This window comes from Salvia splendens, chromosome 10 (assembly GCF_004379255.2).
Source record: "Salvia splendens isolate huo1 chromosome 10, SspV2, whole genome shotgun sequence".
NCBI lineage: Eukaryota > Viridiplantae > Streptophyta > Magnoliopsida > Lamiales > Lamiaceae > Salvia > Salvia splendens.
The window spans coordinates 14,696,128-14,814,916 of NC_056041.1; the positions used below are offsets into that span (position 1 = coordinate 14,696,128).

Below are 118,789 nucleotides of genomic sequence, written 5' to 3' on the forward strand. Positions count from 1 at the left end.
AGAATATTTAACTTTCAAAAACTATTAGCAATAATAATAATAATAATGTATACACAAGTAGTATTACCAATCAATACCTCCATCAATATTTTAAACAAATTTACACAAATACACTTTTTGAAAAATTAAATATTTTTTGATCTAGTATCGATACAAATTTACAAATACGAACAAAATATAATTAAAAATGAATTAATCATTTTTGTATTCTGTCGTTTCAATAGTTATTACTTATTAGCCTAAATTCGGGCCTTTTATATTTTCCCCAAAAAATAAATAAAGGAAAAAAATATGCCGCCTCGTCCGCAGCAATATCTGCTGACTAAATCAGTCCTGGCCACAACAAAATTATGTCACATTCCCCACACAAAGTAGAATTAATCATTAATTAATCTCCTAAAATATCCAAATTAACGGCTAATTACATAGATTAATTAAAACACTTAATTCGATTTAAGACAATGATTCTCCCTGTCCCTCTCTTTTATACATCACGCATTATATTGGTCTTCACTCGTTCAAATCCTACTGTCTCACTCTCTCTCTAAAATCAATGGCTTCCACTGCCATAAATCTCACTCTCTGTCTCTCTCTGCTTCTCTTCACCCAAATCTACGCCGATCAGACGGCTAAAACTTACATCATCCGAGTCGACAGCTCATCGAAGCCGTCCGTTTTTCCAACTCACTACCATTGGTACACAGCAGAGTTCACTGAACCCGCAGCCATTCTCCACGTATACGACACCGTTTTCCACGGCTTCTCCGCCGTGCTAACTCACTTCCAGGCCTCCTCCGTCCTCAAGCACCCCTCCGTCCTCTCCGCATTCGAGGACCGCCGCCGCCAGCTCCACACAACGCGCTCGCCGCAGTTCGTCGGCCTCCGGAACCAGCGCGGGCTGTGGTCGGAGTCCGATTACGGCTCGGATGTGATAATTGGGGTTTTCGACACCGGAATTTGGCCGGAGAGGAGGAGCTTCTCCGATCTGAACCTAGGCCCCGTGCCGAAGCGGTGGAGAGGCACGTGCGGAGCTGGTGTGAGGTTTAATCGGAGGAATTGCAATCGGAAAATCGTCGGAGCTAGGTTTTTTGACAAAGGTCACCAAGCGGCGTCCGGATTTGTCGGTGGAATCAACGAGACGGTCGAATTCAGGTCGCCGAGAGACGCCGACGGCCATGGAACCCACACCGCCGCCACCGCGGCGGGGAGATATGCTTTCAAAGCGAGTATGGAGGGTTACGCCGCTGGAATCGCGAAAGGAGTCGCACCGAAGGCGCGCCTCGCGGTCTACAAGGTGTGCTGGAAGGATGCGGGATGCTTCGATTCCGATATCCTTGCAGCGTTCGACGCCGCTGTGAACGACGGCGTCGATGTGATTTCAATCTCAATCGGCGGCGGCGAGGGGATATCCTCCCCTTATTATCTCGATCCAATCGCAATTGGAGCATACGGCGCCGTTTCAAGGGGCATTTTCGTCTCTTCCTCAGCTGGAAACGAGGGCCCTAACGGAATGTCGGTGACTAACCTCGCCCCCTGGCTTACCACCGTCGGCGCCGGCACAATTGATCGTGATTTTCCCGCTGACGTCATCCTTAGCGACGGGAGAAAATTCTCTGGTGTTTCTCTCTACTCCGGCGTGCCGCTTAACGGCAAAATGCATCCATTAATTTACCCTGGAAAATCAGGAGTGCTCTCTGCTTCACTTTGCATGGAAAATTCACTCGATCCAATCGAAGTTAGGGGGAAAATCGTCATCTGCGACCGCGGCAGCAACCCTCGCGTGGCCAAGGGATTGGTCGTCAAGAAGGCCGGCGGCGTCGGAATGATTCTCACCAACGGTGTATCCAACGGCGAGGGTTTAGTCGGCGACGCCCATTTAATCCCGGCTTGCGCCGTGGGCTCCACCGAGGGCGACGAGATTAAGACTTACTTAGCTTCGAATCCAGCTGCCACCGCCACCATCAGCTTCCGCGGCACAGTCATCGGAATCAAGCCGGCTCCGGTGGTGGCTTCGTTTTCGTCCCGTGGGCCGAACGGGCTGAACCCGGAGATTCTGAAGCCCGATTTGATCGCCCCGGGAGTGAACATTCTGGCGGCCTGGACGGACGCCGTCGGCCCAACCGGGCTGGACTCCGACAACCGGAGGTCTGAGTTCAACATCCTCTCGGGAACCTCCATGTCTTGCCCTCATGTGAGCGGTGCAGCGGCCTTGCTGAAATCGGCCCACCCTGATTGGAGTCCGGCCGCCATCCGGTCAGCCATGATGACAACGGCGAGTTTGACCGACAACTCCGGCAACCCAATGCTCGATGAATCGAGCAATAAACACGCCACACCCTACGACTTTGGTGCTGGTCATATGAATCTTGATCGTGCTATGGATCCCGGATTGGTGTACGATATGACAAATGAGGATTATGTCAATTTCTTGTGTGCGATCGAGTACGGGCCGAAGACGATTCAGGTGATCACCCGGACGCCGGTGAATTGTCCGATGAGGAAGCCGTCGCCCGGGAATCTGAATTACCCCTCAATTGCGGCTCTGTTCCCGAGCGGGGAGAGTGGGGTTTCGAGCAAGACGTTCTTTAGAATGGTGACGAATGTTGGGGAGGAGGCAAACGCGGTCTATAGAGTTAAAATCGAGCCTCCGAAGGGCGTTAGGGTTAGCGTGAAGCCATGGAAGCTTGTGTTTTCGGAGACGGTGAAGAAGCTAGGTTACTATGTTACTGTAACTATTGATAGCAAGAATTTGGTGTTGGATGATTCGGGTGCTGTGTTTGGGGCTCTTTCTTGGATGGATGGGAAGCATGTGGTGAGAAGCCCCATTGTTGTTACTCAAATCGAACCTTTGTGAAAGCAAAATGTTGGGATTTCACTCTTGTAAGAAATCTTGATCTTAGGCATGATCTTTGAAGGTGGGATTTCACTCTTGTAAGAAAGGGGGAGATGGTTGGGGTTTTAGTGTGATGTTTTAATATTTGCCTGTAAATTTTGTTTTTGGTTTTTTTAACTTAAGAAGTTGTTTGAGTTGAGAATGTGTGATGTGCTTATAGATGATATGTTTTGTTTTGGGATCATCTTGTTGTCCTAGAATAGAGTAGTTCTTGCTCTTTGATGGGTTTTACATTCAAGGATGATTATATCTATGACTCTGCAATGATTTTGTAGGTTTGTTCTTTTCTTTGAAATGTGATAATATTACAATTTCTTACCAACAAAGTATGTTGTGAATGGGAAGTTTTCGACCTCAAAAAGGAATACTGAATGCTTTAAGCAGATAGCATAGCATCTAATTATATCATAAAGAGCTTTGGATCTCTCTTTTCTTTAATTTTACACTTTCTTTATTTTAATGTTGCTTTGGCCTTTGAGTATCACATACTAAAGGATAAAGTTATCTTGAAATTGCTTTATCTAGGATAACTAATCTATGATAGGCCAAATGAATCTATGGCAAGAATCATTAATTACTACTAACCAAGGAGTAACATAATGTGACGTGATTCAGTTGATGGGTTGCAGCTCTTTGGTTTGATTTTACAAAATTCGATTTGGAAGTTCTGTATTCCATCAAAATATTCAAGATTTCCCAACTTGACTATAGGGATTTTGCACTTCAAAATTCTGATCAATTTTTTTTCTTTGCTTTTATAAATACAGTAATAGTACTACTAATTAACAAATTAATACTACTACAACTCAACTTTCATTTTTATCTAAGTTTTCTATTCCCTCTGTATATGTCACATGAAGATTGCCTTGTGAAGTTGTGAGTTGTGATCCAACATCATAATTAAGGAAGGTACTGCCACTTGCTTTATAGGGGGCCAAAGAGGGATTAAATGATTAGGGCATTTAGCAAAGCATCATTGAAAAAGCGCAAGTGTTTGAAGTCAGCAATAGCATCCAATGAATTTATGCATTATATTCCCTTCCTTGAGATTTAATTATGTGAAGTTCTTAATTAAATACTTACTAATGTATTGTTAAAATATTTACTCCACTCAATTCCTATTGGATAAGTTTTATTTTTTAGATTATTCAAATATTTAAACTTGTGTCAGAAAAGTATATCTCTATTTGTACAACTTTTAGCTATTATTGAACATCAAATAAATATGGTCATATTACAAAATTTCTAGTACTAAAACTCTTCTGATGATATTCTTGGTCAAACAGAGTAGTACTAATTTTTGCCGATTAAAGTATTTATTAAGCGAATATTGATTCCGGCATGTATGGATAAGTTTTTGGAGTTTAACTTCCGTTAATTAGAGCATCCGCAATGGGGCGGACGATGGCGCGCCCGAGGCTTAATATTGATTCCGGCATGTATGGATAAGTTTTTGGAGTTTAACTTCCGTTAATTAGAGCATCCGCAATGGGGCGGACGATAGGCCGCCCGATGCCTCGGGCGCGCCATCGTCCACCCACTGTGGGTGCGCGGAAGATGCATCGTCCGCGCCCTATAGATCGTCTGCGGACGATAGGGCATCGTCCGCCCACTATGGGCGACGCGGATGATGGCGCGGACGATGCAACGCGTTTTTTTTAATTCCGAAAAAATTAGTTATATAAATACCCTCTACCACACCTTCATTTATAACCTTTCCATTCACTTTTCCACACTACAATTACACTATAAAATGGATTCCGGTGAAAACCTATAGGGCGGCCTTTAGGGCGACTTATAGAGCACCCCACTGCAGGTGGAAGTGTAGGAGGATAAAATGCTGACGTGGCGGTGCATAGGGCTTGCTTTAGGGTGTCCCTTAGGGCGCCCCACTGCTAATGCTCTAATTAGTTAAAGTTTAATTAGTAGTGCATCACTTTCTTTTTTCATAAATCATACACATAAAATCGAAAGTGGACCTTCTTAAACTCTCCTTGTGGTACTCGCTTTAAAATGCAGCAGACATGATCTTACCTACTTAAAGCCACTCAGATTCTAAGTTTGAATCAGATCAGCATTTTCACCAAATAAAATTAAACAAAACTACTGTGTGATTAGTAGGGACAATTTCACATAATCATGCCACGTTGCTATCTTTATATATGACTTTACCTACCAAATATGTCGTTATGTTGTCCTTCTACTTGGAATGCACTTGTATCAATTCAAAAACAAATAAGCATGAGTTCGACTTCGACTCGTAACTTATTTCAGAAGAAATACTCTTGTGTTTAGCTATCTTATCATGAGATGCTTCAATATTTGAATCCACACTCATTTTAATCACATATTTATAGACATAGTTAGAGATGCTAATAAAAGTTACTACAAACATTTCACTCAATTGTGAGTCTATCTCAAAATGGTAACTGTTATATATTTTGTAAAAGAAATGATATGTTACATATTTGATTTGAGCATCATCATTGATAGTTGTTTGTTTTATTTTAAATTAGTTTAATTTGCATATTAAAAAATATTAATGACATTTTTAATTTTATAAAATTCATAAAAATTAAAACTAGATTAGTTCGTTTTCTCTATAACTTCAAATAAATAAATAAAATTACAAATCAAATTTTGATCTAATTATATATATAAAATTAAAAACAACTTTAAACGTGTATCATATAAGAATGATGCTCACATAAAATAGTATATTATTTCCCAATTTAATTATACCCAAATTTGATGGTACTTAGATTATTAAGTTTCTCCCAAAGTGCGTAAAAGCACTATAATTTGACGTGGGACATAAAATCTTTAAAATATATGAATAAAAATGCATAAAATAGGATTTCAAGAATAATTAGAATACTTGAATGATTATGTGTGAAAAAAAAATCGTTGTGGCCTGTGGGTGTATGAATCACTGATTGCATTAGCTAATGATTAAACCCAATTTTGATGGGAAAAAAGACTGTATTAATACATTAATTTGCAAACGCCCAAGAAAATGTAAATTTCTATATGATGTAGTACTATGAAAGAGTTAGATACTGTAATTTGTTTTTGGGGTTTTCGGGCCTGCAACTATTCCTCATACTATTACTATCAGTTATCTGAAATCGGGCCGGGCTTCGAAACAAATTGGGTTGAACATCAATCACTTGGTCACAAACTCGATTATAAAGTTGCTAACAATTTTAAATGGAGTAGGACTAACTTTTTCTAATGGGCCAATGATTTTATATTATAATTGGGCCATTTTTATTTAGCATAAACATTACTTAAAACTTTATGACTATCATTGAGATTTTGAGGCGAAGTGGATTATCTTGGATTAATGTCACATAACAATTTCCCGCTTTGAATACCAAACATATAATTTTCACTTCGATGGTGGAAGCATGCGATTACTTAATATTACCACCGTTTTAAACAAATGCTTTACACTATCTCATAAAAATAAATATCATAAGAAGTCTATGTGAAAAAAGGATATATCTTTTCACCATTTCTTTACTTAATTAATTATGATGTGTATAGTCAGCTTATTAATGTACAATTATCAAATTACATATTTTACTTAGCATAATTAAATAAGCCACGTACTAAAATTTATCAATATAAACTAAATTAATCTAAATTAGATATCGGTTAGATAATTCAGACAACTTATTTGATTAACTGAATAAAAAAATTACACTAATTTAACTTCTTATTCATTTAACCTAGCTAACTTTTTTAGTTAATCAGCCTAAGTTAATAATTAGTACTTTATTAATATAAACACATAGTTATAAAATGATTAGATAAAGGAAAGAGAAGTCATTTAGTTTTGGTAAAAAAATGGAAATACCATTATTTAGTTAGAAACAAATTAATAAACCGTTATAGCAGTTGCTATATGCACCGCCGCTGCGACTGCGTGACTATCTCCATTTCGTGTTTCGTGTCTCCCTCTTCCTCATCGACCTCCCATTGCTTCCCTTAATACCTAAGATTTCCACAAATATAAACTCAATCTCAATCGAAGAATTAGCCCACACAATTAAGCAGAATTCTCAAATATCCCAACTATGTCTTCGTCGCGCAGTTCTCTCTACCCTCAAGTTCATCAAACCAATCCAGAATCTAACTCTCAATTCACCCCCCAAAACTCTTCCTCATCCATGTATCCAACAATCCAGATGAACGAATTAGCCGAAAACCTATTCCCAGAAACCGACGACGATAAAGCCGCCCCCGCTGAATTCGACTCCTTCGAGCAAGTTCTCGTCACGATCCCCGGTTCAATCGTCCACTTAATCGACAAGGAACGCAGCGTCGAGCTCGCTTCCGGCGAATTCTCGGTCGTGCAGCTCCTCCAGGGCGGCAACGCGGTTGCCGCGCTCGCCCGCGTCGGGGATCAGATCCAGTGGCCCCTCGCGCGGGACGAGGCCGCGGTCAAGCTCGACGATTTGCATTACTTCTTCAGCCTCAGAGTCCCCGCCGCTGCCAACGATGGTGGCGGCGAAGATCTGTTGAATTACGGATTGACTATAGCGGCGAAGGGACAGGAGGGGAAGGTGAGGGAGCTTGACGCGGTGCTGGAGAAATTCAGCGCGTTTAAGGTGGAGAAGGCGGCGGCGGTGGTGGAGCAGGGGTGGTGGGGAGCGGTGGCGAGGGAGGTGTCGCCGGAGGAGATGAAGGGGGAGAAGAAGGAGGAGGTGGAGAAGAGCGCCGCCGCGTATTGGACGACGCTGGCGCCGAATGTGGAGGAGTATAGCGGGAGCGTGGCGAAGCTGATCGCCGCCGGGTTAGGGCAGCTGTGAGGGGGATTTTGTGGTGTGGAGATGTCACTGTCGATAGGCTTAAATGGGGGAATGAATTCTTGACTAAGAGAATGGGGAAAGGCTCAAGCTCTGAGGTTAGCCCTCAAGCTTTGAGGAGATTGAAGAGGTAGTAGTTTCTTTCTTCCATTTCAATTCTTTAATCTTTGAATTTAATTAAAAAAAGAATTTTTAAGATTGATTTTGTGTATAATGGTTTGCCTTCAGTTCTCTGTATTGATTATTGCTGAAGTATTAGGAATTTTGGGGATAGTTTGTGTGATTGTGTGGCTGGAGCTTTCATCTTATGTTAGTTGTGGTACTGATAGTAATGCTGTTTGTACAAGTGTGTATTGCTTGGTGATGAAGTTGATCATGGTTGTAATTGTGGCAGGGTGAAGCAGATGACGAAGATGTCGGAGAAAGTTGCAACCGGGCTGCTCTCGGGGGTTGTGAAGGTCTCTGGTTTCTTTACTAGTTCAGTTGTGAATTCTGTAGTGGGGAAGAAATTCTTCAGCCTTCTTCCTGGAGAGATCATTCTTGCTTCGTTGGATGGATTCAGTATGTTCAATCTCTCTCTTGCTTTTCATATCTATATCTTTGAGTATGTCTATGAGAGAGATGAAGAGATAGCAATAGTTGTAATTTGTAATGTGTTAAATGGAAGTTGTGGTTAACTTGTGATCTGTATATACTCCTCCCTTTTAGTATGTCTTGATTTACCCATTTGTGTGTTGATTACAGATAAGGTTTTTGATGCCGTGGAGGTTTCTGGGAAGAATGTGATGTCGACTACATCAGTCGTTACAACAAAGCTCGTCTCACAAAAGTAATATTTTGCAGATTGTGTTGGTTTGTATTGCAATAGGAGAGGTGTTGATGGTTTGAATTTGATTGCAGATATGGAGAGCAGGCAGCGGAGGCAACCCATGATGGGCTGGGCGCTGCAGGCCACGCCATTGGGACGGCATGGGCTGTATTCAAGCTAAGGAAAGCTCTCAACCTGAAAAGCGCTTGAAACCTACAGCTTTTGTCAAGGCTGCTGCCGCTGAGGCTAATGCTGCTAAGTTGAAGGAGAAACAGAAGAAATGATCAGAAACATGTTATGTTTGCTTGATATGCCTTTGATCCATGGATTTTCTATTTGCTAAGATCAAAATTGTATTGGCATACTTATATATGTGTATCATCTTGTTTAACATTGTAATGGAGTGATCTTTCTTGTCATGAATCTTGCTTTATTGTTACATGTTGACCTTTTCTGGTATAACAACTGAAAATAGTGCAAATAGCTACAAAAACTGCCAAAAGTATGGTCAATTATTAGTCAATTTTGCTATAAATTTATAGAGTATGGTCAATTATGTGGATAAAATGTTTGACTACTTAAATGATATTGTTTAATATACAATACTCAATTATTAGTCAATCTTGGAATTTTAAGAATGATTGTTATAATTTTAAATTAATGTATGATGTGGTAGATGAACAATATTACGTGGATAAAATGTTTGGCTATTTAAACGATATTGTTTAATATACTTATTTAAATGATATTTAAGCATCATGTCAACAAATTCAGACACATACCACCTGGAATTTTCGTCACTAGAATTGAGAATATATCAAAATATTATATAATTTGTTACTATTGATTAAAATTGCGGGATTAATATAAACTTACATAACTATTAGGTTTTCCCTAATTAAGCCCAACTAAACATCAGTAGTGCCTTATACTCCATGTTGTTAGGTATTAAGTCAATTTTATTTAGAAGCCCATTTATACCCAATAAAGTTGGGTAGTTACGAAAATATATTACTCCAGAACTTATTTTCTAGTTTATCAATCTTCATAATTGGGCCGCTTCTCGGGCACTTGTAGGATATGTATTTTGTGGGCTTTCGCCTACGTTCGGCCTATTAGAAATCAAATACTCCATCCATCCCAATTAAGTTGAGACAAAACTTTTGAGCACAAAAATTAAGAAATTATATTGAAAAGTAGGAGAAGGGAATAAAGTAGAAAAGATGACTCAACTTAGTTGGGATATCCCAAAAAGAATACGACTCAACTTAGTTGGAAAGGAGGGAGTACTAAATTTTAATAATAACCCTAGTATTCGAATCTAAGTCAACTCAACAGGTTTGGTTGAATGGCACGTGACTTGGCCATCTTTAATTAAATGGACAGGGTATAGAGCAACTTTTGGTAATTATACAAAAAAAAAAGAGGGAAGGGGGGCTTACTCCTCCAATCAAATTATTTTTGTAATCTTATAAAATTGTTCATATTTTTTGATTGACAGTTTTGTGTTAATCGTTATGCAAAAATGTAGGGTAAGTTGGACATAACTAGCTTATCGAAATCTGAAGAGAAATAGGAGTCCAATGGAATTTTGCTGCATACTCACACGTGTTAATTTATTGTTTTGAAAATGCGTGGACTTCTTATAATGCTGAAACTTTTGATAATGGCCCTATTGATATTTGTTGAATTGACAGTGACAAAAGTTGAAGCTATAACCTTGGATACCGCATGTGTGTTGAAAAACAGGGGAAGGAAAAAGAAATGCCAAAGTGAGTAATAAATTTCAAAAGGTTTAATGATCGAATATTTTATTGATTTTATTAATTTCATTTCAAATTCTGAAAGTTATCAATTTTATACTACTATTAACTTAGTAATGTATATTAATTCCATTCTAGATTTTTCAATTAAAGAATTCTATCTCAATCTTTTCAATATGTATCAAATTAATAAATTGTTTTCGTATTTCCAAATAAATAAAATAATGGTATTATCTTATATTTATTTCTAAAATTAAAATATAGAATATTAATATATTCTTGTACAAATTATTTTTGGGAGAAAAATAAGTAGATATTTTTTTGACACATTAAGTCCCGATTCCATCGTTTGAATTAATTTTTCAATAATAAAAAATTATACAAATTGCAGATATACAGATATAATCGTCGGAGTGCGTTATAATGCTAACTTTTCTTAAATTGCTAACTTGCTAACTCAATAAAAAATTATACAAGTTGCAGATATACAGATATAATCGTCGGAGTGCGTTATAATGCTAACTTTTCTTAAATTGCTAACTTGCTAACTCATGTATTAAACATGTCAACAAGATCACATTAAAATGTCAACACATATTTGTGTTGACATTTTAATAAATTTTGTTGACATATAAATATTAATGTCAACACAATGTATTGAAATATCAACTTAAGTTTATGTTGACATTTCATTATCATCGTGTTGGTATTTTTAATACACTACGTTGATGAGTTAGCAAGTTAGCAACTTAAGAAAAGTTAGCAACGGATCACACCACTAGTCGGCAAATTGAAAAAGTTAAGAAAGAATTGATGCGATTATTATAACTTAGAAATAAATTTGAAAATTTTTAAAGTTTGAGATAAAATTGATAAAATTGCTGAATATTGAAATTGAATCGATTAAACCTATTTATAAATAACTTAACTTTTATGTTGATATTAGATTATAATTTTCAACCGTACATGATATTTAGTTTATTCTTTACTAGGTGTGGGTTTTACAAAATGTAAACAAAAAATGGAAGCGGGTCAAAAAATTTAATGGAATGTGAGTATCACTTCTATAGTTTTTATATGGTTACAAATTTTTCTATATTGGATGAATGAAGAAAGATGGAATCCATTTAGTTTGAGACCATTTGGGAGTGGACTAAAAACAAATCCGTGCGAACAGAATCGGCCTAAAGCGGACAATATCAAATTAATGTGTAGTCGACGATGTTAAAAAGTGGTATTAGAGCCAAGGTGGTTTGGGTCGTACCTTGAATGATCAAGGGGTCGGGCCTTAGATGACCCAACTTCGAGTTGGGCCTAAGATGACCTAACTTCGAGTCGGGCCCATAATGTCTTGGTGTGTTGACTGCTTCAATGTAGTTTCGGTTTGAGGGGAGGTTTGTTGGGTTACAAGCTCATCCAACATTGAATGAGTAAGGGAAGTTGGAAACTATATATAAATGTTGTCCAATTATGAATTAGTTTCAGACCTTTTGAGAGTGACCCAAAAATAAATCCGTGCGGACAAGCTCGGAAAGTGGATAATATCAGATTAATATGTAGTTGATTATCCTCAACAGTTTTATATATGAATGTAATGATTTAGTAGAGAGCATGATCTGGTTAATCAAAATCAAAATAAATTTAGTTATGAATATATAAAATTGATTGTAATTTTATAGTAGTATTGGAGATGGATTGAGTATTGCAACTTGGGCCGTAGACAAAGAGATGCTTCAAGTCAACTATGTAAGCAAGCTTCATAGGAGTAGTATTCAAGTACTTCTAATTTACAGTCTCTTTTCCCTTTTTAATATCATCTACATAAATAGCGAAGGGAACTATAATTCAATGTTTCTACTTTTTTGATATCTATATTTCAATATCATAAAGTTTTATTTAACTTTGCTATAAATATCCCATACATTGTCAATCCGCACTTTCAAACTAATATGTTTTTTTAATTGATAAATGAACATATACTGTATTAAAAACTGTGTCATGATAGATTAAAATATGAGATCACTGATCTTAAACACTTATCACTTTACCACTAATTCGTCACACGTTTCCAAACCGATGACGTTTTCAACCTTTTGTTTCCAAGTATTCTCTTAACGTGTTCATATACATGTATTTTTGGATTGTTAGTTAGCACATAATTAGCTGTTTGAAATCATAATACATTTAAAACATTTCTTATTGGGATCACACGAAAGAATTACACAACTTCCTCAACAACATTTCTTTAAAAAAAAAATCTAACTCAAATTAGTTACAAATTTGACAAATCTCCAAACATCATATTTTAATTATTATTTCTGATATTAATCTCAAAAGAAAATGGAATGAAAAAAGGAAATGAATTAGCCCTAGGATTAACACTCCAATATAGAACAAATTCCTAATTCTAAAAAATTAACTAATTAAATACTAAAGTATTAATTTTCATAAAATTTCAATTAAAATTTTTATAAGTGTGAATTGCAAAAAGAAAAATTGGAGTTTGCACCCTTTTAGTATGTGAGTTAGAAAAAATCACGTTTTAGGGACATAAAAATGAAAAAATTACGTTTGAAGTGCCTCAACTGACTATTTTGCCCTTGAAAAGCATGAATGGTTTATAAGGGCACCCGCAACGCTGTGCCGTTGCGGTTCCTATGCCGTTTCGGCGGAACGGTTCCGCGGCGTCACGCGTTGCAGGCTCCGTTCCGTCGACATTCCGTGCCCATGCCGTGTCGCGTTCCGTTCCGGAGGAACGCGGAACGAAACGTTCCGCCACGCGCCGAGGCGACGTGGCGGCCTCCCATTCGACGCGTGAAGCCCACTCGCTGCCCCGCGAGTGGGCTTCGTCCCGGTGACGCAATAATTCAATTTTTTTTAAAAAATTCGAATTTAATAAAAAAAAAAAATTGCAACGGTAATGTGACCGTTTTTTTATATCCGTTTTGTATTTTTTTTTATTTTTTTTATTTATTTACTCTATAAATACTCCTATTTCATACTCATTTCAATCACAAACACACATCTATTCCTCTCTATTTCCACCCCAATTTTAATCTCAAATCAACTCTGTTTTCCTTCTCCCAAATTTAATCAAACTAATGGATCCTTTTGAACAAATGCGTCAAATATTGCAACAATCACTTGAAGAAGATCGACGACGGGAGGCCGAAGAAGCCGCGCCGCCCCAACGACGCTCCCGTACGTACATCCATCATAACCGGGAGGAAGCCGCTGCAAGGTTAGTACGCGACTACTTCTGCGATAACCCGGTTTGGGGAGATACGTACTTCCGTCGCCGTTTCCGCATGGGGAAACCTTTATTTCTCCACATCGCGAATACTTTGGCAGCCCGGGAAGAGTTCTTCCAGGAAGGGTACGACGAGGTCGGCCGTCCCAGCCACACGACGCTGCAGAAATGTACTGCAGCAATCCGCCAGCTTGCGACTGGACAAACGGCCGACATGTTCGACGAATACCTCCACATCGGAGACAGCACTGGGCGAATGTGGTTGCTCAAATTCTGCAAAGGATTCCGGGCAGCCTTCACCGACGAATTTCTCCGGAGGCCAAGCACGACCGATTGTCAGTTCCTGCTCGACCTTCACGAAACAGTGCACGGATTCCCCGGGATGCTCGGCAGCGTCGATTGCATGCACTGGCAATGGAAGAATTGCCCGGTGGCGTGGAAGGGGTCCTACACGAGCGGCCACAAAGGCAACCACCCAACCGTTATACTTGAGGCCGTTGCCGACTACCGCCTTTGGATCTGGCACGCGTACTTCGGGGTCCCCGGGTCGAACAACGACGTAAACGTGCTCCACCAGTCCGACCTCTTGACCGAAGTTTTGGATGGTAAAGCGCCGGCCATCAACTTCGTCGCCAACAACCGGCTTTATAAAATGGGGTACTATCTCGCCGATGGCATCTACCCGAAGTGGCCTACCTTTGTGAAGACGTGCAGTGGGTCTGCGAACCCAAAGCAGGCTCTTTTTGCGCAGAAGCAGGAGGCTGCTCGCAAGGATGTGGAGAGGGCGTTCGGGGTTCTCCAAGCCCGCTTCAACATCATCAAAGCCCCGGCTCGTACGTGGTTCATGGAAAACATGGTCGACATCATGTATACGTGCATAATCTTGCACAAAATGATTGTCCAAGACGAAGGACCCGAGGCGGGAAATTGGTTCGACGACGAATCCCCCAGAAGCTCAACCGCAAGTAGTTCGCCTCAAAGTGGAGCGCATCCGTCTATACAAGAACGGTTATCTATTCGTGCAAGGACACGCGACTCTAGTGCCCACACCCAACTCCAACAGGATCTAATTGAGCACATTTGGGCAAATTTTGGCGGATGAAATTATTAAAATTGCGTACTTTTATTTTTTTAGGATTTTAATTGTGTGCCTTTTATTTTTTTAGGATTTTAATTGTGTGCTTTTTATATTTTTAAGTTTAAGTTGTAATTTTTTTTAATGTTGTGTATTTTTTAATAAAGTGTGTTTGTTTTTTAATAAAGTGTGTTTTTTTAATTGAATTTAGTTGGAAATAAAAAAAATGAAATTGAATGAATATTAATTTAAGGAACGGTTACGGAACGGTTAAGGAACGGAGGGTTGCAGATTCCGTTCCTTAGTTAAGGAATGGAGTAAAAAAGTACAGTGGAGCCCTCAAATAGTGGTTTAAAGAACGGTATAGGAACGGTATAGGAACAGCGTTGTGGATGGCCTAAGAAATTTTGTTCTAACTCATTATTTCTTTCTCACACAACTATCATTTATAGAGTTAATAAATGTCAGTTTTTTTTTTACTATTACATTGCTTTTTCAATCATGATTTGATAGAAATACTTAGTCCACCAATGACATTTTAATGACTCAAAATAAATTCTATATTAATACAAAATTAATATATAGAAATATAATTCACTTTTATATATTTATAACTCAAAATAAATAAAAATAAGATGTGGAGTAAATAATTAGAGTGGAACTGATGATAAATATACTTGCCTACTACTGCATATACATAATAAATAAATCTGTATTTTTGTTTGCATGTACAATAATTGCGTCCCAGCATGTGTCAGGACTCGGTTCGCAATCAATCTTGTACCAACCCCAACTTCTCTTGTTTGTAACTGTTTGTTCAGATCAGATATACACTCCCACTACTAATTTATTACTCTATTTTAATTTTATAGTGAAGGAGTTTGGAAATTTAAATCATTGTTAGTAGGAGTATTTCGTTAAAATCACCTTGTTTGTGTACAAAGGAGTTTGTAAAGTGCAGTGCAATCAATATTCCTAAACAATTGGGTAAAATTTTAAACTTTTGGGGCTCCAGGTCATGCCTAATTTCAAAATTCGAATATCAACAACCCATTACAAGTCAAATTTTTTATATACCAGATGTTTCTAATTTCTGGTCTTGGGTTGCACGTTGATACCTACCTTTGTGATATTATACTAGAAATACGGAGTACAATTAACATCCTGTCACCACTTGCTTCACATTCACAATTCTAACTCACTAAAAAGTAATAAGAGCATCTCCAATAATAGGCGAGCGACCGGCTCGCCGATTTTTGGCGCTCACCGATCCGCTCGCCGAACTATTGCAGCCGGCGAGCGCCAAATTGGCGAGAATTTCGGCGAGCGCACGCCAATTCCCGGGCGCTCGCCGATCCGCTCGCCGATCCGCTCGCCTCTATTGCAGCCTCCCGGTCGGCGAGCGACCGGCGAGCGGATTTTTATTTTTATTTTTATTTTCGGAACTCTATATATACGCGATTTGCAAGTCATTTTCATTCCCACCACTTGTTTTAACGAGTACTTTCTGTATCTTAATTTCTGTACAAGAGCAACAACGAGAAATGGATCTCAACAATGAGCCAACTTCAGGGACGAGCGGGTCTCAAACTCCCACGGTCCCCGTGGGAGGTGGATGGAGTCAGATGCCCGGGTACTACAACAACATGTACCCTTAGCAGCAAATGATGCCCGAGATGGCATCTGGGGGTGGTATGCCGGGATGGCAGGGGATGCCGGGGGGTCCTGCTATGCAGGGGGTACCGGGGATGCAACCCGGGATTCCGATGATGCCGGGGTGGGCACCCGGGAAGCAGATGACGCCGGGAAACCCGGGGATGCATGGGACGCCGGGGGGAGGGGGATGCAGGGGACGCCGGGGGGCTCTGACGTCTATCGCCCCAGCTTTGATTTTGGTACTGCTTCTTCGCACACATCGACCCCAGCGGAGACGCAGTTCCAGGGGATTGAGACCTTCTCCTTAGAGCAGTGGGGTATAGATCTCGGGGCACCGGACACTCCCGTGGGGTGGGGTTGGGGCGCGCCCAAGAAGAAGAAGGGGAAGAAGGTGGTCGGTGAGTCGTCGCAACCGGAGGTACGGAGGAAGTGGACATACACGGAGAACGTCGCGCTGTCCAAGGCGTTGGTCAGTGTTTGCGATGACCCCCTCGCCTCGAACAATCAGAGGATCCTCAACTTGTGGGCTAAAATAGCAGCAGCCTACAAGACATTTTGCCCGAAGGAGAGGCCACGCAGCGGGGAGGAGTGCCGGAAGGGGTGGGACCGAATCCGGGCTGGGGTCTCCCGATTTTCGGGCTTGTACATCAACTCCCTCCGAATGAAGTCCAGCGGCCAAACTGATGAGGACTGCAGGAGACTGGCAGAGAAACAGTTCCCCCAGCCCGGCCTTTACAAGGACTTCACCTATTGGAACTGCTATGAGGTGCTAATGGACTCCGAGAAGTTTCGAGCAGGTGTCGATGCGGGCTGGCCGAAGAAGCAGCGCCTGAACTATTCAGGTGATTACGCCGGCGGTAGCAGCGGCGGTTCCCACGACCTCCCCGAAGATGCTCAGGAGACCCCGTCCCCTCTCGCGTTTACTCGCCGCACTCGCCCGGTTGGTCAAAGGCGGGCGCAACGCGAGAGCCAGAGGTCCCAGGAGGTCCAGTCGGCATCTCCCCTGTTGGCAGCTCGACAACCGACCTCGTCTTCTTGGCGCGTCAACAAGCGCGGGCTCAGATGATCAAGATCATAGATCAATGGAAGAATGCAACTGACCCCGAGAAGAAGAGTTTTTTTCACGTTGTGCTCGTGAGTATGCGAGAGGATTTGAATCCCGACGCGGCACAGGTGGGGGGCTCTGACGCGGGCTCAGATGCCGCAGATTTGGGGGTCCCGGATAGCGGCGACGACGGCGACGACGACGAGGAGTGAGGCGACGGCGGAGGCAGGGGGCTCGTGCGTGGATTAGGAGTTTTTTTTTAAAGCAACGTAATTTTTTTTATTTGACTTTTTTTTAATTAATGTACTTTTTAAAATTTTAATATTATTATTGAATTTTCCCGTATATGTGTCATAAATTTAATTCCGTATTTTGTCTGATTGTTTAATTATTTGTTTTTAGTGCTGATGATGTGTCTGTGCTATGGCTGAGCTATTACTTATCCAGTTGCTTGTCCTGCTAATGTGGCAGGAAGAATTTAGTGCTGCTGATGTGGCAGAAGAGTTTGTGACTGAGCTATTACTTGTCCACAAACTATTATGGATGCTCTAAAATATAGTAAATCTATAGATAATGCTACCAACACGACGCCTCAATAATGGAAAAGAGGTGGTAGGACCAAAACTATTGGGTCCCTCCCATGGTAATAAATTAGGGTTTAAGTATGGGGAAAAAGCAAATGCAAAATTGGGGGGAAAGGAAAGGAAAGGACGGGCAGTTGACCCTAGAAAATGAATTCATAGGGTTAGGTTAGTGGGCAATAAATCGTGGTCACGGGCAGGGGAGACAACCACCAAACGATGTCGTTTCCGCTTCTTGATATGGGCCACTGGGCCCATTTGCCACAATAAGTTAAATCAGCTTTTCAAAATCTTATCCATAAATGGGCCTTTGGGCCCACGCCTCTCTCATCATATCTCACCAAACTTGTTAACTTCTTTCACCTGCCCTGCTTTTGCTAACGTGCACCGCTGTGGCGCAGTTTGAGTGTCGTTTTTTTTGAGGTGCTTTATTTGTGGAAAATGGAAAAGTAGTCAATATTCTTTCGGTTTTGAGAGTTTTGGGGATATCTTTTTTTCCTTAACAAAAATAAAAAAACAAAATCACTGAGCTCAATTGTTTTGGGTAATGTATTGTAATCTGCAACGTAGGAGTACTATTTTTATACTACCCTGATTATTATTTATATATTTGAAATTATTTGAATTTATGAAAGAATGTATTAGAAACACAAATTAGAGAGAAAATCACGAACAAATAATATTGTCAAAAGTCGAGGGTGACTATGTTTATGGTTGCTAGATATGTGACGTTTTTATTGATTAGCTTTTGGTTTGTTTCTCTGATTTTTGTTGTATTTTTTTATAATCTGATTTACTATTGATGTACTGTCATTTTTAAAAATCTCTTGTTTGTTTTGTATCCTATCTTACCCGCTATTAATGGTTTGAGATTTTTGAGTTATAAAAAAAACTCAAATTTCAAAATTTCCAATATTATAGTTTGATGGTAATATGTTAGTGTATAAAGATACGGCCGCGTGATATAGAACATCAGGTAAACGCAATGAATAAATCTTCTTACTTATTTGTGTCTAAAAAATAAATGAGAGCAATATAATTCTTTGACTTTTGCTTTCAGATGAAAATGACTTTTACATTTCCTACCACACTGTGAACTGAACTTAGTCAACTAAGCTATTAAATTAAATTTCAATAACCCATACAACTGCTTCAATCTATAGTTTAAAGTTGAAAATGTAAACAAACGACTGGATTTTTTTGTTTAATTCAAGTCTAATAATTGTACCATAGCTAAGTTTGAAATATAAAATATCAGCAGTTTCTTTCTTTGAGGTAATTGTATATACATGCATTTACAAAACCAAGGAGACATGCTTATATATTATCCGATTTATTTTTAGTAATAGTAATTTAGTTCAAGGAAATAGGAGTATGTAGTAGAAATATTTCTACTTTTTATGGAGTACTTCGTTTTGAAATCATAGAATGAGGGTGAGTGTAAAATTTTGATAATGGATTAATTTTTAAAATCATAGATGCTTATTATGTCAGATCTTGAATCACACATGCATACAAGAATACAAGATCACTGAAAACAACATAAATTGCTAAATTATTAGTATCAAATTAAGATGGATGGAACATATATATAAATCACATCATATCAATTTGTCTATTTGACACTGTATTTCGTTGTCAATCTTCTAGTGGTTGGTAATAGGAATTAATAGGAATTAATGCATGCATTGTTAGACCTAATTTATCATTGTAGGTACAAGTACAAAGAATTTGATTTTTTTTGATACCCTACACAATTTTGAATGTAAATATCCTTTAATGTAAGACTTTTACGTTTTAACCATTTCCCTTGCTTTATACTCTCGTTCAATTCTTGACATTCCTTTTCCCAAATGCAAGTTGGCAGGGCACCAAAACATTATATTCAATGTTCTGGTATATGCACGTATATATTGATTCCAATATTGTGAGAAGTTGCGAATGGAAATGATTTTGAAGAAAATGATGCTCAAACGAAGAAAAATAGCCTCCTATAATGAAACTAAAAAAGAAGACAAAGACAATGTTGAATACAATTTTTTTTGATTAAAATGTTGAATACAATGTATGTATTGATAGTAACTATTCCCCCGTCCCACAATAGATATCACACTTTCCTTTTTAGTTTGTCCAACGAAAGATGTCACATTTTCCTTTTTTTTAGAAAAAGGTCTCCCTCACATTAATATAAACATGAAATACTATTTTTTCTCTCCACCTAACACACAAAACAACATCTCTTAAAATCTTGTATTGTTCTCCAAGCATGTCATCTATTATAGGATGGAGGGGGTATATTATCAATTCTCATAATAAATTATGACTTTGGATTTATTAAGTATATAAATTTCATAATTAATTTTCATTTTTCACTAAAACTTTCGTTATTTTCTAACAATTTTTTTTAATGATACTATTCAATAAAATTATTTTCAAAGTATTTTACAATTAAAATATTTTAGATAATTTTTTTAACTATTGAAAAAAAATACCGAGCATTTCTATATATTTTTATAAACTAAATATACCAAGAACAAACCACCGTTTGAGCTATATGTACTGTATTATTTTCAATTTACCACATGTTTATTTTGGCCCAAAAATTGTGGGAAAAAAATTGCCGAACACTTCATGATCCTTCGATGATGTAATATATATATATATATATAGGGTCTTGTTAGGTTGAGATTTTTTAGCTTAATTGAGAATTGAGATGCATTTTCAGCCACTCATTTTGAAATGTCAACTACAAGTAGATTATATCAACTAAGGGTATTATCGTCATTTCATTTCAATAGCCAGAATATCAAATGTCAACAACTCGTATTAAAATGTCAACAACTAAAAAAAAAATTATTTTTTTATTTTTTTAAAATTTTTTAAAAAAATTTTTTAAATTTTTTTTAATTTTTTTAGTTTTCACGCGATGTCAACTACGATGTGTAGCATGCACATCAAATGTCAATAGCCCTGCACATCAAATGTCAATAGCCTGCACATCAAATGTCAACAGGTTATAGTTGACATTATATGTGTATAGGTGATATGAATGGTATATGTAGTTGACATTATATATGTGCAGTTGACATGAATTGTATATGTAGTTGACATTATATGTGTGTAGTTGACATGAATTGTATATGTAGTTGACAAAAAAATAAAAATAATAAAAAAAATAAAAAATCGAAAAAAAAATTAATTTTTTTTAAAAAAATAAAAAAATATTTATTAAATAAAATGTATGATGAAATTACCATTCTGCCCTTTCACAATTAATTAATGTAAAAATATTTTCCATGTGGTAAATTCTGGACCACTCATTTAATAAAAATGAGTGGCTAATAATGTATCTCAATTCTCAATTAGGCTAAAAAATCTCAATTGATCACAACCATATATATATATATATAGAATATTCAAAAAATTAAATTAGATATCGAACACTTTTGTGCTCGGTAAAGTATTGAGTGCTTGGTAACATAGCAGTTTTTAATCTTGATTTTTTGTTGTTGAAAAATTGAGCGGGATGTGTACGAGTACTTGGTGCTAGAAAAATGTTTTAATGTGTACGAGTTCAAAGTCCTTTTCCACATTTCTTCCATGCTTTCTCTTTATCTCTCGTGTAGCCCTCTTCTCCTCGAATAGCAGAGAGTCATCATCGTCACCTCCTAACCCCCTGTCTCCCTCTATCTTTCATTTTTTTAATTTTCTAAAAGATATCTAAGCTGATTTGAACATCTGACCAGCCTATTCGATCGATGAAGAAGAAGGTCTTAATTACAACTAACTTGCATTTCATCATTCTCTCCATTTGATTCGTGTTCTTATCTAGCATATAAGATTTCTCCTTTCATGGTATCTTGTAACGATCCGGCTCATTGACTAACACTTGTCTCACGGACCATTACAATTCTTAAGACTGAGTAGTACTTTTTATTTTTAAATTTTAGTTTATATTTTTAACCTGTTGACTTGCAAATTAAATAACATTATATATTAACAATTTTGATTTATATTTACAACTCCTTAATAATGGTAACTAATATTATTTATACTTTATAATGGTAAATAATGTTGTTTATATTTTTTTAATACTCTATATGTATCTCATCTCCGTCCCTATTGAGCCGTTTCTTTTTTTACTCAATTTAAAAAATGACAATCAATAATTAAAGTGAAGAGAGTAAAGTAATAGAGTGCAAATGTAGAGAGGAGAGCTACATATAAATGGAGGGATTATATTTTAACTAGGTGGAGAGTGTACATACATGATTGTGGTGATGCATTGCATTTTGAATAAATGAAAGAGCGTGTATTAGTTTTTAGGGCATCCACAATGGGGCGCCATATGCTCCGTCACATCAGCATTTCACCTTTCACCTGCAGTTGGATGCCCTATAGACCGTCCTAAGCATTTTATTTATTTGAATATTTAAAACACTATAAAAATTGAAAAAAAACTTCATTTCATTAAAATTCAAACATTACATTACGAAATAAAAAAAACTAAATATTCTCTACTGCGGTTACTGTCTCAAACTTCTTCAATCATGTCGTTCATGAGCTGAGCATGGTCTTGTTGGTTGTTCATTGAGGCATGTCTAGATAGAACCTCATTGAAGCTCATCGGTAATCCTCGAACGTGGGACGGGGCCGCCTTGCTGGAGCTAGATTCACCTTCATCATCGCCCCAATTGTGTTCGACTATCATGTTATGCAAGATGATGCACGCATACATGACATTGGCGATGACATCCTTGTACCAGAACCGCGCCGGACCCTTCATTATTGCCCACCACGCTTGGAGCACACCAAATGCCCCCTCCACATTCTTCCGCGCAGCCTCCTGCTTTTGCGCGAATAAAACTCTCTTCTCACCCATTGGGAAGCTGATCTTCTTCAAAAAAACAGGCACCTAAGGTATATGTCATCGGCCAAGTAGTACCCCATATGATATTGGCGTCCATTGGCAGTGGGGGCTTAAATAGAAGAGAAATGAGGGTTTAAATAGATAAAATTTTTGAAAAAAATAATAAAAAAAGGAAAACACGTTACATCGTCCACGGTATAGTCCGCGTGACCGCAGTGGGGCGGACGATACCGCAGATGATGCGTGTTCCGACGCCATCGTTCGCGGACGATGTATAGGGCGCAAACGATGCATCGGGCATCGTCCGCATGGCTATAGTGGCGGACGATAGCCCGCCTGATACATCGGGCGGACTATCGTCTTCCCCACTGTGGATGCTCTTATGTGTAATTGGCACCAACAAAGTAAATTTATTTTCCGAGCACATTTTTGCTCGATAATTTGTGTATTAAGTAAATACTATGAAAATTGATACTGAACACACCTAGTACGCAATTCTTTATTTTCACCCGTAGTTTGAAAAAGTCATAAACACTACCGAGCATCTCGATGCTCAGTAAACTATCTTCAGTTCGTCATTTGAAAATGGGCCATACGGCCAAGCACTGACATTTGGTCAATAAGTATACCATAAGTACTCCTTCTATATAGTATGATGAATAATAGAGTCATGGGGTTAAGAGCATCCCCAACGGTACTCGCCCTGAAGGACTGCGTCCGTGCCGATGGCGCGGCACTGTGCTGTCCGCCGCTGCACTCTTGCCGACGGTACGGACGTGCTCGATACATCGATCACGTCCGTGCCGCTGAGCAGGGCGACGTGGCAGCACTCCATTGCCGTTGCCATTTTTCATTTTTAATTTTTTTTTAAAAGCTGAATTTTAATTTTAAAATCATTAAAAAAAATTATTTTCCCACTTTCCAATAAATTATATCCGTTTTCTCACTACTTTTAATTTATTTTTTAATTTTCCCCCCAAAATTCACATTTTTCATCTATAAATACCTCCATTTCCACACAAAAAATTTTACACCACACTATACAATTCTCATCTAAATTCTCTCACAATTCTCAATCTTTCACTTCACTCTTGCAAAAAAAAATGTCCAGCTCCGGCGATCACCCCTCTGGCTCCCGTGGTTGGAACCACGAAGGGTTCCCTAGTCCGGAAACGGAATTCTCGCCCCCTCCTCTAACCCAAGGTTCTCAAATTCCGAGCGGCTACCGTCCTTACCCGATGGACGAGCAAGATGCCCCCGATGGGCGATACGGGTGGGCACCCGAACAAGAATCGGGAGGGGGCGACGGCTCCCAAACTCCGGGAGAGAGCGGCGGCTCCCAAACTCCTTCTATTCCTCCTCTTCGCAGCACTCTTGTCATGGGTCGTGGCAGCGATCCTCACGTCCGCACCCCGTACACTCCGAGGGAGATGGATATCATGTTCAAAGCCTATTTGGATATCTCCGAAGATCCGGAGGTTGGCACGAACCAAACCGGGGATAGGTACAATGTCACCCGACCGGAGGGAACCATCGAACGCAATGAGAGTATGGTGCGCAATGCCATCTTCAGAGCCAACGAAGAAATCTAAAAGTTCCAGGGGATTTACCTCCAGGAACAGAAGTCGGCGGGGAGCGGCAAGAGCGAGCTCAACATCATCAGTGCCTCCATGGAGACCTACCAATCTTGTTATTACAAAGCATTCAAGTACCTCAGCGCTTGACAGGAGGTGCGTACGCATTCGAAGTATAGGGGAGGCTTATCATTCTCCTCCAACAAACGGTCGAGGTCGTTATCCGACGTCCGCTCGGATGATGTGGCTAGCCAGCTTGCCGCAGCTAACTTGGGTAGCCCCGACGCCGGTCCGAGTAGTTCCCAACGTCGGCCGCAAGGAAGGAAACAGGCGGCGGCCAACCACTGTCGCGCCGCTGCCGCCCCTGCTCCCTTTGTGCCACCTCAACCGCCCACCAACTCGCTGTGACCCTTTTGACTCAACTCAATATGGCCAATACGCCGCACATGTCTCCCGAGCAACTTGATGCACATTATGCAATGATACGAGGATTCCGAAAAACATTGGGGATAGAATAGTGTTCCACGAAGGTATTTTAAGTATGTAATTTTTAATTTGTAGGATTTTAATTATGTAATCTTTATTTTTTAGAATTTTAAGTAAGTAATTTTTATTTTTTAGGATTTTAAGTATGTAATTTTTATTTTTTAGGATTCAAGTATGTAATTTTTATTTTTTAATTTGTAATAGTAGTTCGAGTATTTTTAATGTATTTTTATATTGTAGAAATGTTTTTAGTAATTGAAGTATTTAAATTAAATAATGCAATGGTGAGAACCTTGATTATGTCATTGCGGAAAAGCATGGATTGAGTGTTGTGCTCTTGGGGAAGAATATGAAGTAAAAAATTAATAAATATGGGACCAGACCCACAACCATGTTCTTTGGCAAGAGCATGGTTGGGGATGCTCTAAAGGCCGTCTATTAGAGCATCCGCAGCGGTGCTCGCTGCGGAGGACGGCGTCCGTGCCGCTGGCGCAGCTCACCGCTGTGCTCTTGCCGCTGGCACGGCGCTGCACGATGCATCGAGCACGTCCGTGCCGCTGAGCAGCTGACGTGGCGGTCGCGGATTGGCCAACGGCAAAGCCGTTGGCATTATCGTTTTTTTAAAAATCGGATTTAATTAAAAAAATCCAAATTAAAAAAAATATTTTCCACTTCCCAATAAATTATATCCGTTTTCTCCCCATTTTTAATTTATTTTTCAATTTCTTCCCCAAAATTCACATTTTTATCTATAAATACCCACACTTCCACACAAAAAAATTCACACCACACTACACAATTCTCATCAAAATTCTCTCATCTTCTCTTATCAATTCTCAATCTTTCACTCTTACTCAAAAAAATGTTCGGCTCCGGAGATCACCTCTCCGACTCCCGCGGTTGGAACCACGAATGGTTAGGTTCACAGCCATTCCCTAGTCCGGAAACGCAATTTTTGGCCCCTCCTCAAACCCAAGGTTCTCAAGTTCCGGGTGGCTACCGGCCTTACCCGGTGGACGATTTAGATGCCCCCGATGGGCGATACGGGTGGGCACCCGAACCTAGATCGGGAGGGAGCGGCGGCTCTCAAACTCCTCATCTTCCTACTCCTACTCCTACTCCTCGTGGTGTCCGCACCCCGTACACTCCGACGGAGATGGTTCAATTATTCAAAGCCTATTTGATTATCTCCGAAGATCCGGAAGTTGGCACGAACCAAAGCGGGGATAGGTTTTGGTGGCGCGTCTCTCGCTGGTACAATGAGAACCACCCAGCTGGAACCATCGAGCGCAATGAGAGTATGGTGCGCAATGCCATATTCAGAGCCAACGAAGAAATCCAATAGTTCCAGGGGTATTACCTCCAGGAAGAGCGGTCGGTGGGGAGCGGCAGGAGCGAGCTCGACATCACCATTGCCACCTTGGCAACCTACCAATCCCTAAATTACAAACCGTTCAAGTACCTCAGCGCTTGGCAGGAGGTGCGTGTGCATCCAAAGTATAGGGGAGATGTATAATCCTCCTCCAGCTCCTCCAGCAAACCGTCGAGGTCGGTATCCCTATCCGACGCCGGCGAGGATGAGGTGCTAGCCAGCTCGACAAAGCTAACTTGGGTAGCCCCGACGCCGGCCTGAGCAGTTCCCAACGCCGGTCGCAAGGAATGAAGAAGGCGACGGCCAAACGCCGCCGCGCCGCGACTCCATCCGCCCCCGCTCCCGCTCCTTTTGTGCCACCTCAACCCCCCACCAACTCATTGTGGAGCCTTTTGGCCCAACTCAATTTGGCCGATAGGTCAAATATGACCCTCGAGCAACACGATTCACATTTGGCAATGATACGAGGTCTCCGAAGAACATTGGGGATATGGCCAGAGGAATAGTCTTCCACGATGGTATTTTTTAGCCTTTAATTATGTATTTTTTATTTTTTAGGATTTTAATTATGTATTTTTATTTTTTAAGATTTTAATTATGTAATTTTTAATTTTTAGGATTTTAAATTTGTAATTTTTATTTTTAGGATTTAATTATGTAATTTTTATATGTTAATGTATTTTTAGTAATTGAAGTATTTAAATTAAATAATGGAATGGTGAGACCCTTGAGCATGTCCTTGCGCAAGAACATGAATGTGGGTGTTGTGCTCTTGGGGAAGAGAGAGGAGTAAAAAAGTAATAAAAGTGGGTCCTGGCCTACAAGAGCACGGATGTGGATGCTCGTGATTAAGAAAAACAACATAAATCACTATAAATTATATCACGTTAGGCCATCCACAACGCTGTCTCTATACCGTCTCTTAACTACTATTTGAGCACTATTTGAGGGCCCCACTGTCCTTTTTTCCTCCATCTCTTAACTAAGAGACGGAACCTGCAACGCTCCGTCTCTTAACCGTCTCTATACCGTCTCTTAATTACTATTCATTCAATTTAATTTATAATTTTTTTTAAAACCGAATTCAATTTAAACAAACACACTTTATTAAAATTAAAACAATATTACAACTTAACATTAAAAAAAACGAAGACATAATTAAAATTCTAAAAAAATAAAAATGACATAATTTAATCTTCTCCGCCAAAGTTTTCCCAAATGTGCTCAATTAGATCCTCTTGGAGTTGGGTGTGGGCGCTAGAGTCGCGTGTCCTTGCCCGAATAGCCAACCGTTCTTGTATAGATGGATGCGCTCCACTTCGCGGCGGACTACTTGCGGTTGAGCTTCCGGGGGATTCGGGGTCGAACCAATTTCCGGCATCGGGTCCTTCGTCTCGGACAATCATGGGGGTGGTGCGGCTTCCTCCGCCTCCCTGTTCCGATTGATGTACTTCCGGGAGCGTCGTGGGGGTGGTGCGGCTTCCTCCGCCTCTCGTCGTCGATCTTCTTCGAGTGATTGTTCCATTAATTGGCGCATTTGCTCAAAATGATCCATTTGTTTGAGTTGATTGAAGATGGAAATTGGAGTGATAGAGAGGATTTAAGAGGAATAGATGTGTGTTTGTGTTTGAAATGAGTATGGAATAGAATTATTTATAGAGTAAAAAAATTAAAAATTTAAAAAATGAAAATAAATATTTAACGGTAATATTACCGTTTGAAAAAAAAAAAATTTTTTTATTAAAAATCGATTTTTTTTTAAAAAAAATGAATTATTGCGTCATCAGTGACGACGCCCACTCGCGGGCCAGCGAGTGGGCGTCACGCACGCATGGGGACGTGCCACGTGTCTCGGGCGCGTGGCGAGACAGCTCGTCTCGTGTCTCTCCGAGACGAGCTACGCGACGAGACGGTCGCGAGCTGGAGACGAGATGGCCGCTGCAATGCGTCTCGCGGGGGTCTCGTCTCTCCGAGACGAGACGCGAGCCCGGCGCGAGACGCGTTGTGGATGGTCTTAAGATTCAGTGTACGTAATATAAATCACATCAAATCAATCCTCCTATACCTATTTGACATTATATTTCGTTTACAATCTTCTAGTGGTTGGTAAGAGGAATTAATGCGTGCCCATTTGCTAATTAAATGCATCGTTAGACATAATTATCATTGTAGTTACAAGTACAAAGAATTTGATATATTTGGTACCCTACACAAATTTGAATGTAAAAAAGTCCAACTTCTCCGGTGTTAGACCTCAAATTCAGATTTCCAATACAAGTGTGGGTGGGGGCACCAAAACATTACACTAGTATATAATGTTCACGTATAAAAACTCTTTGCATTAACTAAGACAAATCGGATAATTATTTTTGTGTGATTTATGATCATCATAAAAGACCACTTAATATTTATCGGATCCAAAAATTATTGATCAAGATTTAATCTTTTGTATGTCAATAGAAGTCAGTATAGCAGTATAAGGGTAATTTAGTTGACGTAAAATAGTTTGTAAAAGTTAGCAACTTTTTCAGTCCTAAAAGATATTTTAAAATTGTACTACTTGACTTTGTTGATTTAAATAACATATTCACAAAATATATTCATTGAATCAAAATTTGGATAGATGAGATGGATATGCTACTCATTCATTTTCTATAAGAACCATATGAAATAACAAAATTATACAAGTAATATCAATTATACGCTGAAAATATATTCATTAGAATATACGCTGAAAATACATGGAGTATTGTCAGTTAAGAAACTACATGGAGTATTATCAATTATAATCATACCTAATAAAATGGATATGCTACTCATTCATTTTCTATAAGAACCGTATGAAATAACTTGGATATACATCAACGTAATAAAAATACTGATCTATAATCATACCTAATCTATCTATGTTGCTTATTAATATATCTCAAGTTGTTACTAATCTATCTATGTCGCTTGTGATACCAAATATTATTAATAACTAGTAGAATGTAATTTTTATAATTACTATAATTACCCATCACTATATCAGCCAATTAAGTTTATTGGTCCAAATTTAAGTCAATCAACTATTACCAACCCTCCCACAAAAATAAGTGAGTGTGAAAAAGGAAATTAGAGAGAAGTGTGTGTGGACTCGAAAGATTTCCATAAAATCGTTTTGTCAACTATTACAATATTTCCATGATGTTGATTTCTATGCTTCCATTTCTTCCTTTTTCCAAATGTTTCCATTCAGTCTTATTTTAAATTCTTATTAAATTGGGAAGGACTTATTGTACATCTAAAAGCTTGTCAGGTTATTTCAAATGCAATAATCGTTGAAATATGAAGATTCTAAACATTTTTACTATCACTACATTTAAATAATTTCTGAAACATTTGATGCGTTGAAGTAACGCATTCTATAATTCACAAAAATATTGAAAATAATACCGAGTCCACTACATATAACAAGTAATACAAGTGCATGCTTCAAACCTAAATACAACAAATTATTAATGATTAAAATGGACCAATATATGTGATATCTTGATTGTAGATAAATGTATTTTATTGTCAGAGTGAAGATAAATACTTGCTGAAATCATGATTGAACTAGGTGGTGATTTGAGAGAGAGGAAGCAACATATTGTCATACTATTTCGTGTCAAACAAATTTATGAATTTAAAAAAAAAAAGTAAAATATTAACGAAAATGATTGTTTTTGAAAGGAATATGTCAGCATACTCATGCTAAAAATGTCGTATTTTGCTAAGAAAAATATTATATCGACTGTAGGATGACAACACGTGGTTGTGGAAAAGATGGATTATATATTATAGTAGGAATAATATTTATAAGATTTTATAATTGTATACTACTTCCCGGCAATAATGAATAAACAATGTACTACTATTAAATATGTCTTTTTCAGATATATTTAATTACAATAACATTGACATATATAAATGTTGGTCTTATTAAAAGGTGATAAGAAAGCTACAAAATAAGAAAGGCAAGTCCCCACCTAGCTAGAACATCCATAAGAGAAAATCAATTTATTTTAGACTGAAAATTAAGTGTGTCCAAGCAAAAGTATTAACTAACTGTCCATAGTTAATTTTTCTAAAAATATAAGCAAAATGATTATTTTTTTTCAAATAAAAGGTAAATAAAATTAATTATACGAATGGAAATACAAATATTGGTGGAAAAGATAAATTTATAAAAATAGTGGGCGTAATTAACTAATTAAAGAACAATGAAGCGGGACCCACGATGTATGTAGTTGGCGAAGTATGCCTAGGGGTGGGTCGATACGATATATCGTATCGAAAACGTCGTATCGTATATCGTATCGAAAATATCGATATGAAAGAATTTCATATCGTTATCATATCGAAAGTTTCGATATATCGAATTTCGATATATTGAACTTTCGATATGGAGGATATCTATATCGTTATCGTATCGATATTTCGATATATCGTACCGAAATTCGATTATCGTATATTCGATATATATCGTATATTCGATATAAACGATATATCGTACCGAAATTCGATATATCGAAAATATCGATATATATCGTATATTCGATATAAAACGATATATCGCGATATAAGGAAATTCATATCGTTATCGTATCGAAAACTTACGATACGGTATCGTTTCGTATCGAAAATTACGATATATCGAAAATCTGATAATTTTTCGATATTTTTCAATACGATACGAGCGATATATCATTTTTTCGATATTTTTCCCCGGCCCTAAGTATGCCCAGCCCAATTATTTAACGGAGGAGTTGCAGTCTGCGTTGGGCGGCTGCCAACAACAACAACCACAGAAATTAATAGCTGACGTTTCCCTAATTGCATTTCACACCCTCTGCTTTATCTTTATTTTCGAATCGACCTCAATACTCCAACCTATTCTCACCACTACCTCTGAATCCTTGCATTTTGCCCCTTTGAATCAGAAACTATTTTGTTGATGCACAAAATAGCTAGTGAGTAGAGACCTTCTCATATAAGATTTCAATTAAAAACAAAAAAAAAAAAAAACAAACAAAAAGCATGTTTGATTTGAAGGTGTAACTGAACAATATTCACATTTTATATTTTGTGATTTCTCGCAAGATCCCTTTTTTTTGTTCTTATTGTAACAAACGTCATTGTTTATTTTCATATGTTTTTCCAATACTATGCAATTGTGAATAATTTTTTATTGCACGCAAGATCAATTTATGTACTACTCCTAACTTTTATTAAGCTATCAACGTCACATCGACAAATTTAACAAGGTTTGACTTTCAAGAGGTAAAATAGTCAATGTTTGTAACATCATCTTTACAAATAAGTAATTGTTAGTATAAAATTGTTTTATACTGTAATTTCACAAAACCACTGTCACTATAATTATTTTCTCATTAAATATTGGTAATAGATACAAACTTACAACATGGATGGTTGATACTTGAATTATAATAAGTATCTTGCAAATTGAAGCGTTTTTAGTTCAATTATTTGAGAAAAATTCATTTATTTGTTAGGATTCTGTTTGGTAAAATAGTTCAATTTCTTAATTTTGAAATTTTAGTGTTAATTTGATTTTTAATTAAAATGTAATCAAATCCTAAGAATAATGAAAGCAATACTTTTCAAGATTTTGATTTCCCAGATTTTCTAAGTTTTTTTATCTTCAGTTTTTAGAATTCTATTTTTTATTATTTTATACAACTAATATTATTTATTTTTACTTAATAAATAATTATTTTTAATTATAATTTAAAATTATGAATTAAGTACAAATATGAAATATCGCGTGACATTTTTGACAAATTCAAGAATTTTGATGGGTTAAGTTGTAATTTTGTACGTCAAATAGAATAGAGGACACAATACGATCAACAACGGCCTTCAAAAGCTATCAGGCCATCCACAACGTTGTTCCTATACCGTTCCTAAACCGTTCCTTAAACTACTATTTGCGGGTCTCACTGTACTTTTTTACTCCATTCCTTAACTAAGGAACGGAACCTGCAACCCTCCGTTCCTTAACCGTTCCTTAAATTACTATTCATTCAATTTCATTTCTTATTTTTATTTCCAACCCAAGTCAATTAAAACAAACACACTTTATTAAAAAACACACAACATTAAAAAAAATTACAACTTAAACTTAAAAAAAAATAAAAAACACACAATTAAAATCCTAAAAAAATAAAAAACACACAATAAAAAACACACAATTAAACGTGGGAAAATAAAAAAAATACTCCGCCGACTAATCATCCTCCGGAGGCGGTCGAGGTTGAGGGGGAGTCGGAAGGCCAAGTTGTGCTGCCATATGCACAATTCCGTTCCACCAGGCCGCGAATTGGGCGTACGAGAAGCGGGAAGTGTCCGCCATTGTGGCGGTCATGTACGCCACCATAAGTGTGTCCGAGCCTCCCCGCGAGCCCGATCCCGAGGCCGGCTGGCTTGATTCGCCTCTGCCCTTCCTCGTTCTAGCCGCCTTCGCCGCCTTCGTCCCTTGCGGCCGACGACGCCCACGGCTGGATCCCCCGTATTCGCTGGCCGTACCTGCAAACACCTGCGGTTCACCCTCGCTGCCTTCCCCGGTGTCACCAGACAAGTAGTTGCCGCTCGCCGTGTGCTTCGTGCGCTTTGAGGTTGAGCCCGAGCTGGAGCGGACACCGCCGGCCCACCTTTCCTCGTCCTTGACGAGCTGCCAAATATCAACAAATTTGAACTGTAGACCGGTGTCCTGGTCGAAGGCGCGCAAAGCCGCCCTCAGAATGTCGGCGCCCGAAGCTCCGCTTTGGTAGTGCACCGCTTCGGCCGAGTAGATGCCGCAGGATTTTTTTACCTGTAAGTCAACTCGGCCAAAGTGAGCGTGGAGCATTGTATATTTGCGCTTCCAGGCCCCTTTCGGCTTAGTCTGGTGGTAGACATCACGGACCTTTTCCCAGAAGCACTTGGCGGCTTGTTGATTCCTGACGATGGGATCGTACGAGACGGTGAGCCAGGCGTTGTACACCGCCTTTGTTTCTTCGTTGCTGTACGGATGCCGGCCCAGATCCTCCGGTTCCTCCTCCTATTCCTCCTCCTCCTCCTCGGCCGCCTCAGACGCAGCCCTGGAGCTTCCACCGCCTCGGCCTCCTCCCTGGGTGGGTTCAACGGGGATATCCTCCCGAATCTGGGACAATCCCTGAGAAGGTCGTGAGGCGGAGGGTCGAGCGTATGCATCCACATCGAAAGTGGGTGGTTGGTACCCACCCGGGGTCGCCGACCCCTGGGTGCCCGGCATCGACGAACCGGAACCACCAAGTGTGTTGTACATGGTCTCCCAATCGCCGAACGCGTTGAGATCCCACCCACCGGAGCCGCCACCGCCGTAGTTGCCGTCGCCGAACATTTTGTGAAGAGATTGAATATGAAAATTGGAGAGGAAATGAAGTTGATTTAGGAAGAATAGATGTGTAGTTGTGTGTGAAATGAGGATGAATTAGGAGTATTTATAGAATAAGAAAAAAAAATAAAAATAAAAAAAATAAATAAATAAACGGTATAAAAAACGGTAATAATACCGTTAAATTTTTTATATATAAAATCGTTTTTTTTTTAAATAATTATTGCGTCAGCACGTGACGTCGCCCACTCGACGTGGGGAGAGCCACGTCGCCGAAGCGCGTGGCGGCACGGACCGTGCCGCGGGTAACGAATTTGAAGTTTAATCTACAATTATCTCTATACACTTGATCCCATAAAAGGCCATAATACATTTATTTAGCAACAGGAACAAAACCTAATAAAATTGTGAATTAAGTACAAATATGAAATATCGCGTGACATTTTTGATACAAAGGAAATGTTACGAGTCAAAAATTGACAAACAGCATAGTAGAATATAAAAGAAGTTCAGAACATAATCAACGATAAAATAATAAAAAAATCAAAAATAAATATTTTATAAAAAATTATTGTAGAAAGGTGATCCAATAGGCCACAAAGAAAACGAGGAAACCGAAGCAAAGACACCAAGAATTTAAAGAAAATTCTAATATCGTGCTAAGGAGTCAAGGTCATTCTGGTAGAATTTGTGGTATCTACACATTTACAATCAATAATTATCCATACAAAATCTATATCTATACATATATAAAAGGGGAGTTTTGGGAATATTTACAAAACTATCATTTTAAATTAAAACTTATAGTTTGAATAAAACTATTTTTTGCTAATTAATTTGTATATATCTCAACCGGTAGTTTGTGGAGGGAGTATTATTAATGCCAATGCAGCAGTTACTAGGTCATTTAAGTTAAGTAGTAATGTGTACTACCACAATGCCGCCCAGCCGACCGCCCAGCCGACCGCCGACGCTGGGCGGTTCGCTGGGCGGTCTATTGCAGTCGCCCAGCGGGCGAATGGAGAGAGAAACTGCGCAGCGCTGGGCGGTCGCGTGGCGCTGGGCGGTGCGCTGGGCGATCCGCTCGGCGCTATTGCAGCGCCCGGATCGCCCAGCGCACCGCCTAGCGCGAAATTAAAATTTTTTTTTCCGAAACACTATATATACGTGCTTTGCTCGTCATTTTCATTCGCACCACTTGTTTTAACGAGTACTCTCTCTATCTTAATTTTGTACAAGAGCAACAACGCGAAATGAGTAACGCTGGTGGTGGTAGTGGTGGTAGCGGAGGGGATACTGAGGAGTACGAACGTCGAATGGCCGAAGCGTTGGACGCCTATACGACCAACGCGATAAACCAATGGATGGAAAGGGCCTTGCAGCCGGCGATACCTCGACCTCCCCCAGTGATCCACCGCCGCAGTGTGATTGATCGGGATCACGTAGCTGCACATCAGCGCCTATACGAAGACTACTTCGCACAGGAGCCTCGGTTCAACGCCAACCTTTTCAGGCGTCGTTTTAGGATGAGCAGGGACCTGTTTATGCGTATTGTCAACGCATTGGAGTCTCGATATCTGTATTTCCGCTTCAGGCACGATGCGGCTGGTAGACCCGGCCACACACCTATTCAAAAGTGCACTGCGGCAATCCGGCAGTTGGCCTACGGAGGCGCGGCAGACATGTGGGACAAGTATCTCTACATCGGTGAGACGACTGCCCTGCAATGTCTGAAGAATTTCTGTCTGGGAGTGATAGAAGTATTCGGTGATCAGTATCTCCGAACGCCTACCCCCGAAGACTGCCAAGATCTGTTGCGGATGCACGGGAGTCAGCATGGGTTCCCGGGTATGTTAGGCAGCATATATTGTATGCATTGGGAGTGGAAGAACCGTCCCGCAGCCTGGAAGGGGTTCTACACGTCCGGCTACAAGGGAAAGAATCCTACGATGATCCTGGAGGCCGTAGCTGATTACCGGCTTTGGATTTGGCACGCGTATTTTGGGATAGCTGGTTCGAACAACGACCTCAACGTCCTCTACTGGTCGCCACTTTTCAACGAGCAGTGCCAGGGCGTCGGTCCGACCATCAGTTTTGTCGCCAACGGCAACCAACATGATATGAGCTACTACTTGGCGGATGAGATATACCCTAGGTGGCCCGTCTTTGTGAAGACGATCCGATGCCCAGGAGATGAGAAGAAGGCCTACTTTGCGGCACGGCAGGAGTCGGCGCGCAAGGACGTGGAGCGCGCATTTGGTGTGCTCCAGTCTCGATGGGCGGCAATTAAGGGTCCAACGCGTTTGTGGAATGTCCAATGCATTGTTGATATAATGTACGTCTGTATTATCATGCACAACATGATTGTCGAAGATGAAGGTGGCGAACTGACCAATTGGGTCAACGACGATAATGAAGCCGGTCCAAGCCACGGCGTGGCCGCCCCCAACGTACGGAGTGGGGTACCTCACGATGAAGCCGGCCTCCTACAAGCACATGCCGACATGCGCCAAACGACGGCTCATATTTGACTCCAAAAGGATTTAATTGAAGGGTTATGGGCGCGGAGGATTGACCGCCGTTAGTTTTTTTTAATTATGTAATTTTTTTTAATTAATGTACTTTTTAAATTTTATTAATATTAGTGAATTTTCTTGTTTTTGTGTCGTAAATTTAATTCCGTATATTGTGTGATTGTTAATTATTTCATTTTGTATATATTTGTTAATAGTGATGTGGATATTATGTGGCTAGGTTATGGCTGGGCTATTGCTGGGCTATTTGCTTGTTTTGATGATGTGGCAGGAGGATTTTTAGTGCTGATGATGTGGCAGTGGCTAGGCTATGGCTGAGCTGGGCTATTCCTATTGTGGATGGTCTAACCATCCGTTTCTAAGGACTATTCAAGTAGAAATTGGACCGACAAATTAAATAGGAATAGAAAAGGCATAACAATTTTGTCTCTCTCTCATGCATGATTATATGGAAACTTAGGCCATTTGTTGCAGACCAAGTTTTTCATATTTCCTTCGAACCATATCACATGTAACTGTTCTCTGTGTAACTAATAATCAATTCATGCTATGGAATTGCTTCCTTTGATCTCTGTTGCTCTCACCGGAGATAGTTTAACACGATAGACAAATAACATGCAACCTTTCTGCATGAAATAGCGGAGAGTATGGTGTCGGAGATGGAGAGCTTGAGACCGGGGAGAGTAGACGTGATCCGAGAATATAGTACCTTGGGAGACTAGCGCAAGGCCAACGCTGAAATTATATTTGAAATGGTTTATTTCTCTATTATCTCTTTTTTATTCAATTCAAGGGAAAGCAGTGAGAATGATGGAGAGATTTTTTTTTTTAAATTAATTCCTATACGAAAGAGGAAATTACAAATAAATTCCTATACTATAGAAAGGAGAAAATTACAACTGATGTCAAGAGGGCTCGAACTCGGCACCTCATACAATAATGTCTAAGCTCTTTGCCGCTAGGACAAAGGCTCTGGACAGAATGATGGAGAGAATTAAGCCGACGTTCATGCATTTGTCGGTGTTATTATAATTATTATTTTATTAATATTTAGCTCATTTGTTGGTCATTAGTATATTTTAAAGCTAAGGGTTTAGGATTTACAAATGTATTGTAATGTTACTTGAACTAAATATGTATATGAAAATTGACCGCATTTGAATGTACAAATTCATTAATAGATTTAGTTCTAATTAAAATATATTTTTAATCTAAAATGGCATTATTGTAAATATCCCTAAAACTAATTCTACCATCAATACTCATGAACATATGAATTACCAAAGGAATAAGAAGAGTGAAGAGTCATTGAATCAAAGAGACGCTTGGTATGAAACAAAGCAAAATCTCTATAAATACTTCTCACATGTTGAAATGTTGAAATTTTAAGAGAAACTATTGCTGTTGGTGGTGAGCAGAAGAAATTAATGATCAAGCAGGAGAAGAATTATAGTTTATAGAATGTGATTTTCATTAGCGAACTCCCATGGATCTGTTTTTTATTGTGTTTTTTTGGTATTTGCTATTGTTTTTCCAATTGTTAGGTTGACATCATTGTTATAAGTGATGGGTGATAAGCTTTTGTTATGTGCATTTCTATATTATTATTTTTGAGGTTTTATGATTACTTTTAGCCGCCCTATTGGAATACAACATGTTATTTGTTTCATTGTTAGTTAGCGCCACTTTTTTATTCATTTGTATTGAATTATTTTCTACCCACCATTTACTACATAATTCCAAATATACACCCAAAAAATTCCACGTAGACCATGTTTATAAAATACAAAACTTATACTCTCTTAAAATGAAGGTAATTAAGTATAGGAATTTTTGTGTAAATAGACTGATTATGTTTAATAAGATTGTAAAAATAAATAATATTTCATAGAAACATAAATAAAATGCTACTACTAGAATTTTGATTTAGTAAACCAAACCACGATCTTTTTTAGTATAATAGACTTCGAATAAATAATTTTTATACACTAATTTTATTGTAAACACCAATAATATTTTGTACAAAATAAAATCTAATAAAACTGAGGTTGCAAATAGCTTCTTAGGTTTTAAGAATCAACAATTATGAATTTGTGTTAGGATTTGCTTTTGTATTTAAATTATTTTTCTCATTACATTATGTATTCCAAAACTAATACAAATAACTATTCCCCTTATAGTATTATGTATCCATGTATCAAGAATTAGAAAATGAATATCTTTATAACCATATAATTGAGATTTATACTAAATCTTAAGATAATAAAATCGATACACAACAAAATCTCTAGATAATATTTTTCTTATAATATATATTATGAATAATTCATTTGAATGTTATGAAAAAACTCTAGAGAATATTTAGAATATTCAGTAAGGATTATTTGTAAGATATCGAATTCAGATTTAAAACCCCTAAAATAGAATAAGTGATCAACAAAGTAAAATTGAATTGGGACGGATGGAGAATTTTATTGATATTTGGCTCATTTGTTGGTCATGATGAATATATTTTAAAGTAAAGGGTTTAGGATTTAGATTTCAAGGTTTGAGTTTTTAGTGTATATGGTCACTATATTGCAATGAAATGAACGTTTTGAAAGATGATTGAGGGAAGTTAAAAAAAGTATAATGAATATGATAGTGGTAATAATCTAATTTTAAAGATTTATTTTAATACTATAAAATTATCTATTTGATCATCTCTGTATACTATTGTAGTGAAATAGATAATTAATTTAACCACAATTTATATTTTCTATCTTCTATCAATGAAAATTTATTATATTAATAAACTCACTTTTGTATGTTTACGTGAATGTTATTTAATACTAATAATTTATTTATTTTTATTATAATTGTAATCTTTCTAAAAATGATATGTACACTTTAATTTAATTTCAGGTTTATTATCACAAATAATTATGGTGAATAGTGTTTAATATGCACCATACATAAATATATTTTGAATTTTCTACATTCTCATTATCAATTAATTATGGTGAGATTAATTATGTTATTTGAATGTTTCATTTTTATTTTTTCCGCTTCTTGATTCTCAATAATTAAATAAATTTTCATTCACATTAACTATAATTAGTAATTCACCATATTTATTTAAAAATTTATAAAGTTAAATTCACAATTATTTATAATTTAAACAAAATATTTCATAATTGGAAGAAAATAAAATGGACCGTCCTATGTGATACTAGTTGTTAATAAGGTTTAACTTTTCCACAGTTTGCCATCATCACAAAGCAAGAATTAACATTATTATATTTCATCGTCGCCCAATTATTTCTACTTGTGTTGAGGAATATTAAAATTTCCACATGCGTGCACCACAGCGCAATTGACTTTATAAAATAAAATCCTTTATTTTCTTGAAGCATAATGATTAATTATCCTAATTTGCTAAACTAGCTAAGGTCGTGACTCGAGCTAACAAGAATTATAGTTCGTAATTAGTAATGTCGATAAATATAGTTTTTCACTTAATTGGTTATCATTACGTGTACTTTCATAATAAGATAAATTTGTGAAGGATGGAATATCGTGTATTATAAGAAAATTTTTATCCAAATTTAAGGAGGAATTTTATTATTATAGCATTGATGTAAATAGAAGCAATATTATATATGTGAGTCATGATCTCATTAAAATAATAATTTTATTTTTCCCTTTCTCTTGAAATAGTGGGTAAAAAATATCTCATGGAAGCTTCTAATGTCTCTACCTAACCCAATTGAAAAATGGTGCGACAAAAAAAGTGACTACCTTTTCTATTTGCTAAAGGGCAACTGTTTATTGGGTTTTCTTGTTTCAACTCATATGCTACTCTCACTTGTCACTTTAGCTTCCAACCATGCATACACTCTATGGTTAAAAAAACTCTCCCTATATATAATTGAATTTAAATATAGGTAATTTTCTGTCGCAAAATGAAAATTACTATATAAAAATGTGATTGGGTAATATGATAGAGGATTGAACCTTTTGAACAATTGTTGGGTAACTTGGGTTTATTTGTGCAATTTCTAAGTAGGCGTGGTTGGTAGAATTTTTTAATCCTCTTGTGTTCATATTTATATGGTGCACTTCATTTGATCTTGGTTATGATACAAAGAGAACTGGTCTCACCCTGATGCAATTGTGTGGGATGTGTGTAAGTATATCCTTGATAATAATATTGTTATTTCTGTATAGCTAAAGTCATGTCATGTATGGGTATTGTGTCCATGGAGACTAATGTTTAGTTTCCTAAATACTGCAATGTAAATTGATCTCTTGTATTATCTAGCTTATCTCCCTCCTCATTCATTCATTTTCTTATATATTTATATACGATTTCTGATTATATACTTCAACCACACTCGATCTCCCTTCTCAAATACATAAATTTTTCCTATGTATTATATTTTTGCCTCTCCTTCAATAAATTCATGCGTCATTTAGTCTTGATATGTGTTGCAAGATTGAATTATGTGCGGGCATATAAAGGTGCTTTTAGTTGGTTTCTTGTTATTTGTTACTCTCTCTGTCTCACTCAAGATGTCTACATTCTTGATATGTACATGATTTTAGGGAGAGTTGTTAGGTGAAATAAGTAGGAAGAAAAAAAAATAGTTTAATATTTTAATAAGGAGAGATGAGAGAAATTTATTTATAAATATAGAAAGTGGACATTTTGAGTTGGACAAATTAAAAAGGAAAGGTGAACATCTTGAATGAGACGGACGGAGTAATTTTTTATTACTTTTTAATTGAATTTTTGATGTTGCGTTAATTTTGCTATACTCCTGCTAATTTATTTTTTTTTCATAGATTATGCTCGTCGATTTATGATTTTATTGTCTTTTCATCAATAAATAATAGTAGCGGTGGTGTCATTTTTTCAGAACTAATAAGTATTCATGATTTCTGCCATTGCAGCCGTCGCGAGTTTTTAAATACAGTAGTATAAATTTTAAATCCTTCTTCCTTGTTTAAAATCTTTAATTTAAAAGTGAAAATCTAAAGACTTCAATTTTGATGAACGACACGGAAAAATGTCTTGTAAGATCATTGAACATTTTATAAAAATTGAGAATCTAGTATATTATATTATTGACGAAATTCAAGTTTTTAAATTTTTTATATAAATTCCTTATATTTTAACTACTCGCAAAAAAATCAGTGTTCATTCCACACTAAAGCTTGATAATATATCGAATTAAAGAATGAAAAAGTTACAAACCAACTGTTCGAATTTGTATAAATTTGTAAAGCTGCATTATTACAAGGATTAAATATTTAGGTGGAAGAGTTGAGTACTATAAAAAGCGGTTTGACCTAATCTCATAACTGATTTAGGTATACCATAAATGAAGTGATATCAAAATCAAACTTAAATAGGGCAATAATATGATGACACCACCAAATTAAAAAATTAGAGATATATGCGTGGAAAATATAGTATTTACGTCAGTATATAATAAAATATGATAAAGTAGTGGTGGTGATACTTATATACTGTATAAGATAAATATTGATAGGTAGGTAAAAGGTAGGTCGATCACGGCTAAAAAGAACAGATAGTAAGTTAGAAGTTGGTAGAGAGATATTGCTCTAATATATGGTCTCCCCATTTTTATCTTATGACTATCCTATATATTAACTTTTTTTTATTTTAATTTTTTTATTCAACTTAATTAGTTTTTATGGTCATAGTGGGAAATAGGCACACATAATAATTTATTAAATAACATGATATACGTAGAAATGATTTCAATTAACTGTGAGTGATAAATAATATTTCAAAGTGTGCACTACTTATTTATCGTTCTTCGATTTTGATTGAGTAATTCTTTTGTATCAAAAAGAAATGATTGAACTTAAACTAAATAAAACTATGACTCTTGCTCTTCACTTTATTCGACTTTTGGAGAGATTTTACTACTGATTTTGAATCCAACACCAAAAATTACGCTCGTTGTGAATTTTGATGAGGGGTCAAGTGATCCTTATACACCAAACACATACTATACATAAAGAATAAAAATATTTAATTATTTAAATATAAGAATGTAAGATTGTCTATTTTGAAAATCACTAATTAGGCGCAGGATATAATTGAGTGAATGAAGTCTCCTGCACTTGTAAATGCGAAATTAATTAACTCATCTATATGCACTAGTAAAAAGATCAAACAATTTGAAGCCCATTACTTCAAGATGTGACCAATTTACCTCCAAACTCAAGATTAAAAATTACTACCAACCACTTCATATAAAAAAATCACTAACTACTTAGAACTAATCGACCTTCACACTCATGATCAATTACTACTAAACAAGAATTACTTATGTTTCTAAATATATAGTACTATTCTTATTGGTGCCAATAAATCAAATATATATTATATCAGTAAGCTAAATTATCATTATTATTGAGTATTAAATTATTACATTTATTATGTTGGAAGAGATGGGTTACCCACCTATGGATCTTCTTTTCTTCTCATCCTCTCACTGCTTATCCATTTTCTCTCATTCATTCATATCCTCTGATAAAGAAGACAAACTGCAAAAAAAGGGAATCTAAAATTAGTAAAAAGAGGCAAAAGTAAAAGGAAAAAAGAAAAGAAAAGGAGAAGATCGACGAACATAAAAATAGTGTTTATTTAAGGTCGTTCAATACTCCATGTCACATGATTCATCATATATTCCATATATATATAAAAACATACCAATTGCACCAAAGTATTTAGATAAGGATGAAAATTGCAACTAACCTATTTTATGGAGTATTATTAAAAGAGTCACCTTTTTGTAAAATATGTACCCAAAGATCAACTACCAGTTTTTCTATATTAATTATAGTACAGATGAAATTCTATATATCCAAACTCCATAGAAATTTGAAATAATTTTAGAAGCAAATTTTAAAATGTATTGACATTTTGGACCACTGTACCAGTTCGAGTAAGTCCCTATGCAACAGAGTTTAGCTACCACAAGTACACAAAAATAACGCCTTGATTTTGAAACATTTCATAAATTCACGCGCGACAAAAGTTTATTTACGATTTACTTGCGTGTCCGAGTTGAGTCAAATTCTCGATCTATTTGTTGGAGATGAAGCATCTTTCAAATCATTTCATAAATTGTGCCGGTGGCAAGAACGAATCGCTAAAGCCTAAAGCTACGGATCGAATTTCAAATCACTTCATCAAAATCGCGTGGGGTGATGTAGCCCACCGTTATTGTAAATATTTCGACAGTAATTATAAATTTCGTGAAGTTAGAATACCTTGATTTATCACTTTTTTCAATGAGGAAAAGAACAAAGATAGTTGAGTCATATTAATCAGTAATTTGCTATAATATGATTTATCATCAATGTTAATTACTATGTAGTAATGAAAATATGAGTTGTACAGATTGATAGAGAAATTTCATAGAGAAGAATATCCCAACTAATACTAGTAATTAATATATCTTCAAATTTCTACTACTACTACTACTACTATACTTGAAGAATTAATCTTAATTCTTACAAACCCAAAAAAGGAGGTAATATTTGAGATGAAAGTAGTAATAAGAATGCCACGTCATTTCATCTCCAAACTTCTATAATCCAAAACTCCAGCTTTCATGCCCAGAAATTCATAGCCAGAATAACTGCTGCTTCCATTAATATTAATATTATTATTATCATCACCACTGCAGCTGCAGTCTTTGCTCTTGTGGATTCCCGTACTACACCCGAAGCACAACGTACCACCACCGCCGCCCTCCCTCTGATTCGGCGGGCTGATTCTCAGGTCAAGATTCAAATCCGGGCATTTCTCCCTCTTCACCACCGCCGGGCTCCTCTCCTTCTCTCTCACCACCACCTCCTCCTTCGCCGAGAACGAGATTGTCTTTGCCGCCTCCGCTGGCTCGTTCATCGCCCGGTGCGTCGCCGGGTCGATCCCCCGGCTTAGAAGCTTCCTTCGTATGTGCGTGTTCCAGTAGTTCTTGATCTCGTTGTCCGTTCTTCCCGGCAATCTCCCCGCTATCAACGACCACCTAAAATTAAACAAAATTAAAGAAAAGGGTTAGCAAAAAAAGACTTTAAAAAAAAAAAAAGGCTTACTTGTTGCCGAGAAGGCTGTGGAGTTTGATGATGAGATCATCCTCGTCTTCGGTGAAGTTGCCGCGCTTGAGGTCGGGGCGGAGGTAGTTGATCCAGCGGAGGCGGCAGCTCTTGCCGCAGCGGAGGAGGCCGGCGGCTTTGGGGAGGGAGCGCCAGCAGCCTTCGCCGTGGGCCCGGATGTAGGCGATGAGGCGGTCGTCTTCCTCCTTTGTCCATGCGCCTTTGTTAGTGTGAGCTTTCTCACAGCAGGGAGATCTTCCCATTTTTTATTTTTATTTTTATTTTTAAAATTTTATTTCAAGGGGAAAAAAAAGTTTTGGTTTTGGGAAGACTGTTTTTAGATGGGGATGATTTATGGAGTGTGTAGGTGGATTCTTGAATCTTGAACATCAGCAGCAGCCCTTCATGGACATGATGGGGGAGTTTATGTGTGTGTATATATAGAGACACACACATATATACATACAGCCTTTTGACTCTATATGTGGGGGAGGGGGTGGTAATTTCTTCTAGATGTTAGTTGGTGAGACAGGTTTGGGTTGAGAGAGTGGCTGGTACCATATCTCTCTATTCATCTTTATTAGCATCACATATATACATATACTGTATATAGTAATAGGAGTAATAAAAATTGAATTCATTTCGAATTTTATGAGTGATGGAAATTTCATTTTTTTAGAATCTACTACTCCATTTTACACAACGTTTATTTAATTTACTATAATATTAGGGTTTTTTGGTTGTGGGAATATGAAGTGTTGGGTGAATTTGTTTGGGTATATAAATATAGGTATTAATATTAGGTGAAAGTGACATAATATATAGGTGAGCTTTCAGGTAGGTGTAAAGTAAGGTAATAAATTAAAGGCAGGAAAGTGTGCGATATGGTGTGTTGTTGCCTTATTTCATCCAAACTCTGAACCAACCATTATTAATAAATTCATCTAACAATCACTACATAAATTTGGGAATCCCATTTTTGGTGCCATCATGTTGTTGGAACTAATTACCACACCTTAATGCTTTCTGGTGAGGTATCGCAAACTATTCTGCACATTTTTATGTTATTTATATTAGTAATATCATTATTAATGAGTAGAGAATTCAAATATCAAAGACCTTGGTTTATACAATTTGAACTTGAAATACCGTGTTTCGTCTATGAGATTGCCACTCGTATAGTAGGTCCCAGGCCCATAGCTAGGATCTGTTCCACATAATTATTTTTTTCAAAATATAGTATATTTTATTTTTAAAAAGATCTACTAGTGACAAAATCCAGATCCAAGCAATTGAAACATTCCCCCACAAGATTCATTACTTTTAGAAACTAATAATACATAATTAATTTAATCAAATTTCTCAACTGTGAAACTAGATGATCAAGTCCAAAATTTGATATGGAGAGCAACAAATTAAAGTGATATCCGGAATAAATCCAAAACTGTCAAAATTAAGTGGGACTAGATGTTTGTTCCTTGTGTGTGTGGGTGGTTAGAAATATATGATTATGTAATTAAGTTAGTTGTGAGTTGGGATTATATATTTTAGGCAATGGGAAAATTGCTTTTGCCTTACTCATGAGCATCATAGATGGTAGGTTGTTGCACTTTATATTATATATTGGTGCATGTAGATTGTTGTTATTATGGGGCTTCTAGAAGGATTTATAAATTTGAGGTTGGGTGCAAGCCAGAATGATATAACAAGAAGTGCAAGTATTGATGTGGTTGAGACTTGAAATATGAGCTTTATTTCACCTTCCACTCCTCTCTCTCTCTCTCTAACCTTGTGCTGCAAGTTTAGGCTTTGAAAGTGGGGTTTAGGGTAGGGTTAGAGAAGGGTTTGGGATGCGGCTGAATCATCAAACTTTGAGAAATAAGGTTTCTAATTGAATCTTGCAATAAATTTTAATTGAGGTTATTCACAAATACTACAATTAATAAATTCATCTAACAATCACTACAATAAAATAGGAATGAAGATAAATTAAGTATATTCATACATTATTCTTGTAATCACTTTTTATATCATAACCAAATCTGAATATCAAGCATTACATGTGAATTTGAAACGGTCTTGATTACGACACACGACGACATTGCATATTTAATTGGTGATGTTGTGGAATATTTTATGAAATTTGTGTTATGTTTAAGTATGATTCATTGTTGTGCGAAAGCATGCTTTTTTTGTATTATAAAACATAGTAGTAGTGCTAATATTTTTTCAAAGGAAACTAGAATTTGAGTCTACTCACTTTCTCTTGTAAAAATCTCAAAAGAATAAAGTATAATTCTGTTGATTTAAATTACTTTTTCATATGCTATGTACTAAACTAAAAGTAACTTTATGAGGATTCAAACAAATCGGAATTGTATATGTTCAATGAAGACATTTACACGAGAAAATAGAATATTTAAGCATCTGAACGTACTATCAGGTATCAGCGTACAATAAATCATATTCCATCACAAAATTGAAGGAGAGAGAACATTGCGTGAAAGCGAGAGTGCGACATCTGACAGTAATTGAATTTTACCAAATAACCTGTATGTTGATGCATCAACAAAAACGACAATGTTGTCAATATATTAAATCAATGCATCAATTTAATTGTCGATTTTTGTATCTTGGGGTCCAGATTTAATTTTGGTAATTATGATGTAAGTGCTATGTATAACCGTAATGCAATCCTATATGTGTACATAATATACTACGTATTATTGGATTTAATTGATAATATGAAATAGTTATGTGGCCTCATCGAGTTTGGAAAAACATTGAGTAATGCTTTGCCTACCGTGTGTATACAATGGTAATATAATCAAATCGGATGAATAATTGAAGGCATGGCTCCACTTATACATTCTCAAGCTTAATTAATTCGAGATTACATACATACACTCACAGAATTTTATCACAGTTACCAAATTCCATTATTATATAAAAGTAACATATTTAACTCATCGATATCGGTCACATAATTGATTGATAATCTGCACAAAAATTTTCTACTGCTTTATAAATACACACTCCTGACTGCTATATACCCGAAACGTTAAATTACGTGACAAAATTTGATGATTAAGTATTATTATTGACCTAATCATTTAATTGAGTTAATTGGAATAGTTGGCTATTCAAACCAAAAGGTTTGGTGGAGTGAGATATCCAAACGTATTAAAGTGTTTGTAAAAGAGAATACCCAATTTACACTTCCCTGAATAGCTAGAAGAATGAATACATAAATACCCCTAATATAGAACAATAATGAAATCATATTCTCCAAAACAATATTTCTTATATAATAAATATGGGGAAAGGATTAAAAGAGGGGGAAAAGTGAGAATTGAAACACATAACATCACACATAAATAGCACTTGTCACCCACCCCACCATCACATGATTTTCTCCTCCCCTAACCCGAAATAACATCGATAACAACGTGTGCCCCTCAATCACAATCCTTAAATCTGCCCATCAATTTGGTATTTGTTATTTAGTGTGTGTGTGTGTGTGTGTGTCACATAGAGATAGAGCCGGGGAAGAGAGATGTCTATTTATGTAATTTCATGCCTTAATTCTTTACCTACCTACTTCATCTTTTCCCCCTCCAAAGAATGGCTCCACCACCGTTACTGATTTTAGTTCCCACACGAACATTATCTCTTCTTATATCAAAAAGATGAGAATGCATAAATAAATAAAACCTTCCATGTTTTTATTCCACAAAGCTTATCCTAATTCATTAAAAAGCTTATTCTTCCTAATTAATAACTCAAACACACAAATTTTCACTCTCAATTTCCATCATATATTTGTAATTTTTAATTACAACTTTATCACGACTCATATTAGCTGAGGTGACTTGAATTCTCCCGACCTATTTGTTTGAAGGGGAACGTCTTATGTTGAATTGGGTTTCGCCATCCATATATTTTCAATCATTGACACACATACTGAACGAATAAGTAACACAATAATTTTTTTGTGAAAAAACCTAATAACCTCACCCACAACGAATATGAGGACATTTAATAGCTTGCCCTCCATCACTTTCCAACCTCCATTAAACTTGGATTGGCACTTGTCATACCTATCAAGTTAGGTTGGATCAATTCTTAGGCTGTGGGGTTGTACAAAATTCCAATCTATCTCAACTTACACCCCTCACAATCACACACACAAACATAGTAAAGGCAAATAACACAAAAAGGGCCCCAAGTATTCCAAAACTTTTCCAAGATTGGTTAAGGTGATTGAGTGTTGGGTTAGGCAATAATCTTGAATAGTTAAGGGTGGCAATTAAAAGGAGCCCGTGCATATCATGTGTTTAGGTATACAACAAGACTCATGGGGTTGTCCTAAACAAATAAAAGTGTGGCTTACCTACCTCTTTTGGTCCTTTTCACTTCACCATGTGAGTGAGGCCCCTTGTGTGTCATTTTTGGTGGGAGATTAGGGTCTTTATCAATTGACTATAACTTGGTTGATAAACCTAATGTCAATCCCATCTACTAACAATGATCTTTTTTAGAATGGTGTTTTGTAAATTCTTCCCATCTTTATTTGGACATGGACAATAACTTGGTTGTATAGTTGTAACTTGTTAAAACGTAGAATCTGTAGATGGATTAATAGATTATTCCAGCAACTAAATTAATTCGACCAAATATACATAGGTAAAACAAATTTATAAACCAGTAACTGAGTATAGCAGGAACTATCGCCATAATCACATCAATAACCAATAACCGAATGGAAGAAAGTTAGGAAAAGAAACATAAAGTTCGAAATTATTGTGTGGGCCCTCTCTCTCTCTCTCTCTCTTAATTGTGTGTGTGTGTAAAACATATAGTACTACATTTAAGCTTTCACATACTGGACTAAATTTCAGAGACTCATATTTGATATATTTCACATATGTCAACAGCTGAGTAACACTTATGTCGATTTTAAAAGGAATTTAACATCAAATCAAGAATCCTAGGAAGAAATTCATTACCTGTATAGCCTGCGGTAAGACGGCATTAAATTTCCGATTGGCTCGCTAACGTGGTAGCAGCAGCTGCGGATATCTAAAAAAGAAGGCACAACAAAGTGTATAACCTCTAGTGTGTTATTTCAAATATTTAGTAAGTGGTAAAATGTATCCACATACAAATATATGATCCGGCTAGAGGGTAGGGACCAATGCCTGTCTCAAATTATCATATCATAGTAGAGAATATAAAAATGTAACCATGTTTTATTTTTTTATTTTCTTAATAATCTACTTCATCTTTTCCTGGCTTCATATAAGTAGCCAGCGATCACAACTGCAGCAGCAACAGCAACTCCAAAAGCACTTTGTGCTAATATAGTGCCATCTTTGACGATTGTCTTGGCACCAGGAGAAGTGAAACCTAATTCAGAAAGCTTTTTGTGCGACTCTGCGTAGTCTCTAAAGAAAGCATCTTCATCCTGCATGTGCATATGACAAGACGAAGGTTACAATTTTGTGATAAGATTGTGATGAAAGAAAAGGAAGTAGAGTGCAACAAAAATAGCAATTGGGCAGTTGAACAAATTAGACTATGTCACTGACTAGAAATAGCAAAAATTTGATATGATATGTTGTCATGGCTGAGAAACTAATCAAGTCTGATGCATGATTGGGGTTGAATCCTAGCAGGTCCACATGGAAAATAGTATTTTTCGAGTTAATGGGTAGGTTGAAGACAAATAAACGATTCGGTGGCTATATATTTTTGTATTCGGAAAGGCTGATAAAGTCTTGACTAAGATTAGTAGTGCAAATATTTCGTGACGCAGTTTTTTATGAGGGAGGTGCTAAAGTTAGGGCTCTACATCACTCTGACCAAGGAGTTGCCTGTTTCTAGAGTATGAGGTTGAGTTCATTAATGCAAATTTCGGAAGGCACCTGACAGTTTTTATTTGCTTTTTCTAGAATAAGTTTTAGTGAGTGGCCAAGACTGACACATTCACACCAAGGGTCCTCGAGTACTTGAATATGACAAGATTGAACTTTCTAAGCATATTGCACCAACTTGACATGTTCATCTCTTTAACTTCTTATACACTTACTTGCCCAGGAAAAAGAATAGATGGCCGAAAATAAAACACTATGCCGTACCTTAGCATAAAGCTCCACGTAACGCCTAAAGTCAGGATCATCCAGCAAAGCCAGATCAGTGGAGAGTTTCAGCAGACCCTCTGATTCCCCCTTGAAAAGCTCCCTGGTTTAGATGTGCATTAGAGACATACAAAGAGAGAATTCAACAAAAAAATGACATGAAGTGCTCTTAATAAGGGGTGGGAATACGGATATCCGTGGATACCCGACCCGAAAAAACCGGGTGCCCAAACCTGAAAATCATCTAAAATGTCCACCCGATAACCGACCCGATATATTTTCGGGTAATCCAATACCCGCTCCGGGTACCCAAATACCCGACTCTTTACATGTGTTAATAACTAACAAAAAATTCAAATTATAATCAGATATATATAACTATAGAAAATATTATTTAAATAAACTAATATCTTTAATGTTGCATTATTTTGTAGTATATAACTATAAAAAAAATGGGTCACTTTTATTTAAAAGTACACGATTATATTTATGGGGATTGGTTATGTAAGTAAAATAGTAAAAAGTTACATAAGCAGGGACCTAGAGTAAGAGAGATTGACTTATTTATACTATAAGTTTAGAGAAAGTTATAATTAGTAAATAAATTAACCCGGCTCTTGAAGCCCGAAATGACTAAACCTAATTTATAAAAATACTTAAAATAATAAATTGGGTATTCGGGTAATTCCCGATACCCATTCGGGTTACCCAATACCCGAATTATCTTAAATTTCTATACCCAATCCCATAAAAGTGGATATTGGATACCCAATACCCGGCGGGTATCGGATCGGGTACGGGTAAACCCAATACCCGATATCCGTATTCCCACCCCTACTCTTAATGACTTACTGAAAATATGAATTGTCAAATTTCAGTGGCTCTTTAGTCCAAGCTCCCTCGAAGCCTGATCTTTCAGGATGTGCCCTTCCCTGTATAAAAACATCAACCATCATTTTACTGAAACAATTTATTCTTTCCCTTTCCTTGGTACATTCAGACCAGTGGTAAATTGATATTACCAGGGTGTGACCGCCAGAAAGTGCTACAATGTCTTTATCAGATAAACCCATCCGATAAAACACCTCCTTTAGATGTGGCACTCCTATTATCACAAGACAATAAAGTACATCAGTTTTCAACTTCTAGTAAGCTTTTAATGTAAATGACACTAATCACAAATCTCATATTCTCAATTTAATCCAGTATATCAGTATATAGAGTGTTTTCTCCCAAGTCCACTGAGACAGAATTCCTCAAACTTATATTTTAGTGTGAGAAAGAGCAGGTTGTGCCCATAGACAAGAATTTTTTTATATAAAAGTTAATTAGAGTCACAGTATATTTGGCCAGTAATAGACTTTTAATTACATCTCAAGATCATACCAAAAGAAGGGACGGCCAAAAAGCATGTGCGAAAACAATCAAAACATAAATAATGTTTCAGAGAAGGAAACATAAAAAAGCTCTAGACAAACAGATCGAGATTCAAGAACTAAGACATTCATAATATTTTTATTTAACCTTTATTAGCATCTGGAAGCCGCCCTTCCTTCGGAGAAATCTTTGAGTCCTGAAAAAAATGACCCGACTATCACTGTACTGTTCATTCGATTGAAATGAAATGCCAATGCACATAAACTAACTGAACTAAAATCATTGCAGTGCACAGTGGAAAGAGCTTTAACATCAGGCACAAGAATGTTTTTCTTTTTTCTCTGAAGATAGACTAACAGTACCTTTCTACCAGGAACAAAACTGACTGTGGGCCCACCAGTAACTTCAACTGCAACAACACCTGCAAGCTATTGATTAAAAATAGTTTGGTTAGCAGATGAATATTATTTATCCTAACCAGGGGCATAGCCAGGATTTTATTGGAGGAGGGACAAAAATAACATTAGGACAAATTTATGTATTTGAGAAGGTGCATTTAGTGTGGTTGAAGTATATAATCTGAAATCTATGTATAAATACACTATAAGGAAATGAATGGATGAGGGGGGCATTTGCCCCATGTCCTCATAAGCTGGCTTCGGCCCTGATCCTGACCGCATTTTTCTGAAGAAGGATTGAATTCTTCACTCCAATCATAGTCAACAAGTATGATCCATTTCCAGTCTAAAACAGTTCCTACTTGCTAACATGGAGTTCATTGTGCCAGGCAACTTCTAAAACTAATCAGCATATTTCTGACTTCTCATTGTTCCCCAAGCAATTATATAAGGGGAACAGGGTGACTATATATTGTCTAGAGAAGTATTTTCTAGTGACAGAGTAAAGCAGTTCAAATTACTAATGTTTTGGAGTAATTTGGTTTCAACTGGCGAAGTCCAACTAATTCAAACACGAATTCTTTCACTCGTGCTCTGTCTAGTTAATAACAGCCGTATCATATTGTACCAACATGAAGGCTCAATTGTACAAGTTCACTGAGATCATAATTATAAATTTGACAAATAAATTCACTCAACTTGTACAAAATTTATCCAAACAAAGTAAAAGAGCTTTGAGCTTCCCTTGTACTATTAACCAGCAGCCACTTAAGAGCATGAAGAAAGATTACCTGGTAGAGATCGGCATATGTAATTTTTGGACATTTCGACTTCACTTGTTCTGCATTCAAATAAAAGATATAACCCCAAGAAAAGTTGCAGGATTAATTTTTTATTACCGAAATTTAGAATCCATTGAAAAGTTCAGTAGTACTATAGAGCATATCTACTGCCACAAGAATAATTGAAATTTTATCTGATAACTATACAAGCCCAAAATGTGGAAGTCTGCATGCTAATGAACCTGTACAAGATGAGTAGCGCAAATAATTAATTTGAATACTATATACTACACCAAGCTAAGGGACTAATACAAGTAAGCCACTTGGGTGAATAAGTGCGCCAGTATATACTCTGGAGTAGCTTAAAATCCTACCTGAAATAGCTTTTAATATGTAAGAGTTCATGAGCTCCTTGAAATAAGCTTATCCATGCAGCCTTCCCATTACCACACCCAATATCTCACAACAATCATCGTGGAACAACTAACTACTAGTATAATAATACCGCATTACCGCCTAAATGTTAAACATATTTCACTCTAAGCATGCAACTAACCGACATACACAAAAACAGTAAAATCCAATCCGAAGCAGTAACACAATCAATCAATACTGCCACAATATAACAACCCCCTCAACTTCCAGCTACTAAGAAACAGAATCTAATATAGCAATGATTTTTACAACAAACACAAGCATTCTAATGTAACCTAAACAGAAATTCTCCCAACAGATCAACACCAGCAAAAATTCAAAAATAGAAAACAAAAACCAACCGCAAAATTCAAGCGCTATTTTCAAGCCACTGTTAGCTCCGTGAGCGTACTCCTCCTCATTCCGAATCGAACCGTTCGGACCTCCGGTCTTCGTGTTCACATCATAAGTCCCCGCGTCATGCCACCTATAAATCGAAAACACAATTCGAATATAGAAAAGAACAGCTCCAAATCGAAGTAATCAAAAGCGAAAATCAGAGGGAAAAAATCCGAGAAAATGGAGAAGTAGAAATTACGCCAATCGAAGCATGATCGGAGCACAATTTTTGTTGGAGATGAGAGCGCGGAGCTCGCGGCGAGCTCTCTCGACATCCTTGAGGTATTCGGAGTCGACGATAACTTTGGCCATGGCAGAGAGGAGCAGAGCAACGAGAGACGCTGAAAATTGTTTCCGAATGGGATAAGCTTTTTTTGTGAAATGTGTTGACTGGCGTTAATATATGAGCTGGGAATTAAGCGTTTTTATTTAGTCAGAAATAAGACTTTGATTTATCTTTCTAATTAAGCGTTTTTATTTTATTTTATTTTATTTTATTTTATTTTATTTTATTTGTTGTGATTGGTAATACAGAGCCCGATTGTGAGTGAAGATAATGTATGGGCCGTCACAACTTCTACTTTATTTTTATTTTATTAAACATAAATATAAAGATAGTGTCATGAAATATTAAGCATTAGCTATTAGACAAACTTACATCCAAAAAAAAAAGAGGTTCTTTCATATTTTCTTAAAAATATAATTTTTAAAAAAATCTATTTTCTAGAAATAGAAATTTTTTATTTTAGTAAATGGACACCAAATTCTACTAATATTAATTTAACTACTATTTTTTTTTATTTCCTCTCTTTTACTTTATTCATTTTTTAACTTCCTCTTTCTTAATTTATTAATTTTTCATTAAAACTAGTGTTGTCTCCAAGTTTCCTATTTTCATAAAAGTATTGGCATTTAGCTATTAGACAACTAACATCCAAAAAAAAAAGAGGTGGTTTCGTACTTTTATCAAATTATCATATGAACTTGTTTCGTAGAGTGAGTCTGAGCGGCAGAGTATTTTCATAATTTGATACTACACTTATTTATAAATTTTAAAAAGTGCCTTTTTTACAATTTTATGACTGAATAATAATATGTCGAAGTAATAATCACACGACGCCCCTCTTCTCCTCACTCATAGAACACAGTCGTCACTCATCGCAGTGCAAACCTCACCCCAAGCTCTAATTCGTCCTTCATATTATTGGTGTTTATATCGGCGTATTAGAAAATATTATCGGAAAAGTTACAAGTGCTAAAATAAACAAGATTAATATGATGATTTTTGCCAGAACTGTAATGGAACAACCTAAACCTAAAAAATTATGGTAGGACGAAAGGGAATTCAAGAACTTGTATGAGTAACTAGCTAGATAGACACAGTGACGAATTTTATCATGTCACAAATTGAGATTGTATATCATTCCGTATTCTCATGACCCACACCCAAACATTATAAAACACCGATAAAATGAGGTCCAAATGTATCTAAATTAAAAACTTAATTTAAATCATTCCCCACACACACAGGTAGACATTCCGGGGAATTTCATAAAATCACAGTGAAAAATTCTACACCAATGAAGTTCCAAGTGTGTCAAAATGAAACTCATAAAGAGAGAAATCAACAATATGCAAGGATCCAAATATGTCAATATACACAAGCAGCACATACAGGAATATAAGATAGCTGTTCTTGCCATAACACAACTACATGCTCATAACTCCATTATCTTTTAGTTTCTCCTCGAGCAAAGCACGAGAGTGGCTAACCTCAAGTCAAGATGTTTGCCACTGCAGCTCAATTTGTATCCGCCCATTCTTCGAGTCGATGAGATGGAACTTCTCGTTGATCCTTTTGTTGCTGACAACATCTGCTAGGCTGATATCAACATAACCTAATGTTTCCTGATTTTGGGGGTTGAGCCACAGAGTCAGAAATTAGTCAGATGTTGTATATGCGTATGCTGTATGTGCAAGATTGGTAGATACCGATGCAACTGTAATGATAGGTTGGTTTATACTTAACCATCCTTCTTGATATTCAATCATGCGCCAAATTGTTACATCGATAGAAAGCTGAACTGGAATACCTTTGGGTGCAGCAGGCCAATCCTGGTTGACGTGCTGAGTACTTCCACATGGAGTTTATCCTTCAAAGGTGGTTCTTCCATCATAAATGTGAAAACCTCATCCCACCTAGGATCCCGGTTCTTCTTAACTTGCTGTATAAAAATTTAAATCAACCATTAAACAGATAGCCCACTACTACACTTACACGCAGCATTTGGCACAATGAATAACACATAGCAGCAAATAGATCTAATTTATTTCTTAGACCGGTCTTGTATAGGGCTGGTTTCCTGGGAAAGTAAGTATTTGGTGGTACTTAAATGAGGCCAAAGTCGAGCGTTTATTTATTTTATAACTAGCAGAATTCTACAAAGGTAGTATGACACTATGACTAAAATGATTTCCTAGTCTTCTTGTTGTTCCTTCCTTTTTTGAGATACCAATTCTTTACGTTTCACTAGTCATCATGCTCGTGTTCAAAATCATTGTGTGATTGCCTTTGACTGTATCACATTATCATGCGCAATATGTTATTTAGATTCTCTAAATGAATTCGCTTAGAATGAGTTTCCATAAACTTTAGTGGCGCCTAGAATCTATTTGCTACACAAAATATACACACGGAACTAAGTCAGAGAGTATAGCTCGAATACAGTGAGGGGAAAAGTTAATTGCACACCTTAGTTTTTCGCTCCTCTCCTTTGCAAATGATGCGGACATATGGGTTAGTGTGGTGCTTTCCCTCAACATCTTGAGCTTCATGGACTGTAACCACTAGTGCACCTCCACCCGGAGGTGTACCATCAGGGGCCTTTTGTACATCACCAGTTTCCTCAAAATCTTTGGGCAAATCCTCATCCTTGAAAGGTTTGTATGTCACCTCGACCTCAATCTGACCACGCACCTTATCATTTTGAACATCATTTGGGTCCATATTCTTAAGCAGAGGCAGCGTCAAAGTTTTTGCTTCATCCGGGGGGAGGTCCTTCAGTGGAACTACGTTCATACCCATCTTTTCATGTTTGCCCACCTTACAAAACACAAAATTTCAATTTTCAAGTGTTGGACATCATAACATTACAATCTGCCTAACCTGCAAGGCTGCAACTAAGTATGTATACCTGCTCCCAGTCATAAACAAGAAGTTCCAATGCTTGTGTTTCAGGATCTTTTACTACCATGCTGAATTCTTCATTCCACTCGGGATTCAAATTCTTATGCTTCACTGTAGTCTTCTTGGATGGAGCCTTTGTTTCAGTGAGCTTCAGTTTAACATAAGGATCGGATGCCCCTAGTAGATCTTTCTTCTTCAGCTTTAGTGCCCGCACAACCTTCGCATGGAGAATCCCAACAGGCTTCTTCATAGCTCTGATGGTTTAAAGTCAAATAGACTATGAATAAACTGTCCTCCAGAATGCAGGCTATTTATAATATAATTATGTGAGAATGAGAAACATACTTTGTCGGATCTAAAACTTGCACTTCAAGGGTTTTAGGCCATAGATACATGTTAGCAACTTGATCTTTAATAGTCTCCTGCAGAAAGGATTATTTCCGTCCCCCTCACAGGATGGGGAAGGGACGCACAAAATGGTTAGCATATATGATCTGACAAAAAGAAGTTTACATCACTGAATCCCAACTTTAAGTGTATAAACAAACTTTAGTTTGTTTGGGAGACCCTGGTATATAGTTTCTTCCAGTATTGGCACGTATATCAAAAGACAAGGTTAGAGTGCCATTCAACAGAATTTCGGAATGCAGGTTAAAATTCAACATCAATAGCATCACTGCTTTTCTAAATACATGCAATTGAGCTTCAATTATCAATGTTTTCTGATGCATACATAAGCTCTCTTAAAATACAACTAAGCAATATTGTTCACAAAATCACAATACATATCTGAATAGATGCAAGTGAACTTCAATTATCAATGTTTGTGATTCATATATAAGCTCTCTTAAAATACAATTCAATAATATTCAAAATATATATGACATCTAGAGCCCATCCTTTTTGGAGTGCTATATTGTAAATTCCATTTTCTTAAATAAGGCATTTCAATAATTGATAAGTATAATGGAGTTGTACCTGTACAAACCCATATAAGCCAGGAATTGACATGAGATCAGCCCCACCAAGCTTAAGCCCAAAGTCAACACGAGGCTGCAAAAAATGAGAACAGGCCGAAGCCAGCTTACTGCAAAAGAATATCAATAAACAGGACTTTTGCACAAATATAAATGTGAGAGCTGTACTACATGAAAGCATTTCAAGTTCTAAAGAACTAACTTAAAAGTTTCAGTGGGCCCATAGAACTAAAATAAATCCCTTAACATGTATCGCAGGCGAAAAAACATTACAAACACTCGGACACTCCGTAAATATATTAATTCCAAAGGATCTTCTGCATAGCATTCCTTCTCTCCTAGTTTGATTTTTATATCTAAGATGAAGGAAAAGTGATTCACCGACCTTCTCCATAAGAGACACAAAGATGTTTGCGAAACATGGAAAGCTAGGAACGAGAGGCTTAAGCGTAATGCGGGGCAGAGCAAAGACTTGCAAATCAACAACCTACATTATACACAATTAACAGTTCCATTTCAATTTCATCATATTTCATTGGCAAAAGGCAATGAGACAGAATTCATCAGATCATACATTATATAAGTGTAAGAAACTATTCTATGACATTAAAACAGATAATAACCTGAACTGTTGCTTTTAGTCCATAGGCTTTCACTGCAACAGTGACATTAGGATTTCCTGCCCATTTCAAAGCAGGTTCCATAATCAACTCCTTTTCTTCAGTAAGATAGACTTTCATACCTATCATTGAGATATTCACCATTATGTTCCAGGACCATGAAGTATTTATTAGCATGACTTTACCAACAATGTAAGTCAGGCCACTACAACTAGACTTTCATGTTGCTTCTATGTTCTGCTATATGCTTTAAATTGCAGCAGACAAGGCCATGCAATTCAGAATAAAAGTGTAAAACTGATGGCCCTTTACTTTACTGACCTTGAAAAGTAGGTGGTAGAGCTCCCAGAGTTAGTGCTTCGAATTCGAGGGACTCAATTTTATATTTTGGAATTTGTTCAGAAATAATTGGAGTAGCAATATTTTTGGCTGTCTTGCAAATTGCCTACGAGCATAAAACAATTAATGCAAATAAAGAGCTATCATATTAACCAGGTAAATTACTCGGAAAACTTATTGTAAATCAATACCTTGTCCAGGTAAGGCCACATAACTTCAAGAAACTTGTTGAGCCAGTCAACCTTCATTCCAGAAGAGAGAAAGTGGGTGGGAAGACATTGATTAAAATCTATTTAAATCTCAAGAGACTAAGTAACCAAGTGATTGCACAAGAAGTGACTTGAGTCCTCACAAACTTACACGATCATAGTCTGGATTTTTCACCCAGAAGGGTATTTCAGGTAATAACTGTTGCAGAGTTTTAGAGTCTTGCTGAACCAAAGGGCGGATTGTAGGATTCTGTCGAAGTACAAGAGTAAGAAATGTTTATCATATTTGGCAGCATATCTCAATCGATCTACCTATTCCTCTTTTACATTTTTTCATTACCAAACCACATCCTAAACTTTTAAAAAATACAAACATATGGAGTGGTAATTCTTAATGGAACAAAGCAAAAAAAATTATGCCAAAATGCCTGAGTTCATGTATGTTATGCCAGAATGAAAACAGGAAATCTTATTGAAAATACAAAAGAAATATAAGTGAGTTGGAGACTAATGCTCTCAAGAATTCAAGCTGATTGAGCTACAAGGATGATATGTATTTTGGCTGCATTATTCACCCACATTTAACAATGTAGGAGCTGTACTCCAATATATAAAAACCGACCATAGCTCATAGAAATCGTGGTCGATTCTATCTGCCAGTATCAATAGGCATTCTGGCCGATTATGATGAATTGGGACAAACTTAAATACTAGCATGGCAAAGAGAAACAAATCATCAACAGTTCTCACCTTACATGAATTCCATCTACAATATAAATCTACTGAAATCTCAACCAGAAATAGCCGTTCCTACTTCATTTCTACTTCTCGGTCTACCTCAAAATCCCCTCTAAGAAATAACTACTGAAACCTCTATTATATGTCAATTATCCGAAAAACAATCACAAATGCTCAAAGCTAAAAATCACCTAAAATTGTGCATAGCTAGCAAATTGAGTGAGTTTCGGAATGTGCGTGCGTTTGTGCGCGTTTCAGAGAGAGAGAGAGAGAAACCTTAACATCGGAAGGCTGAAAGTAGATGAATAAGAAATATCCAGCTACCAATCCAGAAGAAATCCCTACTCCAAATCCACAAAACCCCATTATCATGCTGACAAAACCCATCTCGACCAAAAAATTTGAAAATCCTTTCTCCAGAAGCAATCCAAGTCCGACTAGCTCAAATCAAACCGCGAATTCTCCCAATACTTCCAAAATTTTCGAGTTCAAATTCATTCTACCCAGTTTCTTCTACAAGTCAATCTATCTTTCCCCCCTCTCTCTCTCTCTACAATCGTTGTTTAATTGATATACATAAAATGGATAAAATTGGTAAATGACTAAAAGCACCCCCGCGGCAGATTCCGAATACAGAGGTGGCACGCTAAAGGTCGGGCATTGCGTGCCCATTAAGGTCATTTCAGTTAGGCGCGTGCGACCATTTCGACCCTTCCGCGGAATGTGTAAGAAGAGGGGAAGCGGCACTTTAATTGGGCCAAGCAAAGTGCGGATGCTTTCAAACTAGACGGGCCCGGCCTGTTGTGGCAGGCCCGAATTATTGTCTTCGTATGCAATGGTGACGTGGAGTGCGAGGATGAGTGCCACTAGGCCATGGTTGTTCGGTTAAGTTGATTTTTGGCTGATTTCTATGATTGTATAGTTTTTGTCTTTTTGTTTTTTTTTTTGGTCAACTTCTTGATGATGACTGGTTACTAGTTAGGATAAATACATACTGTTACGCACTATATTTGTGCTTTTGAAATACTAATATGCAATCGTAACCACGACTCTAGTAGTTCATTGATATTCTTCACATGTTTTATGTATGGGATGGTATATTCGCTTGTTAATGGTATTTTTGTGGAGTATTTGACATGATAATAGTTTTGATATTACTATTAAGTTTTTGTTTGGAGGAGGAGGGGCTTTGCTTTAAGTACTGCGAATGATCGAACGTCCTGTATTTGCAAAATGTATATTGGAAGTAGCAATTTACTAGTAGTAGTACCTAAATTAAAATATCAATGAAATAAATACAAATAAGAGCAATATCAAGATTTATGTAGAAACTCCTCTTCAACGAGGTAAATTATAGTAAGATCCAAAGATCTTTAAATCAATATCACCAAGTCAATAGTAGGATAATACAGCCAACAAGTTTATAAGTGATTTCTAGTTCTTGGAATATAAACTAAATATTTTATTTTTGCAAGTTTAATTCAATTTTATTTTTATGACACCTAATATTCCACATACAAATTAGAATATTGCCCTATCAAACATATACATATACGACCAACCAAAGAAAGACATTTTCTAATGACTAAAAGAAGAGAGGGGTGCCCATAAAAAAATTTAAATAAAAGAACAAAGGGAAAGCTTGAACTTTGAAGATATGATCGCACATATTTCATCGAGATTATATATTATTGGAATCATGGGCACACACATAAAAAATTGATAGTAAGAACTGCAAGTAGGAATTTGTTCTTTAGTGGAGTACTACTTGATAAGAGTTTAATATGATTTTCTAATTTTTTTTAAATTTAAAATAGAAAATATTTAAAATCAAGTGTGTCCGCCCCTGGTTGGAATGTTTTGAGATTGCTTTAGATTAACCAATATTAGTACGAAAGAGAAAAATGTGCAAATATGTTACTCCATAACATTAAATGAAAAGGGAATTCCATTCGGGAACGGACTAAAAACAGAAAAGCGGGACTCATATTCGCGGACGAAGAGTGTAGTATATTATATTTATTAAATTAACTTAATAAAAAATATGTTGTGACATTTCATTGCCATGTGAAAAAATGAAATTAAATCTAAAATATGAAATAAAATATTTAAAAATTTAAAATAATTCTCTAATGAAAAAGGTATTAGTATAAAGTTTAGTACTTATTATAAAAATAGCTAAGTTTAGCAACTATTTTTATACAAAAATTATAATTTGAGTAACTATTTATAAAATTAAACCAAAAATTGTAGAAATGTTTGAAACCATTAAGAAAATGAAAATGATAAGAATTTCATTGTTCTTCCCTCCAAAAATTTCAAAAGTTTCCCGCAAAATGAAAGAAATCTAAAACCCTAGTTCAGTTTGGATCCCCATTTTCATTTTCTCAAACCAGACGCAAATACAGAAATCAAGCGTTGTTAACTCAGTAATCAGCGAAGACAATGTCGACACCTAACCACCAAGACGATCTCGATCTCCTCATGTCGCTCGAGGATCGCGTGCTCGAAACGCCACCGGCTTCTCCATCAGGTTCCTCACAATCAATCACACACTGCTGATACCTTTTTTGTGATTGAAGTAGAAATTCTATGTACCTCTCTCTCTGCTTCGTTTTTCAATTCTCTATAGCGTGGCGTGTATGATCTGGCACTGGTATGTAACATGCGGATATTGTGTTGGCGCAGCCCTCGATTCGAGCTGTTTCCTATATATGGCGCCGAACATGAAATAAATGTGTGGATTTGATAGTACAATCTGGAAATTGTTATTCATTTTTCGATTAGATTAGACTTAATCTGAATTTTTTAAAAGTTTCCCTGTATTTGGTAACGGGGATGTTTTGGAAATTCGTGGTAAATAATGTGTTGAATGAATATGCGTGTACCTTAGGGTATTTGTCAGATGATGGGAGGCAACAGCGAACTGGGCCTGTGGATTTGTCTGCTTTCCGAGATGTGGTGGGAGATTGCCTTGATTATGATGCTAAAGATGCCAAGAGAGCTCGGAGCTCTGGGAAGAGCAAGAGCAAAAGCTCGAAAGATATTGAAGTTGAGAAGTTTTCAGGATTGCGAATCAGGTAGGTTTCAATTTTACTTGATATTGATAATTGTTAATAATGCCATTTCCAATTTAAGCTTCGCTACCGATATTAGCTGTTGTAGTATGAGGGCACAGAGCTTTGTGGAATTAAAATGCTTTCTGCAAATGTGCACGATTTTTTTTTGAAAAATTTAAATGAGATAGGCGTTTGTTTCCACTGTCTCTATCTTGACTAAGATGATATGCTATATTATCAAACGTTGGGAGATTGGTGCAAGTGGATTCCATTTTGCATATATATTTTTCTGCTAAATTTGTGTATTTACAAGCCTATTTTAGATGAAAAGATTGTTCTTGTTCAAGTCTCCATATTCAAGAAGTGTAATCTCTTCATATATAATGTTTTTAATAGAAATTCATTTTTCCTTGTTCAGGAATCCAGTGGTCTCCCGTGTTGAGTTGAGCAACCATTTATCGGATATTAAATATGTTCAGTTAGACACAATAAAGTAAGCAATTTGAAAAGAAGTCAAATTTTGCGTTATAGGTTCTACTAAAACACAGCCATTGACAGCAGAACATTTATTTATTCTATTCTAGGAATTTGATAAAAGGAGATACTCTGTCTGGGTGTTGGGCCACTATTGGTGTTTTAGCAGAAAAGGGTGCACCGAGGATGAGTTCTATAGGAAAGACTTTTGCAATTTGGAAAATTGGATGCTTAGGTGATGAGACCATTTCTCTCTTCTTGTTTGGGGATGCATATCAAAAGAGCTGTGAGGCGAAAGTTGGAACCATCTTCGCCCTACTCAATTGCAGCATCCGCAAAGATAAACCAGTATGAGATTTGATATTCTGTTATATGGTGGTTGTTTCCTTTCAAGATTTTTTACTTTTCTTTTGACAACTATTTCAGGGAACATTTTCATTGAGTATCTTTGCAGCTAAGCATATTCTGAAGCTAGGCACTTCTGCAGATATGGGGGTTTGTCAGGGAAAAGGAAAGGAAGGAGCCCCTTGCACAGCAGTTATCGACAAGTATGCCAAATTTATGCTCTTCATTGCTCTGATGTGATCGTGTCAATAACTGTCAAAGGACATTGGTTTCTTTGCTGAGTTTGTTCTCTGATATTGTCATTGTTTAAAATCGACCGAGTTTTCCTCTAGTTTCAAATTGTTAGTCTACTTTATAGAAACTCTTTTTGTATAAGCAATGAGGAGAAATTTACTGATTTCTTCTTTTAACCTTTTGATATTATTTTGACTATCCAAGAAAAAGAGCACTATCAGTTTTTAGTTGATGGCATTTCTGAATTATACGTAGAATAACTTATCTAAATTACTAATACATTTTTCTCCATCTGCAGACGGCGTAGAAAATTCTGCAACTTCCACGCACAGGTACTGCCAGACCACAGCTATTGGCTATCAACCCGCCTTAATCACTCCCAAATTAATATGATTTGTTTATTCTAACTCGTTGTTTATTTTGTCAGAATTCTTCGAAGAAATACACATCTACAAGGACAGAGCTCAAAGGAGGGTAAGTGATCATAGTTTCATCTGCTGTCATTGTTACAGTTCTTGTTACATAACTATTGTGTTCCATTCCATCTACCAGGAATTTAAGGACAGGCTACAGAGATTATCTCAAGTCTGAAGGAATCTATGTGGTGAAACCTAAAGAAGAGAAAACAAGCTCAACAAAGTCTACTAAGTTATTGTCTGTGGAAGGACTTAAGAGAGCATTGAGGTCTCCTTGAACTAATTCATTTTTCAATGCTACTATGTCTTTGTCCAATCTCAAGAATGTTTGTTTATACTTAAAGAATGTGCTTCCAATAAATTGTCTATATTTCTTGCTGCAATTATCTGAAGTGTCAATCAACTTATGTCCTTGCAGCAAGGCAGCCAAAGTGACAACAAATGTACACTCTCAAGGAATAAGGTTTATGAATCACATCACAGGTATTGTATTATTGCTTTTTTTATAATCCTGTTTTGGATTATCCAATCTAGTAAACAAAAGATATATTGAATTACACAATTCTCCCAAAAACCACTTGTTCAGTAACTTCAGTTTAATCCTGAATACTCATGATTAGATAACATTCAAATATCACTTTTTTCGATTCCATTTGATTTGGTCGCATATTTTGGTCATTGCACTTACATTACAGCGGAAAGGGATATCAAATTGAACAAAGCCGCTAGCCTTCCACGTCAGCAAACGAGTAGACCAGACAACAACAGGTAGGGAAAAGTTTTGAGTTGTATTTCTTGTTTAGAAATTTGTTCGTATTTCTTGCTGAAAATCCCTTGTATCAGGTTGGTCAGATTCAGAAAAGGCCAAGAACCAGATGCCAAGAGATTGAAAGCAGATCCGAAGAAGTCCCAAGAAAAGAACACCAAAGAGGTTGGTGTTAAGATGATTGAGTTAGATTTTCCTAGTTCCGATGAAGAGCTTTGACCTCCTACTTGTCTCCCGAATTCTTGAAAATTTTGAAGATTTACCGTACAAAAGCTTGTGTCGCTATTTGATTGGGCGAAATTTTTGATAGACGGATTGGGGTTGAAGCACTGTCTAATAATTCTTGATCCGTCAACCAATCTGAGAAGGATTATGTATTTATTTATCTGGAAAATTTTGGGCTCATTTTTTATTTTACAATATTTATAAAAATCAATCTAAACCATATATTTGATGTTATAAAGAAAACAAACAAATCGATTAATCTATTTTTTTGAAAATTTTGAAATTAAAAATATTAATATCATTTTTGTATATTAGATACAAAGTAAATGTATAAAACAAAACAAACAACGTTGCTCATATAAAATATGCAATCTATTGTCTTGAGTCATTAATTATTCTTAACGAAAATTCAACATATCTCCAAATTAATAAGAAAACACAATATAATATAGTGTTTACACAAAAATATCAATGTTGGAGTAAATATTAATAGTCGGAAAAGTAAATTATAATGAATTCAATTACTACAATAATATACTAGTATTCATTTGTTTGCCATTGCACTATATACACCCAGAAAATTAAATCGTGTTAGTCATGATATTTTAATTGATACATTGTAGTAATTGAATTGCTTATATAAACACAGAAAATTCAAACAACAATTACAAGTGAAAGGAGAAATTAGAAAAGTGATCGCTTTTCTTCGAATCTTGGCACTATATACACATGTTTTTCACTGTGTATGGAGTCTGAATTTTAACTGACATTGAAAACAGCTGTTAGGGTAAGTTGCATAGTCGCTACATGATTATTCATGCATGCACAAAATTAGATTTTAAAAAATTATACTGATATTAGCTAGGGTTTTTGATTCCGTACTTCTGCAGGTTTTTTCTTATTGTTTAAATATAAACTACTAGATTATGTGAGTGATTGATTGTTTAAATATAAAATATCTGAGGTCGATTGTTCACAGGTTGTGGAGACGAGATGGGCGTCTAGGCTCATAAAATGCGTCACCGTCGGTAAAACTTGCTTGCTCATATCCTACACCAGCAACACCTTTCCTACGGTGAGGTCTTTTTCTTTCTCATGCTAATTAAATCGAGGCTGTGATTCGTTCACTGTTTGACTTAAATCGTTGAAATTGAAGTATATATATATATATATATATATATATATATATATATATATATATATATATATATATATATGTGCTTAAAACTTAGTGAGGATTTCTTGGTCAAGGTTTTTGAATCTGGCTTCAGTGATCCAACGCTTTATGAATTTGATTTTATAGTGCTAGCGATTCGTCTTGATAACGTGTTAATTGGTCTCCTCTTTTGGCATGAATTAATAGGATTACGTCCCAACTGTATTCGACAATTTTAGTGCCAATGTGGCGGTGGATGGGACTAGTGTTAATCTTTCATTGTTCGACACTGCTGGTAATTTACTTGGTTCTTGATCAGTTTCGACTTGATTATGTAGTAGTCCTATTTATTTGTACACAAATTTAGTCAAGAAGCTTATTACTACAGGTCAAGAGGATTACAATAGATTAAGACCACTAAGCTACCGTGAAGCTGATGTCTTTATACTTGCTTGTATTTAAAGAAAATGCAGTAGACCCATATTTTGAGAGAAAGGATCAAAACGCAACGCAGGATATGAGCTTCAATGTGTAGTCACTTCATAAGGTAATTGATGATCATGAACATACAATTTTATCTCTATATATACTGCTCCATAGAAGGATCTAGACTACCACACCTTAGCATAGCTAGTTAAGAAACGAGAAAATGAGAAGACAATTTCTCATAATTGAAAGACAACTTTACATGTTCCTCTTTAATGTGTTGTATAACTGCTGACTCTTCATTCTTTACTATGAGACTTCTCATCTGATTCATGAGGAATGCTAACAGTATTCTCTCTTATTTCCAAGCCTAGTTATAACAATGTCCACGTCAAGGTCATTCTTCTTCTTTCTGCTTGATCAGTATTTTTCTTTTTCTTTTTTAAGACGATCATCGAATATCAATGATTCTTCATCTACCACGTGATGACTCGAACCCTGACCTATTAGTTAGAGGGGAAGCGGCTTACCAATTGAGCTGCAATTCATCGTCATCTTCTGTCTCGTTGTATGCTCACCCTTGTTATGGGACGGATTTAAAGTTACATGTTGCTAATAGTTCCCCTTTTTCTTCTTCTTAAATATGCTCAGTGGATTTCTTAGTTGAGGCACTTTGGTCCTAGAGTTCCAATAATTCTTGTCGGAACAAAGATTGGTAAGGATCTCCTTTCATCAATAACTCTAGCATTAACATCATAATTAATTAATGATGTTTTCACAGTTCACCACTAGAAATAGTGACATCTAACTTATTTTCAGATCTTCGAGAGGATGAACAATTCTTTGTCGAGCACCCTGGCCTGGGGCAATACCCATCTCAACTGCACAGGTACAGTTCTTTTTTTACTTGGCTAATGACGACCGTTGATTTGCCATTGTACTTTGAAGGGAGGAGAGCTCAAGAAAATGATTGGAGCATCTGCTTATATTGAATGTAGTTCCAAAACACAAGAGGTGATCGATCAAGGAGCTACATCATTATACTCCATCTAATAATATTATTAGATGGAGTATATCTTTCCTTCATCTATTTTTTTAAAAAAATTTGATAACATCATTATACTCCATCTAATAATATTATTCACAAATATATAATAACAAAATTAAACCAATGAGAGAAAGTAATAAAAATAAAAACTACTCCAACGTAATGAAAACATGAGTAAGATCATGTATAAATAAGCAATTGAAATTAAGAGAGGAAACATGTTAGGCGTAATGGTTAACTAAGTACTCAAAATGATTTGGTATTTATAAAGGTTTAAAGCTTTCCCCGGGAGTCAATTTCTCTCCATTGCACTATTAGCTAATGGCTTCACCCAATAACTTTTGCCTTTTAATTCAATAAATGGTTATATTTATCTCCAGATAAAAAGAAAACCCAATACAATATTCCGTGTCTACACAAAAATATTAATGTTGGAGTAAATCTCCATAACCGGAAAAGTAAATTATAATGAATTCAATTATAATAATGTTGTAATAATATGCTTGCCATTGCTTTATTGTATATACCCAGATAATTAAATCATGTGTACTGATTGAAATGTTAGTGATGATATTTGGTAAATTGTAATTGAATTGATTATATCAACACATAAAATTCAAATACCAATGACAAATTAAAAGAGAAACTAGAAAAGTGATCACGAGAAGAAAGTAAGAAAATTTTCTTCGACTCTTGGACTCTATGTGTCTCTTTCTCTCTCTCTCACACACACACATATGTGTGTCCGGAGTCTGAAAATTAAATACAGTTGATTGGGTTAGTTGCTTAGTTGTTGCATGAACATTCATGCATGCACATATTTCAGGTTCTAAAAAATCATGCAGGTTTTTTCTAGTTGTTTAATTACAAGTCATGGATTATGCGAGTGATTGTTGATTCGGTCTAATTAAGTAGAGCATAAATTTTGTGGTAATAAATCTGAGCTTGATTGTTCACCAGTTGTGTCGACGACAAGATGAGCGCCTCTAGTTATAGGTTCATAAAATGCGTCACCGTCGGCGACGGAGGCGTTGGTAAAACTTGCTTGCTCATTTCCTACACCACCAACACCTTTCCTACGGTTGAGTTCTTTCTCTCTGTCATATCCACGAAAATTAGTCTCATAATAAAAATGAAAATTTAGTCTTTATTTGTTTCATAAATAGGGTTACATCCCAACTGTGTTTGACAATTTTAGTGTGAATATGACGGTGGGTGGGAGCAGTGTTAATCTATCGCTGTGGGACTCTGCTGGTAAATTACTTGTTCTTGATTTTATTTAGCAGTACTAATTTATTTGTAGAAAAATTTAGTCATTAATTGTGTTGAGCAGGTCAGGAGGATTACAATAGATTAAGACCAGTAAGCTACCATGGAGCTAATGTGTTTATACTTGTATTCTCTCTTATTTCCAAGACTAGTTATGACAGTGTCCACAACAAGGTCAATCTTCTTTAATTTAATTCTACTCAGTGTTATCTCTTTCTCACTTGTTGCTAACAGTTTTCCTGTTTTCAAATGCTCAGTGGAATTCTGAGTTGAGGCATTATATATGCTCCTAAAGTTCCGATAATTCTTGTGGGATCAAAGACTGGTTAGGATCTCCTTTCATCACATCATACTCTTGTTTTTGTGGTTGAGTAGAAATAGTGATATCTAATTTATTTTCAGATCTTCGCTTCGAGAGGATAAACAATTCTTTGTGGACCGGTACCCATCTCAGCTGCAGAGGTATATATGCTTCTTGTTTACTTGGTTATATCCGGTTTATAATTAAGCGATGATGACCGTTGATGTATCAGTTTACTTTGAAGGGAGAGGAGCTCAAGAAAATGATTGGAGCATCTGCTTACATTGAATGTAGTTCCAAGACACAACAGGTGTGATCAAGTGTTACTTGGAGCTACACATTTATCTTCATTTGCCATTTCAACACGTTGTCAACGTCCATTATATATCGACTCTATTCTCATTCTTCTGTCTCCAAATATTGCAGAATGTGAAGGCCGTCTTTGATGAAGCTATCAAGGTCATTTTGCAGCAACCAAAACATGGGAAGAAAAAGAAGAGAAAGGGCCAACAAAACTGCAGCATACTGTGATTAATACTTACGGGACTCCAATATGATGAGGAATGATAGTGATGATGGTGAGTGAGAGAGAGATTAGCTTGCCATGTTGCTTAGTTTCCTCTTGAATTCATTTTTAGGTGATACAAGGGAATCTGCAATGAGATGACGCTCTCCGTTCAAAAACTTCCACCACGTCGTCATTTTTCTCCTTTTTTTTCTCTCATGCCCCCAACTTCCATAATGGACGCTTTCTTCCCACAGAACAAAAATTTGCACTATTCATTGTTTTACTTTTAAAATTAAAATACGAGAGAATATATAACACAAAAGTACTTCATAGGAGTATATAATAAAGTAAAATTATAAATCCTAAATGTTAAAATAACAAATACTAAAAAAATCTATGAATCATGTTGTTCGATCTTCTTAATGAGTACGCAGATCATGAGGTTGTGCATTTAAAGTTGATCCGAGGTCACCTCCGACGTATCCTTGACCACCAGATGTTCCATATGTTGGAGGTTCACATTTGTCAAGAGCCATGGACTATCAAGAGATGGTAGGGTCTAGGGTTTAGGGTTTAGCCTCAAATCCACCACTAAATTCCGGGCTCCTCTGGAGAAGTTGTCAGACATCTAAGTACTAGAAGGCTTTCTTCTCCTCAGTGAAGAAGACCCCATTCGCCTTCTTGGCAATGTGGCCAAGCTGTGTCCGACCACATCTTTTGGGCGTTAGCGTAGAGGCCACCCCACCTTTGCACGTCCTTCTGAACCCGCGATCAATGCTTTCGGATTCGTGGGCATACTCAATAATCCAGTCCCAGAATATCTGGAACTTCTAGTTGTTTCCGATGACGGAGTCCTTGGAAACATCGATGAAGCACCTCACCAACACTATCATTTCTTTGGGGGTATACCTCTCCGGAGGTATAGCCCGACTACCCGTGTGGGTTGGCCTGAACCCGAACGGATTAACCCAAACCTAATAATAATAAAAATTATAAATGTAATCATGTTTATTATACTAGTAGATTACTTATTGTTGTTATTAATATGTTATCAATTAATAACTTATTATGAAAAATCTGATGTTATATTAAAATTATGAATCATAATAATAATACAGTAATGTAATACTACTCTTGAGTAATATCTTACTAAATGAATCTTAATTTGATTCTAAAATTATTTTATTAATTAAAAATCTAATAAAAAATTTACCTCATTATTATGCCAATTAGTAGGGGTGAGCAAAAAAACCGGAAACCGAATATCCGAACCGATCCAAACCGAAATTTTGAAATTTGGTTCGGTTTTTTCGGTTTTAAAAATAAAAAAATTTCGGTTTTTCGGTTCGGTTTGGTTCAAGCGAAGAAAAAAACCGAAAAACCGAATTATATATATTCTATTAATTTAATATATTATATTATATATAATATATATATATATATATATATATATATTCTTTTAATATATTCTACTATATAATATATATTATATGTATTATTAATTTTATATTATATATAAATATTCTATTAGTATATATAAAATAAAATAAAATACACATATATAAATATATATTTATATTATTATTTTTTTCAGGTTTTTCGGGTTTTTTTCGGGTTTTTCGGTTTTGTTCGGGTTTTTTCGGTTTTTTAAGTTCGGTTTTCGGTTTTTCGGTTTCGGTTTTTCGGTTTTTTCGGGTTCAGTTCGGTTTGGATTTTGAACTAAATTCGGTTTTTTCGGGTTTGGTTCGGTTTTGGTAAAAAACTGAACCGAAACCCGAATGCACACCCCTACCAATTAGTCAAATTATTACTGTGATAATATTCTAAATATTTCCAAACACTACAAGATAAATAATCTATCAAATCATATTTCGAAAAATCATAATCTTTAATAACATTAATTTCTTGAAATATTTTCACGGAATCATCAATTTTTACTGTAAATAAGACATAACAAGCCAAATAAATATCCATCTAATGTGGATAGCCCATAAAGGAATATGCGAAAATATTTTTCAAGATTATTCGATGAATCGTGACTCAGATCAAACACCATCAAATGTTAATGTTGTGACAAATAGGGTAATTATGTAATCGACAAACGAAAGAACGTAAATAGACACAGAATTTACATGGTTCACCAACGTTGTGTTGGCTATATCCACGGGCAAGAACGAAGAACTAATTGGATTATGACTGCGGTTACAGATACATAGTTATTGTGCCATACTTCTATATAAATAGGTACAAGAGACGAATTGGGCCTAATACAACAATTAAGGCCCAAAACAGAAACATATCATAGCGTCAGGCCGGGGGCGTCTCCGCCCCCCAGACCCCATTTAACTAGCAGCAAACAGTAATGATTCAAGGCATCCTAACAGTTAATAAAATTATTATATCAATTTATAACAATATTTACATGATTTCTATATTGTTCATAAACAAAATAATTACAAATGAGCTTTACGATTGAAGTGGGATAAAAATCACTTTTGAAGGCATAGCTGATAGCACGCACATAGTGTCGGTGAGATTGTGCGTGTGATTCATGATAGAAAAAATACATCTTACCAAATAAAGCATTGATAGCGATATATGTCACTATCCTTGTTTGGGGAAAATATTGTTTCATCATAAGATAATGTTTTTAGTAAATTCACATAAAATCTTTAGATGATATTTATTCAAAAAACGGTTAGTGACTCAATTAATTCAATCACAACCACTACACTAAATAATTTATTGATTTTTTTATATGCTTGTCGGGCCTTGATATATTTCAAATCTCTTACTCATACAGACAGTCATACTGCTTAATTATTAACGAAAGCTTAATTATTCATTTCGTGTTGTTTATATGACAAATATAGTACGTAGGAGTACTAATTAAGGGAAAATCTGAACAAAAAACAACAACTCGCACAATTTTTGACTAAGATAAGATGTTAATGTATTTTACTATTTTTGACTAAGATAACTAGATAAGATAGTTATTAATTTACCATTTTCCAGTCAAAGATGAGGTGTAGACGTGAAACATAATGCAGTTGAAATTTATTTACCATTATAATGATCTTGATAGTACTAGTACTTTTTAGTCTTTGACCCATAATAATTATTGTGTTTTTTATCAAATTTTTATTTGTGTAGTAGACAGATTCCTAATGATTTAGAATATTACAAAAACTTGAAATTTAATAGTCTAAAATATCTCATTGTTGGCCTTAAAATAGTTTATATGTATCTTTCATAATTCATAAAAAATAAGCTTCTAGTACCTTCATTTTAAAAATATAAAGTAGAGCTAATTAATAGCTATCGCATAAACTCAACTTTATTAGCAAGAATATTTAAAGTAAAATCAGTGGGAATCTTGAGGATCATAAACATAAAGTATATTAGCTATCACTAAAGTATTTTATTTTTCATAAAAATATTAAGGCACAAAAAATTCTTTCCAAATAATTTATTTGATACCGTCGAATTCTAGTTGAAAGAAAAAACAAGCTAGTTAGTAGAGTTGGATGGCTGATAAGTTATGACATAGAGATCACTCAATTCGAATTTTACCAATTCTTAAAGTCGAATATTGCAATTAAAAAATAAAAAAAATGTCAAAACCATAAGTTTCTCTTTTACTTAGAAAAAATCAGTATTTAATTTATTCACAAAAAGTTGTATAGTATGATGGATGTTACACATATTCAAGAATATATTTACATTTATTTGATGATTTCTAAACTTGTAGTAGCACAAAACTCCCTATCACATTTAAAAAAATATGTCCATTCATAAGTGGCCTATCACAATATTTTTTGAGGAAAACCGAGTCTATTTGAGTTAGTTATTTTGAGGGAAACCGAGTCTATCACAATTAATTTTGTCTAACTGTATCCTTAATTTTGAGGGAAGCCGACTCTATCTCAATTCGCATATTCAAAACCAATCTAATAAACTCGACTTAATACTAATCGTGAGTATTTCTTAGTAAAATAAAAATAAAAATAAAAATCCTAAATTTCATTTTAATCATATAAAACACACACGAAGTTGACCGTTGGGACTGTATAGTAAATGCAAAATTAAGAGAAGGGCAGTGCCGTCTTTTCGCTCGAAGCGGACAAACCCATCCCCATTCCCCGTTCATGCACTTACGCCGTTAGTGTACCGTTGAAGCAACCGTTAACCCGCGATAGCCGGTTGTGAGCCCCCCGCCTCATTTGTCGGTCGTTATCCGATGACCGGATATCGTGGGTTTCCCGCGAATTATTGGTTTCCCTTTTCAATGACTTGCCGTAATTAAACACTAACATTTCTAATTTTATTGGGACTTCTCTCTCATCACGGACAATTTCTTCCATGCAGCCTTTGTTTCTCCAGTAAAATATTGAAATTCGGATGAAGCCAAATTGATCGTTTACGTTTCAATTAAAGCAGCCCTGCGTTTGAATTTTAAAATATTGTATGTTAGCTGAGAGTTGGTAAGCACAGGATCATCGGTGGCGCTATTTTGTTGATTTAAAATGTTTGATGGCTTTGAACGGAAGGGAATATTCAAAAAAAATTAGGTAGGCTTCCATTGTCGCATTATATTCTTATTGTTTCGGGAAAATTCAACGTGCATTTTTTGGATTTTTTTTTTGCTGATTAGTACGCCATGATGAATATTTTAATTATTATTGATATTATATCATGTGGTGGAAGCAGAGGGGATTTGATTAATAGAGGTGCCTGCTTTTGAACTGGAGGTTGGATTTTGTGATTTGTTTTATCTGAATCGGAAATGGTGATATAAATCAAGAGGAATTTTGGAATTCAAGGAGTTGGCAGCGCCTTTTCTTCGGAAGCAATACATATTTGCTGCGGCGGTTGAAGTTACTGCAATTTGCACTCAATTAGGTGTTCAATGTTTCTGGCATAGATTTAGGAGTGATCAGGTTTCTGCAGAAACACGCAATTTTTAGCTTAAATGCACATGTGAAAGTTGAGAGGTTGGATTTGGGGAGGAAGAAATTGATTGTGGGGATAAGATTAGATGGCTATGCTAAAGAGTTGCTAGATTGGACTGTGGTTAAAGTAGCCGGTCCAGGCGACTCGGTTGTGGCGATTCATGTTTGCAGGAATTCAGGTGCTATGTTACTAAAGTTTTGAATTCTTCAGCTGTTTGTACAATGTGAAAATGTTGAGATTTTTATTTTATGTTTTAGTTTGTGATGAATTGAGGTATATTGGCTGCAGGTTGCATTCCGAAGGAGAAAGTGTTGTTGGATGGTTACTTGAAGACTATGAAGGCCTATGCAACAAAAAGCAGGTTAGTTTCACCTTTCCTAACTCGGTTGTGATGATAATGCTGAATGGCAGAGTGAATTAATATTGGTGGGGTGTTTCAGGTTTCTCTTAGTGCTAAAGTCTTGAAAGGGAACTCAACCAGAAAAGCTCTAGTGAGAGAGGCGAAGACTCATGGTGCATCGACTGTTATTGTGGGATTAACGAGGCTTAGCGCATTGGGGTAAGAGTATTGAGGTCCTTCAGTTCCTCTGTATTTGGAAATTTATGTTGGTTTTTTTATTGAGATATCGATAGCATCTGTGTTTAGGGGATGAGCTTCAATCGCTAGGTATTGTGCAAGGCAACTGCCTCCCACTACTGAGGTTATAGCGATTCACAACGGCAAGGTTGTCTTCAGCAGGTGCTCGAAACTTTTATTAGAAGGTGTGGTGTTATTTCTGCGAAAAAGAAAAGAAATATGTTAATTAGATGTATGTCTAGATGGCTAAGCTGTGATCTCTTGTGATTGCAGGCGTGGGTTTAGACTCAAAGACGAGTGCTTATGGCAATGACAGCATGTCAACCAAAGACACTTTTTCGGAGTTTGGAGAGTCTGAGATATCAAGCATTGATGCAAAAGATGGAAACATGAGCTTGCGAGATGATGCCATGAGCCCTATTGGGAGGCTTCAACGAGGCTCTATAAGCTCCATTTTTTTCCATGCTGAAGAGTTCGCCAAGCAGAGTCCGGGTTGGCCTCTACTTCAGGCAGAAAACTCAAGAGATGATGCTGTGAGTCCTATTGGGAGGCTTAAACGAGGCTCTTTAAGCTCGATTTCTCTCCCAGCAGAAGATTTCACCAAGCAGAGGCCGGGTTGGCCTCTACTTCAGACAGCAAACTCAGGAGATGATGCTGTGAGCCCTATTGGGAGGCTGAAACGAGTCTCCTTAAGCTCGATTTCTCTCCCTGCAGAAGACTTTACTAAGCAGAGGCCCGGTTGGCCTCTACTTCAGACAGCTTGTTTGGTGACTCAACTTGGCGTGGAAGCAAGAAAGATGTCGGTTGTTCAATGGGTGATGACCCTGCCAAGCCGGCCACTCTCTGATGCCTCATCTCAGTCCAGCTCGCCTGTGAGCTGCCAGACCGATGATTCTATTGAAGGAGAGAGTGAGAAGGCGGCTCAGATGACTTGTTTCTGCAAGGAAACCAGTCTTCTCGAGCTTCCTAAGGATTTGGAACTCATACTGATGAGAAATCCGGCAGGTTGCACAGTTCTCAGCCTCGATTATCTGAAGATGTCGACTTCAGATTTCTCCTCTGGTAACTCTTTCAAACATGAAGTATTGTTTTTGTTTAGCTGTATAAACTGAGATCCTTTTATCAGCATCCCCCTTAACTAACACAAAATGGTATAGGAAATCTTATCGGGAGAGGAGGCTGCAACTCGGTGTTCAAGGGAGTTTTTCCTCAAGGAAAATCAGTAGCTGTGAAGATCATGGAGTCTTCCAAAGAAGCGTGGAAGGATTTTATTCAAGAAGTCGACATAATGACCACGTTGAAGCACACAAAAATTGCGCCTCTACTTGGGGTCTGCGTGGAAGATAATGCTTTGATCTCCGTTTATGATCTGATGCCCCGAGGAAACCTTGAAGAAAATCTACACGGTGAGTGTTTCACAAGTTCTTGAATTTTAAACTTCATGCCAAACTGTCACTGCATCACCTCAGGTTGAGTTGTTTCTTGAAGCAGGTAGCATTAAGGAAAAATCTGTGTTGTTGACATGGGAAACGAGATACCGGATAGCTATTGGGATTGCTGAAGCCTTAAACTACATACACAACGAATGCCCTAGGCCCGTCATTCATAGAGATATCAAATCTTCAAATATTCTCCTAACTGATGAGTTAGAACCGCAGGTAGGTTCATTAGGTCCAAAACTGGCCTAACAGTCACAATGCAACTAGATCATATTCTCAAAATCATCGATCACATGGTTACTGACTCAGCTTCCGTTGTTTCCTTGTCAGTTATCCGACTTTGGCTTGGCGACTTGGGGGCCCACAATGTCATCCTATTTGATGGACAGCGATGTAGTTGGAACGTTTGGGTACCTAGCTCCGGAGTACTTCATGTATGGCAAAGTTAGTGACAAGATTGATGTGTTTGCTTTCGGTGTTGTTCTGCTTGAACTGCTCTCCGGGAGGAAACCTATTAGTTTGGAGACTACAAAGAGTCAAGAAAGCTTGGTCATGTGGGTAAGAATCATTGATTTTGAACTAAAACACTCATGTTTCATTGTAGTTTTTGTAAGATCAGTTGAAAAACTAACAAAACATAAGCATGTGAACCAAATCCAGTTTTGTTGCAGTTTTGTACTAGTAATTATTGAAACTTTGTTTATGTGTTAAGGCAAAACCTAAGCTAGAGAGCAAGGACTTGCAGAGTATATTGGATCAAAATTTGGAAAACATTGATGAGGATCAGATGCAAAGGATGGCTCTTGCTGCGTCTCTATGCCTGACTCAATCATCACGTCTTCGCCCCAAAATGCACCAGGTAACGAAGATGAGGTTGGACGCGAACTTGATGTGACGAGCTTCGTTTTTTCTGCTATACTAATTCAGCATCTGTGTATGAATGCAGATACTTAGTATACTAAGAGGGGAGGAGTATTTGGTTGGAGTTAGGCCAAAATGTGGTGATGATGATGAAGAAAATGAGGACGAGAACGACGATGAAGTGTATCCAGATTCAAGAGCAGAGTCACATATGAGCCTTGCATTTCTTGATATAAAGGAGAACTCGACATCATTCAGCAGCATTGATCAAAGCAGCCCTCTCTCTGTTGAAGAGTATTTGAAGAAGAGATGGAGTAGATCATTAAGTATGGATTAATTTTGGCAAAGATTTGTTGTTGTGTTTTTTTTTAATTGGGAGGGGGAGGGGGGTGGAGGAGGAGGCATGCACCCCAAAAATAATGAGGTGGGTTGGTTTCCAGTTTCACTCAACATGATTTTTTTCTTTTTTTTGGTGGTAATTTGTTAGAGAAAGGAAAAAAATCCCTCAATTGTAGGGTGGTGTTTTGAAAAGGATTGTGCTTGAATATTATAAAGTGCATTGAATTATACAAATTGTTAATATCAATATAAACCACTCCATATCAATAAAAAATTAGATCCTTTTATTGATGGCTTTAAAAAAGAACAATTTTAGCGGGCAATTTTACATGGAAGAGAATCAAGAGATATTGGCATCTAAATTTTCCAGTGTTTCCTAATTTCACTAGACTTTGTTTTTTTAGTAGGGATTTGGGAACTTTGGGATTGAAATTGGGGATACCTCTCAAATAACATCAACACGACCCATTATTGGGCTGGAAATTTATTGGGTCATTGAGTTGATAGATTTGGGCTTGGGCTTGGGCTATTTTAAGAGAAAACAAAAACTTGGCTTATGCAAAGATTAGTAGATGTGATGTGATAGTTGAATCCTCTCCTTCTAATGATTTTTCTTTAATTGAACTTTGACATAATTGCACCCTATTTTCTTTATCATTGGTAGTCAGTCGCTTTCACAGAAATACAAAGATGGATAATAATAATAATAATAATAATAATAATAATAATAATAATAATAATAATAATAATAATAATAATAATAATAATAATAATAAATGATATTTACCCATACGAACCAATTTAGACCTCAGATCATGGTGTTATTATGCCATATCTTAAAGTAAACATAGGATGGAAAAGTAACTTTTTTTTTCGCAAGATAAAGAATATAGTTCAAAATGCCTGTATTTGTACTATGTCGAATATGTCATGTAGATATCAATTTCAAGATTTTGATGTTCACTTCAAGATTAAAATTTCAGTATTACACTATTCTGTAAAATCAGAAATTGGCATGAATATTGCACATTTAAACAGATTACTCTTTCCACGCGTCACCCCTTCATCCATCAAATTATAAATACTTACTAAATTAATACTAGTACACAATTAAAAGTCAATACTCCTACTACATATTAATTAAAAAATTACCAGTTATATTTTCTTGTAAAATAGGAGTAATTAAATGGTAGGCATCAAAGCCTAGCGTTTCGCAATCAGCGAAATTTTGAGGAATCGCCCCATTAAATTATCGCCATTTGTATCTTCGTTAAAGCTCTTTTTAGCCCTTTTCGTAACCCTTCCTTTTCACCCTTATATATTCCCCAATCTCCGCTTCCTGCCGCTCGCTCTTGCGCAAAGATTCTTTTTTTTTGGAATTCGTCACTTGTTTGTAAGTCATTTTGTTTTTCTTCCGATTTGCTTTTGGTAAAATCTAGGAGTTGCGTTAGTTTTTGGTCATAATTGGACTTCTATGTGCTGAATTTCACCGCTATTTGGCTCGATAAGGGTTAGTTTTAGTTTAATTGAAGTGCCCGGTTTTGATTTTACCTAAAATTTTGATTTTTGTGGTGGAATTTGCTTTACAATCCTTGGAATATTACGTTTGGTTCATGATTGTATAAACTGTTTAGCTTCTAAATTAGTCAATTTTGTGATTTTTTTCTTCTTCTTTTGCTAGGGTTTTGTTATTTATTTGCCATAAAGGAGTGGACACAAAGGGTTATTTGTGACATTTTCTGCAAGATTTGGATTATTGGTTTTGTTAGAACAGTGTATATCAGCTGAAAATGGATGATGGAGAGCTTGATTTCCCAAATGACCCAATGTTGTCATGCTTGGATATAACTAATGCACAGAGCAGTTGCTCCTTCGACATAGATGAGTTTCTTAGTCGGACACAGTCTTGCAATGATGCCCTTGGTCGGACAGAGGCTTACACCGATGGTCTTGGTCAAACACAGGCCTGCACCCATGCTCATGCTTGCAACCCTTCGGGCCCTGATCAATCCCACACGCACACATGTATTCATGTCCATACCCAAATTATGCCCTCTCCTAGTGAAGGTCAGGATCCCAGCGATGACACTGCTGAGTCTGTGGACAAGAAATCTAAAAAGAGGTCGTTGGGAAACCGTGAAGCTGTGCGTAAGTACAGGGAGAAGAAGAAAGCTAGAGCTGCATCATTGGAAGATGAGGTTATCAGGTTGAGGGCTTTGAATCAGCAGCTAATGAAGAGGCTCCAAGGTCAGGCCTTGTTGGAGGCTGAGGTTGCTAGGCTTAAGTGCTTGCTTGTGGACATCAGAGGGAGGAATGAGGATAGAGGGAGAAATTGGTTCTTTCCCTTACCGGAAGCCGAACAAGAGTGGAGACGTCTATCAAAACATGGTGAATCCTAATAGTACTGGAAGGTACGTGGTCAATTCATGTAATATGCAGCGCAATGATCCGCTTTACTGCATTAATCCTGGACCAGAAGCTGCATTGAGTGGACCATGCCTTGGGGATTGTGGGGTTTGACAGTCTTCAGTGTTTGGGAAATCAAAATTCTGATCTGGAGGAATTCCCTGATTGTGGACTCGGCAATGTTAAAGTTGTCTCTAATGCCAATGCTTCCACCGGAAGTAAAAGAAAAGGTAAACCATTATATGCCTCTTTGTATTCAAAGTGCCTTCATGAGAACACCTTGATAAGAACCTCTCCGTTATATCATTTGTCTTCTCTAACATTTTGCTTAGGGCATTATATATTCTTATCTTAGTAGTCATTTAGCTGTAAAATAGTAGTAATGCTATCCTTCTGACATGCATATCTATTTTTGCTTATTTTGTAGAGATAGCTTATGTTGTCGATCTTGTTAGCAAAGGTTTAGGTGAAATGTTCCATGAAACGGTGTTGGCCTAATGTGCGTTTCTAAATTTTGTAGTGTGCTATCGCTCGCCTGCTTGTGCAATATGGTCCCCATTCTATAATACGATCAAGATTGTTCTTCATGCTAGATATCTGATTTAGATGCTAGCTGATCTCTTTACACGTTTATATGGTTCCTAGTTGATCGAACTAGGATTGTCATTGGGCTTTGGAATTTGCATTACCTTGTCTTTCTAAACACGATGTTGCTTTTGCCCGTCTTGTCAGCAGGTTCACGTGCTGCAATGCTTAGCTGAAGAGCTGGTCAGACGGGGGCAATCTCAATGTCGAGAACGAGCATTACCGCTCATTTCCATCCTCAGTTTTGAGATCAGCGGCCAGCCCCATCATCACCTCCCTCTAATAAGCTAGAGTTGGGCATGCTTATATTTGTGGGTTTCGTGTACATTAGTTTCCATATTCTACTCTTTGTAAAGCGGAAGGATCGGAGCATAGGTAGCAGAACTCGAGGGAGAGGACTAATCTTTCAATTTTTAAGCTTTCTTAGGTTTACCCATGCCAGCCTCCAGGTTTCGAAAGGCAGCAGAACTTGTTTGATTCTGTCTTTAATGTGTTCTCGACTGTATTTTTCTTCCCTTTTTAGGAATGTTGTTTCTTGAATTTGGAAACGCGAAGTATCGTGCTATATGGAATTCTATTTATAATCAAATGTTATTGTTTGCCATGATCCGGCAAGAAAGGTGTAAGCTTGCAGATTTTCCCGAGCTCTTGTTTCGTTTTTATATTTTTCCTCGTATTTGTGTTTTTTACAGGCGACGACACTCTTGTGTGTGCGTCTGGTATTATTCGGTGTCTCGTAGATGCCACACTGTATAGATTAGTATTTGGGACTTGTGGACAAACTAGTAAACCTCAAAGCCAGAGAGAGAGAGAGAGAGTTGCATTTAGATGTTGCTTCCATTTGGTCAATATTGGGATTGGATGTGTAGTTTGATTTTAGTTCCCCATTTTTACTGGTCATACACAATTTTATCTACATATACTTTCCTGCATTTGCTCTCCACCTCTCATACGTATAGCATTTTTTTGATAGTGGATCTTTTGAAAAAAAAAAAACTCAGAGATGGAGAAAGAATGATGCTCCCCTCGTTCCACTCTAATAGGTGGGATATATTCCTTGTTTGACATTACATTTTATGCATTGTTTTGAAAAGAAATATGTATCGAGTAGAGTGTGTATAGGTATATTTCTTGTTTAACATTAGATTTTATGCTGTGCTTTTAAAAGGAAAAATTTATCGAATAAGTATGTTTCTTGTAATTTCAAAAAGAAAATGTATTGAATAGAGTGACCGAGTGATTACTAAAAGCATGACCTTTATAACATCAGTTGGAATTTACTAAAAAATAAAGCCAATAATGTTGTCGAAATAGTATGCAACTATCTTAAATGATGTTGCCGCAGCTTTTATGGATAATAATATGAGTCTCACTTTATATAGTCATGTTATAAAATAACAATATAAATGAAATAAGTTAGTAAAATATGAAACTTATTTACTAAATATAGTAAAAATAAAATGAAACATGTAATATTGGACGTACAGAAAAGGAAATTTGGGATACATTTGCATATTGGAGGAAATAATAAAGTAGTAATGCACTGTTTCCAGAATAGGGAGATCAGATTTTCCACAAAAAGAAAGGTCCCCATTGGATGATCAAAATTTAAAGAGGAAAAGAAGAAACTACAATTGTTAGTATTATTCCCAACTTCAGTGTCACAGTGACTCCAACTCTGAATATCAACAAAAGGATCAAAACTAAATAAAGTTGAATAATCAAAAAGAGACTCTTCTTGCATAAAAAGTGATGTGATGTTATAAATGGAAGGAGAAGCCAGTTGATGAACAAAACAAAGATATGTCATTACTTATGTTTTGAAAATAAAATGGGGTCAAGAAGCGTGTTGAGTGCAAAAAAACAGAACAACTTCGAATTTAACATTCTCTTTATTTTAATGATTAGCATGTGATGTAATCCAAAACTAGGAAATACACAGATTCAAACGATTAGGTATAATTTTATTCCCTTTATTAAAACGAGCCCTCGAATTTACACTTTTTTAAAATTTAGACCCTTTTCTCAATTTTTTGTGGTATAGTATTAGTTACATAGTAGTAACATTTTTTTAATCGATAGGTTTAGTTAACCAACTAAAAATTAGCCCAAATCGCTAATTGCAAAGCCTTCTAACCGACCGGTTACTTGGCTAACAAAAAATAACGCAAAATAATTTTGAATCTAAGGGTGTGTTTGGAACATGGAATTGGAGGTGTGGAATTGGAGCCTTCAATTCCAAATCCAATGTTTGGTTCCACAAAAATGTTTGGATTTGGAATTGCATTGCAATTCCAAATCTTCCAATTCCACAATTTGAATTTCATATCAAAAGTATAAAATTGGAATTCCAAAGTCATAAAATTAGATAGATTCACTATATATCCACAACACACACTTCACACACTACACTGCACACATTTCACACACAACACACAACACACACATTTCACACACGACACACACTACACACATTTCATACACTACACACATTACACACACTACACACATTTCACGCACTACACACACTACACATATTTCACACACTTCAACATTTCACATATTTCATGAAAGCATCCAATTTTTGGTTTTTTTGTTTTTAGATTTTTTTCGATCCTAACTGAACCGTATCGAAAAATTAAAATTTTCAAAAAGTTTAAACTAACTAACCAAAAGACTAAAAAACTGAACCAAATTTGAAATTTCAGTTTGTGAATAGTGTGTGTAGTGTGTGTATTTTGTGTATAGTGCATGTAGTATGTTTATTTTATGCATAGCGTAGCGTGTGTGTAGAGTGCGCAATGTGTGAAGTGTTTTTTTGGTATAGTGCGTGAACAATGTTTATTTTGTTTATAATGTATGCAACGTGTGTAGTGTGTGTATATTGTGTGCAGTGTGTGAATGTCGTGTAGAGTGTGGATTGTGTGTATTTTGTGTATGGTGTGTGCAATGTGTGTACTTTGTGTATAGTGTGTTTGTAATGTGTGTATTTTGTGTATATCATGTGTAGAATGTGTAGAATGTGTAGTGTGTGTATTTTTTGTATAGCATGTGTAGAGTGTGTAGTGTGTGAAGTGTGTATTTTGTGTGTGTGTGTGTGTGTATTGTATATGTATTTTGTGTAAAGTGTGTGTGTGGGTGTATATTTTGTATATAATGTGTATGCATAAATTCTTCAAATTCAGTTATATATCAATTACTTCATTTTACCAAACATAGGATTTGAATTCCATCAAATTCAATTCCGTCAAATTCAATTCCGGGTCCCTTCGGTACATTGGAATTGGAATTGGAATGGGCCATAGAATTTGAATTCCAATTCCAATTCCAATTCCGTGTTCCAAACGCAACCTAAGTATATTTCGTTTTTAAACATGAGAATGAAAACTAACCACATTATTTGATTGATACAAGTTGAAACAATATAAGTACTATTATTCGAAGATATATTCGGTGAATTCCTTCATAAAGAATATGGAGAACCTGAAATATTATTTTTTAAAAAACTGAAATAGTATTCATTTGATCATTTAGCCCTTCAGAGATATGATGTTGGGCACCAAATAACGATGACTCGAGGTGTTGAAATTGTTCACTACTGAAATTGTAGGCAAGAGAGATGATCTACTTCAACAGTATCTATTAGCTATACAAAGGGAATATTAATGCTCCATATAGCATTTTTCGGGGGTCAAGATTTCATTATTGATTTATAACCATTTGTAAAAATAAGTCTTATGTATCAGGCCTATAACAATTTAGCAGTAAAACATATAGATAGAGAAGACACGAACCCGATCACATAAAAATAACAATAAACATTGGACTTCAATCGAGATATAGACATCACAAAACCTTTGTTCAATCAACGATCTTACACGAGACATTTTTTGTATCAGTAACCGAGTTGGCTTAAGATAAGATTAGAAATTTGTGGCTAATATTGAGTTCAAAATATGTTCTAACATCTAAAAGATTCCTTACATATAAAGCTGAATTTGAACTCACTGTTGTAGCCCTACAAAACAATTGATCTTTAAGCACTCGGTAACTATGGAAAATCATCGTCACGGTAGATGCTTTCTGCCATTTGCCAGACCTGCAGTGTGTTGTCCTCTGCTACGCTCGAGATGACCCATGGTTGATTCTTATTCCATGAAAAGTCTGAAATCTTTGCTTTATGACCTCCATGGGAGAATAGGAGTTCAGGAGGACCATCTTCAGCTTCGCCTTCTAGTTGCTCGTCTCCAATCCTGAAAGCACGACCAGAAGTTGTACAGCCCTCATCAGCACTAGTCGTATCCATGTCAATAGATTAATGTATGAATATATAATGCAATGAGTATGGGCACGAGCAGCATGGTGTGTAATGAATGCAGCGTCAAAAATCAAGTAATCAAGTTACCATACCTGTTAAGGTCCCAAACCATCAACCTTCTGTCATCAGCAGCAGATGCAAGAATCGTTTCGTGGTTAGGATCCCATTCAACCTGGAATACCTCTTTCCTGCACATAAAAGGTATTATAGTATTAGAAAGTGGCTTATGGAGTAGTTAGCAATCAAAAATTTGGAATAGGTAGCCGACCCAAATTAAATTTGAGCAAAAACCATTTCCAAAATTAGTGCTGGAAGCACCAAGTTTGAAGTTTTCTTGTGACATAAATAATCCATATGAAACTTTAACAGCATTGAAATGCAAAGTCAAAAGAAAGCACTCTTCCTAATAGATACTGATCAAAAGGAATAATGCGTAGAACCGGGTGCACTACTTGTCGCGAGTGTATAGGGTCATGGCAACAATTAGGTTTTTTCAGCAGAGGAATTCATAAAAACTAGTTTTATTCCCGGACCAAGAAGGAGCTGTGTCTCATGGACTAGTTAAGTACCACTATTCAAGAGGTTGAATAATAGTAAGGAAGACTTACTCATGACTGCTTAGAGCATGCAGAGGAGCATTCAAGTTCCGCATATCAAATAGACCAACTGTAGAATCAGAGGACGCAGTTGCCACAACCCACTCATTAAATGGATTGAAAGATAAATAATTCACCTGATATTGAAAGAATTAAGGTTTCAGTAAGTGTCTTCAAGTTATATTAAAACAGGAAAAATAGTAGATCAGTACAGAGCAAAGGAGAGGGATCAAGCAAAAGTTATGTGGTCAATTTAATGGCATTCACAATTCGGTAACAAAGTCCACGTTATAGAACATGAGCTCCAACTCAATACATAATGAGTTTGAATGAGCAAAAGTACCAATTCATCTCAATTATATAAACAACGAGGTTTTCCAGGCTGGAAGACTCTGTTAAGCATAATACATTCTCTGCACATTTTTTTGTCTTCATAATAATGCCTATCATTCTTGCTAACCATATCAAAGAAGAAAATATAACATGGGCAAAGCGTCTTGCGGTTAGTTGGAATTTAATGTAAAAAATAGTTAGGCCACTCCACAATTAAATACTGAAGGAAACAAGGCAAATGGAAAGCTGATATTGAGAAATGCAGCATACAAGCCATTCACCTCTTTCTCATGTACAACAACAGAGTGCTGGAACTTGTTCGTGCGCAAGTCCCAAATAACTAGTTTGCCGTCATCCCCCACAGAGCCGAACAAGTTCTCATTCTTTAAATGCCACGATACATCCTCAACCACATTCTCATGGCCCTACAGCAACATTCACAAAATTCAGCTAGTTCAAAAGTTTGTGTTTTATGATCAAAAACAAAATGTCATGATAGCAACCTTAATATCTGCAAGATTATTAGTTTTTGCACAAGGAACCATTACAAGAGGGCACAGAGATAATGAGTTACCTCATAAGTAAACTTTGCATCAAGCACTTTCTCTTGAGGCGTTGCAGAGACATCCCACAGACAAATTTTGCAATCGTTCGAACCACTCAATAGATACCCTTCTTTGAAAGAGCTCCACGACAAACCATATCCTTCTTTATCATGTCCACGAAGTCTCAAGTCCGGATTACAACAACTAACATTGGCATCCTCCAGCTGCTTAGTAGTGTCAAACACGAATATTTCGGGAATATTGGTCTTTGCAGCGATTAAAGCCGGGTTCTGTAGCATACATCGCGACCGATTCACTTCTCCGTCGACTCGAATTTTTTGTACTATATCCACCTGTGTATAATAACCACAATCAAGGAATCAATAACATTCTCCGATTGTAATTAAACACATATTAGTGTATACATCAAACAAATGGATATTTGTTCATTCAGAATTATACAAGACAATATCCCCCAAAAACCAAATAATATTTCGGTGTGTAATTTAATCAAACAGGTGCAGCTCATACACAGAAAATAAAAAATGTAGTGTACAGAACTGCGTATGAAATAGAAATGGACATAAAACGGTTTTCTGTACAAACCCTAGGGACGATTGAGTTCTCGGGGTCGACATCGATGGCGGAGGTGGGGTCGCGAGGGAGGAAGGCGTCGGCGAGCATGAGGAAATTGGGGCAATCATCGGATGTATGCGTCCCGAGGATCAATTTGTGCGCGGCGAGATCGTCGGAGTCAGATGAAGGCGGCGTCGGCAGCCACTGGACGGTGAGTGACGGCCATTCGAGGGAGTGGCATACAACAAGGTCATACAGCAACGGCGTGTTCTTCTTCCACACAGAAAACTCCTCCTCCACCATCGCCTCCTCTGCCATTCTTTTCTCTCTCTCTCTCCCCACACACACTAAAGGTATGTTTTCACACAGAAGCTGAGAACTGAGTGAAGAAGCTTTAGATTACTGATTTAGTAGGGTTTATTTTCCCGCCAATTGTGCTGAGAGCATACAACGAAAAATCGCGGGGATGACAAGATAATAAGCCGGGCGGCCCATTGGGCCGTAATTGTTACCCAGGATCAAATTACAAAAAAATCAAGTTTTGATTCGACGTTGATAAATGTATGGACCGTTGGAAAATAATTTATGGTATTATTTGTTCATTTAAAGTGAGTATTGATAGATATATTCACTTAATCGATTAAGCCTTTTTTAATCACTACTTAAATGTGTAGTTTGGTGGATGAGATATAACATTGATAGGACAGGAAATGTCTAGGATAGAGAATGATTGAAGTACTTTGTTTTGTATTTGGATTGGTTGATTGTGGTATGAGATAAATTGAAATATTATAACTAAAATGCAAATAATTAGAAAACCTAATAATATTTTTTTAATTTGCGCTTTATTGCTTTAATTTAATTGTTTTTATTAATTTATGTGTATATTGTTGGGAATGGGCCTTTGGGCTTGATTGGGGATTTGGGCTATGGTATTTTAGCTTTCAGATTTGGGCTTTGAACTATTCCCTTATAAAATGGATAAGAAAATACACATGCATGCATTTAATCAGATGCTAATTAATTAATTTGATTTCAATAATATTTAACCCACGGAGTATATTTTAGTTCAATGACAGTTTATTGGCCGTGAATAAATAATAAATTAGTGGCGAAATGATCAGGAGTACTATTCCTGTATGCGTACTGATTGAGGAGTATTCTACTTTAATTAGGGGCGAAATGATCAGGTGAAATGTCTCATTTTAATAAATTCAGTTGTGCAAAACAAACAAAACTATTGTTTCAAATTGATGAGGTAACCGTATAGAAAATAGTGCGATTTTGTTCATATTTTTCAAAATTTGCAAACTATGTCGTTGTAATTAATCGAGATACTAAATGAACATAATTGAACGAGCACCGAAATTCTAATAGTTAAAAACTCAAAATATTCGATAAAACAGTGCAAGCTGATCTATTCAATTCTTGATGCAAAATGGAGTTTGCGAATTTCTCCCACAAATCATTTCGAGAATTACCAATCACCATTATTTTAACCCTTGTAAGTTGTAACTCAATTGTGTGTGCTCGATAACATGGACGTGTGCTCATTGAATTGAAGGTGATAGATTTTGCACTTGCTTTCATTTTATTTTCGAAACATAATTACAATCGCATTCTTATAAATTCTCAAAATTATTAAAATATATATATATAGTATGCCGCTTCAACTAGCCATGATGCATAACACGTTTTGTAATAAAAAGTTGAGTTTCAAACTCTTTATGTTTTTGTCATTCACCAATATTGGCTAGCCATACATGAAACTCCTACCAAAAGAAGTATCTACAAGCATGTGCTGCTGATGTGGCTCAATTGTCCTGCTCCCTTCTATTATGTCATTCACCAAATTGGTGTAGTAATTCGTTAACATTTTCAGCATACTCAAATGCTTAAGCTTTAACCACTTGAGTTTCACCTTCTTGCATAGCCTTGATACCAAAAACCCGTGACGAGGCTTCTTTGCGCCTAGGCGGACAAAGGGGAGTCGTTGGCGCCTATGGCGGAAGCTCCACCGGGAGGAGTGGCGCCGGAGGGCGAGGCGTTTTTGGTTGATGGGGGCTATTTCGAAAGCCATTTTTTTCTTTGGTGGGATGAAACTGAAGAGAGTGGGATAGAGCATTTATATAGGGATAAAGTTTGGTCGGTCGTGTGACATTTTTTTAGGGCATTTTCGTGATAAATGCTAAGGAGAGTATTGCTTCCTCAATTATTATTTTGGCAAATTGTAGTTAAATACATGAAAAGCCGTCCAATCTCTATCTCTAAATTATGTCATCACTTCAATAGTTATAATAATTTACTAGCTAATCTTAAAATTAGTTTGCAAAACTATAACATGGGCAATATTTAAAATGTTACATACCCTTCTTTTGCTTATGTTTATTAGAGGCATTGGAATTCATGCCGGAAGGCATAATAGATTAGGACAAATGTTGGCTTTTTCAGTTTTGATTTATCTAAACAAGTTACTTTTACATTTTTTTGTGTATTTTGTTTTATTTTTCGTTAAAGTGACGTGCAAAATACCATATTTAATTATTTAGGAAGAAAAACTAATTAGGTTTATGATGAACAGAAAAACATTGAGCAACGAAAGAAATTATGGTTGGAAGTGACAAACCAAACTTTATAAGTGACAAAGGTAATTTAATATGTATTGCAGGTTTGTTACAACCTTATTTTGTTAATTTAATTAATTAATTATTTGACTAGCCAAAATATTAATACTAAGACATTTCTTGTATAAAAGCGATAGTTTGGGCTTTTTAGATAAATAATTCAAAAAATTGGGATATTTTTCAGTAAAATTGATATAGTTTAAAAAAATTAAAGTAATATATACTCATTTATCTATCACAAATCTGACCATGCAATTCAAACGTTTGATTAAGTTATTTGTTTTATCTGTAACATCTTCTCGCTAAACCACTGGTAGGTGATCCTTATTGAGTATGTGCTCCTCTAATTTTCCATAAACTTATTATGGGATTTTTTCATGCATACTCCATCCGTCCACGAAAAATAGGACACTCTCATTTTCTGCACTCGTTTTAAAACAATGATAATGAATAGTTAAAGTTGAGAGAAAATAAAATACGGGAGAAAATAATGTAGAGAAGTCTCTTGTCTATATTATTCTCTCTCTTACTTTTCTTTCTCTCCACTTTAACTATTTATTATCATTAGACTTCTCTACATTATTTTCTCCCGTATTTTATTTTCTCTCAACTTTGACTATTTATTATCATTGTTTGAAAACGAGTGCAGAAAATGAAAGTGACCTATTTTTCGTGGACGGAGGGTGTATAAGATATTGAATAATTGAAGAATTGCTTTTATAAAAGTTTCTTTTTCCTTCAAGCATCTACAGTAAAAAAACAATAATTGCTCCGAAACACCCCACTCCTAATAGTGCATGGATTAGTACTAGTAGTATCTTTGTAGCATGTGCTTGAAGACCATTCCACAATAATTTATCTTTACTTGAAAACCATCACTAATTTATTGTTTAAGAATCCTCATTTTTGTTTAATAATCATAAGGTTAAACAAAACCTAACTAATTATTCCAGAAAAATCCAACGCAACAAAACAATTATCAATCAATCACGAAACTCGTGCTTCCTACCAATATTTCCACTAAATCCAGCTTTATCTATAATAGTCTCAAATTAAATGATATCTATCTTTACCCATCACACCCATTTGTTCAAATGTCATTAACTACGCTACAAAAAAGAGTTATGATCAATTTATTCAAGGGCAGATCGATGCAGAAAAATAACCTTGATAAGGATCTTACACAATTTAAATTCTAAATTCGAGATTTTAAAATTGTAAAATTGATCGTACAGTATAACAATTTCAAAAAATTAAATAAGCAAAAACAAATAATAACTCTTGGATCCGCCGCAAGTTGCAAACGCATAAATATATTTTGATATATGAATTTTTTACAATCATAAATATAGAATATCTGTACAATTTCAAAAAATTAAATAAGCAAAAACAAATAATAACTCTTGGATCCGCCGCAAGTTGCAAACGCATAAATATATTTTGATATATGAATTTTTTACAATCATAAATATAGAATATCGAAAATTTAATACTCCTCCATCCTATAAGAATATGCATACACTTTCTAATTTTGGTATTTTGATATATGAATTTTTTACAATCATAAATATAGAATATCAAAAATTTAATACTCTCCCGTCCCATAAGAATATGCATACACTTTCTAATTTTATAAATTCTCTTCTATGTAACGAAGTAAGATTTATTTTTCACTAATAATAGTTTAATAGTACTTTTTATCTCTACCTCTTTCTTACTTTATCAATTATTCATTAAAACTCATGTTCATGAAAGTATTACCACTGTACATGGCAAACTCCAAGTGCTGTGTAAAAACTAAAACCATATCCCATATTCGCTTGCTCCACCAACTACTCCAACATCATATAAACAAGAAAAAGTCTACAAACCCAACATCACACAATATTTCATTACACAACCAACACACCTAAAACATTACTTCAATTTGCATAAAAGATTACACAAAGCACATGTAACCCAAAAAAAAGTCATTAGCGGAGCCAAACATAGCTCTCTCTACTTCTTATTGTAATCCTACAAGCTCACATGACCACACATGCCGAAGGATTTTCATCACTGAAAGCAGTTGTGTAGCGAACCTCGGTCGAGCTTGCACGTGCAAGCTGCGAGACATGAGGGTCCATCGCATTCCTAACATAGCCAGCTGGAGCCTTCTTGTCATACACACCGGCCGCATAAGGATGCTCAACCACATCATACGGGACGTAAGGCCATAACTCAGCCTTCTTGCCTGTGCGATGGGCCACACGGGCCACAACCTTCTCGGGGTCCACGTACCCGACTACAGTCAGCTTGTGTTGCTTGGGGTTTACTTCAATAGAGCTCACCCCTTTCATTCCTTCGACCGATCTTCGTACCTTCCTCTCACACCCTTCGCAGTCTATTTTGATCTTGATCTCGACTGTCTACACACCCAACAAAATCCCAATAAAATCAGCCAACACTATCAAAATTTCTATAACTGCCACAAGATTTGTAAATTAGACACAACTATAATATGCGGACTAAATAATTGCGACCATTATTTTTCATTCTAACGTACGTCCACATTAACAAATCGTCAATAATTTAGAAAAAATAAATAATTTTCCACTAAGGTTCACTTTCATGAGGAAAAAAATTCCTAAATGTGCCTACACCAATAATGTGCTTGAAACAGGGCTGCAAATAGTGGACATTCTCCATCCTAAATTAAACATCCAACTTAACGAATAAAATAATTTTACATATGGTGAAAATATAACACAAATTACCAAAATAAAAATATCTAAATGATTAAGAATTCTTACTGAGAAGTAATCCCAAATTTTGCGGTGAGTTGTCAAAGAAATGTCAAGAATTCTTACTGAGACAACATTTTCTGTCAAACCAGTAACCAACATCAAGTGAAATGCATCAGATTCGATTATTTTTATGCATTATTTAAGGTAAATTGACTTAAGTGTGAAATAATATAAAACTCCACAAAATTAAGTAGTACTACTACTAGTTTAGAATTTAGATGAAGGAAATACCGAAATATACTTGTTTAATCTATGATAGCCGATTGAATCTCATAAAAGCAACTGTTGAGCTAGTACCGGTCATTGTAAATGATGAAGTCAATTTTTTTAATGTAAAGTCGGTCGTCTCAATTATTTCAAGGAAAATCTAATCTCGAGAAATGCATTCCATCAATAAATTAAACATAGCAACTAAATTCGAAAAAAGCCTGCATCTTCTTCATTCCACCCAAAATCCATCCTATATCTCCTTCACAAACAACTAATTAAATACTATAAATCCATAATTATAAAGTAATATCTCACGCGACAATCACGTAACAAACAGAAAATAAATAAATAAAAAACTAATTCAATTTACAAATGCACGAAATTCATGAATTTCTATTTATTTATTTATTTATTTATTTATTTTTACTTAACAACATCTCACTAAATCATAATCACTCAGCTAGCTAACAAACAGGAAATACTTCAACGAAATAAAAAACTAATTCAAGTAACATTGTGCATAAACTAAGGCAGTTTCATGAATTTTATATATTTAATTATTTAAATTTAAAATAAAATAAAAAGAAGAGAGAGAGAGAGAGAGAGAGACCTGAAGCTGCTTGCGTTTCTTATGCTTGGAGTGGCCGCTGGAGCAATCGAACATGTTGGAGAGATGATCCAAAGCCCCCATTCTCTTCGTGCAAATTAAGATCTCAAAAAATTCTCTCTGCCTCGCGCTATTTCACTTTACAGCAACCTGCACACAAAGTGCGTGTGTGTGTGAGAAAGTGTGGATAGTGAAGAATTGGAGTGATTTCCTTTTGCTTAGTGTGAAAGCTTTGACAGGGGGGGAAGTGGACTGCTGTGTTGTTATTTAGCTTGTTTGGTAGAACATGGCTTTTTTATAGAGAAATATATACAGCTCAGCGATTTTGGTCAAATTTCGGCCGTTGGATGTTGGTTCTGCGGATGGGCGCCACGTGTTGGTTTGGCATTGGGTGGCTGTTGCCCGCGCACCGCACCGACCCGGATCTTGCCGTTCTTCAAAATTCGGAATCATGGGAAAGCGCAATTGTACCAGACCCGAGCTAGCAAGCGACTTTGGATTTGGATCCAGAATATTATTTCCTTTTTTATTTTTAAGAAATGGATAATAATTTTTTGTTCGTATCCAAACTTTCAGCATATTTTTGTTTATAAAAAAATGTCCATAATTTTTAATGGGTTGATATAGTACTCCCTTCTTCCATTCCAAGATATAAGATATTTTTTTATATGAAATTTAATAATTTAATGTTTAGAGGTTGAAGTGGGTAGGCAATAAAATCAAATAAAGAATAACGTATGAAAGACAAAATAAATAAAGTGGAGAAAAAATTAAATTATTTACTAAAAAAATATATGATGCAACTATTTTGGAATGATCTAAAAAAATGACTTCACTAATTTGGAATGGATGGAGTACTATTTTTAACATTTTGTGAAATATAATAAAATTGGGGATACAAAATACTCCTTATTACTTATCGCCAAAATTTAATTCATCACATGATCTTTCATGGTTTATGGCTACGAGCCTATGACTACTATGTCTCCATTTTTTGCATGTAGCCTAGTAACTAATGTTTATTTTTGTGTAAGATAGTTTGAGCTATTTGAATCTTTTTACGATTTTATTACTCCACTTATTAGTCATTTTATTGAAATCATAGGCAAATTGGATAACATTGTCGAGATTTGCCTTCAAGATTTGTGTAGTTCAGTTCATCTCAATATGAATTTGTGAATGAAAACGAAATGAAAGTTATATCACAATCGAAAAAGATATGGTCAGGCTTTTGCGCGACATGGTCCACGTTATTTTATGATATTGTATGTATTGAGACACTAATATTTAAAAATTAAATAGCAAAATATACATGACTAGTTTCAATATTAAATTCAAAGTTCGTTTCTTAGCCGTGTTGATATGGGTTTTTATTTTATGCATTTACTTTCCGAATAGGAAAATGATTAAAGCCCATGATGCAGAAGTTATGATTTTAGAGTTGCCCATCACCTTTTAATGTTAAAGCTTGGTCGGCGAAACCACCTTTAGGGTATCCGCTATGCAGTGGACGCGGCTATACTATAGCCGCGTCCACGGGCGGGCGGCAGGCGGGCTATAGTGGCAAGGTTGTCCGCCCCGGGGTGGATGCGGCGGGCGTGGCGATGGGGGGCGGACGGGCGGTCGCCGGGTGCGTGGCGAGGACGCGGGGGGGGGGGCATAGCCGCGCCTATAGGCGCGGCGACCATAGTGGCGACATCCGCCGCGGCGCATGCGGCGCCAATGTCAAAAAAAAAAATTTCCTTTATAAATACCACTCCCCACCACATATTTTTCACCATTTTCACAAAATCCCTCCACTCACTATCTACACAACCACTCTTTAAAAAATGCACCGAGGAGACGACGAATCACCCGACTCTCAGGAATCGGGATATGGCAGCAATCCATCAAACCCCTCGGGCTATCTTTCGCAGCCATCGGGTTTTGGCGGATATGCTTCTCAGCCGTCGGGCTTTGGCGGATATGCGCCTCCGTCCCAGCCTTGGAGTTGGAATCAATCTCCCCCACTGTGCGCATCGAGTCCACCCCTTCCTCCATCTCAGTCGTGGAGGTCTTCTCCAACTCCGCCACCTTTACATCGGAAGACGAGGAAGACGAGGAAGCCGACTCCGACACCGAGTAGACGGTGGCGGAGTTTTGTAGTTGTATTTTATTTTAATTATTCGTTGTATAATTTTACCGATTTGCAATACAACGAATATTCAGCCCTAATTACCCCGTATTCTAGTTATTTACACTGCGATTATTTAAATTACACTTGATTGAAACTAAAAATATTTAAAAATGAAAATTGATTATAAAATTTGGGGGCTATTGGAGGTGTCCACTATAGTGGCGGAAATAGAATTTTGGTGCTATGGATAATAAAATTGGGGCTATGGATAAAAACTGGGGCGGGACTATTGGGCGTGTCCATGTTATAGTGGACACTCCTATGCTTCCTTGTGTTTATTGTCTTAATTAGTAGCATAAGATTGACTACTTTATTGATTATTTTTATATGTAGAATTTTATTGAGTTTAAAATTTTGGATCATGATTGTTTAAACATGTATTTGGGATATTCAAAATCATATTGATAAGATGTAGTATGATAATAACACTATAAAAATTCATATATAATTGTATGTTTTGTCACACATATATATTAAAAAATTTGGATTCATGTTTCAATTATACATGCGAATTTGTCACTGGTGAAAATTCACTAACATGCATTTTTGCACTACAATTCATAAGCCAAAAAAACCACAAGGCATAAATGGTACTCAATTATTTATAATAATACTATGATAGTACTAGTTTGTTTATTTACATCAATTAAGGGATAGATAATTTAATCATATCTCACGCACGTACATACCATGTGCATATAAATGTAATTATAAAGGCCATATGCATTGTACCGACGCCACTCAGTATTGCACCTTATAATATTATGGAGTAGTATATGTGTACGTAATAAAGAAAGGGGTAGTGATAAATATAATAATTGTATGTACGTGATTTAACATTTTTTTAACATTTTATATTAAAAATTGATTTATAAACATTAATTAATTTTAATAAATTCAACACTTTGAAAAAAATTAAAATTTAAACTAAAATATTTGTATATTCAAAAAAAATTATTTTAATAATATTATATTATTAATTCGAATTAAGCTAGAAATTATGTTATAATTTGACATAAAATTTATTTATGACTTCTTTCTTATTGCTATATATAATATAATAAATAACAAAATTACTTTTTAATTAAATTCAATTAAATTTAAAAATTTAAGGATATTATGTACTTGTACAACTTATGTATATTTATATTTTCTCTAAAGAAAAAAACAAAATATCCAAAATTAATTATTATTGTTCTATTATTTCAAAGCAATGCATAATGTGGTTGTTAAGTCGTTGCCAGTCTTAATTCGAGTTTGTTAGAAAATTCAAGACTCGTCTTATTAAAGTACTAGGAATTTGCTTTGCAAGTCACCGAATTTGTCGTGTAATCCGCATGTTAGTAACATTCTCAAATATTAATATAATTTAAAATAAAATGGATATATAAATGTCATTATCATAATACTAATTTAAAATGTCTTATTGGGACTATTAATGTGAATGATGATGTATGTGAAGGAACACACACATGAGTCCAGGGACGGAGATAGCACTGGCCAAGCCATCGCTCCAGCGGGGGCTTGGCTGGTGCCGGACCCAGTATCCCCGCCCTGGCCGCCATCGTCGTTCTGCAACTGTGCGTGTGAGAAATTTGATTTAGGGAAGAAGATAGTTTTACTCGGCTATTAGTTATATTTTATGTTGGGCTTAGGTCATTATGGATTAGTGATTGGAATCGAAGCCCAATTTTCTAAGTATCTAATTAATTAGTATATTAAATCTTATTTATACAGCTTCACATTATTAAGAAGATGCAATAATAAATATTCTATCACATTCCAAGTTTCCACGCACAATTTTTAGTTTAATATTTTTGTCATCTTCTTCTTAATATTATAGTGTATACTTTATTTGGGATATTTCTATAGTCTCTTTTTTATATTCATCTATTTTTCAATATTATGAATATTTGTATACTACTACTTTTTATACATATTATTATATGTAAGTGTAAGTTTTGAGACAATCACTTCCTTTTTACTATAAAAATATTAATGGTAAAGTTAAAGGCCTCTCTCTCCTATATACTATAGTAGAAGAGCATATAGAGTATTCAAGTGATCCAAATATTAGTGAAATATTTTTTCGAAAAAAGTTGATATTTATAGTTTAAAGTCATGCTGATCCGTCTAATACAATTACTACTCCCTCCGTCCCCAATTAAGAGTCACTCTTTTCCATTTCGGTATGTCTCCAATTAAGAGGCACTCTTCTTACTTACTATATTGGACAACAAAAATACCCTAAAAGTCAAAGAGGTCTCACATTCTACTACCTAACTCCATTTATTACACCACACATTCAAACACTTCCTTAAAACCCGTGCTCGGTCAAAGAGTGACTCCTAATTGGGGACGGAGGGAGTATAATTTAGTGTCTCCTAAAAACTATAAAATATTATAAATAAAAATAAAATTAAATATGTTAATATTATTTTTAAATTCAGCACCTGATTCCTTAAGAGCATCCACATCCGTGCTCTTGCCAGCGAGCACGGATGTGAGCCTGGTCCCACTTTTTCTGCCTGCTCTTAGGCAAGAGCACAACACCCACATCTGTGCTCTTCCGCAAGGACGTGCACAATGGTCCCACCATTCTATTATTCAATTTAAATAAAAACATTTCCACAAAATTAAAATTCATTAAAAATACTCGGAATAATATTACAAATTAAAATAAAACTAAAAATTACATAATTAAATTCCTAAAAAATAAAAATTACATAATTAAAATCCTAAAAATGAAAATTACATAATTAAACTACTAAAAAATAAAAATTACACAATTTAAGCGTAAAAATTACATCCGGGGAAGACTAGTCATCATCCGGAAATACCCCCAACGTTCTTTGGAGACCCCGTATCATCGCCACATGCGACCGAAGTTGCTCGGGGGTCATATTTGACCTATCAGCCAAATTGAGTTGGGCTAAAACCCCCCACAACGAGTTGGTGGGGGTTGAGGTGGCACATAGGGAGCGGGATTGGGAGCGGGTTCGGGATCGGGGGCGGATGGAGTCGCGGCGCGACGACGGTTGGCCGCTGCCTTCTTCCTTCCTTGCGGTCAGCGTTGGGAACCGCTCGGGCCGGCGTCGGGGCTACTCAAGTTAGCTCCGGCAAGTTGGCTAGCCACGTCTTCGGAGCCTGCGTCGGATAGGGATACCGACCTTGACCGTTTGGAGGAGCCGCTAAAGGAGGATGTTACGCCTCCCCTATACTTCGGATGCGACCGCGTCTCCTGCCAAATGTTGAGGTACTTGAATGGCTTGTATTTCATGGATTGGTAGGTCGACAAGGCGGAACTGATGATGTCGACCTCGCTCCGGCCGCTCCCCGCCGACCGCTCTTCCTGGAGGTAATACCCCTGAAACTTTTGGATTTCTTCGTTGGCTCTGTATATGGCATTGCGCACCATACTCTCGCTGCGCTCGATTGTTCCAGCCGGTCGGTTTTCATTGTACCGGCGACAGATGCGCAACAAATAATGATCGCCGGATTGGTTCGTGCCAACCTCCGGATCTTTGGAGATTGACAAGAACGCTTTGAACAATTGCTCTAGGCTAGGGTGTCCACCCGTATTGCCCTTCAGGGGCATCTTGGTGGCCGATCGGGTAAGGCCGGTAGCTACCCGGAACTTTCGAACCTTAGGTTTGAGGAGTGGCTGAATATTCCGTTTCCGGACTAGGAAACGGTTGTGAACCGAACCACTCGGGGTTCCAACCGTGGGAGACGGGGGTGATCGCCGTGGCCAGACATTGTGATGTTGTAGGAGTGGAAGAAAGATTGAGAATTGAGAATGGAAATGAGAGAATGTAGATGAGAATTGTGTAGTGTGGTGTGAATTTTTTAGTGTGAAAGTGGGGATATTTATAGATGAAAATGTGTATTTTTGGGGAAAAAATTGAAAAATAAATTAAAAGTTTGTAGAAAACGGATATAATTTTTTGGGAAGTGGGGAAATATTTTTTTTATTTTTAATCGATTTTTTTAATTAAAATCCGATTTAAAAAAAATATAATTGGCCGTTGGCCAATCATCGCCTGCCACGTATGTTGTTCGTTGGCACGGACGTGTCGATGCATCGAGCAGCGCCGTGCCAGAGGCAAGAGCGCAGCGGCAGACAGCGCTGCCGCGCCGCTGGCACGGACGGACGGACGAACGAGCTATAGCTCGCCGATGTAGATGCTCTAAAATCCTAGTTCGTCCGGCATGAGTCCATGACTCGTTTTAACAACCGTCAACATGCAATTACGTAGCTTTACAACGTACTCCAAATAAAACAATATACTTATATTCAACGCACTCCACCTATACATACATATATACTAGTATATTATATTATAGGATGATGCAGTCAATATTATATTAATCTCATTAGATTTAATTATCCATAAATATAACGAAGTAGATACACCTGATGAAATTAACAATATTATTGGCGTTTCATTTGACCTAACTGACATGATACATTGATTTTTTTTTAAGTAAAAGTTAAATAAATTTTATATTTTGAGGATAAAGCAAGTTCAGTTAATCAATCCTTCTAAACAAATAAACAGCGAATTATTTTATAGTATCAATTTATCATGTCACTTGAATAAACGTTTTCAGATTTTAATTAATTTATGTTTTAGTTTCTACTATGATTATTACCCTATTTATTGTTTATACTTAGTAGTTAATTTTTGCAACTGGAATTTTATAAATAAAATAATACATATATGTGAATCCATCGACCTTATCTCATCCGAAATGGGCCCAACTATATAGATAAATAGATATAGCCCACAACATGTCATTATTACAGCCCATCAGCTGGAAAAGCTATAGCAATCATATTAAGTTATGGACTAACCCATAAATTGTTTGGAAATTAAGGGCATACCAACTTAAGACATGCCAAGACTCGAATAGAATAAAATATGAACATAATATATTACTATAACATAAGTTTGGATCTGAATTTTGTTCTAACTTTTGTGAATATTCAATTAGACTTTCTCAAATAAGAAGCGATTCTGTATCTTGGAACCACGTCGCAGGGGTTAGGCTCTCTCTAATGGAATATTCCGTGACTATGCATCATTGATTCAATCTTATATCGAGTCATGGATATAATATTGCCAACCAAACATGGGCCGAAACTAATCTTGAATTGAATATAGCCAACTGAACTGGCCCTATATGTAAAAAATCTCATCCTATTGACTGAGACATGTTTTTATTGGCACGCAAACTATGAAAGTTATACTCCATTGTGTACGTAAAATTGTAGGATATATTAAATTTGAGTAATTTTTTAATGTTAAAGCTTTATTATCTGAATTAAACCACTTATAAGAGCAGGATTTGTAAAAGTTGAGTAACTAACTTTGTATGCAAATCTTTCTTTATTTTAAAACAAAGTACTTGATAATCCAAAGTGATATACAAATATTTATACAATCAACTTTTAACGAGGAGTACTTAAATTCCATATCGGTATTGACTTTATTGTCATAGTTATAAGATTTAATAAAAATGTTTAATAGGAGTAGTAGTATGGTCAAATGTGAAGGCGAATGAGGTGTATATGCTTTGATTGTGGTGTGTTTATTTATGATAGTGTGACTGTGGATGTGGATGAATCACGGGCGACTCCAACTTATAAATTCGTAGTCAAAGTTGGATACCATTTTTCATAATTTCTTGTACAAATAAAATATTAAATGTTACCTTTTTCAGTTAGCTTTTTCATCAACCAAATTGTGAAAGAAAAATCGAATATATTACTACTACTAGTTATAAAACCATATCGCTTTGAGTGCACACGCTTAATTAAATTTTGTTTTTACCATGTCTTATTATGTTAAGGTACTTTGAAAATCTTAATTTTTTGATAATTTATTTTTATATAAAATGAGGATCGAGTCTTCGTTTTCTGTCGTCTTTATATATGTGACGAGTGCTTTTGAATTATAGAAATTGTGAGGATCAAAACAATTCAAAAGTCACGTTTTGAGACACCAATGAATGAATGCACCATAACTTTTCCCCTTAAAAAACTAAATAAATAAACAATCACTTGATTTGTAACTGTCTGATTATGGAGTAATTTAATCATTATTTGCGAAATAGATAAATAAATAAATAAATTTTGTAGTTTTTCTTATGAAATATAAAACGTTTCATTTAGTCCCGAAGTTGAATAATCAAAGCTTAACCATTTCATACCACGTATTAAATTAATCATAACATAGCTCACGGAAAAACTATGATAATAATACCAAACATCATAAAAATTAAATGAATTCTCACTCAAAATGTTGATTTAAAATATCCAAGAGCCTAAATTCCCATTTATTATCTCGTTCCTAGAGTCCAATGCAGATTTATAGTATTAAAATTTATAATTAAAAAAATCCCACAAGATGTCTGTCAAAATTGTACTCCCCCCATCCCAGACTACTCGCACATTTCTTTTTCGGCACGGAGATTAAGGAATGAGTGTATAGCAAAGTCAACAATTGCGGCTGTAGGTGATAATTTTTACTAAAAATGGAAAGAGTGCAAATAACTTGGGACGCCCAGAAAGGAAATAAGTGCAAGTAGTCCGGGACGGAGGGAGTACTAGTACTATTAATTAAAATATTAGCTAGCACTAACCGACATTTGGGTGTGTGATAATATTATGTAACATAAAATTATTAGAATGAATTTGAGCCATCAAAAGTGTCCATATTGGACGCACTATAACTTTTTAAATGAATGATTGAATCTTTCTATGCTTAGAAATTAATCTCAAGACAAGATCCAATTTAGGTGATAGACTGATGCCAAGCATTTAACAATTCCACAATTACATTGTCGAAATAGTAAAATACAATATTTGGCTTGTCACTTTATTAATCTACGTACCATCATTTTTTAATTGATGATCAAATGGCTTCGACGCCCAATCAAAGTTGTGACATATAACAATGTATTAATAGAAAAACTAAATACACATTTGATTAAAATCGTCGGTTAAAATCAATTTCGTTGGGTCCAGTTTGATTTTCAGCACGATAATAATATAATCACTAATATTTTCGTGTGTAGCAAAATATGCTAGGTATGTAGAGCAATTTCGATGGGACCAAGTAATCAACAAATTTTGTAAGACTTAAATACCCAAAAAAGAAATTTTAGAATTTGGCAAGGACATATTATTTACAATCAACCAAAACTAACTTTTAATTTTTTCTGTATAAAAAATGTAGTGACAAAGTAAATTCATAGTATTATTTAATTTTGACCGTGCTCTTACTATATTACTAACAATTTATCACAAGATGTGTCCTATTTAGTACTCCCTCCGTCTCAATTAAGTTGAGATAAATCTTTGAGGCACGAAGATTAAAAAATTGTGTTGAAAAGTAAGGTAAATGAATAGAGTATGAAAGATAAAGAGAGAGTAAAATAGATAATGAAATAAAGTAAGAGTGATTGAATATTTTTTTATGTTAAAAAATGAAATGACTCAATTTAGTTGGGACATCCCAAAAAGGAAAACGAGTCAACTTAGTTGGGACGGAGGGAGTAGAAAAAATGGAATTATTTATACCTATATGATCATGTGAAAAATGAAGTGACAAAAAATAAAAATAACTATATAATAAAATTCACGTAATTATTATTCAGATAAGTTTATTGCAGATAGAATCAGGGGCCATTTTATTTGGTAGGGAATTAATATACTCAACCACAGAAAATAAAAGTTATTGGTGCAGTAGATAAAACCAGTCACTCTGCGTCAATATTCATAATTGCTGCTTATCCTTTGTTTGTCATTCTACTTTATGTCCAAAAATATAAAATAATGCTCTTTAACTGATTATGATAATATTGTGGAATAATATTTATTTCATAGATTTGTCGATAAAAATTCTTTATAAGCTTAAACTATATTTATAAAATCTATGCCTATAATTTTTTTTACGGATTTAGAAAGACTCAAAACCGCAAAATAGGTCCAACCATCCAACGTACAAAAAGAGATAAAAATAGCTATCGAGACAGGAAGGCCTACAGAACCACAAAAAAATACCAAATGCAACCAAACAGCAGAACACTCCAAGAAAGCATCCAAGAATAAACTAGAGGAAGAAAAGCATATCCTCGGACTTCATAAAGCAACACGCCTGTCATCTTAAACGATAGTCAGTCGAGATAACAGAGATGCGGATGACAAATTAATGTGCTAATCAAAAGAAATACCATTACATGTATATCCTAAATATATATCGACAAATATTATGCTACTTACTTTATATTATATGTAAGCATCATGCCTAAGCACCACTCTTGTTCAATTTATTTAATGCTATTTTTTTTATTATATACATTTAGTTTAATTTAATACAGTGAAAATTGATATTATTAAGATTATTTATTTTCTACTATATTACATAACAAATTAAAGTTTAATTTGTTATTTTATTCATCTATTTAAAATTATAGTACAAATTAAAATTAACAATTCGAGCCTTGACTCTTTCTTTTTTTTATATAACTTATACAATTAATGACAACTCTCTCATAAAACATAATCTAAGCAAGAGTTGTCTCGCTTAATATATATACACTAATGTAACAACTCTCTCTCTATTTAATTACAACTTAAATTAAAATATATGAAGATAGATTTGAATCGCATAGCGTAGGGTCAAATTCACACATAAATGCAGTCTATGATAAATACGCAAGGTAGAGACAAGAGATCACATAAAAATTAAATTTCTGCCAAATCATAATGTATAGGAAAGGGGTAGAATGGTCCATCTATCTACATAGATGGACAAGACAAATGTACAAATAAAACAAACGTGGCCCGTGCGTACTGATTATCCTTATTAAATTATTACTACTATTATTGCATATTTGTAATTTGTACACGTACTTTTATTTTAAAATTTGTACAAGTACATTGACATTAAATTCTCAAGAGTAATTTGCCTAAATTTGACTTAGTACTCAATGAGCCATGAAATTGATGTTGCTGTTAGATCCTGGAATTAAATATGAAGAGTTTGAACTATCAATAATTTTATATATTAAAAAAAACTTGTAAATAGAATGATTTTACTACGTGAGTATATTATGGGAATTGGAAGAAAATAGTACCCCTACTAGTATTAATTAGCACCGTAATGCTGGGAAAACTTGATCTTCAATATTGATAAGAATGACTCCTAACTTATAGTGTTATTATTTGGCCTAATATTTTAGAAAATCCAGGTGATTTAAATGCATTACTATTATGAGTCTATGGCTATAGTTTCGAATGCATAAGGCATCGAAAGTAAGATTAAAATATGAGCCAAACCAAGTAAATTTAAGTTGCTTAAATGAAATAATCATGTTGATTGTTGAAATCCAGATATTGTCAATTTAAAATAATTCAGGTTTCTACTCGATGACTGACTGATTGAAAACCAAAACAACGTGCAAATTAAAATAAATTTTGTGCATGGCGTAGTACTTTTAATAGTTTATAAATTTTGATCGAAGCTAGAGTTGTTACCCAAGATTATAATACAAAGATACTTTAAATCGTGTTTACACCATTGAATTGGGAACTAATACTGATCGATATAAGATAATAACCCACTCTGAGCAATAAATTTCAAATATTTCAATTATTAACTAAATTTATAATTTCAATATGCATACGACGTTTGCGGGAAAAAAATGTGCAATTAGATTAGATTAAGAATTAAAGTACAAATCACGACGCTGACATGTCATATCATTGAATAGATAAAATCCATATTTGTTGAATTACTTGATCAGCTTAAAATAATTGCGTTTTAGTGAAGGTTAAGAAAAAGCGAGGAAATGGGGAGAAGAGGCACCGATCCACTTAATTCGAATAATATTAAATTAATGTCGTCTTCACATATATAATAACAAAAAACGAAAACGGTTTTTACGTATTCATGATTAACACTTAAAGAAAAAATGATTATGTTGTTACGTCTATCTATTTGAACTTTGAAGTGTAAACTAATGATGGCTTCAAAGAAGCCGAGTTTACGCCTTTTATGGAGAAAGTTACAAATTGATGATTGCTATTTAATTGTTTATCAATTTGTGCATCATTGCATCAACGTGTTACGTGTTCACTAATTTAATTGAATACGTGTGATAATACTGATAGATACTAGATATATATTTTATATATAATTACTACAATAATTTTCATGAATATGCATATATTATTGACAATGAGATGTAGAAGGCTCGTGACGGTTCATGCACTTTAGGAAAGTTGGCATCTTCTTGAAACTACTACTAGCTAGGTACTCCTATCTAATTAATCTATTTTGAATACTATTTTGTAAACAATATATTACTCCCTCCGTCCCCAATTAATTGTCATTCTTTTTCATTTCGGTCTGTCCCTCAATAATTGTCACACTTCATTTTTATCATAGATGGTAAGTAGATTTCATATTCCACTAATTCAGTTCACTCACATTTTATTATAAAACTAATATAAAAAATGGGTTCCACATTCCATTAACTTTTTCAACCAACTTTTCTTTACATTTCCAACCAACTTTTCTTTACATTTCTTAAAACCTGTACCCGGTCAAAGAGTGATAATTAATCGGGGACAGAGGGAGTATGATACATTGAAAAAGAAGAGCAAAAAAAGGCCTTCAAACTCTTGTGATCATACGTTTGTTGGAGGAATTGGCTGTCAAATTGTTAAACTTTCAAAAATGAAACTTATATAGCCATATTCAACGGTCCAATGATGAATTTAGTGTAACTAAAATGAGAAAAATATTATTCAACAAATATTTATAGCCAAATAGAAACGGTGGTTGCATAAGATCTTGAAATTACTAAAGTCATATCTTTGCTTTTGTCATGGCATTGGTTTTGATATAATGCGTTTGAATACTTCCACTTTTCCCAACCTGGTCCTTATTTAGAGGGTTGCATTTTTTGCCTTTAATTTTGGCATCTATTCTCGACTTTGCTATTCGTAGATGCTTTTCACGTAGTAATAAACAAACTTACTTCACATATACACAAAATAACAAAATCAAGCTGTGTTTTCATAATTTAAACTTTTATTTTAATGTGTTGTGTATAATGTATTAATGGTAGTATTTTAAATCGATTATCTAAATCTTCGCATATTGACCACAAATAAGGTAAGATTTGCTAATCAATCACAACGACTGGCGAAATAATAATTTTTCAAATATTGATTGGTGGTATATTTGAATATATATTTTGACGTAACGTAATCATGCCGTGATTCCCTTATCTTGCTAACCAAGAATAAATCCATGCATGACCCAAAAATCATGCTCCATAAAAGAGAACCCTTAATCGCAAAATCACATTAATACTCTTACATTTACATGCCTAATTTTAACAATTTACAGAAAATCATCTCATACGTAAAAGTAAATCTATAGTCACAATATGGCAACCGCAACCATAAACTGATTCAATATAAAAATAACCCAACTAACTTTTATATATAAAAAAATTATAATACCCATGTCCCATAAAAATGTATATTCTTTTCATTTTGATTCATATCATATAGTTTTAATATTTAGTATTTTTCACTTTAATGAGTTTGACTCATTCTACAATAACCTTAATCCAATCATTTCATTTCCTATTTCTATCATATATTAAAATTTGTGTTTATTCTATAATACTCCATTCGTTTCATAAAAATATGAACTCTTTATTTTTTAGTTCGTCTCACAAGAATATATACATTTTCTAAATTTGAAAACTCTTTTATGAGTATCTAATAAGGACACACGAACAATATTTTAATAACTTATTCTTTATATTTTTTTCTTACTTTATCAATTATGTATTGAAATATCAATTATATTTTTGTGGGAAGGGTAGGGGAATATTTAATTGAGTGGGTAGAATAGAATGAAAGTTGGTCTTCTCTAGTGCATTGCCAAACGAGAATTTTATGCTGTCAAAAGTGGAGTACTCGCTGACAGTAAAAGCTGCTAATTTACAACATATAAAAAAATAAGGTTAGGTTTGAACTTTGAACGTATTCACCGAAACTTGTTTATTGAAAACACAAGATCCAAATATATCTGTCTCACCATTTTACCTGTATAATACGTATGACCCTTTTATTTTCCTCAATATATTTTCTTAGCTTTATAAATACACCTCTCTCCCCATTTTCCTCATCTGCTGCAATGCCGATTCAAGCTCAGATATTCGTCTCTGGTGGATGCCACGACGAGAAAGCCTACGGATTAAACAATCTCCGCTGCTACCATTCTAATTCCAACCGTCATCATCTCTCTATCCCTCACATCGTCTCCGCTCAATTCCACAATCAACCAATCGAGATTGATCACTACCTCAATTCACTGGTAAATCAACCATTCTTCTCTTTCCAATTCATGAAAAAACTAATTACTAAATTGCAATTTTCTTCAATCGATACAGAACGAGAGCTTGAGAATGGCGCTGCAGGAGCAGCGGCGGCGGCAGACCGCGCTCCTGGTGAGGAGCTACGAATCGACGATTCAGTCTCTGCTGAAGCAGAGAGACGACGATATCTCGAGAGCGGGGAGGAGGAATGTGGAGCTGGAGGAGTGCGTGAGGAGGATGGAGATGGAGAAGGCGACGTGGCAGAGATTGGCGCAGGAGAGCGAGGCGATGGCGGCGTCGCTGAGGAAGGAGGCGGCGGAGGAGGACGCGGGGTCGTGCTGCGTGGAGAGAGAGAGAGAAGGAGAAGAAGAGGAGGAGGGAGAATCGAGGAAGATGGTTTGCAGATGCTGCAATTCTAGGAAATCGTGGGTGATAATGCTGCCGTGCAGGCATCTCTGCTCATGCAGAGATTGCGATGCGTTTCTCGATTCCTGCCCTGTTTGCAATGTCGCCAAGAAAGCAAGTTTGGAAGCTCTGCTTTGACATTTTTATGTATTTAATTTAAAATTTTAAAAAATTACTAGTTCTTGGTTTTTGATATACATCGGCTCAATGTTTTTTTTAATTAGGTTTTAGTTGTAGAGAATACTAACTTTGGTTGATCGATGATGTGTATATTGTCATTTGTCACACTTGTTTGTCCCTTTGTGTAGTTCCTTATTAGGTTTGGGTTCGTTTCGAAATTATTAAAAATTTTACAAAAGAATTCGAATATTGTTTAGTACTACTATTTATTTAACACCCCATAACTTTCAATCTTCACGCAAAAACTAATTGGCAGACTGAAAGTCAATGCTATGTATGGGTAAAATGCATGTAAGTTACACTAGACATAAATGTTATGAAATCGTACATATTTTCTTTATATTTTCGAAATATTTGTGTTGATTTTCTTACCTTTAAATATGCAAATAGCTGTTGGGCTGGCACCCAATATATGGAAAATTAAACATTATGGATTTCTTTGATAAATATGGGGTGATTCATTGAACACTCGAGTTATTTGCGCAACATATTGTACAAAAAAGGTGGAACTGTAACGCATTTCTCAAAAAAAGATATTCACCAAATTCCCTTTTTTTGTTTGGAGATTTGCGTTGTAAATCCTTTCCTTAATTATATGATTTTCATCCAAAATCGATGAATTACGGCATGCTATTTTTTTAAATCATCAATCTGTTTTAAATATCGAATTAACTACACAATGAAAGTGGAGTGTGAATTGACGTTTCAAATTTTGTGTCTATATTAAAACTATTAATATTTGAAATGTCATGCATTATTTGGGAATTAATTTAATTTGAACAACACTCTGCGACTTTCTTAATTAACTAAGGGAGAAAGCTACGATAACTTGATTCAGTAGAATCAGTTCTTTTGCATAAATCTTGACGATTTGCTTTTCCCCCTTTTAGGACTTTTTTTATCTGCACAATACATAAATATATGCATTAATTTTTTTTCCGTTTTAAATCTTTTCATGTCCTAATAGTAATTGGTTTTTAGCCTACTAAATCGATGAATCTGAAATTAAAAATCTAAACAGAGTGAATATACAGTATTAAATCAATCAATGATTTCTTTACCGACATTCATTTTTCCTGCGCCATTTTTTTCTGCTATGTCACGTTCCATGTACTACTCCTATTATTTAAATATAGATCTTACATGTTTTTATTCTCCTTAAACACATAAAGGAAGATAACAATAACGGGTGTGTGTACTTATAGGAAAAAATCATGACAATAGACTTGATTTTTATTCATGACATTTTTTTCCGTAAATACTTACACATTATTAACTAGGTCTAGATTTCTTGGAAATATATATAAATACAAAATTAAATATGTGAAACAAATTATTCTATAAAAAAAAGGACGTGCTCTCGAGTTTTAGCTGGCCCGACCTGGTCCTTACTCCTTTCTTAAATATTAATACGTTCCAATTAATTTGTATACATTAAAACAGGAATTGGTAGTAGTATTTATGATCAATAATATTCACTTTCACAATAATTAATCGTGTTTAATATAAAAAATGTCACCTTTTAATTTATTTGTAACATACAATAACATAAGTTTAATGAACGACTTTGATGTAAACAACAATTAATCTTTTGTTGGTGTTGGGAGAAAGTTCACGCATTTTTTTTTCAAAAACTAAAAGATTTGAGTGCAACGTCGAAGACGCTGCTTGCTCGAAACAACCAATTCAGGGCAGGCATGCTTCATATGTTAAAGTCTTGAAATTGAAATAATATTCGACCATTTTTAACCAAAAATTCAAATTACTATTTTTCCTACTTTTAACTGACTGGTGACAAGCAACGACTTCAAATTCGATGTTATTTATTTATTAACTTTTCTTCTTCAATTTATAAATATATTTTCTGCTTTTAATTATGTAATTGTATAGTTGAATTATGCATTTTTTGGATTTTAATCGAAGTTTTAATTTCGGTTCAATTTTTATTGCCAATTTTGTGTGCGGTCGGTTATTGATTAATAATTGACTATTAACTGAAATTATAAATAAAATATTAAAACTTTTATTTTACAGTGTTTTGGAAAGATAAACTCAATAACATATGGCCCTATAGCCCACATAGCTTAGGCAAGAGGATAATATTCTTGCAAAACGATAATAGTAATTGTGAATTAAGTAGGCTCATGTTTTATGGTGTAGCATTGTTTTGTGTACTTTTGTCAATGATTAATGTGAAATAAATTGCCTTAACTCGTTCCTCAAACAAATGCAATTGAGATTTTGATTTTAAAGATTTCAAGAGTTAGATAAGTTTGAGAACAAAACTAATACTCCTCACCAAAAAGTTTTTACCAATTACCGTTGATTACAGATTTAAGAATAATAACATTAAAGATAGAAATTCATTTTTATTTTATTTATCTTTTTCAATTATTTCTATATAGGAAGAGTGTGCAACAAAAATTTCATTTTTACTATAGCAAGAGCATCAGCAATGGACGGACTATAGTTCAGACAATGCATAGTCCGGACTATAGTCTACCGTTGCGGATGGCGGCCCTAAGCCTTGCCCCATGCACCGCCCCTATCAGTGGCGGATCCATAGAGGGGCAGGAGGGTGCGGTTGCCCCTCCCCGGCAACCAGCTATTATGGATCCGGGCGTATATTTTCCATGGTCGCGCCCCCTCCAATTGCTTCTAATTTCGCTTCGAGGATGAAGAGTTATGACAATTCCGTCCTTTCCATTTTGTAGTGCTGGATCCGCCACTGCCCCCTATGTATAGACCGGGCTATAGTCCTTGTCCTAGCTATAGTCTGCCATTGCGGGCACCTTGACTATAGTACGGACTATGATTTCTATTTTTTTTCAATTTTTCGTACTCTAAATACCACATTTTATCTTCATTTCTCACGCCTTCCAATCTCTTTTCCAACTTTTCATTGAAAAAATTTGGTCATGTAACCGTTAAAATTGTTTTTTTAGTATTTCGCATTATACTTTTTCGGCTTTTTAATAAAATGAAGATTTTCATACTGATTTATGTATATTTTCCTATTTTATTTTATTCAAAAACAAAAAAAAAACAAAAGAAATACAACATGGAGTAGTTGTTAAAAAGTTAGGACGGGCTACAGGGCACCGTATTGCAGGTTAATAGATATGACTATAAAATGCTGACGCGTAGGATTATAAATTGGTATAGGGCAGGATATGAGCATAAGAGCATCCACAACCGTGCTCTTGCCAGCGGCACGGTTGTGGGCCCGGGTGGTACTATTCATGCCTGCTCTCTGGCAAGAGCACAACACCCACAACTGTGCTCTTCCGCAAGGACGAGCACAATTAATTTAATATTCAATTAAACATAAACATTTCCATAATACTAAAATTCATTTAAAAAATATAAATAATATTACAAATGACAAATAAAATAAAAAACGACATAATTAAAATCCTAAAAATTACATAATTAGAATACTAAAAATTAAAAAAACCACTACTCGTTGCCGAATTTCGTCCACATGTGTTTGATTAGGTCTTCTTGTAGCTGAATGTGGGTTCGGGTATCGCGCATTGTGTGTCTTGTCTCGATCCTCTGGCCAACCGTCGTATGCTCACCTCGGCGTGGGGGAGACCTCGCTGTTGAGCTTCCGGCTTCATCCTCGTCGTAGAAGCTAGCCGCCCTTGGCCCTTCGTCGGCTATAATCATGTTGTGTAAGATAATACACGTGAACATGATGTCGGCGATATTATTCACTTACCACAGCCGAGCCGGAGCCTTCACAATGTTAAATCGGGCTTGAAGGACCCCGAAGGCTCTTTCAACGTCTTCCGCGCGGACTCTTGACGCTGCGCAAAAAGAACCCGCCTCGGGTCGTGCGGGTAGTGGAGCGTCTTCACGAACGTCGACCACCTTGGGTAGATACCATCGGCGAGATAGTAACCCATGTGGTATGTATTTTCGTTGATGGTGAAGTCGATCGCCGGTGCTACACCATTCATCACATCATTGAAGAGTGGTGAAGAATAGACCACGTTCAAGTCGTTGTTGGCTCCGGCAACGCCGAAATATGCATGCCAAATCCATAGGCGGTAGTCGGCGACCGCCTCAAGGATAAGTGTTGGGCCGCCGCCTTTGTGACCGCTTAAGTGTTGCCCCCTCCAAGCATTCGGGTAATTCTTCCACCTCCAATGCATGCAGTCAATGCTGCCAAGCATTCCGGGGAAGCCATGGACTGATTCGTGAAGACGCAGCAACCGTTGGCAATCATCGGTGCTGGGTGCCCAAAGGAAATCATCCCCGAAAGCTGAACGAACGCCCTCGCAAAAATTCTTTAGACAAAGGATTCCAATGGACTCACCGATATGCAAATACTCGTCGAAGATGTCGGCCGTTTGCCCAATAGCGAGTTGTCGGATGGCACACGTACACTTCTGCAACGGCGTGATACTTTGCCGGCCGGCTGCATCTTGACCTGTTTGGGAGAATTCAACACGTGCGGACAATGTGTTGACAATTCGCATGAACAAGCGCTTTGACATGCGAAAACGGCGCCTGAAGTAATCTGCCGGAAACCGCGGCTGGTCGGCAAAGTAGTTGGCAACGAGCCTTTCGTGGGCTCCCTCCCGGTCACGATGGATGTAGCGCCGATTTGATCTGGTTCGTTGAGGAGGAGGAGCGGGGGTATTCGCCGTGACATATGCTTCGTAAGCGGCACGATGTTGTTCGTAGTATTCTTGTTCTTCGCGTTCCGCTTCCGCCATAATATGGGTGAAATCCATTTGAGGTTTTGAATGAGGGATGAATGTGTTGATAGTTTGTATGAGAGATGAATGGGAGATGAATTGATGTGATAAATGGATGATGAATTTGTGTATTTATAGATGATTTTGGGGGGAAAAATAAAAAAAAACTCAAAAAAATTCAGAAAAAACGGGAAAAAAACGGCCATATTTTTGGGATTTGGAAATTTTTTTTAATCATTTTATATAATTTAAAAACGATTTTTAAAATAAAAAATAAATAAATTCAAAGGCAACGGCATAGCCGTTGCCCAATCATAAGCCGCCACGTCGCCTGCTCGCTGGCACGGCGCGAGCGCAGCGGCGGCGGTCCTCGTCCTCGCCGCTGGCACGGACGGCGGCCTTCACTCCCACCACCGTTGTGGATGCTCTAAGAGCATGCCCATCGGTGCTCTTGCGCAAGGACGCGTCCCTGTCGTCGGCAAGAGCAGACCCTTGTTCTTGCCGACGGCACGACCCTGCTCAATGCTTAGAGCACGTCCGTGCCAATGGCAAGAGCACGAGCAGCCGACGTGACATGCTTTAGTTGGCAGTTAGTTTATCATTTTTTAATAGTTTTTTAAAAAAATTTGAAAAAATCTGAAAAATTCAGATTTAATAAAAAAATATTTTCCCACTTTCTAATAAAATACATCCATTTTTCACACTTTTAATTTATTTTTTCATTAGTTTTACCCCAAAATTCATACTTTCATCTATAAATACTCTCATTTCAAACACAAAAAATGACACTATACCAAACAACTATCTCAATCTCAATTTTTAGGATTTTAATTATGTAATTTTTAATTTTTAAGATTTTAATTACGTAATTTTTAATTTTTTTAGTAATTTGTAATGGTATCGGGTATTTTTAATGCATTTTAATATTGTGGAAATGTTTTAGTAATTGAAGTATTTAAATTGAATAATGGAATGGTGGGACCCTTGAGCATGCTCACGGAAGAGCATGGATATGGGTGTTGTGATTTTGCCAAAGAACAGATAGTAAAAAATGAATAAAAGTGGGTGCGGGTCCACTTCGATGCTCTTTGGCAAGAGCATGAATGAGGATGCTCTAAAGTAATATGGATCTAGCCCTACACAGCCTACAATTGGTGGAAGCCCAAGACCTAGACGAAGGTTGTGTACAACATTTGCTAGGATGGGCCTAACTTCAGTGGGATGATATATTGGCCCAGACCGTCAGTTGTTGGGCTTGTGCTTATTGCTGTTGATTATACTCCTAATTAGTACTGGATGTTTCTTTTTAACACTCCCATCCTTCAGATTTGTTTTATATTACGCTTCAAAATTAATTTGGGTCCACTAATTTCAGAATGTAGTTACAATTATAAAATTTAATAATTAATTACAAAATAATATGATTACGAATTAATAGTGTATAATTAAGATTTACAGAGTCTGTCCATAAATTATTTTCTCAAATTAAACTACTCATACAAGTCACACCGTTCCTTACTTCCTCCGTTTTGTTGATTTTTAGATGACTTTAGTAGGAGCCAAATATTAGTCATAAGTTTCTCAAGCCAGTCCAAGAGTTTATTTTATTTTAGCAGAAATAATCATTATTATTGTTTTTTGAAGGACGTAAATATTAGTCATAAGTTTTTCACTATTAATTTATAATTTCATCCAGAAGTAGGATTTAAACCATAGCTATATCCAGACAATATTAATATCTATCTGTTTCTGAAAGTTTTAATTGTTAGGGGACCGCAAGATGTTGAAATGCGATTTTGAAGTTAATTTATTGGAATTCAAATTTAAAGTTTACAGATATTAAATTTACATAAGTCATTTACTCCTCATATTGTCATGCAGATGACTCTATTTCACATTTATATTGCAATCTCTTTATTCTTTTAGTACTAATGTGACTAATTTAAAAGGTAATTACCACTTAAAATAGTAGCAAATTTGACTAGTTAACAGCTCATATTTTAAGAATTTTAACTTTGTCTGGCTCATATACATTTTGAACTGAGTATAATTCCAAAAACTAGGTTTTTATGCTCTGTGAATGAGATATATCACTACTTAGGTTACTACTATTTCGTTGCAAATTTCAATCCTTCTTCACATGCAAAGATTGACACTCAGAGATTTTCTTGTCGATTCCATAATTTTATTGGATTTTTCGTGGTGTGGTGACAATATTTGCCAACCTTTTTGAGTGTATCAAATTTCATAAATTGACATGCACAACTTATCTATTAACTACTACAGATAGTGGCCAAAGTAATTTGAAACAAGCTGAACTATATTATAATTGGCAAATTAATTAGTAATTAAGAAATGTAGTATTTTTTTTAGTGTGATTAATAGTTGCAAATATATTGGTGTCGTGCATGTGGGCTGCGCTGGAAATTTGGTTTCCACATGGCTATAACCAACTGCATCATTTTTTGTTTTATGCAAAATTGATTTGTCCTCCAACTTATATAAAAAGGGTAAAAAATCTAGCTGTCTTTTATAAATAGACATGACATTATATGCAATAGTTTTAATTCTTATTTAAGGAAAATAGATTTCTACAAATTAAGACCACAAACAATTATCAAAAGTGGAAAGATAGATTTACTCTCCATCTTAAAATAATAATATAAAAAACAAAAATCTAGCTGTCAAAGAACTGGAGGCCCTAAATATACCAAAATGATAATGCATAAAATTTGGTGGGTAGCTCACTGTACACTTACCTATTTTATGTAAAAACATTATAAAATTAATGCATATAGTCGTTTCTAGTATAATTTTATTGTAGTAGTACCATAATAAATAAATCGATATTCTAACACTTCAGGTAACCCTATTTTTTTTAAATTTATATTGCACCAAAAGAGAGATTGATCATGTATCTAAAACAGGTGATTAGGTTCATAAAATTGGCGCTCGCTTAAACGGCCATATATTAACGGCAACAAATAAGACCGTTACGTCTCGAAAACTCTCGAACACTCCAGTTATTTTTGTGGGTCCCTTCCAAAAAGTGTGACGTGGCTGTTACTCTATGGTTATCCATTTTTACGTTTGAATCAAATTTAGATGACTATGTTTAGAGCATTTATAATATGAAGGACTTTCTCATGGACTACTATTAGGTCTTCTCAAAAATATCTTCTTCCCACTCCACTGCCACATTGCTAGGACGTTCCACTGCATAATAGTGGACAAGCACTAGGATATCCCGAGGACACGCACAATAATAAAAAATTCACAAATACGCAATTACGAAATTAAAATTTCGACAAGAATACGGGCGGAGAAAGTGCAATAATAATTTTATTAAAAAATATACAAAGCAACAAAAAAAAACAACAATTTAAACAAAGTTCAGTATGCCTTGAATCTTTATAGTTTGTCGGTAGCCGAACGGGGTCTCGCTGACCGGTCAGCGAGCCAGGGGTCAAGGGGGGTGACACCCCCGACGGTGTGATATGTTTTTGTTTTAGCCCTTCATTTTCGACGATCGTTGTGCCTGAAATGAAGTGCAACGAGCCGGATATATAGAGTTGAATTTAAAAAAAATGAAAAATACTTTCGTCCGTCGAGCACCCACAATAGCGGACGAGCCGACGGACAAGCGCCTTATCTGACGGACGAGAGATCGTCCGTCTGGCTCGTCCGCCTCAATAGTGGACGTCTACCGGGACGTCCGTTACCGTGGATGCTCTAAGATAATATCGATTGATTCGGGTTGGTTATTATCAAATTATCGACCGTTTCTGTTCAAATCCGATGGTAACAACTTTGGCCACATTTGTCTATAGAAGCGAATATAGGAAACAGTATGTACAACACAGATTAATACAAAATACGAGGCGGCCCGTTTGGCTGCACCTTATACTATAAGATAGAAAATTAATAATTTTGATGTGGATTTCTTTTTGTTTCTCACCTTTTCTTATAAATGTAAAAATTATAAAGTGGTCCAAATCAATTTTATGTTTTTTCTCTAATATGTTAGTGCTAGGCAGCTGTTTTCCACGTGATACTTTTCAAGTTTTCACTCAACCTCAACCTCAACCTCAACCTCAACCTCTCAACCTCACAAATTTTATATACATAAATTAAATACAACAAAAAAGCAAAAAAGATTCCAGATTGGTCGAATAACCTAATGGGCCAGAGTATGACAGGCCCAAGACTCGTATGCCTGTGAGGACTTGGGACTAATTATTTAAATATTATTATGATTTTTATTATCAAATCTAAGAATATACTAGAACACTTTAGCTCAACCACTTGTGATTTCATCAAAAAACTCATGAACTTTCTTAAGTAGGTGTTGTAGTTCTTGGCCATGAAATATTAGTATAATTATGATGCAATAACAACTAGAATTATCGAATAATAAGTTATCAACGTATTTACGTGCATAATTCAATAACACAACGTATAATGACACGAGACATAGTAAATAAATAAAGGGTAAAGCTATGTGGCCATAATATGGTTGGCCATAATATGGCATTTCAGTAAATATAGATATTTTTGGATATTAATAATTTAATGATCTCATTTAATGCTTAATTCAGTTGACAATATTACTCTTAGTTTTAAATTGTAGTTTCTTTCTTTATTCAAGTAATTTGTACTCAACTTTTTACTACATTTTTTTATTATTATTATTATTATTATTATTATTATTATTATTATTATTATTATTATATTATATAATCTTAATAATAGTTTTTTTAATTTTAGTTATCAGGAGTACAATACTCCATAATATATAATGAATAAGATAATGATGAAGTTACTCCACTCATATTATATACATATATAGTAAATTAAATGATATATCAAAATATAACATCATAATTTTAAGTGAAATACTCTTATTCGAAAAATATTAAAATAATATTTTTATTAATTTTTGTAAGTTACTTGAATATTATGATTAAATTTAAAAAAAAATAGTTAAAACTAAAATTTTAGTTATTAATTCAAAGCATTTCTACGGAACATCTAATATGAAGCTACTACAAAAAATTTGTGACACATATACCAAAAAATGTTGTGTATGGTTGGAGTAAAATCAC

The 118,789-nt window shown here is 35.9% G+C and overlaps 8 protein-coding genes and 3 pseudogenes across 9 annotated transcripts; 6 read left to right on the plus strand and 5 right to left on the minus strand.

Moving 5' to 3' along the window:
• The first annotated feature begins 493 nt into the window (after positions 1-493).
• Positions 494-3,124, plus strand: LOC121752223 (subtilisin-like protease SBT1.6). Its single transcript, XM_042147175.1, has one exon. It carries the CDS (start codon positions 554-556, stop codon positions 2,852-2,854), a length of 2,301 nt encoding a protein of 766 aa, XP_042003109.1. The 5' UTR covers positions 494-553; the 3' UTR covers positions 2,855-3,124.
• Positions 3,125-6,812: 3,688 nt separating this feature from the next.
• LOC121750584 lies at positions 6,813-8,954 on the plus strand (annotated as a pseudogene).
• A 34,538-nt stretch (positions 8,955-43,492) lies between these two features.
• Positions 43,493-44,711, minus strand: LOC121750249 (MYB-like transcription factor 4). The gene is made up of 2 exons (XM_042144747.1): positions 44,242-44,711; positions 43,493-44,174 (listed from the first exon to the last, which is right to left on the minus strand). The coding sequence occupies exons 1-2, from the start codon at positions 44,502-44,504 to the stop codon at positions 43,715-43,717; spliced, it is 723 nt and encodes a 240-aa protein (XP_042000681.1). The 5' UTR covers positions 44,505-44,711; the 3' UTR covers positions 43,493-43,714.
• A 4,635-nt stretch (positions 44,712-49,346) lies between these two features.
• On the minus strand, positions 49,347-54,142 carry LOC121752419 (L-ascorbate peroxidase 3). The gene is made up of 9 exons (XM_042147488.1): positions 53,951-54,142; positions 53,715-53,839; positions 52,948-52,997; positions 52,121-52,186; positions 51,906-51,954; positions 51,404-51,486; positions 51,234-51,313; positions 50,382-50,484; positions 49,347-49,708 (listed from the first exon to the last, which is right to left on the minus strand). The coding sequence occupies exons 1-9, from the start codon at positions 54,061-54,063 to the stop codon at positions 49,523-49,525; spliced, it is 855 nt and encodes a 284-aa protein (XP_042003422.1). The 5' UTR covers positions 54,064-54,142; the 3' UTR covers positions 49,347-49,522.
• Positions 54,143-55,256: 1,114 nt separating this feature from the next.
• On the minus strand, positions 55,257-60,376 carry LOC121752418 (synaptotagmin-1-like). Of its 2 annotated transcripts, none has more exons than XM_042147487.1 (12): positions 60,098-60,376; positions 59,235-59,333; positions 59,066-59,116; positions 58,857-58,980; positions 58,539-58,594; positions 58,301-58,402; positions 57,917-57,991; positions 57,284-57,360; positions 56,946-57,192; positions 56,504-56,854; positions 55,845-55,976; positions 55,257-55,659 (listed from the first exon to the last, which is right to left on the minus strand). In XM_042147487.1, the coding sequence occupies exons 1-12, from the start codon at positions 60,206-60,208 to the stop codon at positions 55,531-55,533; spliced, it is 1,554 nt and encodes a 517-aa protein (XP_042003421.1). In that variant the 5' UTR covers positions 60,209-60,376; the 3' UTR covers positions 55,257-55,530. The 2 variants fall into 2 exon arrangements, with proteins under 2 accessions (XP_042003421.1, XP_042003420.1); XM_042147486.1 differs by having other exon boundaries at positions 58,539-58,657.
• Positions 60,377-61,978: 1,602 nt separating this feature from the next.
• Positions 61,979-65,534, plus strand: LOC121751069 (protein MCM10 homolog). The gene is made up of 11 exons (XM_042145785.1): positions 61,979-62,354; positions 62,715-62,901; positions 63,299-63,373; positions 63,465-63,702; positions 63,781-63,902; positions 64,232-64,265; positions 64,361-64,407; positions 64,486-64,617; positions 64,768-64,832; positions 65,045-65,117; positions 65,193-65,534. The coding sequence occupies exons 1-11, from the start codon at positions 62,267-62,269 to the stop codon at positions 65,332-65,334; spliced, it is 1,203 nt and encodes a 400-aa protein (XP_042001719.1). The 5' UTR covers positions 61,979-62,266; the 3' UTR covers positions 65,335-65,534.
• A 4,229-nt stretch (positions 65,535-69,763) lies between these two features.
• LOC121752673 lies at positions 69,764-78,464 on the plus strand (annotated as a pseudogene).
• A 931-nt stretch (positions 78,465-79,395) lies between these two features.
• On the plus strand, positions 79,396-81,121 carry LOC121752674 (annotated as a pseudogene).
• A 3,890-nt stretch (positions 81,122-85,011) lies between these two features.
• Positions 85,012-88,008, minus strand: LOC121753205 (WD-40 repeat-containing protein MSI2-like). The gene is made up of 6 exons (XM_042148411.1): positions 87,607-88,008; positions 87,030-87,353; positions 86,737-86,880; positions 86,135-86,259; positions 85,619-85,714; positions 85,012-85,461 (listed from the first exon to the last, which is right to left on the minus strand). The coding sequence occupies exons 1-6, from the start codon at positions 87,892-87,894 to the stop codon at positions 85,260-85,262; spliced, it is 1,179 nt and encodes a 392-aa protein (XP_042004345.1). The 5' UTR covers positions 87,895-88,008; the 3' UTR covers positions 85,012-85,259.
• Positions 88,009-92,064: 4,056 nt separating this feature from the next.
• Positions 92,065-94,066, minus strand: LOC121750677 (heavy metal-associated isoprenylated plant protein 26-like). The gene is made up of 2 exons (XM_042145257.1): positions 93,807-94,066; positions 92,065-92,608 (listed from the first exon to the last, which is right to left on the minus strand). Exons 1-2 carry the CDS (start codon positions 93,885-93,887, stop codon positions 92,225-92,227), a joined length of 465 nt encoding a protein of 154 aa, XP_042001191.1. The 5' UTR covers positions 93,888-94,066; the 3' UTR covers positions 92,065-92,224.
• A 14,030-nt stretch (positions 94,067-108,096) lies between these two features.
• On the plus strand, positions 108,097-109,156 carry LOC121751051 (probable BOI-related E3 ubiquitin-protein ligase 3). Its single transcript, XM_042145762.1, has 2 exons — positions 108,097-108,389; positions 108,466-109,156. Exons 1-2 carry the CDS (start codon positions 108,132-108,134, stop codon positions 108,931-108,933), a joined length of 726 nt encoding a protein of 241 aa, XP_042001696.1. The 5' UTR covers positions 108,097-108,131; the 3' UTR covers positions 108,934-109,156.
• Positions 109,157-118,789: the final 9,633 nt, after the last annotated feature.

Coding starts and splice junctions, on each gene's coding strand:
- LOC121752223 (XM_042147175.1), top strand. CDS start 554: ATGGCTTCCACTGCCATAAATCTCACTCTCTGTCTCTCTCTGCTTCTC.
- LOC121750249 (XM_042144747.1), bottom strand. CDS start 44,504: ATGGGAAGATCTCCCTGCTGTGAGAAAGCTCACACTAACAAAGGCGCA. Junction 44,175..44,241: donor CACAGCCTTCTCGGCAACAA/GTAAGCCTTTTT, acceptor GTTTAATTTTAG/GTGGTCGTTGATAGCGGGGA.
- LOC121752419 (XM_042147488.1), bottom strand. CDS start 54,063: ATGGCCAAAGTTATCGTCGACTCCGAATACCTCAAGGATGTCGAGAGA. Junction 51,955..52,120: donor GTTTTGTTCCTGGTAGAAAG/GTACTGTTAGTC, acceptor CATTTTTTTCAG/GACTCAAAGATTTCTCCGAA. Junction 51,487..51,905: donor GCTTCCAGATGCTAATAAAG/GTTAAATAAAAA, acceptor TTGTGATAATAG/GAGTGCCACATCTAAAGGAG.
- LOC121752418 (XM_042147486.1), bottom strand. CDS start 60,208: ATGGGTTTTGTCAGCATGATAATGGGGTTTTGTGGATTTGGAGTAGGG. Junction 58,403..58,538: donor GACTAAAAGCAACAGTTCAG/GTTATTATCTGT, acceptor TGTATAATGTAG/GTTGTTGATTTGCAAGTCTT. Junction 55,977..56,503: donor GAGAGGAGCGAAAAACTAAG/GTGTGCAATTAA, acceptor ATTTTTATACAG/CAAGTTAAGAAGAACCGGGA.
- LOC121751069 (XM_042145785.1), top strand. CDS start 62,267: ATGTCGACACCTAACCACCAAGACGATCTCGATCTCCTCATGTCGCTC. Junction 62,355..62,714: donor GCCACCGGCTTCTCCATCAG/GTTCCTCACAAT, acceptor CGTGTACCTTAG/GGTATTTGTCAGATGATGGG. Junction 63,903..64,231: donor TGCACAGCAGTTATCGACAA/GTATGCCAAATT, acceptor CTCCATCTGCAG/ACGGCGTAGAAAATTCTGCA.
- LOC121753205 (XM_042148411.1), bottom strand. CDS start 87,894: ATGGCAGAGGAGGCGATGGTGGAGGAGGAGTTTTCTGTGTGGAAGAAG. Junction 86,881..87,029: donor ATGCAAAGTTTACTTATGAG/GTAACTCATTAT, acceptor ATGTTGCTGTAG/GGCCATGAGAATGTGGTTGA. Junction 85,462..85,618: donor ATGGTTTGGGACCTTAACAG/GTATGGTAACTT, acceptor TCGTGCTTTCAG/GATTGGAGACGAGCAACTAG.
- LOC121750677 (XM_042145257.1), bottom strand. CDS start 93,887: ATGGGGGCTTTGGATCATCTCTCCAACATGTTCGATTGCTCCAGCGGC. Junction 92,609..93,806: donor AGAAACGCAAGCAGCTTCAG/GTCTCTCTCTCT, acceptor TTGGGTGTGTAG/ACAGTCGAGATCAAGATCAA.
- LOC121751051 (XM_042145762.1), top strand. CDS start 108,132: ATGACCCTTTTATTTTCCTCAATATATTTTCTTAGCTTTATAAATACA. Junction 108,390..108,465: donor ATCACTACCTCAATTCACTG/GTAAATCAACCA, acceptor CAATCGATACAG/AACGAGAGCTTGAGAATGGC.